This window comes from Lottia gigantea (assembly GCF_000327385.1).
Source record: "Lottia gigantea unplaced genomic scaffold LOTGIsca_5, whole genome shotgun sequence".
NCBI classification, from domain to species: domain Eukaryota; kingdom Metazoa; phylum Mollusca; class Gastropoda; family Lottiidae; genus Lottia; species Lottia gigantea.
This window is the reverse complement of record NW_008709715.1, coordinates 2,463,373-2,607,551: the sequence shown is the minus strand read 5'-3', so window position 1 is coordinate 2,607,551 and position 144,179 is coordinate 2,463,373. Positions and strand designations below refer to the sequence as shown.

General features: G+C 31.3%; 11 protein-coding genes across 11 annotated transcripts in view; 5 read left to right on the top strand and 6 right to left on the bottom strand.

Annotated features, from left to right (window-relative positions):
* LOTGIDRAFT_229023 (hypothetical protein) overlaps positions 1-1,288 on the bottom strand; it is a gene marked incomplete at its 5' end in the record, with an annotated part of 10,154 nt that extends 8,866 nt beyond the window's left edge. The window contains 2 exons of the mRNA XM_009061895.1: positions 916-973; positions 1,118-1,288. Of these exons, the coding sequence (XP_009060143.1) occupies positions 916-973; positions 1,118-1,288 (229 nt within the window). The remainder of the gene's footprint in view (positions 1-915; positions 974-1,117) is intronic.
* Positions 1,289-17,326: 16,038 nt separating this feature from the next.
* Positions 17,327-23,602, bottom strand: LOTGIDRAFT_154180 (hypothetical protein; the record flags this gene model as incomplete). Its single annotated transcript, XM_009061894.1, has 6 exons — positions 17,327-17,377; positions 17,429-17,644; positions 17,831-18,064; positions 19,706-19,886; positions 22,130-22,215; positions 23,600-23,602. 6 exons carry the CDS (start codon positions 23,600-23,602, stop codon positions 17,327-17,329), a joined length of 771 nt encoding a protein of 256 aa, XP_009060142.1.
* A 23,483-nt stretch (positions 23,603-47,085) lies between these two features.
* LOTGIDRAFT_154179 (hypothetical protein) lies at positions 47,086-47,409 on the bottom strand (the record flags this gene model as incomplete). Its single annotated transcript, XM_009061893.1, has 1 exon — positions 47,086-47,409. One exon carries the CDS (start codon positions 47,407-47,409, stop codon positions 47,086-47,088), a length of 324 nt encoding a protein of 107 aa, XP_009060141.1.
* A 1,089-nt stretch (positions 47,410-48,498) lies between these two features.
* On the top strand, positions 48,499-53,356 carry LOTGIDRAFT_210058 (hypothetical protein). Its single transcript, XM_009061892.1, has 15 exons — positions 48,499-48,588; positions 48,824-48,892; positions 49,009-49,074; positions 49,212-49,323; positions 49,554-49,630; positions 49,778-49,890; positions 50,093-50,219; positions 50,467-50,542; positions 50,700-50,800; positions 50,984-51,111; positions 51,372-51,583; positions 51,934-52,074; positions 52,404-52,507; positions 52,666-52,765; positions 53,001-53,356. The coding sequence occupies exons 2-15, from the start codon at positions 48,824-48,826 to the stop codon at positions 53,171-53,173; spliced, it is 1,599 nt and encodes a 532-aa protein (XP_009060140.1). The 5' UTR covers positions 48,499-48,588; the 3' UTR covers positions 53,174-53,356.
* Positions 53,357-78,040: 24,684 nt separating this feature from the next.
* LOTGIDRAFT_154176 (hypothetical protein) lies at positions 78,041-85,071 on the top strand (the record flags this gene model as incomplete). Its single annotated transcript, XM_009061891.1, has 8 exons — positions 78,041-78,092; positions 78,397-78,515; positions 78,997-79,061; positions 79,289-79,326; positions 79,454-79,533; positions 79,918-79,980; positions 83,134-83,201; positions 84,954-85,071. 8 exons carry the CDS (start codon positions 78,041-78,043, stop codon positions 85,069-85,071), a joined length of 603 nt encoding a protein of 200 aa, XP_009060139.1.
* A 4,885-nt stretch (positions 85,072-89,956) lies between these two features.
* LOTGIDRAFT_183052 (hypothetical protein) lies at positions 89,957-96,425 on the top strand. Its single transcript, XM_009061890.1, has 7 exons — positions 89,957-89,978; positions 90,283-90,505; positions 93,900-94,159; positions 94,675-94,823; positions 95,157-95,322; positions 95,599-95,782; positions 95,914-96,425. The coding sequence occupies exons 2-7, from the start codon at positions 90,340-90,342 to the stop codon at positions 96,063-96,065; spliced, it is 1,077 nt and encodes a 358-aa protein (XP_009060138.1). The 5' UTR covers positions 89,957-89,978; positions 90,283-90,339; the 3' UTR covers positions 96,066-96,425.
* Positions 96,426-96,974: 549 nt separating this feature from the next.
* On the bottom strand, positions 96,975-104,361 carry LOTGIDRAFT_229019 (hypothetical protein; the record flags this gene model as incomplete). The annotated part of the gene is made up of 12 exons (XM_009061889.1): positions 96,975-97,834; positions 98,126-98,201; positions 98,299-98,390; positions 99,284-99,341; positions 99,833-99,911; positions 100,166-100,316; positions 100,991-101,110; positions 101,393-101,556; positions 101,700-101,803; positions 102,270-102,712; positions 103,740-103,924; positions 104,232-104,361. 12 exons carry the CDS (start codon positions 104,359-104,361, stop codon positions 97,661-97,663), a joined length of 1,776 nt encoding a protein of 591 aa, XP_009060137.1. The 3' UTR covers positions 96,975-97,660.
* A 9,155-nt stretch (positions 104,362-113,516) lies between these two features.
* On the top strand, positions 113,517-113,885 carry LOTGIDRAFT_89826 (hypothetical protein; the record flags this gene model as incomplete). Its single annotated transcript, XM_009061888.1, has 2 exons — positions 113,517-113,609; positions 113,802-113,885. Coding segments are annotated over 2 exons (177 nt in total), but the record flags the coding sequence as incomplete, so codon positions are not given.
* Positions 113,886-114,157: 272 nt separating this feature from the next.
* Positions 114,158-120,844, bottom strand: LOTGIDRAFT_154173 (hypothetical protein; the record flags this gene model as incomplete). Its single annotated transcript, XM_009061887.1, has 6 exons — positions 114,158-114,941; positions 115,663-115,747; positions 117,154-117,267; positions 118,515-118,790; positions 118,990-119,128; positions 120,797-120,844. The coding sequence occupies 6 exons, from the start codon at positions 120,842-120,844 to the stop codon at positions 114,158-114,160; spliced, it is 1,446 nt and encodes a 481-aa protein (XP_009060135.1).
* An 858-nt stretch (positions 120,845-121,702) lies between these two features.
* LOTGIDRAFT_229018 (hypothetical protein) lies at positions 121,703-127,104 on the bottom strand. The gene is made up of 12 exons (XM_009061886.1): positions 127,012-127,104; positions 126,472-126,528; positions 126,164-126,290; positions 125,848-125,937; positions 125,464-125,651; positions 124,128-124,199; positions 123,954-124,006; positions 123,272-123,818; positions 122,933-123,087; positions 122,590-122,655; positions 122,298-122,367; positions 121,703-122,085 (listed from the first exon to the last, which is right to left on the bottom strand). Exons 1-12 carry the CDS (start codon positions 127,079-127,081, stop codon positions 121,829-121,831), a joined length of 1,752 nt encoding a protein of 583 aa, XP_009060134.1. The 5' UTR covers positions 127,082-127,104; the 3' UTR covers positions 121,703-121,828.
* A 1,011-nt stretch (positions 127,105-128,115) lies between these two features.
* LOTGIDRAFT_105990 (hypothetical protein) lies at positions 128,116-128,812 on the top strand (the record flags this gene model as incomplete). The annotated part of the gene is made up of 3 exons (XM_009061885.1): positions 128,116-128,182; positions 128,355-128,466; positions 128,653-128,812. The coding sequence occupies 3 exons, from the start codon at positions 128,116-128,118 to the stop codon at positions 128,810-128,812; spliced, it is 339 nt and encodes a 112-aa protein (XP_009060133.1).
* Positions 128,813-144,179: the final 15,367 nt, after the last annotated feature.

Below are 144,179 nucleotides of genomic sequence, written 5' to 3'. Positions count from 1 at the left end.
TGATAACAGTGATACTATATTTACTATGTTATTTACAGATAACCTTAGATTATATCACAGTGGCAGATCATGATAACATTAAATATATATCATATAATTATCTGTAACTAGCTATGATTAAACATCTAGTTTTGAGAGGTATATCTTAGTCCTCAATTCTTATTAAATACAGACATGTTGAGTTGGTGCAAACATAATAGAATTATTACACCAGAAAGATAAAAAAAAAAAAATCTAGATGATTGTGCATTATCATATTTTATAAAATTTTCAATGCACTTGTCTATGTCATCACTCAAAATTTGCACAGATTTTGATAACACTTTCCCATGCAATAAAAAGCATCTATGTGCAGAAACTTCATAACTCTATGTGAAGTTTTAGTATTTCGTTGAAGAAATATGTAAGGTAGAGGTATAATATACACATGTAATATGTAATAGTTACCAAATGTGTTAAATTTTTCTTTGATCAAGATGTTTAAATAAGTATATATGCAATAAGTCATGAGAAACTTCATTAAATGTCAAATAATATACTCATACTTCTTCTCACAGCTTCTATCTTTATCATATTTCATTTAATATCTAACAGAATAGAAGAAAGCTATAGGCTAACAGATTCCACCTTGACAAATCAAAGCTGTGTTTATATCACATATATTTCCAGCACCAACCCATGTTGGTAGAAATTTATTTTCCATATGACCTGGGTCAAAACCTGTTAATATCTTCATTACCATGGAACAAGCTCATAGAAGAACTAAGATAACTAACAAACTATCACAAAACTACAGAGCCTAAGCAATTATAAAAAGATGTCTATCACAAAACTACAGAACCTAAGCAATTATCAAAAGATGTCTTGTATTTTTGATACCAACATCATAATCTGGTCTTGATTATTAAGAACTACAAGCATTGTAGACATTGACCAGCAACATGCAATGGTGCAAATAGAATTTAATGTATCTCTGGTACACAAAAGAAAAGTTTAACCAAACAAAAAACATCATTCAAATGCTTTAACTAACTGCCCGTTCACATGCAAAGAGTAGAAAACTTCTTTTGATTCCTATGTCATAACATTCAGATTTCTATTATAGAAGATTGCTTACCTTGTAGTCAGGTCCAATAGGCTTGGAACATTCTTCACAATTATTAGCAAACAATTGTTGATAGCATGGTATACAGTGAGGATGTTCTTCTTTCAAAATATAACGACAAGCTATTAACTTCTTCTCACAGTTATGACAAGCTAAATGATCTTTATGGTAATTCTGATCCATGGCTGTAGTATATTCGCCGGAAAATATTAACTGAAAATATATAGAAAATAATATTTAAACATGGGGTGGAACTAAATTTCTTTTACTGATATGCATTAAATAGCTTGGTAAGACTGAGATATTATTCATATCAACCCTGTTTTATTACATTCTACAACAATAACACAATATTCTTAATATATTTAGAGATAGTGATAGATTCTGACAAATTTCATCAAATACTCCCACACTTCTAAATAATTTCAGACTATAAATTTGTGACCGGCCTAGAAAATGAAAATTACCAGTAAGTTCTGAACATTATTATCAATGTGCAACTTTCGGGTACAATAGAATAATTCTAAGACTTTAAAATCTGACTCTTACAAAATTATTTTAAACATCATCAATATATGTATACTTTTCAATAAATATTTAAGTAGATCCCCCTCTAGTATGAGGCTAACCAGAGTATTCTCGTGTCTGTTTTCCACACTAAACCGCTTTCAGTTTTGCCTTATCTTTTATGGATTCTTTTTTCATGATTAATCATAGATTCATGAACTGATAATTGAATCTGAAGGAACTTGTATCAAGTATGCAAACAATTTATTTGAAGCTAATTGATATACATGATAGTTCTACTACTTCTGGTTTAAATCTATCAAACTAGATGATACTTGGCTAAAGTTAATATTAAACAGAGCAGAATCTTATCAGTTACATGTTAGATACAAATTAAACATTTTCCCTACCAGTTTTCAAAGATGGTTGACGATTCAACATATGTTGAACCAAACTAAGGGTTCAAATGGTACAAAAACCAGTATCAGTCTTCCTGTTTTCCAATTTCATATTGCTCTATTGTTCAGTGATTTTCCTTACTTTGCTTACTAGTGTCTTGATTATTGGAATACAAGTTATTCCCATGTCCTGATTTTGTATCAAAAAATCACGTTGACATTATATTCTGTAGTGGAGTGTCTGGATCCAAAACCAAACGTGCAATTTTCACCAAAGATTCCTGTGTAAAAACATGACCTAGCAAAGGTTTCAGAAAACCATTGAACATGTGACAAGTAGTGTTCACCCTATTAAATCTGGATAAATCATGGCATTTCATACTAATTCTAAAAGTTTTTTTAAAAAGTCTGATAATTAAAAGCAATATTTCACATGCTGGAAAGAAGTAGTTTAGGATTGCTATGTACTTTAAAAGACTTCTTACAAGTGTTTTTAACAAGTCAGAAGAGAAACTGATATAGAGATTAAATGATGTAAACAATATTTTGCTCTACATTTTACACAAATTAATTTAAAGGGAATGTCACTGAACTTTGTATATATAAAGTAAAATTAAATAGATCTAAATAATCAAAAACTTATAAAGAGCATGTTAAAAATTCATTTCACATCAAAACAACAAAAGACCACTTGTCAAATTTCAACTTGATCTAAACTTCAAATAAAAGTTCCTCACACAACCAGTTCAAATTGACTCACTTTTATTTAAGCAAATAAAACATCAACCTTTTCTTTTCACAACCAGAAATAAAATACTCATTTCTTTTTATCAAAGGCTACTAAATTGGTGGATAACAAAAACAGCATCTCAATCCTTTGAATTTTGTATTGAAGTTTGTCATTTTCAAATGCTTCAGTAAACTAAAGGATCATGCTCAACAATATGTAAAAAAAAAAAAATCGGTCAAAAACTTATTGTAATAAACTAAAACTGTATAATTTTGTTCTATACTTTTGAGTTTTCATGGTAAAAGGATAAATGAATCTTTGTCATTTGTAAATGAATGTAACCAGTTGTGCTATAGTTCTTCATCAATCCATCTGGAATTTTACATTTTTGTGGCCAACTCATAGATTTTTCTACCTTTAATTTGAAGTACATTTCATTACTTCATTCAGATCAAGTAGAAGTCATTTTTAGTCATAATTTGTTGAGCCTTTAAAGAGTCATGTTTGAATCCTTCTTTCATGTAACTTTTCTGAAGCCACACCCTATATGAAATGTTTATCAGAATGCATCTAGGTATGAATATGTTGATCAGTGTGTAGTAAATAATTACGTCATAAAGTAACAAAAATAAATAAATTGTATAAGGTGACCTCAACCTAAAAACTTGCTCAGAAAATCAGTATGATGTCAAACCTGTCACTATCTTTAACCAAATAATTGAAATAGACCTAGCATATCATTTTATCATATTTAACTAACTAATATAACAACAGGACAGTTTTCAAAAGTAATTAAAAACTCTGTAACATGATGTTAAATGTATTTTAGATGAGGGGAAAATATATGACATATTTTCAATTGAGTATTTCAAACACTCATCTTGAATGAAAAAAAGTTGACAAAGTGATTTTGAAGTTCATTAAATGATTAAATTGAGCAAATAGACTTCAAGTTCATTTTAATTTTGAATTAAGTTTGTGCCATTTGAGCTTATATGTATTTTTCGATAATCTGGTAGATTTTGTAGTAAGTTCATTTAGTAAACAGGGCAAGTTTACCACTTTCACCGTTTTTTGCTATGTTCTATATAAAATACAACTCTACCTCCTTATCCCCATCTGATACATCGACAGATTCCAACATATCCACTAGGACTTGTTCAGGATGACTTTCCATAGTATCCATCTTGATATCACTAACTTTTTATAACTTTTACTCCAATATATCTCACATTTTACAGAGTACAAAGTAATCCTAAATCTTTTACACCAAGTGTGTGAAACAATGTAAAGAATATATCCTTTTGAAATTCACTCTTTTTAAACTAGGTTGGGAGAAAAAGATTTGACAACCTTTCGCCCACCACTCAAGTTGTTTAAATGAAGTCAACACAGCAGACAGTCTCGCCTCTCTATATACTACTATTCACACATATGGGTCCTGTCAAACTTTGTTTCATGTTACATCATCTAAAAACAAACTTGTAATGGAAGATGAGTTCACTGTTGAAAGGCTTCAAGTATTCCCATTATGTGAAAGTGAACATATTTTGGCAAGTTTTTCCTGGTTTCATTACAAATCAATAAGAAGAGTGAATAACTAGGGTCTAATATAATTTGAGAAATGTGTACAATACAGTCTAATAAATTTCACCATATTATACAACTAGTATCATATACCACTTTTCTCTATCATTGGATGAATTATCTGACTAGATATCTATTGATAAGTATATTAAATACTAACAATTCATTCATATCAGAATGTCAATTTCTGTTTCTGTTTAGATAATCTTGTCATGTGACTGTCTCACAGATAGGGGCTCATTCTCAAACCCAATTGAGTGAAGTAGCTCAAGACCTCAAAAGCAGTAACAGAGACATAAAACTTTTTAGCTCATATGATTGAAGTTTATCAAGAATTGTCAGTTGCATCAAACTTTATTTTGCACTTCAGAGATTCAAAATACCTTCTACTCAGGACATGAGAAAAGTTTTGGTCGCCAATATTTTAAGCAGATTAGAAAAAAATTGCTGACAAATATCAAACTGGTTTGATGTTCAAAATAATGCTGGTAACGCCATAGTCTTGATGTGGCTGTGCAGACACATAAGAGATTCCATAAAAAACCGTTGGTGTGTCCTCACAATAACAAAAGTCAATCCAACATTCTGTAGATTAAGCTATTATATGATTTATATTTGTTGAATTGTTAAAGATTTTGAATGACAAGAAGAAGAAGGAATCAATATACTGTCTGTAACTATATTATTAGGGTAGTTAAAACATGATGTAAGAGATAGGACTGAAAATTAATGAATATAGAAAATAATAACTAGAAAGTCCAGCATTTGATGTTATTGATTCTTTATCTATAATGTAGCACCATTGTTTACTCAGATGTGTTATGAATCTTAATTTCTTCCACTTAACTGTTTCTTTGAATTGAACAGGTTACGAAGACCTTCACTTTACTTTCGTCTGCATCAAGACAGTGAAACATGTAACACACAGCAATTAGAAATGGAGTTGCTATTCCTGGACTCAATGATTGGCCTGGAATAATTTCTGGTTCATTCAATGTCTGACTCAGGACTGTTGATTTGTGTTTGCCAGTCATGTTTAAATTTATCTCAGTGATGACTGTCTGTGGTTTGGAACTTGCAGGCATTTTGATGTATTTCTAATCATGACTTTTTGACATAAAGTTGTAAATTTTATTAAGAAGCAGAGTTTCATAGAAATGTTAAAACTTAAACTGATGCAGAAGTAAATCTATATCTATTTAATTTTAATCACAATCTTAACAATGAGATGTTTTATTTACTGCGATGTGTTTTCAGGTCAGCAGAAATCTTTGTTTATCTTGATGTAGATTTTGGTCCAGGGAGGTTGTTCAAATATTGTTGAGGACAGTCAGATAAATAAAGATAAATCCTCTAGTTTTGGCTGATGTATACTGTTCACTATCAAGTGTCAAAGGTGATGTTTGCGTCTGCCGATTGTCTATGTATCTTGTGCTTGTATTACATTCCACTAGCCTTGCTCTCAGCTTTAATTGTTATGGTCAAATAAACAACTAAACCCTTCTTTCTACATTAAGTAGTCATGACGGACCATTCTAAATGTCATCAGTGATTAAAGCTCCACCTATAAACTTTAGTTAATGAAAATACATTAATCAAAAAATTTCAAGAATGGGTGCTACTGAAAAAACAGTACCTGAAAATCTGTATTCAACTTCTCAAACAATTCATCATCTTAATCAATTGAAAATAACTTATGAAAGTTGAAATGATAATAATAAAAAAGGAGTCTTAAAATCTTAAATGTCTTATGAGCTCAATTTACCACACCTGTAATAACAGAGCTTAATTTTTCTTTCTTTCTGACTGTGAATATAACATCTGAAGATACCATCTCAGAACTCATTTGGAGACAAGGCTAAAATAAGCCTACAGTAACTTAATTCAAAATGGAAGTTTCTCAAAAGGCTTTAAAACAAGATTCTCACTGGATGTGAAGAAGAGAATTTCTAGCCGTTAGCTGAAATAAGAACCACAATATATCTGTATTTCTCTGTACTTGGTTTATTGTGCTGCCAACTTAGAGCCAACAGAAAAAAAATAGCTAAGCTTTGATAGCCTGTTGTCTAACTGTCCTTTCATAGAGCTCCAGAGTGCAATTCAACCCATGTTTGGTTGAAAGTGAAATTTGTAATCCTACCTCGGTCATGTTGTCTGTTAAAGATCTTCAACAATTGTCCTAAAAAAATCACTTAGCCTATTATACTGACCAATATAAAAATTCTAATCCCCTGTACATGCTTAAACATAGTATGATGTAAAAGGGTAACAATCCTATGATCTTCAATAAAAATAAGTAATATAAATCTATAGAATATCATTCATGCTTGACCATCATTTCTCCTCAATTAACCTTATATTGTATAATGTTGCTTTAAAGAGTAGCAATAAACTTAAATCAGGCTTAACTCCTTTTACAAAACTATTAACTTGCACTAAAAGAGGTTAGACAAAATTCACACCTTACACCTGAGATATATATAATTAAAATTATTCAAAGTTTAAAACAAATTAGGTTTGCCTCAAGGTTTACTTGTAACAGATGAGTTATTCACTTCTTGTTTGAATAATATGGATGATTGTTTGACATTTTTAAAGATTTTATCAAATTTTTATGCAACTTCAAAAATGCAGTCAGATTTTTGCAAAAGTGTGATTCCAGTATACTTAATTTAACTACTTCTTCAATTTGTGGAACTTTACACAGTAAAATTTCTAAGAGAATAAATAAAAAAAATATGAAAAATTTAAAGCAGAGAGAATTAATATTACATTTAGAACTGCTTAGAAATATTTATCTGGTCACTTTTATCATGCAGTTTACAATAATCATCAATACTAAGCTCATAAGATAATTTTCTAAATCATTAACATTGTTCTTTAGATAAATTTTATATATGTACATACATGTAGGTTTATGAACAAGTGTCTTGTTTCTCATTTCTTATGTCTGTACCCCAGATTTATACAATGTAACAGAAGATACTACTACATATTAATATTTTAAAATAATCTGGAAATGCTAATTAAGGAAAACATTTGCTTTAAAACCCCACATTCAGATTAAATAACCTGTGAACAGAATGTCAAGAGTTTTCTCTGAGGTTTTGATGACATAAATTATAAAAAACATCAGTCTGACACTGTTGACATTTGTATCTGAACTCAAACTGATTGGTGCTGCTGACTGCACCAACAAAATATCCTTCATTATTTTCTAAATCTAACAGTTTCCTTAAATATACCAATCAATAGAAAAGCATTAGTCAGCATTATAGATTAGAATTGCATGTATAGCAATCTTTTCATTCCATCAAATCAAGACAACCAGACTTTTTTGACAGATTTGGAATTTTGTTGGTTTTTTTCATATTTTCAATGAATTTGATTATAATAATAACATCAAGGGTGGATCAATCAGTTCCTATGATATTCTGTTACTAAATAAGAATCAATAATTCTGAATAAAACATCAATTTAAATATGATTTATTCTATAGCCTCTTGGTGAGTCTGGGTCTATTCTGTAGACGTAAACTATAACATTAAAATGTCATAGGAAATAAAATACAGAATAAGTATCAGTAGGAGAATCAGAGATATATACAATAAACAAAGCAATAAAATAGTCTATATCATATCTAGAAATATAATTTGTTGTTTCTCTAATGTCATATGATGTCCAGACAAATTAAAATTTATTTATTGTTTTATTTTGTGTATAATAAATTATCTTATAAAATTACAATAACAATTTTAAATCAAGGTTAATATATGAGATGTCAATCAACTAAAATAGAAATATTAAAAGATAAAGGCAGTGCTCTCATATTTTATAGCATTTACCTGTTTACAGGTATCTACTTTCCATATTCAGCCACTATCATACATCACAATGTTATCAATTGAATTCTATACTTTTTAAAATGTAAAATATGTAATGTTTGTCAAAATTAGCTCAATTAAGACATATCTCTCAAACAAAAAATCAATATTTATAGATTCATGGCATATGGAACTGTATCTGAAATGATCTTCTAAGCATTTTTCAATTATCTCTAGTCTTCCTTTAGATCCAATATATCATTTCAGACAAGGTTTTACAATTACAACTATCCAGCTAGATCAGAAAATGTCTTGTGATTTCATCAGATAGTAATACTTAAGGGATGAAAGAATTTTGGTTTGTTATCAAAATGATTAATTTTTGGATGGAATCTGAAATTATGGTTGTTGCAACAATCAACCATCTTCAATGAACAGAATGGAATCGTAATTCATAAAACTGAACTAAAAAGTGGAGAAAACAATTACTGCAATTGTAAAAACAGCTGGCAAAAAATACAAACCAATAATCTTAAAAGAAAAATGCTGGAGGAATGACTGGGATATAATTAGCTACCTACAAGAAACCATAAAAACATAAACACATCTGTTGTGAAGTACTGGCAGACGGCATGCCATGTTTTTAAGCAGACTAGAAAATAACTAGAGAGCTTTTCTTCTGCTATCTGAGAACGAAAACTTTTCTTTATCAGATCTCATTTTATTGACTTTTGATCCACAAAATGACATCTAAACTTTTCCAGCCATTTTAGTAGACAATATGACCTTGAAGTCTCAGATAATTCATGACTAATTTGGCCCTTTGGTCATGTTATTTCAGAGTCTAATATACTAAAGCCTAGTTTGTAGACCAACGATTTTCAGCTTCAAATGTCCTTGAAATGAAAACGTGAATGAATGAGTTACCACTAGCCAATGTAAATGGACAGAAAGGAAAAACATACGATGGAAAAAACCATTGTTTGCACAAAGTTCATAATCTTATCTTTACCTTTCATTTGCTCTATTTACTTTTCCAATTGACAACTCCCTTGGTGTTTAAATTGTCAACATACATGGTGGCTTAACAAGATGGTTGAAGGATGAACTTTGGCAGACATAGAAATAATGTTAAAATCATTAATTCACATCCTCTTTCAAAGAAATAAAAAACATCTTGTAAGTTTTAGGCCTGTTGTACTCCAGAATTTTCATTCTGAGTTATCAAATTCGAGAGGCAAGGTCAAACCTCTTAACCTCTTTAATCAAAGATCTAACCATATTTCGGTTTATATATTTCCATGTTTTTGGCCTATAGGCTTATGACATTTTACTAATTAGTTCAACCATGGTTCATTAGGTATCAAAATAACTATGTACTGTATTTGTTGTTACTTAACATTTTCTAAACCATGTCTTCAAGAATGTTTTTTAAGGTATCTCTATAATGAAGAAGCACCCCTTAACATTCTCCAAAGTTTAAGCAAATATGAGTGTCTTAGAAAAGTAACTTTCCAACAGAACAGTTTTTCATGGTAGAATTTTTTAAATTTTGGATGGTGCTATTCAAACCTGGCCCCATTCCACAAAAAAATCTTACGATCAATTTTGTCATAAGTATGGTATTTCTCAATGTAAAATTCTCCACTTCGGACAAATTATTATCTGAAGATTTTTTGTGAAATGGAGCCCAGAATCTAATGTTTATTATCATCAAAACACTAATTCTTTTTCATCAAAAATCACCACTGATGTAACAGGGTAGAATGTGTTTTATTTAACACAATTAGTGAATACTTGAAATAGTAAATTTCACTCTATTTGACTGGACCGAGTTGTTATTTTCTTTAAAAAAAAACTAAAATAAAAAAACGCTGGGTTTTAATTATTGACCAAGAACTGGTTGAGGTAAAGATTGAAGATGGCTTTATTGACCAAGCTATGACTTTACATTCTACTCTTCTTTTGATGTTAAGTAACCTGTATTGACATAAATTGTTAAATTCCACCAAATCTTACAAATGTCAAAAAAGTTCACTTTACTGTTAGTCGAACCAAAATGACCATGAGATTTTGTAAGGTCAAAAGCAGATGCACCAGATTTCTAGGATTTCCAAAGAAACGTTCATGGTGGATAAATTAAATTCATCGATTCCAAATTTAGTCAATTTTTTCATTCTTTACCATTTTTAAGTCCAACAAAGAAAGAAGCCTGCTTGCGTTTATGTTTTAAATTACACCTGGATTTACATGAATCACTTTGCCCGAGCAGAATAACATTTGCACTGTTTCAGTTCTACTACTATAAGGTGCAATTATGGGTCATCTTGAATGGTTTTTCCTTACATATTTGTGGCATTTAGGATAGAAAAATTATTTAGGCTACAATCAGGGTCTTTCCTTCTTTATTATTTTTCTTAGCCCTTCCTAAAACTCTATAGTTCAAATATTCTTCAAGGGGACAATATCTTATCAACTGTGTAATAGATTTCAATATTTATTTTTCTATATACCATCAAAAGAAAAAGAATTGACAGTAGGTACTGTAATAATAGTCCAATAACAATAGTATGACCGTTATTATTTACTGTACGTAACACTCACGGTCAAATATTGTACCCAAATAATAACCATTTTACAAAAGAAATCTAACATTTCCAATAAAAGGCTTCCTTCATATATTACAGTTTTTCAGTAAATTTATTTTCTCCATTTGAGATACCGACAGCATCTAATACCTTGACTTTTGAAAGCTTATAACATGTACAACAATCAAACTCGCTACCAAAAATGCCATTTTGGTTAGGAATCAATACTTAAATTGCAAAGAATATAATTTGAAAGAAACAGATAGGTCAATTTAATTTACTCTGACAAAACTTAACCATGTTCAAAGACAGGTAACATGTAATGAATCTTATCTATTTTTAGCTTTGATTCAGGTTTAACGATGATTCATAGGAAAAAAGGTGCACAGGTGAAATCTTACAACTTATGAACAGAAAGTTTAACTTAACTTTAAATTTACTAAAACATTTATCATTACACATCAAACAAAACTTGCATACAAAAGCCCAGATATGACTATTCCAAGTACCATTAAAAAACATGGTATAAGAGAAATCTTGGACTGTAGAAGGAGGAGCTGACAGAAATGGTGCAAAAAAAAGCATAAAAAGTCAAACAACATCTATACACATAAAAATCATACAAATCTCTCATGTCATGTGCTACCTTTTTCTGCCTTTTATCATATTAGAGGTTATAATAATGAAATATTGTGTTATATCTAATTAACATTTTGATTAATTAGGAATATCAATCAATACATAATACACAACAACTAGATACTTATTCAAATAAACCATATACATACAACCTACAATGTGATAAGTTGAATTTAGTTTTCTAAGAATAGTTTACTCTTCCACAATCAATGACTCCTGATCAGTGTTTACATGCCATAAGTCATATATTGGAAAGTTGGCTTCTATTTCCAAAACTTGCTCATCAGGATTTTATATTCCCAACAAATATCACCAATATAAGCTGAATTCGAGCCAAATAGATTACTCACCTGTTCCGGATCTTCCATGTCCGCAGATTTTCTATTCTCTTTCTAGCAGACAGCGAGGAATTAATATTCAATTATCCAATAGGTTTACTATTCAATTTTAACTAGTTGTATTCAGTTACTGTGACATTCAATTACTACCAATCTTACTCAACTTATCTTATAAATAATGAGAACAACTTCTGCAGGCGTCAAATCCAAGAGCAGACAAGAAGTTGTAATTGAATAAAAAGGAAGGCAGTCTGTATGTATAATAATAAGTAATGTCCTGTTCTAGCCCTTCCTCTATTTTAGTTTAATACTTATAAAAGAGGCCAACACTATTCACACTATCTATGTCATATGTAATAAACAAATACTGGATGTTTGCACATCAAATTTTTAGCAGAATAAAGTCGTCTGCTTCTCAAAATGATAACTTTTATGTGACTTTTGGTAATAAAAAATACTTTATCTGCATTTAAGCCTCAGGTTCCTTATGAAATTTGTAGAGATTATAAACTATTAATATTTATTATCATATTTTGGATTTAAGTCTAAAAAGTTTTTGTAAAAGTCTACAATAATCAAGCAAATTTAGAAAATGTCAAAATGAAAATCCTTATCTATGATTGCTATACATATTTATTGTACTTTTCATACCCATTTTTCTAATTCTATTATGAATTTTAAGACCACTCCTGGACAATCCCCTAGCATAAAGAAATGTATTTCAATTTATTACCTGTGATAATTCGAACACTTTATGTGGTTACATGGCGTGCCAGTTGCACTCCATTAATTTTTCATGCATTATGAAATGACTCAATTATCCACTCCTTAATTTAAATTTGAGGTTTATGAAATGATGATTAAATGATAAGGATGAAAACTTATAATTAAGGAGATATAATGTTATATTGAAATATAATATTTAATGAATTTTATATAATATTGAAAGCACTGGTCCTGGAATGATCTTTTCTTGCCTTAAAGGGAGGGATTCAAACTCACAGAACCTAACAGACAGTAGTGTTATTTGCCACTAACTGAGCTATTCAGCTGACAATGCCAGAGTATGAATCTGTTAACTAAAAACAAAAATTATATCTATTTAATCTTTAAGTTTGTTTGTGTAATCAGTTTATTATAAACCATTTTATAATAATGTTAATAGTCACTTAAATAGAAATTAATAACCTGAAAAGATTTGGTCTTTATTTATTTTTATACTTATCAATAAAAGCTTTATTATTTTTCAACACAAATGTTTATTACTGAGAGTATGGGAAAATAACTTTGGATAACAAACTTTTTATAGACTTATAAAACTGTTTTGAAAGCAAAGTCTTTAATAACCATATTCCTAATGAAATAAATTATCAAACACTTTATGGTTTATATTCCATGAATATTTGTATAAGTATTATTTATGGGGTTGATCAGAACCACAAAGCTTTTAAAGCCTTTTCTAAGGAATAAATAACTCTCAAATGGTACAGAATAGTCAGGTAAAGATATTTGGAGAAGATTAAAGAAAATACAAACAGTCAAGTACTTTTATTAACACTATATAAGTCTGGTTGTTGTAGTTTCATTTACATGTTTTTTACCAAACAATAAAATACACTGCTTGTGTTTATGTTTTAAATAACACCCGGATGTGCATAAAAAGATGTTTACCAAAACAACAGTATATTGACATTGCTAGGCCTTTGATACACTGAGATAGAAAGATACTAGTATAACCATTCAGGAACAACTTTGAAAAAAGCATTATCATTTGTCTATGTTTTTGTACATGGTACTTGTTTTAGTGTACATGAAAGAGATTCACATTATCCTAAATGACCTTGAAAACAACAAATGACCTGCCAACACAGAAGTGATAGTTCTTCCAGCTATAATAAGTCAACAATACAATTCCTCTAAGCCTACTTATGAAATAACAAGCAGGTTTGAGAAAAACCCACGTCAAAACCCAACAGGACAACAGAAAGCCTTGTGAGACCAATATGAAATTATGTCATGTCAAAGCCCCACAATACTGAAAGCCTTGTCAAGCCCAAGTGAAAGAAGTCATCTCGAAGCCCCACAGGACAGAAAGTCTAGTCAAGTCTCATTTGAAAGAAAGTCCTATCAAAGCCCTACAGGACAGACTAAATGTACAGGCCCATTTGATAGAAAGTCATGTCAAATCCCCACAGGAAAGAAAGCCATTTCAAGCCCATTTGAAAGAAAGTCATGAAAATGGAGTTTCTTAGAAGGGAATACAATTTCAAATACTTTCAGTTTCAACATGATAGATTAAAGACACATCAGACAGCCATCTTAAACAATTTATCAAGGTCTACACAATTAAGAAAGAGTAACAAAATCTCCAAATTAAGAGATATGAAATCTGCACTATCATATATCTGATTCACCTGGTCTAGCCTCTTATATTTCTCTAGATTCTGATTTTCTCCTGACAACACCATGTGTTTGTATAGTTAGTTTAGATGAGTCAACACTTTAAACAATTATACAATAACATAATACTATATCCAACAAATAACATAACATAACATTCCTTCAAACTTTAAACATTCAAAATATATCATGGCAAGTTTTACAAAAATGCAAAAATTTCAAACTATGAAAGAAATTTTATTGCGTAGTATTTTTATTATAAAAGCTCACAGTCTTTTCTGAGGTTAAAAAAAATTTTATAGTCAATGATAATGTGCTGATCTGTCACACAATTTAATGTGAAAATGAAAAATTTCTCCATAAATGATAAGAAATTATGGAATTTGCAATAAATCATATTCCTTCAATATCAAATGGAATTGAAAATTATTGCTCCAATGCATGAAAAATATGTTATCTAATATGATGACATCTAACAGTTATTACATATAATAATTTATATATACATAATTACTATAACACCACTTTACTTAATAACACAATGACAAAAATAACAAATACATGTTCAAAATTCAATTTTAATATTTCCTGATTTTCACTACAATTTACATAATCATAATGAAATACTTTTTGAATTATTTTACCAGAAAATTTCAAAAAAGGATTTGAATATCCATCTGTTTTTTGAGCCACAGCAGAAAATAAATCGGTAAACCTGAAATACCACTCACCTATATCAGAAATTAGCCTAGTGTATGTAAGAAGTTAGAAATTTAAGACACTGGACACCCTAGGAACTATTTCCCATTGCTGTATCTTAATATACCTAGAGGATTGTTAAGAGTAGTGTGCAAATTTCCTTTTCTGATGTTGGCAATGATAGGTGAGGTAATCAAGTCTGATAGTCTGACCAACTGCAGGAACTTTTTAGTGCCGAGTGCAAATAGTGAGAAGTAGATTAAGATGTATATATATAATAGTAGGTGATATATATATATACTGGTACCTATAGTAAACACACAGAAATCTTTCACTATCTTAACACATGTTTTATACAACATCTTCTGGCCATAATCTTCTTAGACATTGATATACCTTACCTATCAATTTAATTTCCGTTATACTCATCAATAGGATACTCAAAGACTTGTTGTGCCCTGATTTTCATACAATTCGTAGTTTGAAGAAATTTACCTTTTTTTAATTTTGATTTACTTTTGACTGTGTCTGACACCTCACTGTTCAAATTTCTATATTACATGTTATTAAACAAATATTTCCCACTTGTTTCGAAGTGTACACATGAGATTCAGTTCTACTTCAGTAAGGATGCAGACTGAAAATAGGTCAGATGTCTGAAAATCGCATAGCGTGAAGCCTTGAGTAGCAACATGTTTTAGGTTCTTTTTAATATTTCTATATCATACTACAATTGATATATTGAGCACTATATTGACAATGAGAATTTTTGGCGATTGTAAATATATTTAGCATCAAATTTTCATTTTCAAATATTCAGGTATTTGGTTAAGTTCTCTGCGAGAGAAAATTTCACACTTTCATATCCTATAGGTATTTCATCTTACTAGCCAAATATCACAGATAAACATATTTTGATGTGATGTCAAAGTGACTGTACACTAATCTCCAAAACTGCACTACAGGTTGACTCTAAGACTACTAACTTCCTAAATGAAGAGTAAAATTAGGAAATGATCACTTGTCTATGTGGTATCTTCCTCTATCTATAGTGGGTTTACAGTACTTTAGACGGTACATCCCTTCCTGTGTTTCCGCTATACTAGTTTCAACTCTTATGTTACAAATAAACAAAACCAGCTTGAATATACCGGAATATTATTTTGTTTCTGTTGTATTTTCACATGTGGACGTTTAAGTACATCAATTGCAAATCTGCCACAATTTATTTTTTTCAGATTTTCACAAAAGCTTGCTCACTTATTGAGATCAAATTAATATGACAATAAAAAAATCAAAAATAAAGAAAATGGTGAGGTGAATGATTTAAAAGATCAATGGAATAAGGATTTTCAATCATGCCACCTATATTTTCCTACTATACATTGAATCATCATTGGAGATAAAATTTAAAGTGAAATCAAATGGAAATTTACGTCTGATGTTTCTTCCCCTATATTAGTCCAGGCTATATCATAATAAAACTACACATCCATGGGCATTTTCTTATGCTCAGAAAGTGTTATAAAAAATAGGCACCTTAATGTATTTCATCATATCAAACTGATTATGATGATTATCATATATATCTATCACTGTCACAGAGATTAATATCATAATTAAATGCTGAAATTTTGCCATAGCTTTATTAGCTCCAAATAATCATGAGAGGCAATTCTGACTTGTCAATTTTGAGAGAGTCTAATATCAGACTTTTCTGCAAAATATGAGGTTAATGAAAACAACATGTAAGATTTTTGAATGTTCTCTTTTCTCCTACATGTATTAGTGGCAAGGGAAACTTGGTTGGGAAATGGAAAGTTGAAAAGTTTTGCCAATGAAGGTAGCCTAATCAGATTTCCTTTTCATTTCAATAGTTTTTATTTGCTTTATTTGTTTCTACTTTATTTCTATTAAACAAATAATGAGTTATACTGAACGTCTTAACAAACATGAAAGTAAGAGTTATGTCCCATTTTATTATGCTCATTATTGCTGGAAATTTTCTGATCTGGTCAAAATAATTCAGCAACAAACAAATAGTTATAAGACAAGCATTTCATATTAATTTTAAGATATAGGTGATAGGTGGCTGAACCCTTGAATATTGACATATAATATAAACATTAACATATCAGAATCGTTCATAACAATCTGTGTTGTACACAGTACACAAAAAAGCAGTCAAATTGTCACAAACTGCCTTTTTAATACATAAATATACCAAATTCTATGGAAATAGGATGCATACTAAAGGAAATACAGTGTTTTTTATACTGAGGGAAGAGGCAGATAACTCTGTGTTTGTCATCAGCACCAAAAAAAATCAATTTCTAACAATTGGAAGTTGTGCAAGTTCAAAGTTGATCTTTATTTATGATTATAGATACACATCAGATAAAAACTGCAGAATATTAAGCTTTTACTAGGAAATGTTAACAGCAAGACTTATGGATAGTCTTTGGGTGTGCTTGATTCATATTTCTGCACAGTGTTCTATAGAATGTTCTGTTATGTTCCATTACATGCTGAATTATGAATCAAGCGCATATATGAAGCATGCTGAAAATGAGATCCACAATGAAAGAAGTGGGAGAATCAAAATGAACTTACCTCATCACAACCTGGACAACGAGGACGAATCATTTCAGCATAATGACGTTCACAGTATATATGTTGATTATGTATACAATAGACTAAATCAACTAGTAGTTCATCACAAGCATCACAGACAAAACATGCTGGATGCCAACAGACGTCTGCTCCCATCTTACTAGCAAAGACAGATAACTCCCCTTCTTCTATCTCACCTTTACATGTAAAACAACTCTACAAAGTAAGTATTAATTAGATCAGTTTAAAAAACATGGTTTCAATTTCTCATTCCTTTACAAATATTGGCTTTGAAAATTAATGTTTAAAAGATTGCAGTAAGTTGTCATGATCTATTTTAGCCATTTAAATACATGCTGGAAAGTTCTTAATAACATGAGCAGTATCAATTTCTTAACTTACAGTTGTAGTTGTTGAATCTTTGACAACACCAATACCCATAGCAACCTGATCTCTTAGATCACGAAATATTCGAAATTCTTTCTTTTCCCATTCCTTATCTAATGATTTACAGAAATCTTCTGATAGATCTTGTTTAGGTAGTTGAAGAATAATTTGCATATCTCTATATTTTTCCCCTGGTGTACCTATCTTAGGCACTTTATGATTAGGAAGTTGGTCCATGTAATCTTCAATCTGCAAGGAAAGTTTACGTCAAAAGTTAGAGAAAGTACCAAAAGAGGAAGGGAGAGAGAGCAGCAAGTTTTTCAGGCAAAAATCTCATAACTAGGTTAGAAATTCAGGTAATCTCAGATATTTCGCCATTAACCAAAGTGACTAACCATTAAATGTCTGCATAAAGTAAACAATATGGCTTGATACCCTTCATGTCTTCATCAGTAAGTTTAACCAGTTAAAATGAAGGAGAATGAAGCAAGACAAGATCATTGTTTTAAGTTATCTCCCTTGAAATAGTTTTCAATGATTGAGTGGCCTACTGACAATTGACTATCAGACACTGGTATTATTCTACAATATCATACATCAAAACCTGTTTCTATAAACCTTTTCATCATACTTGGAAATGAATTATTTTGCACTTAAAACAAGATTTTTAAAAGATTAAAATAACATCCACCATAGAAGAATTTATGACAGAGATGTAACAGGTTGATTAGCAATAACAATCTTTTAACTTGCTGATAGTTCAAATCAATCCATTATAAATAATCAATTAAATAATTGGTTACAGTCAACAGAAATCTGATACAGTTCAATCAATGTATTCAATAACTTGAAAGAAATCAAACTGTTGTAGGCCTAAGTGGAATTTTAAAGGGATATGGCCCTCTTAATATTTGTTTAACTATCTGATTCCAGCTGTTTCACTTTAAATCAAACATATAGTTCTCTTGCAATTCATCAAAATTTGAATTATATCAGGAAATTGTAAGCTAACTCCCATGGAATTCTTAAGTCTTCTGATCAGATGTGACCAATAATGCCATATCAGTAACATACAAGAATTTAACAATTCATATGATTGTCTTTAAGTTTGTTTTAAAACTGTTAAAGGCATTCACATCTGTTCATTTTACAAGGAAACAAAAATTGTTGAAAAAACACATAATGTATCATCTTTTTTACAAAGCAACTTAAGTATTAAGTATCCTAAAATTGTAGAGTCTCAATTTGAATTCAAGACTATAAAGAGTGGACCTCGGGACATTATTAATTCAGACAGCGAACCAATTCATTGTTTTCACACATGAATAGTGATAATTGTTAATAAATCTAATCTACACGAGAGATATGTCTGTTAAATCTAATTCTTCTACTATTCAATATATATCTACCAATACTTGTCTACTTCCTAGATAGTATAACATATCCTAAAGGTTTATTGTATTCAATCTCTTCTTACTGATTATGTCCTTTTCTAGAAATGCTTTATGAAGCCAAATATAGGCAAATGGGTGCCAATTTTTTTTTTATAACTGACAATACCGCCTTGAAAATTTAAGATCATGTTGTGAGTCTCCAAACATACCAAAACTTTGCCTCCATGATTCAGACCACTGCATGAAAACAAGCCCCAGCCAGCCCACAGCCTCTCAAAGGTAGTGAAAGTAGTAACGACCCTTCATCAAAGTCAGGTATGGCTCCAGCTAGACATTGTAAGCCCACCTTTCCAAATCACATATTACCCCAATCTTAAAAAAAGTTTTAAAAAGATTTTCAACATGGTGGCTGCTGTGTTTGTCTTGATAGTTTAAATATTAAGAAGTTTGACCAATAGATATAGACAATTCAGAAGAAGTAAATTAAATATTATACCTTATCCTGGGATAACCCTGGAGGTACCCAGGTATAACCATATTTCAATGTATCCTCTTTCGAAACCTGTGAATTAGGATCATCTTGTCTTTTCCAACCCAATCTATCTCGGATGTTAACAAAGTTTTCATTATAGATGTCATGAACTTGACGTGGACATTTACAATGTTGACATGTATATCTGCAAAATACAAAAAAAAAGTGTCTGAATTTGTTTGACTGTTATTCAAATATGATATCAAAGTTCATCTTTATCAACCTGAAAAGTTCTAATAATTTCCATTTGACTGACTCTAAAACTGTTTTAGATTTGGCTTCACATTAATTGGTGTCTACAATTTTATGAACTATCAATTGAAGTCAAATATATATGTTGAACTCAAAGATTGAAATCTTTGCTTTTTTTTTGAAAAGTCATTATTGTCAGTAGTTCACTGAGATTTTTTATTCCTTTTGACAGATTTTAATACATAACAATCAAATTTCAGTGGCTTGTGACAATGGCATCAAGAATTTGATGGTTACAGTACCATTCACTCCCACCCTGTTTTCTCCCTGTAGTCTTTATACAGTAATGAACACTTCAAGCCACTTGGTGCAACTAAAAAAATTCTATCTGGTTATATGATTGTAATGCATTCATTTACAGTAATCATTTCTTCATCATAAATCAATTATTTTCTCTTTCTGTGATCATTAATGATTTCTAATGATATTTTCTCGCCATTTGAATGTAATCACGTGGCTGTAACAGGCCACCATACACAAATCATTCCCACTATAAATTACTTGAACAATGATTTTTAACACAGCAAAAACTTCACACTGAATAAATCATTATTGTTTTCTTCTGCTCCTTGAATGTCTGATTTCTATAATTAGTCTTGTATCTCATTTGTAAGTTGGAGCGTTGCGATCAGTTGTAAAAAGTAGGAGATTAAACTGCGTTAACTAAGTAGAAATCAATGAACGATAGTAATTCTACCAACATAAAATATTTAAGAGAGACATAACATTCTGGTGTTAGCCACTTTCTAACATTGAGAAAATGTCAAAAGTTAATATGTATTATCTGGTTTGTCAGCAGTTCGAACACATTGATGATGTAGAGATATACGAGCCAAATCAATCAATGAATTATAAGTCATAAAAATCAACAGAAATCATAACTAAATGGTCTATAGCTAGAAGCTTCTCTTCAGCATACAGTCGTAACAGTTGGTATTTAACTATACAGATATCAAAGTAAAAGTTGATAACTAAAGATACAGCATTTTCAAACAATATTGCCTGATCTTATCAAAATGTTCATTATACATATGCTTTTATCACAATAGCAGTCAAATGAGTGGTCATATTTCATTTCAATGATTTGTTAGATCGTTTGATGTTGATTTTGAACCAATATGAAAGGAAGTCTATGAGAAAAAAAGATGGCATTTGCAAAATTTCTTTCAGCTTGTCTTAATCTCATATTTTTCATAAAACAATTTTTTTTTTTAGATCAAAGATATATTTGTCATACAAAAATTAAAAAAAAACTTCAAGAACCTCTGTAGTCATGTAAAACTAACATGAGAATTGTTTAGTCTATTGACTTGAAAAGAGCATTTTAAACATTTATAGAATCTGAATTGGCATCACAGACAACAAAGAACTGGTATGAAAATCAGAAATCAGTAAGAACTCATATTATTGTTTAAAACATGTTTTAATTATCAAATTATATTGATTAACATTCTCTTATTTCAATTATAATTTGTTTTTTGAAGATCAGAACTTATAAATCACATTTCAATTTGTTTAAAGAAGAAAGATGAGTTATTGGTGCCTGATAGTTGAATATAAAATCTCCAGACCAGTCCATGTACAGATATATATTTGAGGAAATCAGTCTTTCAATTTCTCATTACAAATATTGAGGAGGAATATTGCTGTCTCAGAATTAATTTGGTTTATATTCTCCAATTACATGACAATATCTGTCAATTATTCTCTTGATGTTTCTACAAGCAATAAAATCTATCTGATATATCATTCTAGTCAAATATATTCATGAAAACATGATCCTTTACTCCTGACCACATGAATTTCAATGTAGACAGAAAAAAAGAACAAAATCGATATACCATTTTGTCAAAACATCTAATATTATCTACTGCCATTTTTTTTTTTAACTAAATGTTCATATTACTGCAGAAGAAAAAGGTAATTTGGCAGTCAAGTGAACATATGGAAAGATCATATATTTGATGTTTGATACTTTTAGAGCAATGGGTATACTTTAAAATCAGAAGAAGAGCTCCATCACTCAGTGAGTTCATGGTCAGGTCATCCAAAAGGCACCACTTTGTATGCTACAGACTGCTACATTGAAGATCCCATAATAGTTCGAAATCCCAAGGAAATATTGTTACAACATACCTCCATTCATGACCTGTAAATCCAGGACATCTATCAACACAAGCTAAACATGGCTGTCCTTCATCCACTTCTTCAACCACTACTCCCTGCAATAAAGAAAAAAAGGTTGATTTTTAAAGAACAAGACATTTAGAAGCACGGAGCATATTATATTATAAAAATTGTCTTCTCTTTGTAATAAGATTACTATGATTTTGAAAGAACAAAACTCCTGATGCCACTATGACACTTAAAACATATCTTGGCACTCAATTAGATTTTCCAGTATGTCTAAATGGTCAAGTCTTGAAAAGATTTAAGTTGTTTTTTAGTATCTTGATAACCTGAAATAAGTCATCTTTCCCTAAAGTGTAATTGGGTATGATAATCTATGAAAATCACTACAAGGACAGACAAAATACTACTCTTCAAGTAAATTATGGCAATTTAGCATTAAACTCTTGATAGCCTAATAAAAAAAAACTCAAAGCATAAACAAACAATTCTACTTCAGTGAGCCAAGAAACATTATGCCTATCAGACAAAATAGAAAAACAATCTAGTATGTACCAACATTTCTTACTAACTATACAACCAGAAATGATTTATATTGTATACATAAATAACTAAACTGATGTTAAATTTAGTAAATATAGTTTTAGTTAGAGTATTTTGTTTTGAAGCCAACAAAAACAGTCTATGACTGACAAATTATAACACAAATGTCAAAGGTATAAAAAGCCTTTTGAATGGTGAACATGTAAACAACAATTGAAACGTGTTTTAACACTGATTAGTAATACATTTCTCACACAATGTCAATTTAAATTTAAAGGCTGATAGGCTAGAAATCTGGTGTAAAAAATTACTTGGGTAACAAGTGCGCTCTCATATGATCTTTGCATTAGTATCATTGCCTAGCTTGACAACTGGAACAATCAAAAATAAGCAGGTTATTAAGGTGACAGCAAAATTTTAAAAAAAAGTCTTAGTTGGCTGGAGCAAAAGAGGACATGATTTTAGGCAATCCTCCTTTTAAGGTTGAAACATGTTGAATAAAGGTCTCAATATGTAATGTGTCACCATGATATTGCTCCTGGAGAAATTATTTTGTTCAATGGCCATATCTTGTCTATGTTTTTTTTATTGTGAGGGATGATCAACATTGAATATAAAGGATCTACAAATTTGTCAACAAATGTTCAATACCTAATATCTGCTATTTGATGAAAGAAGAAAACTTAGTCATTACAAATGAATTTTAGTTGTCTCACGAACTGAAAACATCTGATTTTCTGGACTGACTTTAGCTAGACATACATTTAAGATTTATTGGTTGACCATTCTGCTTATTTGTGCCAGAAGCCAAAAAAACATCTTCTATAAGCTGGTAAGCTAAAGCACATGACTAGACTTTTTTTTTCCTTTAGTGTCTTTTCATAAACAACACATTATTAAGCTAAGTTAAAAGCCTGTCATAGAGTATTTTACCATTATAAACTATAATATATTAGTAACATTATGTTTATGTTGGTAATGTATATCAACAAACTTTTAATTAGTTTATTATAAAAGATAAAACCATTAGTCTACAATCATGTCATCTTACAAAGTGGCTCAGACAATAACTTTGTAAGATACTTAGCTCTTTGATAAAAAAAGCTTTCTTTGATATAGAATAAAATCAAGAAGAAACAACTTTATTTTATGAGGACATCATAAGAACTTAGGTCAAATTCTGAGTCCCAGCTGGTTCTTAGCCAAACCCTTTTCCAGGTTTTTATAAAGTCAGGACACTAAAAAACATATTGCTTCTTTAAGACTTGGACTTGCCTAAATAAAATCCTTCTAAATAAAGAGCATAAATGTTAGGAACAGTTTCTATATAAAGGAATAATTCACTGTTTATACCAATAAAACAGTAGTTTGAAGATGGTTTATACAAACAAGATTGTCAATCATTCCTAGATTCAACTTGAAAACAATTTATATCTTTTCCAACAAATTCTCAAAATAATTCTTTTTTTGATAATGAAGGGTCATAAACAATGTAAACACCTTATTTGATAATGATTGTAAAGTAAGTAGTTTGAAGGTACCAGTAAAAGAAGTAGAGTTTTACCTCCTGCTATGATTAAGATGAAGACTCAGGTGAAGTTAAGATAAGCTGTAGTAAATAATAGAGTCTAGAGAGTTATAACTGAAGAGGTATTTATATCTTATCTCTTCTTACCAGATCAATACAAAAACCTATAAACTTGTTAATCAAATACCATCAAAATACAATCAAATCCCCTATAAAATATGATAAATTACACGTATTCTGGTTATATATAGTAGAGATTAGTACCTGATCATACCATACGAGCAGTAGTTAATAAAGAAATAATCAAGCCAGTGTCATGGTCAGATAATGCTGAGCTGTTGAAAACAACTACGATATCAAACACTGAGTTTACTTTCTCTAAATTACTAAATTGTTATTAAGAAAGTAGGATAACATTATCAGATTTAAGATTGTAATGGCACCAGAAGCATTGTACTTGCACTTAACTGTTCATAAACTGTATTTGAGTCTGGAAATTCCCACAGACCTTTAATAATGGAATGCTATAAACACTATGAGAGAAAAAATAATGGTAATTTGTGAATTTTGCTATTAAATGTGTAAAAATCAACAATACATTTGACTGAGTGTCATATAATGTATGAAAAGATTCAGCAAAGGGTCTTTTTGAAATTGCTTTAATCTATGAACAGACAATGTCATGCATAAAATATAAGAGATTCTTTTGATAGTGAAATTTCAATAGTTAACAAAGTGCAAAATGTATGACCTTAAAATGCAGGTTATAAAGGTCATCAAGGGTATTTTGAATAAGTGAAATGAAACCTTTTCAGTTGTTGTATTCAACAGGCATCTTTCAAAATAGTTTACAATGTGTAAGTTTACTCAAAAAAGTAACCTGAGGTTTGATGTAACATTATTGTAGGTACACAAATCATTTATCACAAAATACATCCTCTAATTTTAGAGAGCTGACAGTGTGTGAAGTATTGATTAGCTAGGTAAATAAAGACCATGGTCTGGTTCCTGATTCAACATCTTATAGTATTAGATAGTTTATTATGATGTTAGTTTAGATACTAAGTACAAGACTAAAATAACTCTTCCATTACACATAGTAGTCGGTCAACAAACTAATATTTCATCCTTATTACTAGTACTAACAAGAAATCAATGCATCATGAAACCAATAAAGTTTACTACCAATTCAATCAACAATTGAGATACTGAGAAAATAGATCTTATTGAGTAAAGAAACTAGAACACAGCTTTGAGATAAGCAGAATGACAGTTTATCAAAAGGAGAAACTGACAAGTACAAATTTCAGTCCATAAGAGGTTAGTCAGCTCAAACAGATAATGTTCAGTGCAACTTGACATGACATACAGATAAGAGATAAAATGAAATGATTGCACATATAACATCTCATGTGAAACTCATTGTTAGAATTATAGGCAGGCAAAGAATAGAACTATTTCATAGAATCATAATCTTTTAAAGCACTGGTAACTAGTTTTAGTATGTTCAAGATCTGCAGATGATCCAACAATATGGATCAATTGATTTGAATCCACTAATAGGCTTATTTTGATGTCATTTTGAGATAGATAAGTAGTCACCATTCAACAGAAGGCACTTGCACAGGATTAAAGTCTGATAAACAACTAACCAAATCTTAATTATAAAGATAATTAACACACTTGATTAAACCAATGACATTTATTAGTAAACAACTCACATACCAACACCTAGTTTATAATGTTAAAGGCCATAACATGTCCTTCAAAGCATGCAGCAAGAAAAAACAAAATTAGGTTAATACAGTAGAAAATAGACCTGATGAGAAGATATGGCCAAGGGAGAAATCTAGCAGTTTGAAAGAATCCACTCAGCAGCTATTATGTGTCACATTTCAACCCAAATTTAGAACATCTTAAACTGTCATGGTTTATAACAAACTTCAAATCTCAAATCTCAAATCTCATTTCATAAAGAGAAGATACGTTTAAGTTACAAAAAATAATTGTTCCCATGAAAAAATTGAATTTTTCCAAGCATATTTTTGGGGGTAGAAATGTTCATTCAGGTAATTCTCTCCAATCATGAAAAACATCATTAGGGCTCAAATAGATAATATCTATTAGATTAAAATACTTGACTTCTCAGAAAGCAGAATGTTTAAAATCTGGTAATTATCTTAACGGTTTTCTAACATTCAACAAACTTGGTATTTAAATTTACACGCTTTCACAGATACAATAGATTAACCATCAAGATAAATTTTAACACATTAAAAGGCTTTCTGCTCAATGAACCTTAAAGTCAGAAATATAATGTACCATATAATAACTGTAATCATAGTACTTTTAATCACTATCATTTATTAGTACTTATATTACCCACCTCTTCACAAGTAATTACTATTCTCGGTATCGGTCGATTCATTTTCTTTACTATATCTACTACTAACGTACTTCAATTTCGGTATAAAGCAATTCACTTCAATGTCTCGTTTCAATATGAGTAATCCAAATAACAGGTCTTTTGACAAATGTTCACAAGACACTCCTAAATGGCAAGATATCACCTTAATATTACACAAATTTTTCATTCATTAAACAATCTTTGTATTAAACTTAATTCATATGCCCCATATTTTCACAAACAATAACAAAACAGTTTGAAAACACATTCTCTTGTGTTTACTTATTTTACCATAATTGGACTAAAGAGCATGCCAAAAACATGATTAAACTTTGTCACTTGAGTTTTTTTGTAAGTGTTTAGTCAGAACAATATGTTGAATCCAAGGGGGGTCAAAAAATGATCATGTATTAGCCCAGTAGGATAGATTTTCATATTCAAAGGCACCACGTTACCAAAGTATAGTTTTTTTGATTAATTAGCTAATCGGCTACGGCCAAACCCCTGCAAAGTCCTATTTACCACTGACCCAGTAACGTCATTCTTCTGTCATAGAATTAATCAAAAGCATGACACAAGATAAATCATTTTTTTCATCCATCAATGACTTGTCAAAACTGTCAATCAAAAATATCCAAACCACTTTTTTGAACATTAAATCACAAGTATACAGATTGATTTCATTGTGAACATCCAATAATCTATTGTCAAAACCATGCACTAACATTCACGACAACATTATTTGAAGTTGGAGTGCATCCTAAAGAAGATACACCAGTATTCTAGTAGGCTTGTTTACATTTAGGGTCATATATGTGAGTCAAATAATAGATCTATCCACCAACAAGTACTCTTTAAAAACTGAGGGAAAAATGTCATCCACCTTGAAGAAAACAGTAGACACTTTTTATCTTTTCAATGACTAATATTAAGTCTCTCACCTCCAACAAAGGAAAGTTTGGGATTATGAAAGCATAACCAACTATATACTATTTTATTGTTTAGTAACTTTTCAGAAAACAGTCAATCAAGTATATCAAAATCTATATATATTTTCAGGCAATTTCCCCCTTCAATTTTTTTATTCATATTATATCTTACTTCCTAGTTAAACTATCAATGAAAATGTATGGCCGTGATTTATGATAAAGACATTCTTTTGATATATCCTGAATGTGCAGTTTGAAATATAGTGAAACCATCTCTAACTCTTTGGATTAATATTTATTTTAAGAAAATTAGTATCAAAGACCTAGATCTACATTAAACCTTCCTAAACCTTATATATTATATAAATTGATAATTTTTAAAAATTTTGCTCAATTTCAGATATTGAAGTGCATTGCATTTGATCTCTTTAAGGATGTGTATATATTGAAAAGATTGTACAAAGATAGTTTATCTTTTAGGGATCAAATTCATCTTATGAAACCAAAGTTAAGTTTTTAAAGAAACAGGAAATATAGTGCATTTTAAAAATAAACTTGATCTTTAAATCAAAGTATAGTTCAGTGAACGGGAAGGAACCAAATTCAAAATAAGAAAAAAAGCAACAGTTATAGTAACTAAGACAAAACAAAATCAAGAGAATAAAGGTGGCTCAACGAGTTAGATGCTTGCTCACTAGCCCAGGAGTTCAGGGTTCATGCCTGGAATTGGTTGACAATTTCTTTCAGACTTCTAACAAAGTTTCCCCCTGTCAAGCAGGTCAGAGGACCAGACATAAAAAATGTATCTAATCATTCAGGCCTGACCATAAATCAAGGTCCCCTGAGCTTCAAAATTGTCAATCCTTCGACAGTCAAAAATCAAAAAAATATTCTGCATGTTCAAATTTCCATTATGGCAGGACTGCTTTAAATACCATAGAAATCAATATTAAATATTATTGTGCATGTAGGAATACTTAAAATCTCTTCTGGTATTGCAAAATAATCTCCTGCACAATTCCATCAAAATTCTATAATTATTGGCATGCAATCCGGTCTGGAAATACCACTATTAAGTATGCAATTAACCATAATAATTCTACATGAAAAATTCCAATGTTGTAAAAGTGCCAGAATATCAGTAAAAATTGAATTGATCAATCAAATGATGTAATAGATATTGATAACTTGTAGAAATTATCTGTTTACACTAGTCTCATAACATCACTTCTCTTTTTCACAGCACTCCTAGTGGGATATCATCAGAAACCATTAGTAACAAGAATTTCTCATTATACAAATTACTACTTAATACTGGATATATGACAGATAACACCATCAAACAATATATTCATAGCTTTTATAAAATATCATATTTACCCGATTTTTATTTGAAACTGAACCTGAAATCTTGTTAATGTGAGGGCTCCTAAGATCTGATTGATCTCAATAAACCTGTATCATATCCTCAAGTCATGATTGCCTTTGAAAAAAGTTGTGAGTGCATAGATGAGAGGGAGTTATATTTTTGGGCATCAATTGGTAAACTTCATGCAAACACTGGGGATTCAAACATATCAATCAAATCAACAGAGCCAATGTATAACATTATGATATGGAAGACCTGTGCACTGTATTCTTAGATTTAAAAACAAAGACTAGTAAATAAATTATAAGTTTTATATTAAGATTAGCAGCAGAAATATTTGTTAATATGGAACTTCAAATTCACCTACTTTTACCCAAAGATCAAGATCTCTTTAATTGATCAATCAGTTTTCAGATCAGAAGCCAAAAATTTAACATAAATGTCTAAATTGAACTATTCTTACTTCTATGAATAGATTATCTATTCTAAGATTTTTCAATTTTCAATTCCTGAAAGGTCAAATTTTCTGACTTTTCAACATAGAATTCTATAATTAAATTCCTTTGCACATTCTATTCTTGGTCTCACTCAAACTAGCCATATGCATATAATTGCAGATTATCAAATGCTTCACCAGCACCAAAGAACAACTATACCAGATAGGATGATGGGCAGACAGGGTTAACTGATTTCCATTCATGAATCAAGATAATTCAATAAGAATGTTTAGTCTACAAGATTTCAGCTGTACAAAATAATATGTTTCAAGACTTGAAAGAAGTTACATGTTACAGACTATAGACAATCATATTACAATTTTCCAGTAAACCAACAGCTAGACTGTATCTTAACATCATAAACAATATCATGATTGGAATTAATGTCTCTTCACCCAAATAAAATTTCACTCTTCACAAACTCAGAAATCTGTATCTTTCAGAAAAGTATTTTAGGAATGTAAGGCCTTTACTTTAAGGAAACTGCTGTATTTCATTTAGTCTTGGAGAGTAAAATGGGGTCTGATTTCAGAATTTTTCACCAGGTTGTCCTTTCTGTGATAAAGGTCAAAGATTTTGATATGGAAGAATCGTCTGTAAGTCTGTATTTAATTCTCAGCTATCAGTCGATCTTAGAAATAGTCAGGTCCCTAAGATTGGTATCAGAGTATAGTTTGATGAAGAAGGAAAGGTCTGATGTCTGGATGGTTTTATCACAATGGTAATGGTTTACCAAGATGATAGAGCTTGACACAATGCTTCAACATTCAAAAAAATCCTCTAAACTCTAATTTAGAATCTGATCTTTTTGACAACTTTGTTGCATGATAAAGGAAATATAGCTTTAACTCTACCATTGTCTGGGTTGCAATGTAAATAGCTCTACATTTACTACAACTGATTCAGTCTCAATGTGAGTAGCTCTAAATTTATTACAACTGTCTGGTTTTCAACGAGGGTAGCTCTAAATTTACTACAACTGTCTGAGTCTCAATGTGAGTAGCTTTAAATTTACAACTGTCTGGGTTACAATGTGAATGATCTACTTTACTACATAGTCTGGGTTGCAATATGGTTGTCCTTACTTTATTAAAACTGTCCTGGTTACAATGTGAGTAGCTCTAAATTTACTACAATTGCTGCAATGTGAGTGCTTTAAATCTAGTGCAATTGTCTGAGTTACAATGTGAATAGCTTTAATCTTACAACTGTCTGGAAGCTGTATTTCAACTAATTCATGTTAATAAAAATATCATAGAGAGCAATAACAACAGCTCCAAGCTTCTCAGCTACTGTAATGATGCAATTACACAAAAACAAAAAATTGATCCGTTTAAATTAAGTCTGAAGAATCAGTGCAAACCAAACATTAAAAGTACACATTACCTAGGTCTCTGACCTCCATTGAATAATTTAGCAGAAAAATACAGAAATACAAGAAAAATAAATAACTTACTAATCGTGATCTCAATCGACATATTTCTGAAATGAGTGGAACCCTCCGTGTGGGTACGACAATCATTTGGAAGACACTATTCAAACACCATATTGCTGATAGTTACTATGGTCATTAAAGGTAGTAGAGACAAAAAAGAATCACAGCTTCAATTCTTAGTAACAATCAATAATTGTGGCTATTCCTGGTAATGTCTGACAATTGTCTGACCTCTCATATACAGATAAACCATAAAACATTGACCAGCTTGTCTGTTGTCAAACGACACACATTATTCCAACATGTCACAATAAAACTAGGCCATTATTCCGTAATGTAGAGTCATGGAAATTTCTACTGTCTTGATTCGAGTGAAGCTGTCAATACCAATTTGATAAAATAGCTAGAAGCATACAGCAAAACTCATATAATACAAGTATCATGTACGAACTGTTTGGTTTTTATATGAATTATTTCAACTATAAACCATTGCTTTTTACACTTGTCAATATTTTCAGCTTTTTAACTTGTTAACATATGGTCGAAAGAACTCATTAAGTATTTGTTCTTTGAAATAAAATTCTGCAAGCAATCTGAAAACAAGTTGTAGTATCCTTAAATAACTTGCAGCATAATAATTTTAATCCTATGTGTCTGCAGTCTCAAAATATCAAGAACTGCACAGTAATCACAATAATAAGACTTCATTCTGAAAACTATAGTTGTATTATGAGGGTTGGTAAAAATGTCTTACGCCCACTAAATAAAACAAATAGCTGGGAAATATTTCACTGGTTTGTTTTTCCACATTATCACCCTTCTTGAAAATCAATTTTCATTTCAAACTCTAAGCTTTCCAATTCCTGACAGTAAGAACTTCCCTGGGATTAACCTAAAAAAATTATTCACAAAAGTTTGATTTCCTTAGGGGCAATTCCTTCCAAGATCATTTTGACCCTATGTTGGTTTGAAGGTCTCTCTCTGGAAGACAATATTAGCATTTGGCCTTTTGATGTTTGAAATTCAATAGAAACACGATAAGCTACTCTATGGTATATGCTTATTTATGTATGTGCAATAAATATTAGTTAGGTAAGTCTAAAACTTTTTGGCCAACCCTCGTATATTTCCATGAATGTATTTCTTCTAGAAAATGAATCAATCATGGCATGTATTTTTCTAGAAACAGAGAGATGCAATTACACTGTATTTATGCAATTTGGTGTTTCAGTTACTCATTCAATTACATTATGTAAATTGTCCATATCTTTTCTCTTCTGTAAACATGATTTGAAAGATATTCTGGTATCCTTCGTGTTGCAATGTAACATGTGTCAAAATTAAGATTTAAAGTTAAGATAAGTATTAAATTGACAGCAAAAGCTGCATAAAGGCCAAAGTCAATAAAGCAATGGATAAAACTGTCCTTATATTATAACAAAAAAGTAAAGATTTAACATAGAAATTTACATATGTGTTAAAAGTAACCAAGTACAGCAGAGCTAACTGTGGGGAGTCTGAATTTCAATTTTTTTTATTTAAAATCAGGGTATTTACATGGGAAGCTAATATCTACAATAAATTATTTTCACTGTTAAAATAGTGCTTAATACACCAATTGTAGAGCGATATAGAAATATTAAAATAGCACTACAGCAGGGACGCAGGCTGAAAACATGTCAGCTGTCCAAAGATCTCACAGCATGAAACTCTGTGTTATGTAGACTAGGCATTTTAAGAGTGGAAGGTTAAGCTTTTAAGCCTAGTATAACTTTGACTTGGCAAATAACTTTCAGAAATTTCAGAATTAGAAAAAGGAGAAGGATTTAGTAAGAAAGGGGGTTTATAAGCTATGAAATCTTCATTTTCATTCATTTCAGTGACATTCAAACTACACACCACTAAAGGTTCATTACATTACCGTTATATATCCCGTTTCCCCAGTTCTCAGCCACATTACCTTCCATAGAGAATATCTGTTTAATTTTAACTTCTCTAGGATAATTCAGTTGAAGCACTTCAAGTTTCAATAAATTTTCATTTATCTGTTTTGTTTATTTTATTTTTCACATGTAAGCTAAGAGATGGTTGGTCTTCACATTTCAAAAATGTTAATTCAAAAATATTATGAAAAAGATATATCTAGATTCATCAATTTAGACTTTTCACTTGCTGACATACAGCAATTTTTACATTTTATTTACAAGAATCAAATAATAACATTGTTAGTACACATGTTGAATGCATTTGGACAGTGAAGATTTTGGTCTCTATAACATGAACATACCAAAAGACAGATATTAAAGATGGGTTCTCTTATTTTCATTTATGAAAATGGATATGCTAATACTTATATGAATAGAAAGTGGAGGTGTTCTAATGACTTGGAAAAATATCAGTTTGTCTCACATGTCCATAATTAATTCATAACTAGTAGAATTACCAGGAGAATTCGAGCGAGTGACCGATCAAGAAAGGTAAAAAAGTCTTTTTTTGTTTATTCAGACTGTACAAACATGGACATTTATGATTGGTTAAAACTCTTAATTATATGCCATCAAAACATAATGATATGATAAAGAGTACATGATAATTCATTAGAAACACCAATTAATCAAATAATTTGCTTAATTAGACCAAGAAAAAGAAGGAAGCCCATCTTTAATGTCTCAGATCTTACGTAAATCTCTATCTTTTTTCAGTGTAAACAGTGGCAGCTGCAGAGGGGGTACACGGGGGGGTATAAAAAATCATGACTCCTTGAAGGAAATATGATTACTATTTCCAACAAAGCTTATATTTTGCTTGATTTAAATATAATTTGTATAATGTGATTCCATGCTGAATAAAATCAAATTACTATTGTTTATTGATTTAAAATAAATTGTATTTCAGCTAATTATTTTGTCGCCTGTAGATATATGAAACTATAAACAAAATTATTCATACAAACCTTGATTTGAACAAATACTGTGTCTTTTGTCGGCAATGGTAATTGAATCTGTACTTGTTTAACTTGCTTAGTCTGTTTAACTTGCTTTGGGGTCATTATTTTTTTCAGAAACATAATTACAGAATAGCTTAATAGTTTATTTTCCCAAATAAAAGATACCAATTTAAGATGATAACCGAAACTATTAAAATCCTAATAACATGAATTACACATTCGGCACGCAAGTTTTGATGACTAAAAACAATTCTCAATCTCGCTTACTGGCTCACTCACAACCTTATTATCGTAAGAAAGCAATTTTCTAAATCTAGTTGATCGTTGCCAAGATATTCATCTGAGAAATAAATTGTTTCAATAAATTTGAAATCTTCTTTGATTTTATCAAATTAAATGGCCTTGGAGTGTTGATTTGGATTTCTTCTAAGAAAATTGGTAAATCATTAATCTTCACCATCAATCCATATATCATAGAAAACCACACAATCTGTTTCCACATTTCATCTTTATAAAATATATATAAAACTTCTTCAATTGATAACTGTCAGTTCCTATGTCAAACAAGACAAATCTGCTCCTTAAAGGCTATTTGATAAACATTTCACATTAGCCAGGCTATGTATATAAATTCTTTGATCAAATGAGAAAAAAAGCAGAAGTCTAGGTTATCAATAACAAGAAAAAACAGATATCTCTTCTAGCCGTCTTCAGCTCAGACAAATAGCCAGTGATCTCCATCATAGCAACCACATTTCTACTATTTCAGACTTTATTAAAACTTTTTTCTATCAAATCTTATGTCTACAAACCAACAGCAATAGTGCTGCAAATTCAAAAAATTTCCATACATGAAACCATTCTGAAGTTGTATGTAATCATGAAAAACACTGCTGAAACTTCACAAGTTTTTTTTTTCAAATTCAATCTGAACACAGTCACCAAAACTAGAAAGTATAACTCAAAATTTCAACTTCCCACTAGTTGCCCATCCACAGAAGTTGTGAAACCAGGCTACTGACCAATTACGGATGAAACTTATCGGTAGATAAGTGACAGAGTGTGTTTGGTCATCTGGACACCACCTCCTTAATTTATCATCAATACCCAATTACTTGCTAACTAATTAACAAGCTCTGTTAACTACCATATCACTACACACAGAACTACTTTATATATGAGTAAATTATCTCAAGTTCCAGAACCTCGCCACTTCATTGGTTCCAATAGCCTCTCAATAAAATGTTTTCGTCTTATAGAAATGGTTGATAGATGGAGTTAAAATTGTGGGAATACCTTATTGGATTAAAAGTGAAGTATAAAATCAATGTTTGTAGACCATATTATTAAGTTGTCTATCCCATCTACCTGTTTCTCTAATTCAATTTCTCCATTTTATCTTCTTATTTCACATGTTTATATCTTAGTTTTCTATGATTTAATTATATTGTATCAGACTATGTATCTATAAGTGTTCTAGGATTATTATATATGACCACTACAAACCAATAATTTCTTGTATAATAACACATCATAGTATTTAAAGTCACACATCTAAAAACAATTAAATTATAAGTTTTTGAAATATGAAAAACCACAAATAGATCTATTATATCAATTTGAATTGTCAAACAACAATTTCTGAAATGCTCAGTCACAATAGTTAGAAAAAATCGTATATGATCACTATTATTCAGCCATTACAAAACAAACAGAAAGATTCTTTGAACCAGCATTACTTTCCCTGTTAGACATTTGATTCAAAAGCTTGACCAGATTATGATGTCATTGTTGCATGTACCATTCAAGCCAAATGGTTTATGATAAGTAAAGTCATAATGTGATAATGTTTGCTAGAATTACAGGAACCACAGATCTCAGACAGGAAAGTTGAATGAAGCAAATATTAGCTCTAAGTGTCTCCACTTCACATACAAAAGCTAGCAAATATCCATTGAATCCCTCTCAGTGATGATATTTCTGCCATACAAGCTCTATAACACTAGTTTCCTACATTGAATAGCAGTAATAAAAATCATCCTGTCACATTAAACTCATATTTAACATTCTATTGAATATTTATGGAAATGTTTCTTCTTTATATAGAACTGTATAATAATAGCATTCAATAGTGATTACATCAAGTCATTACCATAATTTAAAGAGAGCTTTATTATGGATCAATGTGTCAGAACTCATTTTTCATAAAGATATGTATGATGATAGCTTGCATGGCATGGTAAAATACAATCATATCTATACACATTGTGCTTTTTTCACAAATTTAGACAAATATGCTAAGCACATTATGAGACAATGAATTCATTTAATAGGAGAAGATAGAAAAACTGCACTTATTTTTTCAGATTCAAGGACATAGAAGTTTATTTTTTCAGGCAGATATTTCCATACCCCTTAATCAATTACAGTACTATCATGTATCAAGATATTGATTAAAAACGGCCAAAAACTACTCCTTGGTATCATTTTGCATCTATGTCAGGTAAATTAGTTATCTTTTTAAGGTTAATAATCTTATCTTTTATATAACATTACTACTGATTCATACAGAATTGTCTGCACCTAAACCATCTGACCTTGAACCATAAATTTAAATCAAAGCTTGGCACAATTTTACATAATAAATAATAATAGTCAAAATAATTGCAAAGGTTAAAAAAGAAATTGATAACAACATAAACCTACCTAAACTAACAATATCAAAATCTATACATTTCAGTCACTATTATATGGAACTTGGTAGCCAACATAAGTTGGACCACAAATGCCTAGGTAGAAGAAAGGTCTTCACAATTTGAAAACCATGTTACTAATGATAGAATATGGTCACTTTTTACAGAATACAACTCACCAAACAAGTCTGAAGCTTATATCAGCAGAAGTTAGAAAAATGATTAAAGACAATGTGCCAATAGAATTGGATGAGTGAAAGGAGTTCAACTCAACCAGAAGCTATAACTGATCACTTGGAAACAGGTTTTCATGTTGGAGAGTTAAATTTCATGAACATAGCTCAGCTCATCAAATCAACAATACTCCAAAAGAAAAGTCCAAATGAGTCCAAATTCAAATATATACACAAACAATTTGAATTGTGCTTTGGCCATTATGCCCCTAATGTTTTATGTCAAGATATAAAATGTATTGTACAATGATCTAAATGTGATTGCTTATCTACATAGACTTTGACAGTTGACTACACTACTGTTAAAATGAAAAAAATGCCATTGAATATGATCAAGTATAGGTGTCACATAATTAGGTTAGGTTAATCTTACTGTACATCACATTACAGATATTACAGTTTTTACTCAAATTGGTGGGGGGGTTATCCTACTGTCCTAAGTATTTAATAAACAAGGGAAACCATCCTCCTTACAGTATTTGCTAGCCATGTGATACTACTGTACAGTATTTACTAGAAACAGGGGCACCATCCTATTGTAAAGCTCGAAATATCATGCTTTGAAAATACATTCTAGGAATATGACGGTTGACAAATCTTTTGTGATGTCTATAGCTAATATTGAACTTTTAATCTTCTTTTTACAAAACCATAATTTGTTTCCGTAACCCATTGTTGACCCTAACAGTTTTACTCCTATAAAAAAATACTGGTTGACTGACTTAACCATCTCGAACAATATATCTTACATAGCGATATACCTATATACCTATATCTATCTGAAGTCAAACAGGTACATAAGTTTACCAGTTTCTCAATTTACACCTTAGACATAATGAACGACAAGTGAATAACGGTAACAGGTTTAGTGAAGCGGAACAGAACTAACTGTTATTTCACATATCGTGATCTTTTTCACCATTTCTGATACTCAAGCACAATCCATAGTTACCATCAACGTTTCCTTCTACCCTGAAAAAACCTCAGATACTAAATTCTCACCTGATCATCTCCGTCTATTAAATTGAAATCATCACTATCTATAAATTCATCCAAATCTGTAATCAACTGCCCTGCCATTTCTGGTAAATTCCCGAAAGTCACGTGGCCTCCAAATCTCAGAACTCCTTCAGCACAAAAAAATTAAAGGTACCTTTACACGCTCTATCAGATAAATCGACTAAATGTACCAACCAATTAAATAAACACAAACTAATGTTTTGAGACACACATGAGTAAGTTAACTTTATGTCCTGTCTACATGTCGTCTCGAATATCAATCTTCTTGTACTAATAATCTATGCTAATTTTATCTTTTGAAGTAAAACACAACCAAAGTTTGTGTGGAGGTTCAACCTAATTTCCTTCTAAGCCTTCCTCCAATAGTTCATTATTGACATGTCGACACTGATATTGCGAATTATTCACATACTTTGACATTTATCAGCATATAATAAGTATAATACCAAAGTACAATACACTATTTAAATATTGTTTATAATAACCTTACAATTCACGATACAATTCGCAGTTATTTCTGTCCCATTCACAAAATATTCTCAATGAAAAGGAAAGTTAGTTTTATGTTATAATATTTGACCTCTAGTTTCCTTGAAGGTGTTTTCGTTCATTTGAACTGTTCTTGAATACCTTGCTAAAATCCGCTTCTCTTAACTAAATGTTTCAAGCAATGGTCCTGAAACAATCATTCTGGTCTCATCATTCAAGATACCGCGATAACCCACATTGCAGTTCTGGAAATTCACCACCATTTGTATGACAAATCCAGATAGTCAAACTAATCAGATTGTGCTTGGCATCCCAGTTGAAATATCCAGTGGTCAGAATGGTATGACCCATAATTAAAACTGGAATCTACCGTTTCTTCCCTTGACTGACCAAAGTGACTTTGGGAAAACTGGTTAAAATCTTCATATACTTTTAAACAGAAAAAATGAGTTGTGGTTCTAACAAATACGATGAAAGAAACATTGAATTCAGTGACGAAAGAAAAGTCATAAATCTCCATATTTCTTATATCCCTTTAATTTTTTTAATTTCCTGATGTGAAGCAGAAAGTAAGAGGAATTATTATATATCATCACGGTTTATTGTCGGATTATATAAATATTAATAATTCTAAACCACATAATTTATAATCGTGAAAATTGTATTTAATATGATCGGTTGTCTGACTAAATCTGTGAATGATCACTAAAGGATGATTGCCTACAAATTCAAAATATCAAATTATTTTCAAATAAGCTTGTTGAACTGAACAGAGCATAAAACGAAATTTAGCAGCCGCATTAACAATATTAGGCACATAGATTAACGGATTAACGTTAATGTTACCAACGTATTCAAAAATGGTCGTAAACGTGATTGAGTAAAGATTTTGCAGAATGGTGAAAGGCAGTGAGTAACTATACCCTTAGTGATAAATAGATGGGACCCTGCTTCACCTTATCCAAATAGCTACTAAAGTGAAACACGGCAGAAATATGTATAGTTTGGACCTTTAGAAGAGACGGAGTGTTCTGATTCGTTAACTTAGACCCAGAACAAACAAAGAGGGATAATCCCCACTTCATTCTGTAAGGTGGTGCAATCCACATTTAAATCTGTTTCATTACATTTTCGTTTCTATTCTTTCATCGAAGCAAAAACATGGTAATGTTATATATTTTAGTAGACAGACAGTATTAAATATAACATATACATGTAGGCCTATATATCGTTAAAGTTATCATCTAATCAAAAATCTCAAATATGTTACTCTATCTAGAAAGATTATAAATCATTTTCATTTTACACTTCCATTCTATTTTTAGAAGGGTCTACATGTCAGTTAAAAACCAAGTATAAGTTTTATTTGATTTGAAATGATGGCAGTGTAGTGTAGTGAAATCATGATGCTGGAAACAGATGTTTAGCCTGAAATTAATGATAAATATAATAGTATCAAATTCCTACTTGATTTATCAAAAAGACCAAGAAATAGACTGGTCAGACAAATCTGACCCTACCCACACCTCGGACATGATACACGGATGAGATATGGGCACTTTTAGAACCAGACAGATTAGAATGTCATTTTTTATGGCAGTTTTCGTAATGACAAAATCCAATTAGGCATAACTATTGTTATTGATACATACAAAGCCGAACCTTAAATTAGTTCGTCTATACATTACCGAATCTTCCACAATGCCCTTGTGCCAAACACAAAACTTCAATAGAGGCTTAACTTGCGGAGTTGTTCAAAGAAGGGAAAAGTCGACATTTAAAGTCGAGCTGATTTGTAAGGTCTTTAAAACAAAGGCATGTATTGAACATGGTACAGAGTTTATGTGGAAATCAAGTACATTATATACAGCCTTCTTTCGATTTTAATATAAACCGGTTCTTTTCTACGTCTTACTGTAATGTCATCATAATAAGATTGATGACCAATCACGTATATCATTTTAAATTTATGCAAAATGACGTCACTATACTTCCACATATAGGCCCACATTTTGTCACGTGGAATAATGACGTCATTTTTCATCCTTATTAGGAAAGTATTTCCCGCGCTTACTATGAATTACCGATCTACAATCGGTTGAAATATGCGTAAACCGGTTGAAATTGCTCTCACATAATATAGAGACCATTACACATCTTTCATAAGATAAATCTACATTGACATAGATTAATAAAACAGCAATCTTTGGATTGCAAATGTAATTTGTGTTTGCTAGAAGTTTCTACTAATATCATCGTTAATGAGAGCAGTTTGCTAGTCTGCATCACATTACCATATCCATTTCTTCAACAAGCTAACTTGTCAGTCAAAATAAGTTTTATTGTTACAGATTAATAGCTCTTATAGTGCCTGGGAGATACTTTAGTACGTTTATTATATTTATAGCATACTCACCGTAGTTGGCTCTGGATTCAAAGAATCCCAGAAACTATCCATTCGCTCCATCTCATTCCAATTAAACAGGGCAAAAATAAGTGAAATATTTCAACTGTTACAAGATAAACACACCAAGCTTCTACACTACTTGTGTTAAAATATGGCACAGGAGTTAGATTGTAGTTGAGACTTGCTGATATACAAGATGAGTTCTTGGTATATTTCCAAAACATATAACCTCGACCCGATGCATCATTTTTTAGCAGAGTAAAATATGCCGGCCATTAACCGGATAGAAAGTCATTCATTATACCAGGCAGGCGTTTCTCGGAGTAATAAATCTGGAATATATACGCTGTATTTCTATTTTATTTATCTCCTGAGTTTTTACATTGCCTGATAATCAAATTTATGTGTTTTCCTTTATCTCTCATTGGACCCATTTAAAATATCTGGTATTCCTTACAAAGCGGAAACAATAATTTGATGGTTTTTCTCAACAAGTTTGAATTTGAATTAGATTCTGGTGGTACAGACCAATTTGGTGAACATTGTCATGGGTGCCGGTGGGAAGAGAGATCTAGAGGGGTTTTAAGTCAACAGCTTTATCAATAAACCACACTTTTGCACCCCTCACTTCTTCTCCCCACCCATGTTATATAACTCGTATATGTTTTAGAAATGTCAAACCTCTCAAAATCTATGTATCTTATAATCATCATACCAAAACATTGGAGATAATATTACCTCGTGTGTTCGACACAGGCCTTTATAGTATACCCGTTTCATTGAAGTATGTTCAACGTTCAGTCATATGTTTCTTTATTTCTTACAATGTCTTCGAAGTTATTATGCAAACATCCAAATCTGAGAGCATGTATATGTATAATAATATGTAATATGACATGAATAATGTATATTTTATCCTGAAAAAGAATTAATAAAACGACCAGACCTTGCCTTATTGTAAGAAAGATAAAAAAAAATAACATGTACAATATATGACCAACGGTGCTAGTATTTGGTAGCCCATGACTCGTGATTCCAAACTTGAATTAGGAAGAAATATAGATGAAAGCATGGAGGTTAGTTCGGACTCGTTAAATCATGTTTTATTCCGTCCTCAGAAAACAAGTCCCACATCTACTGTAGAAAACGTCTCATAAAAAAAAAAACATGCATGCATATAGATACAGAGAACTGTGCCTGGCACAACGGGAGTATTTCTGTGATTAGATTGGATCAATAGTTCCTTTAACTGTTTTAAAATGAAGCAGGAAAATTCACCGAAAATGATGTAGATGTAAGTAATCGAGTTATAATATACTGTGTGATAGGTTCTCTTGATGTCTGAAGCGAGTGATGAACGTAGCATGTTAATTCCTGGGTGTATAAATCTAAATAGTTTACGAGTCTTGTTAAAACAGATTAGAACAATCTATTAAAATAATTACTGGAATAAAATGTTAGTTTATATAATAATGTAATTTGATTTACTCATAATTTTACTTTCATAATGATAGATATTGGTGATAATTTACTTTCATTATGAAATTATGTTACATCATTAAAGTGGAATAGCTTTCAATCTGGGTTTTCAAGAATAGATAACCGAATTACTGGCGCTCTACATCCACAAAATGAATCACCGATTCCATCAACGGTGAATACTGTTTATATATTATTGTAAAAGTTATGTAAATTTAGGCGATGTATGCCTTAATTTTAGTAATTTTTTTCCATATCACTGATAATGTGCTTAACACAGTTTTCTTTTACCTCTAGATTACGTTCATCGTATAACCATTATACGCATTTGGAAACGGAATACAATGAAATGCAAATTTCTATAATATTACGCATATATGTTGCTATTTTAAACGCTTGTCAAATTATAAAAACCGTTAGATAGTATAACATAGATTATATATAGATTATAAGGATATATCAGCGATATATAGAGGATAACATTGAAATGGTATGACTGTAATACGTACTTAATGTTACTTATTAAAGGTAATTACAAATATAACATTATTTACCTAATTATTTCTAAGTTAATAAACCCTATAAAATTGCTATAATTACATGAATATCACTCATGCCTTTCTGTATTATATAATTGACAAAAGTATGGCATGTGCCAATTTTCTTATCTTTCTAAAAGCAGATCTGCTTTGGAAATGTAATGAACGATCTTCCAGCAACGTTATACTATTTTCCAAATCGCAGGGAAACTGACAAAGGTCTAATGGGTGAAAAAATTTCACAATATTTATGTATCAAATCTGAATCACGGCTTTGGAAGTGATACAATCTGATTAGGATGCAAAACCCGGATGTTTTGCTCCATGTTTTTTTTCTACTGGTAATTCAACTTCCCATCCATGATCTGATAAAATTGCAACCAATCAAATGCTCCGAAAAAACATTTCCTTACTATATATGAGAGGTTTCTTGTTAAATATTATTAAATTGTATTGTTAGACCATTTTTGCAATAATTTTGATTGGTTGGTATTCCACTGAAGATTTTTTTCAGATCAAGGACGACAGGTGTAGTATCCTAAACATACAGAACTGAATATTTATCATGGAAGTGACATATCTGCGTGACAATTGTGTTATTGTATATACCAGTCCCATACGAGAAAATAGTATATTATGTGGTCACTTTTTTTGATTTCCAGTCACGTTGGAGACTAAGCTAGTTTGTAAGAAGATCGGCAAAGAAGTCTGAAGTACTCTCTAGTAAACACCATCAATTTTATCTTCTGTCAATATTGAAATTAGAAGATTTGGACTGGGAACCTTTCTATCTTGTTTCCACAACTTGTCCACTTACACTTCAAACTACTTAAGATCTGTCAACATTTCCTTAACTTATTCCATCAATATTCTTTTATAACCCCTATTCAAACTGTCGTCTAGACCATGGTATTCTATTGTATAAATAGAACTTTTTACAGACTAAATCATTTCCCGCTATATATATGTAATTTAGATGATTTGATGTTAAAGGAAATTCTAAAAGGTGTGATAGAAAGTGAGTTCATTGAAGATCATTTTAATTACTTTGATTAAAACTCTACAGGCACCAAATTACGTCATGCAACGATTCCAACAAATTTCATGTTATTAACTAAGTATGATTCTGCTTAAACATGGAATAATTCTGCTATCATGAATAGCAATGTTCAAAGTATACATTTACTATTCATAAAGATAGTATTTAGTTGCACGCTATACAATATTATTTTGATAAATCCAAATGATTTACATTATATTGAGTTATTGAGTTATTGAGTTCAATAACAGTACATCACAATATTATTTTCTAACGGATTGGAATAACATAGAGCACAGTTAAACTAAATTACCATAGTAGAACTCGAAATATAAACAAAAAGCACAGTTAAATCAAAGTACAATAACAGAACTCGAGATAAAAACCCGATTCAGTAAAATTGGCTGCTACCTAAAAGCTAATAATGGAATTTATTAACCTGTCATGAACAGTAACATTTAGTAACAGCTAATGTTACTTAATCGGGTGGCATAAAGACATGACACAATAAACAGTGGCGGTACCAGCCTTCCGATACTGGGGGTAGAAATATTGGGCAGACTGACTCACTGGAGGGCAACTCTGTTGTGGCGTCATAAACTCATGGTATCGAGTCTCTCATTATGCGTCAGAGAGTATTTTCCCAAGAAAATTTTCCAAAAATTTATTTGATTTGGAGGATATTGAAATATATTTTGAAATAAAGATAAAAAGCAGAATAAAAGTAAATTACACAAGAAGAACTCAATTAAACATAGAACTCAATCAAAGTAAATTACAATAGACGAACTCGAGATAAAAACATAGAGCTCAATCAAAGTAAATTACAATAGACGAACTCGAGATAAAAAACAGAGCTCAATCAAAGTAAATTACAATAGACGAACTGGAGATAAAAAACAGAGCTCAATCAAAGTAAATTACAATTGACGAACTCGAGATAAAAACATAGAGCTCAATCAAAGTAAATTACAATAGACGAACTCGAAATAAAAACATAGGGCTCAATCAAAGTAAATTACAATAGCCGAACTCGAGATAAAAAACAGAGCTCAATCAAAGTAAATTACAATAGACGAACTCGAGATAAAAACATAGAGCTCAATCAAAGTAAATTACAATAGACGAACTCGAGATAAAAACGTAGAGCTCAATCAAATTAAATTACAATAGACGAACTCGAGATAAAAAACAGAGCTCAATCAAATTAAATTACAATAGACGAACTCGAGATAAAAACATAGAGCTCAATCAAAGTAAATTACAATAGACGAACTCGAGATAAAAACGTAGAGCTCAATCAAATTAAATTACAATAGACGAACTCGAGATAAAAAACAGAGCTCAATAAAAGTAAATTACAATAGACGAACTCGAGATAAAAACGTAGAGCTCAATCAAAGTAAATTACAATAGACGAACTCGAGTTAAAAACAGAGCTCAATCAAAGTAAATTACAATAGATGAACTCGAGTTAAAGACATAAGAGCAGAATAAAAGTAAATTACAATAGACGAACTCGAGATAAAAACATAGAGCTCAATCAAAGTAAATTACAATAGACGAACTCGAGATAAAAAACAGAGCTCAATCAAAGTAAATTACAATAGACGAACTCGAGATAAAAACGTAGAGCTCAATTAAAGTAAATTACAATAGACGAACTCGAGATAAAAACATAGAGCCCAATCAAAGTAAATTACAATAGACGAACTCGAGATAAAAACATAGAGCTCAATCAAAGTAAATTACAATAGATGAACTCGAGATAAAAACATAGAGCTTATGGAAATGTCATTAAATGAACACAAGATATTCAAAATGAATTACAATTGAAGTTTTTGAGAAATAAGTAAAAAGCGCAATAAAAGTAAATTACAATAGACGAACTCGAAAGAAAGACGCAAAGAAAATAAAGTACAATGCAGGAACATCAATTAAAGTTAAATGGAACGATAATTTGTATGCTTAAAAGGCTTCAACAAATCGGTGTTCTCAAAAAATAGATTATGTGAAATAAAAGTAACAAAGACCTATGATCTCATGTAATCTTCAGGTGAAGTGCCGTTTACCTCAAAATCAAGAACATCTCGGAATTTTTGCGCAGAACAGAATTAGATATATTTGAAGCATAACTTACCAAGGCTGCTGAGAGGATTTCCTCAATAGTTTCATCCAACTCTATCAGAGACATTGTCTTAATGAAATGTTATCATGTATACACCTACCACCTCATATATCATGAAAATAAAACTAGAAAGTTTCTCTTATAAAATCTTATACTAGAAGAAATAAACAGCCAGCTTAAATATATTAAACATCGAGGTTTCTTTTACACCATTAAAATTTATATCTCTCATCTACATATTTTCACATCGTTAGTCTTAATAACCCAAAAATGAAATACAACCAAGTACCAATCTAAGAAATGAATAATCTTCATATCTTTACGGCTGTTAAATCGTAGTCATAAGAATAAAAGTTAAAAGTATTAAACAGACATTAGTTAAAGGTAGAATTTGCCGAATGTTTATGTTCTTATATAAACAAAAATTATTTGAAATCGTTTCACCTTGCAGCCATACAGAATCAAAATGATGAAATTCTAATCATTGTTTACCTTCAGAAAAAAAATGTCTAAACTTTTTAAACCTTAATATATCATAGAAACAAAATGTGTTTCCAGGCGGGCAACTGGAAATTGGACCACCGAAACAACCTATATTATGCTTATTGTTTGTATTCATTATAAACTTGATGATGATGTGTGAACTATATTGAAACGTTGTAAGTATACATATCCAAGAAGCCTTATTACCTACACAATAGTTAAAATTCTGCTTAAGGGGATAGATTCGCCACCCGTTTGACCAATCGTACCTTAGTCTTAGAAACGTATTAAGGTATACTTAAGGGGTTATGCGATTTTCGTGCAGTTCTAGAACTTCTGAAGACTATTTACATATAGGCCTATTCAAGACCCACATCAACATCTTTTGAAAAAAATGAATGTCAACTGATTTTCAATATATAATTACAAACATATTGCAATTAAGAATGTATTAAGACTTTAAGCGACCGCCCTCTGGAATAAAGCAATTGTTTCATACAGGATTCTTTAGGTAAATAGGTCTTCGCATAAAGCAGCTGTTAATTTGTGTGAAAAGCTTGTCTAAGATATTGATAGGATTATCAAAGTTTGAAAGTCAGTTTTTGTCGAAGTTTCTAATTTTTAGAGATAAGATTTAACTACAAACCAAATTTCATGAAATTCTGGCATAAACAATTGACTTTATCGCGTATACACGCTATACGCTATTTTCAATGAATCAAGGGTTGGTACCCCGACAATATTTGTCAATCTTCCCATGAACTAAGATAACTAAAATCATCTTCACATCTCTAAACCTATCCAACAAACTCCCACACTACCAGTCCTAGAACATCGCCTGCCACCAGTCCCACAACATCCCCTACCACCAGTCCAACAACATCCACTACCACCAGTCCAACAACATTCTCTACCACCAGTCCTACAACATTTCCTACTACCAGTCCTACAACATCCCCTACCACCAGTCCTACAACATCCCCTACCACCAGTTCAACAACATCACCTACCACCAGTCCTACAACACCCCCTACCACCAGACCAACAACATCACCTACCACCAGTCCTACCACCAGTCCAAAAGCCTCCTCTGCTACCTCTGCACTGGAAGTAGGGTACATTGTTTGACAGGTTATATGCAATGTTGTAGGACTTGTATCAGGGGCGTTGAACTGTTAGAAGGGGGTGTTGATAAACATCAACAGAATAGTAGGAGAAATGGTTGGATTGGTAGTAGGAAATGCACGACTATAGTAGTAGGAAATGTTGTTGGACTTGTAGTAGTGTATGTTGTTGTACTGTTAATTATTAGGGGATGGTTAAGAGTTTGTCGTGGGGCAAGTTGTTGGACTTAGTAGTATAGTAGGAGGGGTAGTGTATGATCCGTTCATTTTGACCAATTATTTTGGTTGAGATCAAAGAGTAGTTTTAGGGGCCATTTTGACTATTTTTGTTGGGTCCATTTGAACTAATTTTGACTTTGGGGGGCCAATTTGACTTAGGGTCATTTCGGTTAAGTGCCAAGTTGACTATAACCCTTCACAAACACCACATTTAAAGTGATACTACGTCTTAGAATGAACATAAAATTTAATCCTCAAGAATGGTCAATATGAGTATATATTCATCAGAGAACTTACCTGGTGTCATAAAGTTACAACAGAATCCCTGTAAAATCTAGAAAATTGGAAAATTCATAAAACTAAGTAATTATTGAAAAACACTTAATCATAATATTAAGCATTTTTCAATAGTTAATTGCATTTTTATTAAGTGTTTGGATTTATCGGATTATATATCATATTATGCTATTTTTGACAGCAGCTCTTATTGGCCAAGTTTAAAATTTAAAAATTCTATGTTTATTCTAAGACGTAGTATCACTTTAAATAGGGACTTTGAATGGCCAAAACACTTTTCACTAACATCATATTTGAAAGGTTTCTCTCCAGTATGAATTTTCATGTGCTCATTAAGACATTTTATCGCAGAAAAACAAACTTTCTGACCGAGTTTAACACTTTTTATAAACATCACACTGATATGGTTTCTCTCCAGTATGTGTTTCCATGTGTTTATAAATACACTACTATTTTGCATTCTTTGCCTTTTCTACAAAACGATTAATGGGAGGTAACTCGATTTAACATGAAATATATTCGTTTTACATTGGACATTTTCTGACAGGAAGTTAATGATAATTGTACGTAACCACGTGGAAGCTTCTAGTAAACATTCTTGTGTATTGAGCTGTTCTAACTTGAAATTTGCAGATTTCCAGTTCAGTAGACATCAAAAAGGTAGCAAGCTTATATAAATTATTCGATTTCTTAAAATATATTACGAACTTAATTATCACAAGTAAAAACGGAATTTGTTTACGATAAGTAAAACAGTAAAAGAGCACGTGCTTTATGTAGCCGGCCTGTCTTTTAACAACCGAAGGTACATTGTATTGAAGTTTACATCGTAGTATCACTGTTTTAACTTTATAATTAATACTCATTTTATCTTATTAATCACCTTTTTTTGTAGATGAACATGCATCCAGTACAGATCTTCAGCCAGGGTGCTGGCGAAGAAAAAGCGGAGATTGCTCGAATGGTGAGTACATGTGGCATTCATGAAAATGAAAACTAGTTTGTTATAATCACACAACAATTCTTGGATCTAATGTAATCTACATTTATTATCAATAATGATTATAATCTTCATTTCAGTCATCTTTTGTTGGTGCCATTGCTATAGGTGATTTAGTAAAGAGTACTCTTGGACCAAAAGGAATGGTAAGCCTATGATTTAAACATTCTCATCTTCTTTACCCAATATTATGTATTATCACTGATTTGGAGTTTGTTTTTGAAAAATTAAAGACTATATTTACAGTGGATTTGTGAAATAAAATAATTTGCTTTTGTTACAGGATAAAATTTTACAGAGTAATGATCCTAATTGTACATTACAAGTAACTAATGATGGAGCTACCATATTAAAATCTATTGGTGTCGATAACCCAGCTGGTAAAGTACTAGTTGGTAAGTAACCGTTTTGAGTAGCACAGTTCCCTATCAAGAGGATAAGGTCATGTTGCTTTATTGACTGAAATGTACTGTGAAAGTTTAAATTGCCATCACTGTTAGTCAGTTATTACTGTTTGTGAAATCATTTGTTATAACTGCATACTGTAAACTAAAAGTATGTGAACCTAAAGGAAAGGAATCAGTAGTTGATGATATCTTGTACCATGTTTTAAATACTATTTTAGATATATCTAAAGTACAAGATGATGAAGTTGGAGATGGTACAACATCAGTAGTTGTTTTAGCTTGTGAACTATTAAAGGTATTGTTAATATACAAATCTATTGTCTTTCTTTCTTAAATCCTGAATAAAAATGGTACTGAATGTATATACTCATCTCAATATCTAATGAATTGTACATAGTTTAGATGTCTAGGTAAGTTCATATTTTGTCTTTTGTTTTTACAGGAAGCAGAACAATTAGTTAGTAGTAAAATACATCCACAGACTATAATAACAGGTTGGAGAGCAGCTGTTGATACAGCTAGAAAAGCATTAACTGACTCAGCTAAGGATAATGGGTAAGTTTTGTAATTCTCATCTTCATATATTCATCAAGAATTACTTTATTCAATACAACTCTCTAGGGGCAAAACTGTTTGTACTCCCAAAAGCACAGATAAACGAACATGTCTTGTCTTAAAGGAATTGTTAACCTGCACCCAATTATATTTATGGTAAGGTTGAATTTCCATGTAATGAAACATTTTGAATCTTTTATAGAACTAATCCTGATAAATTCTGTGAAGATTTGATGAATATAGCTAGAACAACCCTCAGTTCTAAAATTCTAACTCAATATAAAGAACATTTTGCTAAATTAGCAGTAGAGGCTGTATTAAGATTGAAGGTGAGTATTTTTATGACATTTGGCATGTACCAATGGAACATAAGAATGAATCCATGTCAGTTGATGCTGTTTTCATTTTCCATTTAGTTTCTCTATTACAATGTCCTTGATAGAAAGATACCCCAGACTTCATGTGTAAATTCACATTAAAAACAGAAATTTAGAAAGCAATGTAGATAAGGCTCCCTTTTTTACTGCTTTGGTAAATTTACTTGGTAGTTGCATTCATTTTTTGAATACATTATAGGGAAGTGGTAATCTAGATGCCATTCAGATTATAAAGAAGCTAGGAGGAGCTCTACAAGATTCTTATTTAGATGAAGGTAAGCTTTGTATTTTTTTAAACCTATCTAAACTAGGTAGAATAGCAAGATATGAATATTTCTAGAACAATAAAAAAAAATCTTGGTTGGGTACTGTTTCATGGAAGAGATTGGAAAGGTTGACAGGTTTTCAATTACATTCATTATATTATTACAGGATTTTTATTAGACAAGACGGTTGGTGTACATCAACCTAAACGAGTAGAAAACGCCAAGATATTAATAGCCAATACACCTATGGATACTGATAAGATCAAGGTAAATTATGAATTCAAGTTTAAATCTTTTTTAATGTGAGGGGTATGAGCATTTACACATTTACTGATTTGTGTCTCCATTTATCTTTGCCCTAATGAACATAACATCTTTAAACATAGATCATTGAGAGAAACAGTATATAATACTTTGTTGATGTTATGTGATGTTCAATGTATATTACAGGTGTTTGGTAGCAGAGTAAGAGTTGATGCCGTATCTAAGGTAGCAGAATTAGAAGTAGCAGAGAAGGAAAAAATGAAAGACAAAGTGAATAAAATAATTAAACACAATTGTAATGTTTTTATAAACAGGTATGTTATTTATGTTTATAAATTCTGTTAACTGCATTAACTGAGCTCTGAAACATGGATGTATGTCCCATTTATTAAACCTGTCCTTGTGAAATATTTTTGATTTTGATAATTTTACATTGAGCAGTCTTGTACTTTTGTAAAGGACACAAGGATGCAATATTTTGTTGCTTATTTGTGTGGTTGGAAGTGATGATGACATTTGGACTAATGTTGTTACCCTCTAATGTAAGTTTACCGTTTGGACTATTCCTTTGCAGACAACTAATTTACAATTACCCTGAACAATTATTTGCTGATGCTGGTATGATGGCTATAGAACATGCAGATTTTGATGGTATAGAAAGGTTAGCTTTAGTTACTGGTGGGGAAATTACATCAACTTTTGATTGTCCTGATAAAGTCAAACTAGGTACCTGTGATGTTATTGAACAAGTTATGATTGGTGAAGATCAGCTTCTTAAATTTACTGGTAAGTCTGGATTTATTGTATTGTCTGTTAACTGTTGATTAAATAAAAAACTATTGAGACTAAGTTAAGACAAGTATGCAAAGTCCTACCAGCTTTTAATTAGGCAACGCTTTTGCAGATACTTAAGCTAAATTTTTATTTATGGTAAATCCAAATTCTTGATTTTGTTCCAAAAAGGTTATAGAAAGTGCTGCTTTTATGAACAGATATTTGCTTTCTGGATTGTTGTTGGATGGGTTATTTGAGATATTTATTTTGAGAAAGAAAATCAAAATCATTCAATGAAGTTTTCAATACTCAATGAAATCATTGATTTGAGTTTTACTTTGATAAACTTTGTGTACTTGTAGGTGTGGCTTTAGGTGAAGCTTGTACTGTTGTCCTTCGTGGAGCAACACAACAGATTTTAGATGAATCAGAAAGATCTCTACATGATGCTTTATGTGTACTATCACAGACTGTCAAAGAAACTAGAACTGTTTTTGGTGGAGGTAAGCAATCTTAGTGTTACAATAGGGGTTCTTCACGATGAATTTGTCCTATATCTAGTAAACACAATCATGTCTTTCATGGTTTGCGTACGTGGCACTTGACAGATGCCTAGTTATGGTATGGCATGTTTCAACTATCTGGAAATTCGTTAAACCACACAATTTTATTGGGAACAGAAATGTGCGGATAAACGAGGCTCCACTATATATGAGAGATGGTGGGTGTTTGGGGTAATTAATGTTACTATCAGTGAGCTAAATAATAATATAGCTCAGTATTTCCCATGATACTTTGTCTTATTTAACAAAGAGTAATATTTTGTTTTTAGGAAGTTCAGAAATGTTAATGGCTGATGCTGTATCAAAGTTAGCAGCTAAAACACCTGGTAAAGAAGCTGTTGCCATGGAAGCATTTGCTAGAGCATTAAGAGCTGTAAGTTTAGATTATTCTGTATCTATGACAAATGAACAAGAAAGCATCTGTTTTTTATCGAAAATGAGGTTGAGGTTTATAAATGCAGTAATTTTTCCCCAAGTAATTTCTTAGTTACTAAAGAAGTTCAAACCAAAGTTCAATATAATCTATTCTAGTTACCAACATGTATAGCAGATAATGCTGGCTATGATAGCGCTGAATTGGTAGCTCAATTAAGAGCAGCTCATACAGATGGTAAACATACATATGGTTTAGGTAAGATTTCATTCCCAAAATCATGTTCAGAAAACATAAAATATTCCTTGCTATAACTTTGTCATTCCTAATAATATTAAGGGTGTTGTTCACTAGTGTTGCAGATAGCGCTAAACCTTATAGATCACTTGATGCTACATTACTGTTTCTGTTGACTAAACTTGGAGAGCCAACAAAACTATTATTGTTAGCATTGGTGACCATCATGTATACATTTACAATTTTTGTCTTGTAGATATGAATGATGGTGAAATAGGTGATATGGAAAAGCTAGGAATAACTGAATCTTTCCAAGTTAAACGTCAAGTCCTACTGAGTGCTGCTGAAGCTGCTGAGATGATATTACGCGTTGATAATATAATCAGTTCAGCACCTAGACCTCGACAACCAGACCACAGACATCATTAAATAGACTTAACATTTCTTGTGCTTTTTACATGATTGACTTACATCATGAACTTTCTGAAATTAGTGCTATCAATATTTATTTATTATCTAAAATTAAGCTATGAATATCTCATTGTCTCTGCATTTTGTATTCACCATATCTTTTGTTTTCATATTTTGATAAAAACCATTGCATCTACCAAATTTCGTCTTTATTTATCTGAATCTGTTAAATTCAGCATAGTTTATAGATGGCATCTGAACAACTTTCAGTGATAGCTGTCCATGATGAACCTTTACTGTTTAAACATGTGGCCCCTTTGTGACCTTTCAAAGTATGCATTTAAGCAAACAGAAAAATAACGTTTTCCAACAACACAGCCTTGGGATAAACCATTGCAACAGATGACTATAGAGTTTGTGAATTGTTCACATTTTGGCATATGGGTTTTGCTCAGAGAATAGCATTTAAAATGGAATGAGTTTATATAATAATATAGTCTACATAATACAAATATCACAGATAAATATAGACTATAACTTTACATTAACATTGAACGGTCTAAACACAAACTCAGATTAAACTAGACATGTACGGTACTACAGTAAATAAATAAAAAAAAACCCACATCTTTGGACGGTACTTGACAATAAAATAAGGCATTGGAATTTTGCAGAAAAGCTCAGCAAGATGATAGACCTATACGTCTGCATGACCATTCTTGACTACATAAAGCTACTAATGAAATACGATCATGAAGATCTCAATAAAATATAAATTAAACTGATATTCTAGCCTTCTATAATACAAAAGTGAAACATTTACTACAATAAGGATCAGTAATAATGATTAAGTATCTAAACCAGGAATATTGAGATGAATTCCAAACTGTTTGGATATATTGAGTAGTTTTTCTTCATATAGCACATTTTTTTCCACAGCTTGTTTATAGTTATATTTTAAATCTTCTACTTCTTCAAAGAATTCTGGACCAAAATTATCCAATTCTTTCTTCAGCTACAAATAAACACACTGATGATTACTAAACCAGGGACAGTTTCCTGATCATGTAACAAGACAGTGTTTACATTTTTTTAATATGCATCCTATATGGGAAAACGAGGCAATTTATTTTGTTCGGAAAAATGGCTGTGTCATTCAACTTGACATCTTACCTATGCCTGAAAACATATTTCCCTGAAATCTTACCTTAGTAACTTCCATTTTGTATTTATCTCTCTCTAAAGCTGCCGTTTTATATTCCACTCTGACATCAACATTTTCTTCTAATATTCTATCATATTTACTAGCTTTAGTTAAAATATCATCATCAAGCTGAAAAACAGATTATTTTTTTTGAATGTGTGAGCAAATAAATACAAATTATACACAATTATTGTGGTCTTAATTTACAAATTATACACAATTATTGTGGTCTTAACTTGATCAATGTGTGGTTAGAGTAGTCTCCCTTCTAGAAAGTAATAAGAGCCTGCAAGATGGAAATAAGACAATCTTCTTTGTTTTAACAAGCAGGTCATATAAAAATACTGAGATAAATACATGGTTAAGCAGAGAAAATACATGGTTGAGCAGAGAAAATCCAACATTGAGATCCACAAAAAAGTTTTTATTAAATAATTTTTTCTTTCTCATTTACTTCTCAGGAAATTTATCAGAGCACCCAATTGTGAACTAGTATTCATATTTTCAGTGTGATTTTAAAGTCTTACCAATTCAGAGTTCCTATCTCCCTTTCTGTACATTCTTATTTCTTGTATTAGTTCTTTCTTTTCTAATTCTAATTTATCAATTTTAATTCTGTTCATAAAAAAATAAAATGAACTTTACATTAGAAAAGCATCCCATAAAAGGATCCTAATATTTTCAAATAAATTGGACCCTAAATATCAGTGTTTGCCAATTTTATTTAAATTGTAGAACACACCTGCCTTAACCGCTTCGTAAAGTTCTTTAGAATTAGTCTCAGCCAAAAAACAGAAATAAAGAAAGGGTTTGTGAATACCCACCTAGCTTGTTGATATTCTTTCATTAAATCACTATCTTTAACTTGAATACCAGGTGGTAATCTTTCTAATATAGCTATCTAGAAAATATTCATATCAAAATATATCAACTTCTATCTATAGTACTTTTTTCAAGATCGCCTCATATATTTGTCATATTTCTTTCATATGAGGTAATAACATTTTTGCACTAAATCTAAAAGACCTTTGGAGGTCACAAGTTTTTTTAAGATAAAAACAATTGAAACAGACCTTTGAACTTATAAAAAGCTTGAATATTTGACAATTTTTAAAAGACTGCTGTTAGTAATTTCAGAATGTGACTAAAATACCAACCTGATGTAATAATTGTGATTTTTCTTCTATAAAATTCTGTTCTTTTTCTGCTGCTGATTTTAACAATTTTTTATTATCAGCTATTATTTTGTTCTAGAATAGAGAAGACCTATAAGCTAAATTATTTCCTAGAAACCATATGTAGAAACGGAATCAAATAGAATGTATCCATAAGTCCATGTTTATATCTTTGAGTCTGCTGAATTATGTAATTTGATTAAAATACATATTGTGGTGTACTTGCCATCAATGATCTTACGAAATTGTTCTGCAGTACATGTTCCAGGTTCTTACAATATTCAACCGATCAAAACAAATGCTTTATTCAATAATAAAATAATGTGAATATTCATTAGTAAAAATATTAAATAACTGACCTTCTTTTCAATATCTGCTTCTAGTGTATTGATCTGATCTTCATACATTCTAGTGACTACAGCAGACTTCCAGCCTTTACTATCAGAATTATTACTAGGTCTTTTAGCTTCTTCTATTTCTAACTTAGACTTGGTCAATTCTAATTGTTTCATTTGTGTTTCTTTTTCCATTTCTATACTTCTTAATTCTATTCTTAATTTTTCATTGATTTCCTTCTCCTGTAAGTTTATCAAAAAATTACTTTATATTCTAAAATTAGTGGTATCATAGTGAAATAAAAAAAACCCAGAGAGTTGGAAACTTGACATCATTTGCTTCTTCTATCAAAGGAATGGTGGTTGTAAGCTTTAAGTCTGGTGACTAAGTCAAATACCAAGTTATCTTTCCTCATTATTCCAGTCAAATTAACTAAACAGGTACAGATAATCTAACAAATATTGATGCGGGGTAGTTAGGCCAAGGACCAGCTGGTAGAAAGGATCCTCCTGAACCTAAGTTGTTATCTTTTAAAAAATTGCTGTTTTTTCTTTTTTTCATGCCTATAACATTAATATGTATCAAACTGACAACCAAAACACCATTTTACCATCAATTGTCTATGTGGTTACTTACCATAAAGGCAATAATATAAGTCAATAATATTCTTACCTTCACTAACTCTTTCCTCAATTTATCATAATCTGTCATCATTTTAGCTGTACCTTTCTGTTGACTGGTATATCTTTCATTTAATGTTGCACCCATGTGTAATTTTACCTCTTCTAGATGATTCTACAAATATTCATATAATATAATATAATATAATATAATTTCATAAAAAGAGATAATTCTCAAATAGAAAATTTTGTGAGAAGATCTTTACTGTGTATATCAAAGGGTCATTTGCTTCTGAACTGGTGCAAAGGCAGTTAAAAATAAAAGACACACCGTTAGCATCATAAAGAGATAGCATATAATATAACCACATGAACTCTGAAGCATTTTACACTGCTACATTGGTTATGAAGAGAAATAAAATAATATTACCTTCAAGCCATCATTTTCTTGTTTTAAAAAGGAAATTTGTTCAGAACCAGCACCATTAGCAGATCTTTTTAAAATTTCATTTTCAGCCTGTGTTTTCTCTATTACTTTCTTTAATAGAGCAATAGTTTTTTCTAATTCTCTGGTACTTTTACCACTTTCACCAATCTAAAAGAAATATTGAAATTATACAAACTATTATATCAAAAAATAACACAGAAATAAATAGATTTACAGAATAATAAATGTTATATAAGCTTACATTATCATCAAAATTATAATTTCTTTTTTCAAATCAAAATGGGACAAAATAATTTTTTTAAATAATATTCATTCATTTAGAACAAAATTTAGACTTTATAAAAAATAATAATTGACCACCTACCCTTCTAATACTTGATACTGATGAGGCTAAAGATCTAGCTGAACTAACTCCACCCAGCTGACTATTTTCATATTTTAAAGCTTCAATATATTTCTGAAGATCAGATATTCTTTCCTAGGATAATGAAAGGCACAAACATGATTTCTTAATCACATACAGTGAGCAAAAATTTAATACTGAGATCTTTATTGAACCCATGACCAAATATGATCAATGTCTTATATTGAAGGTGATTGTAATCTTTGATACTATATTTATTTGCAGATATTAAATCTAAGTTGCTAATAAATCTTTATGTTTTACTTGTGGGCCTACAAAGTTCACACGAAATTGACATGGCAAACTTACTCTTTGTCTAGGAACATCTCTCTTAGATTGTTCAGTTTCAAACTTTAACTCTATATTTTCTTCTGATAATTTGAGTATTTCCTTCTGTAACTGTTGGTTCTTCTCAAATAATCTTTGGTATTCAAAGGCTGATACAGATCCATTCTAAAATATAAGATACAATATAACTTCAATGGAGTCTGTGATATCAAGTCTATTTAACAGTATTATGGATGCATCTGATTCCTTTTCAAGAAAGCTGGTAGCATTGGTGGTGTTTGCCTTCAGCTTTTTAAAACCCTCAGAGAGTACATTCATCAATTTAATAATAATAGTGACTAACCTCAGATTCTAAAGCTCTCTTTAATTCTTCAATTTGTTCTAATAATTGTTGATTATACAGTCTTATATCTTTATCTTTACCACCACCTGTCATTATCTTCTGTCTTCTTAATTTATTTAACTAGAAACATATCAAAAATATTTCTATTTGTTTATATTTCTATATTTCTGTTTATAAATTGTTTTCTCATTTTCAAAGTTATTATAATCTTAAAAATATTATAAAAAAAAAAACATTTTGCAGAGATTGTCTTACTATTTTATAATATCTTTGCGATTCCTCAGCTGACAAAGACTAATAAAACTAAAGAATAACAAGGTTCAGACCATAAATGCTTTTCAGAGATAGGCTTGATACACCAATTGCCTTTTGGCAGTATTCAAATTATCAACTAATGACCTTGAAAGCATGTTCAGAAGTCAGAATGCATAATATTAATTCATAACAGTGTTTTATACCTCTTCTTCTAACATATAATTCTTTTGTTTTAAATCTTGTAAACTATGTTGTTTTTTACTGGGTGGTGCTGCAGAGCTAAGTTGTGGTACAGAAGTTTTAGATAGAGCTCTAGTTCTTGATTCTATACTATCTTTCTCTCTTGTTACTCTACAAATAAAAACATAGCCTGGTGAAGTTTGTTTACTGGTTGCTATAGAAATGACCTTTAGTGTCATTGATGACAATGATCCATTCATTCATTCATAATGGCCAAAAATAATAGAATACAAGAATGAATGAATGAATGAATGAATGAATATGTATTGATCTATTCTTACTATTTTCTTTTTTTTGTTTAATAAAATTTGACAGTTATTTAGCATTCAAGATTGCTTTTTATGACAGAATTAGAACCAGTTACCAGTCACTTGTAGCTATTTTGCCATTGAATTCTATGCCCTATATAATATATCATTTAAAGAAATGTGTGTACAAACCTATCCATATTGACTTTCATCATTTCTATTGTTTTATTTAATTTCTCTACTTCAATATCTTTATCTTTTAATTTATTCTTCATCTTCTCTACAGTTCTCTGCCATTTCTTACTTTCTTCCCATTTAGCAAGATCATCAACCTATAATAATGTGTGTGGTGAATTCGCCCCTAAACACAACCAATTTATTCTGCAGGCAGTTTCACAGACAGGTTTCTGACCTCTTTGCTTTTTGCTTTTAAGTTCAAATTTAACGAATAAAAAGAAAATTATAAAGTACTTTTATTAAGTGATCAAAAAATCTAAATGCATGGATGAGCTTGTGGTATATATGTACCGATAGAATTTATCTTTTTCACTTACTTTCTTCTCTTCTTTTTCATAAGGCTTTTCAGCAGTTTGTTGTTTTTTCTTTAGTTCTTCTTCCACTAGTCTCAATCTTCGTCTGGTTTCATCTAATTCTTGTTGTCTCTCATAATCACCAGATTTCTGTAAAATCAAGAATTAAGTAACAAACAAGAAATTATTTGAAATTGAACTTTCGATTTAGAAATACCTCTAACAAACAAATAATTTCAAATATTTACCTGTGATCTCATTGTATTCATTCTTTCAATTTTCTTTTCTAATACATCAACTTCATGTTCTAATCTTATTTTATCATTCTTTAATTTAGATACACTACGATCTTTTTGAGCTGTATAAAATATAGAGATAAAGTAATTTTGAGAGTCAAACCATCCAAAAATAAAAGCACAGCAAAATAGAAACAAAAACTTAAATTCTGAGGGGTACATTTTTCTTCAACAATTATTGTCAGTAAAAAATCTAATATTTTACCCAAATCTTCCTTAACATCTTCTAGCTCTGTTGCTAAATTAGATTGTAATTCTTTACGTTTCTTTAACTCTTTTCGCTGTTTATCAGTCTGAGTTTGTAAATCTTCTATTTGTTCCTGTAATACAAATTTTCAGAAATACAAACAATCAACATGTCTTTTTTTTTACAACCTTTAAAAATTTGAACAAATTGTTTGATTTACAGAAATGATTGAATATCTATTTGACGCAGAATTTTATATAAAAGTCATTTAACCTAATTGCAAATATTGGCTCTCAAAATACAGTGCAATAATAATTTAACAAAATAACTTGAACAAGTATGTTGACTTTCCAAAGTTGACTAACACACAGTGCAAAGTGGCATTGGATATACTGAAAATGTGATTGGTTGCTCTAGACACAGATACAGTAATGAGTCAAGTAAAACTCATACATTATCAGCAAGATTTGATATACCATTTATGAAAGTAGCACTTACATTTAGCTGTTTTGTTTGTTGATCTATCAATTTCTGTACATTGTGTTCTTGACCAGCATCAACTAAATTAGTTTTCACAGTTTCTTGAGCTTGAGCTACCATATCAGCTCGTAATTCTGTCAGAGCTTTACTCAGAGCCTAGAAAGTAAAGAAAATACTGTTTGTTTTTATCAACTGTAAACTGGATTAAGTACAACTTCATTTAAAAAACCAAATTTTGACCACTAAATCTTATCAACAATAAAAACAGACTAGCAAAAGCAGAATGGATAAGCTTATATGGTCATCAACCATTGATTTTTCTTGGGTTTGGTTGATCGAAACTTTTGATTGTGAGATGGTGTTACCTGATGTTGTTTTTCTTTAAGAGCCAGTTGATTTTTAAGTCTTTCTACTAAGTTTTTCATAGTCACAGTTGGTGCTCTGTTATTACTGTCTTTTAAAGCATTTATTTCTTCATTCAATATCTCAATTTCTTTCTTTTGTTCACCTACTATACGTTTATATTCATCAATATCTAAATCTTTCTTTTCTTCTACTTCTTTATGTACTAATGTTGTTCTGAAATAAATATAATAAAATCTGCAGAAAAATGGAATTAACTAGATCAAACTGACTTCCAACTGAAGAGAGTTTCAGTTTTAAGAGAAAGTTCCATGTGGGCTCAAAGTTTCAGTCATGGTCAAACAAAATCAGGAAAGGTCATAAACTTTAGTTAGGGTCAGACAATCTCTATAAGGGTCAGACAGTTTTAGTCATGGTGAATTTCAGCTAAGAACAGACAGTTTCAGACAAGATCTGGTAGTCTCAGTCAAGGCCCAAGAGTCTCAGCCAAGGTCTGGTAGTCTCTGCCAAGCTCTGGTACACTCAGCCAAGGTCTGGTAGTCTCAGACAATGCCAGATAGTCTCAGCCTATCAACAAGGCTAAGTCAAGGTCTGATAGTCTAAGCCACAGTCAAACAGTCTTAGACAAGGTCTGGTAGTCTCAGACAAGGGCTGGAAGTCTCAGCCAATGTCAAACAGTCTCTGCAAAGGTCAACAACTCTTAGACAAGGTCAGGTAGTCTTAGTCAAGATATGGTAGTCTCAGCCAAGGTCAGGTAGTCTCAGCAAAGATCAAGAACTCTTAGACAAGGTCAGGCAGTCTTAGTCAAGATATGGTAGTCTCAGCCATGGTCAGGTAGTCTCAGCCAAGGTCAGGTAGTCTCAGTCAAGGTCAGGTAGTCTCAGTCAAGATATGTTGTTCTCAGCCAGTGTCAGCTAGTCTCAGCCATGGTCAAATAGTCTCAGCCAAGGTCAGGTAGTCTCAGTCAAGGTTTGGTGGTCTCAGCTGAGGTCAGACAGTTAGCAAAGGTCAGGTGGTAAGAAGCTTGACACTGAGACTTAATACAAACCTTTCTTTTTCAGTAATATGTATTTTTTCAGTTTGATTCAGTTTCGCTTTTAATTGATTTAATTCAGCATCCTTCTGTCGTAGTTTCTCTGTTAAAGCTAATATAGCATTCTCTGATTGAGCTGCTAAATCTTCTAGTTCATTTACTCTCTGCATCTATAAATAGAACAGTAAAAGGCTGAGTATATATCAATTTATTATCATTAATCGTGATTCTTCATTTTACAAACATATATGCTGCATCGTTATTGGCTCTCAAATTCTATTCATAAAAAACACCTTTTCATATTACAAACCAACAAACCTGTCTGTCTGTAACACCTCTAGTTGTAAGCTGTTTATTCATCAATTCTTGGGCAGCTTCCTTAAACTTAGTAAAAGCATCATCTGTTCTAAGATGTATTTTTGCTTGCATTGATTTCAATTCCTCTTCATGTTGTTTATTCATTTCCTGCATATCATCTCTAGCTTGTCCTAATAATTCTTGATATTTAACTATAGTTTCTTCTTTCTGCTGGATTCTTTGCTATGGTAATAAAAATATATTATGCATTTTAGTGTTTTTGACATTTGTGATATTCATAAAACAATTCTGAATCACACATAGTAATGTACATCATTTAAAATCAGATATACTTTTAAGCATATCCATTATCAAGGGACCATTCAGAGCATAATATAAGTCAGTTCTGTACAGTTTCAATTAAGATATACTTTAACTTAAAACAACAGATTTCTCCTGGATTGTTCCTGATGTGCACAAAAATTTCTGTCCTTGCATAAACATGCATTATTTCCATGTTACAATAGTGACATCAGAAATGGTTGTGAAAATACACAGTACTTTTGAGTGAAAGACCATCTTTTCATAACAGAAAATCATTTTTACCATGTTAAAATTCCATCTATAACCCATCATATTTACCTTAAGACTATTGATAGTAGATTGAGCTATCTTTAAGGCTTGAGTTTCCTCAAAATCTGCTGTTCTAGCTTGTGAATGTAAGGCTGATTCTGCTGTTTTAGCTGTAGCTTTCAGTATAATCTCATCTCTTTCAGCTGTAGCAGGCATTCTCAATCTTAATTCTGATATCAGTTTATCTCTCTGTATTACTGTGTGTTCTGCTGTACGTAGATTCTTCTCCAGTTCTGCTACTCTCTATATTACAAAAATAATTTTTAGCATTAAATCTAATAGTCATTTCAGCTCATTCTAATTACCTGTTTAATACTTAAGATTCAGTCTGTGTATCTAATATAACTTCAACATATAGTAGTTATAGCCTGTTCTAATTACCTGTTTTAATACTTTAGATTCAGCCTGTGTATCTAATATAACTTCAACATATAGTAGTTATTGCCTGTTCTAATTACCTATTTTAATACTTTAGATTCAGCCTGTGTATCTAATATAACTTTAACATATAGTAGTTATTGCCTGTTCTAATTACCTGTTTTAATACTTTAGATTCAGCCTGTGTATCTAATATAACTTTAACATATAGTAGTTATTGCCTGTTCTAATTACCTGTTTTAATACTTTAGATTCAGCCTGTGTATCTAATATAACTTCAACATATAGTAGTTATAGCCTGTTCTAATTACCTGTTTTAATACTTTAGATTCAGCCTGTGTATCTAATATAACTTTAACATATAGTAGTTATTGCCTGTTCTAATTACCTGTTTTAATACTTTAGATTCAGCCTGTGTATCTAATATAACTTCAACATATAGTAGTTATAGCCTGTTCTAATTACCTGTTTTAATACTTTAGATTCAGCCTGTGTATCTAATATAACTTTAACATTAGACCTAATAGTAGTTATAGCCTGTTCTAATTGGTTTGCAACTGGTAATTTAGCATCTGGTAGATTTCCTAAGGCTTCCTCAAACTGAAAGAAAATTAAAACTTTGAATATAGGTATATTTAAAACTATAATTATAACTATATTCCAACTAAATTTAAAGGTATCATTTCAACCGGAGACATCCAGTATATTAAGCTACAATCTAAATGATACATTAAACAAAGTGAAGAATTACCTGAGAGGCAGCTCCAGCTATCTGTGAAGCATTACGTTCCATCTGTGTTATATTCCTTTCTAATTCTACTTCACGTTGTTCCCAGATTAACTGTCTTTCTTCATAATCCTACGACAAATTATTTCAATTGATTAATATTATACAAAGAGAGTAAGTATCTCAATCTAAATATCTCAAAAATATTACTCTTTGGACTCTCCAAAAGGCATGCCAAAACTATTCCTAGAATGAAATCTAGTGTTGATGAAAGCATTTCTAACGTAGGGGAGATTAGGGTTTTCAGAATTTTGTTTCAAATGATACAATACAAGATTCAGAAGTCTTTCAGCATACAGAATTGGTAGAAAAAAACTGAGATATAATCCTACCTTCATTAATCGTACATTCTCAGCCTCTAAATCAGTAATAGTCACTTCATGTGATTTTATCAGATCTTCTAGATAACGAATCTAAAAGGAAAACATTTATTAAATATCTGAGCCAAATAAATAATAAAATCAATAATAAAGCCATCTTATTATACAGTTATATAGTTAAAACATAAGATGTATAAAGCCTTAAGAATTTTTACATTCATGAAAATTCAAACATCAGAGGATTTTCAAATTTATTTGAAATTGCCAAAAATTGTGGTCTATTTAGGTAAATAACTAATGAGACATTCATAAATAGGGCTAAATGCTCAATTACACTTACTTGTCCACTTAGTTTAGTTGTCTGTCGTTTTAGTTTTAATTCTTCTAATCTAATAGCATCCATTTTACCATGCCATTCCTTAACTTTAGCAGCACCATGACCATCTTTTAGTGTAGATATTAATTCTTGTAATGATTCATGTTGTAAAGTAAGAGCTGCTATCTTATCTTCCATATCTTCACGTTGTTTATTAACCTAGAAATATGGTTTCTTGTTAAGATCATTAACAAAAATTCAAAGTCTCCATACTATATAAAGCATTGTATTGCACTACACATTGTTTGATATACCATATATCTGATGAACAAGTAACCTGAATAATAAATCTTGATACTTACATTTCTCAGTTCTACCTCTAGTTTACTCTTATCATTCATTAAGTTAGACATTAATTTAGAGAATCTCTCTTGTTTAGATAATGGTACGGCACCAGCAAACTGTATTCTTAAATCCTAGAAAATCAAGGAAAAACCTATTCACCATGTGATACAGAAAAGCTATATAACTATCATTAAAAAATGTTTGATTTGAAATATATAAAAAAGAAGAGCTCATTGAAGTTTAAATTGTATTACTATACACATATTTGGGTGAATAAAGATGGGTAATGAAGTGTACATAAATGGAAAATCTAATAAGATATGTGCATTGTGTTTTTAAAAAAAAAAAATACAAACTTGTAGTTCACAAGTTGGGACAATTACAACAGAATTCAATACAGATGACAGAATTAATATTCTACCTGTAAGCTACGTTTTAAATATTTAGTTTTATTTTGAGCTTCATTTCTGTTATGATAAATAGTTTTATCTTTCTCATCTACTTTCTGTTCTAAACGTAATAAGTGGGCTTCATTTTTATTGATCTTCTTTTTTGCCTCTTCCCATTTCTTAACAGCTGTACCTTCACTGACTTGTAACTGGACTATATGCCGATGTAATTTACCTAACAAAATTAAATCTCATAGAAACATCACATTTTTAAAACACCTTATTCCACTTTTATAAGAACTTCATACATAGAGGTTCAACTTAACTTTCTCTGATATTTTTTGCTTGTATTTCCTAACCTTCTATTTACCACTTTTTTTTATTTTAATTTGTTTTTCATGATTAAACAACTTGGATCAGAGGAATATCTCAGTTCATAAGGAGTTGTAGTACAGGCTACAGGCCCTGAGGTGCCATGTCACAGCCAGTTGTATGTTATTAATTAAACAGTTTCAGATCAATAAAATACCTATAATGGTCTTTTCATCACTCTGCATCTGGAAATCTAATAACTGTTGTCTTAATGAAGTCATTTCTTTCTCTCGTGATATATTCTGCATTTCTAATGTTTTAACCTGTGATCCTGCTACTTCTGATATTTCTTTTAATTTTGAGATTTCTTGTTGTAAGATAACTACTGTTTCTTCAAATTGATCGATCTTCTTTCTATCAGCATCACTTACTGATTTCAATACACTGTCTATAATAATAAAAATATTTATTCTTTTGGATTGAACGAGGAAAAGGCCTATTGTAATATCGTGTTCACATTAACAAAACCAACCTAGTAATTGGTCAGTTGTAATCACAAGACATCATGAATATGCATTATCACAGTAAATAGTGGAGAATATAACGATTAACTTACTGGCTAATTCATCTCTTAAATCTCTTTCTATCTTCTGCATCTCTAGATTCATCTTAGTTGTCTACAACAATAAATAATATTATCGCATAGTATTGTTATTAAGACACAATCTTCATTCAGGTCTTTCATTTCAAACAAGAATTTGTCAGGCAACCACATCTCTCCAACTTATTTCTATCCTACTTTTGATAGAATTACATAAACCTGCTGTGATTGTGAATTGAGAAAATGCAAAGAACTTTTAATTTCTACTGTTTTTCATAAACTTTCGTATGTAGTTAACTCAACAAAGCTGAAAAACTTACATCAGCAAATTTATCTTCTAAAGTCTTGTTTCTATTTTCTAGATCATGTAATATAGATTTCTGTTGTTCATACATTCTCACAGCATGTTCGGCTCTCTGTCGTTCATTTAATTCCTTCATTTCTAACATTGTTATTTTCTTTGATATAGAGATAATATCAGCATCTGTAACATGTACTTCTTTTCCATCTGTCACTCCTGAAGTGAAAATCATAGAATTTAAAAAAACCTCTCTTCAAAAACTATTGCATATTTCCACAATGTTCCAATATAAATGAAAATCTTGCATTCATACAACATGATTTTCAAACCAGTCGATAACCATAATTTCATACTGGTATATCAATATTTAAACAAACAATACAAACCTCTCCTATGAAGTTCCTCCATAGCTGCTTCTAGAGCATGAAGTTTTTCTTTCTCTATAGCCATGGTGTTCTTAATTTCTTCATTAGTTTCTGTTAGTCTTTGTACTTCATTCTAAAAAAATGAAATTCAAATTCTTTATTAATGAACTAAAACTATTTACAGACAGAGTCTAAGCTAATACATGTATTGAGTAGCAATCAAATGGATAAATGTTCAGGCCTGTAGATCAAAGAAACTTCCCTCACAGAAACTCCTAGATTTTGACTACATTCTAGTAGAGATTATTTCAAAATTTTAAGAGGTTTCAGCTATTTCCAATATTTTCTTTGGCTAATAGAGAACAGAGGATGGTTTAGTATGAATGATAAGTGGTACTTTATGTAAGAATTCATCATCAATAAGTAAGTTGATATTCCAGTTATATTTACCTCTAAACCAATAACAGCTTCAGCTTTATTAACTAATGTATTGCCCTTCTCTAACATATCTCTGTATTTTTCTGTTATTTCATGATATTGTTTATTAACTTTATCTAAATCACTAGAAGGTACAGAATCATCTAAAGCCTTCTGTAGTCCACTGATTTTAAATGTTGCCATATCCTATAATAATAAAGTATACTACATATATCAAGATATTTCAATGCCATGTAGTGTGGAATGGGGCAAATTCTTACAAGGTTCTTATTATATCTGGATATGGTACATTACGTAGTAGAAATATTTGTTACCTTATATCTTTGTAGATATCCCATCCTTTCCTGTACAGCTGTTTCCATATGAGCCATATCTTTATTCAGATTAGCTATATTCTGTAAAATGAGCAAATTAAAGTTAAACAAAATCCTCCAAACAAGATAAGTTATATGTGACAACTGTGAGTTTGAATGAAATAGTTCATTATTCTTGAGATATGCAAAATGTAGTGCTTTGTTGTGTTGTTGCCATTTTTGATATCACTTAGGTCACTGATTTAGAAATCCTAATTACTTTGGTGATTTTAATACCTTTCTGAGTGGTTTAGTATATTACTTACTATACGACTCTGTTACATCTTCATGGAATGTGAGCATTATTTTTTTTACTAAGGTGAAAGGAATTTGATAAACAAGAAACTAACCTTTCGTAAAGTAGATTCTGTTTCCTCCATGATAGTATATCTTCTAGTTAAAGCTTTTTCATTAACACGTAGTACAGTTATCTTTCTTGTTAATTCTGCTACACGTCTTCTAACTTCAACATCATCTTGTCCTAGTGTATCTATTAATCTCTGAATAAAATAAAAAATGGTTTTTAATTAGTCTATAATTAAATGGTTAAGTGCAAATATTAACTTCAAAAACACAAGAAGACAGCTTCCATTGATTTTTATTGCAGTAAAGAGACAATAAATCTTATTGACCTCATCTAATGCTTGATAGATAACATGATTACAATTGAAAAGATGTATGCAAAAGTTATACATATAGACTTTCTATATCAGAACAGACAAAGTTTGTGTTTTGCTTGTGAAAAATTCTTACATCAAATTCTTGTAATCTAACTTGATCATCTTCTCTCATTCCTTCTAATTTCTTCTGTTGTTCTTTTACTTTATTCATTTCTTCTTCAAATTCCTGATGAAGAAAAATCAAATTAAACCAATAACTTTCAGTACAAACATCCACCTTCAAAAATGGAGTTTGGGTATCATTTTTAATATTTTGAAAAATGGTCTGACTATTGTTTGGACATTTCTACTCGTTAATACAACTTACCTTTTTCTCAGTCAGATAATCTTGATAAACTAAACCTTGTTGATGTCTCATTACAGCAAATTTTCTTTTATAATTTTCTAGAGATGACTCCATTTTCTTGACATTTTCATCTTTTATACTATTCTCCTGTTACGGTAATAATAAAAGCACTTTAAATATCAATATCTATTTAGATATATTTACAACATGTTTCTGACAAAATCCATTAACTCGGCTGTCCATCTAATGTGGCCCATCCAAGTTCGTAGATTCAAATTTGAATACTGCTTTTACATAGAAAACAACAAGCAAGGGCATTAAGACATAAATGATATAAAGAAAGAGAAACAGTTTTGATATGTATTCTTATGTTTAGAAGTGATTGAATCCACTAACCTGTAATGTAACTACAAGATGTTCATTAAGACTAGCTATTATTTCTGTACTAGTTATAGCCATACCCTCTGGTAATGGCATGGCATGAAACATCCCTGGTCCAACACCTGATTCTTGTAGAGCTACATGATCTTTCTCCAATTTCTCAATCTCAAATAAACAATTTGTAAATAATAAATATCATTTTTTCTGAATAAGAAGTGAAAGACATGGGATTCCAGTAAATATTTTGTCCATTGTATATATGTGCAGATCAGAAGACAAAATTCGTTTGGATGACTGCCTAGTACTTAGAAAAAAAAGATGTCTACAACAAACCTAATTAAGAGTTTCTATTGTTCATGAACATAAACAATATTTAAAACATAATCAAGTTTGGTCTTGAGTTCATTATTACTTCAATTATTCAAAATAAAGTGAAGTGAACTTTTCATGTTTATGTTTTGAATTGTTCCCCCTACTAAGACATTTCTGTACTATACCTTACTAAAAGCTTTATCTCTCTCTAAAGCATTTTTCGTAGTCTCAACTCTACTTTCTCTCAATTCATTTCTTAATTCTTCATTTCTACCTCTCATTATATCAAACTGTTCTTTCATATAGGATGATGTATCATGACCACTGATAACTTTCTTAGCTTCTAATGCCTGTAATATCAAACCACATTTACAGTCAATATAACTTTATTTCTAGAGAAATCTTGGAGAAAACTTCATTAAAAAAATTGCAAATGATATAAAAACCACAATAGAAATACTGTCACACGTATTCTTTGTTGTTTAGGTGAAATTAAATGGAGCTAAAGGATAAATGAAGATGAGTACTTTCATGCAGAAGCCCTTATTTGCTAATTTCATGTTCTAACTGTTGAGGAAACACATTGAGCCTTAATTTTTTTCAGATCTGAATGATAAAACAGTCCCCCCAACTGATCCTATCATCAGTACTATAGAATATTATTATAATACTCACAGCCAACATTCTATCAACAGCTGGTAAATGCATGGCAGAACTGTCCACTTTACCATCTGAAAATATATAAACAATGTTATAAACTAAGACATTAGATATTAATATTTCATCATTAAGAAATTCTATGCTGAGGGGTGACAAATCCTTAACCTTTAGTAAGAATGTATATAATTCCTCCACAGAGCCTAGAGTATCTGATAGATCTGATCTGACAGAACTAATCGGAATAACAGTAGAACTGACCTCACCTCATTTGCATCTGACCTACTCTTACCTTTAACTTTTTCTTTTAAAACTTGTAGCACTTCTTTAACACTGTCTTGTAAATGTTGATTTTCTAGTTGTAATTGGTTAGTTTTAGCTCGTAGTTCAGCGTTTTGGTGTTGATATTGTTCTATATCATCTTGATTTCGTTTATATTCATTCTTATATTCATGACTCTATAAGTTGATAAATAAAAACAAACAGACATCATATTGAGCATATGCCACTCCAGAGCATAGCAAGCCCCAGTTCTTAATTAGAAATCATTATTTATAAAAATCTAATTCTAACATTAATTTATGATATTGACAAGAAACTTTTTAGTGAACCATTGACTCTTTATCAAAATGACATTAAATAATGACTTAATCAAGGCAGAAGACAGCCTGGCTAATTAACAAATATTGACCAGTCTTTAATTTGTAATAAGATATTTCTTAAATATAGACACAATGGCGGAGCCCTCGCCCCCTCTCAAACGTAAACCTGGCTCTGCTTCTGTATAGGCAATGTTTCTTGGATCAAAGTTGAGAGGACATTCTTTCTACACACCCAATTTCACCCTGCAACTGGGTGTGTGAAAGCAGTATCCCTTTTGATAGTACAAATGCATACTTACTCTTATAACTTTCTCTTCCTGAGCAACTTCACGTTTAATAATAGTGGCCACAGATTCTGTTTTATTATGATGTTTATGTTTTAAATCTTCAGTATATTCTTGTACAGCTATCATATCTTCTGCTGTTAATCCTAAAGCTACAGCTCTACAAATAAACAACCATAAATCAACAATTTATCCCTTTTAAATGAGTTTTAATTTACCTGATTATAAGAGTTTCCCCCAATAAAACTGGTCATCTGAATTTTCAGTAGATTTGAATGGAACTCTATAAATCTAAATCAATGTATACAACTAACTATTAATTCTGACCTCTGTCCAGTTTGCTGTGCTAATTTCCTGATCTTTTTCTTCAAGTCTATTCTCTCATCTTCTAATCTTTCAATCTACAAATTAACAAAAATATCAATCAGCTAAAAAGTAGGACTATTACTCTGCCTCACCTGACTGGAGATCAATAATTTTTTTAAGTATGGAGGTCAAAAACATCTGTGTCAAATTTTCACAGTACACATAAATTAAAATTAATTTGTGCATCAAAATGGGAGAAAAACTATACTTATTTTTAAAGTCAAATAAAAAAGCACAAAACTACAAAAACAATAAAATATTCAATATGGTTAGATAAATAAGTTTCTTACTTCTCTTTGTAAAATAAAATTCAAAGCTTTTTCCTCTTCTTTTCTGATAGCTTTATTTTTTCTAAATTCAGTTAGATCTAGATGTTCTTTCGGATCCATGCCTAACTTATATCTTAATTCTTCATTTTCATCTAATACATCATTAATCTTCATTTCAGCTTGATTAATATGGCGAGTTAATTCTTCTATTTGTCTATAAATAAGAACTTTTGATCTACAGAAACCACCAATTTTTTTCAGATTTTGTGTATCCTGATGGTCTTCAATGTGAATTTACACTGTATGCAATGGATCTTACTTTCCTGCAGCTTGCTATGAGTTGTTATGTACATTTTTTCCTCAAAACGGTCCGAGCTGACATAAAACATTTTACGATATGTTTTAGAGATTAGATTTCTGCCATGGAAAGGACTCTTCTCAGAAGTGCTTGGATTAGTATCTAGGGAAAAGTGCAGGCAGAAAAACCAAGTTTAACAACTTTTGGTATTCAGTAAAGGAAACTGACCTGTCTCTGATTTTAACCTGTGTTTTACATTCTTTAATCTCTGCTACAGCTTCCTGTAAACCATATTCTCCCTGAAATATATTAAAAGTATTCCTAATATTGTTAAATGAAGCAAGAGGAAATACATATATCAATGGAGTGTAAAGTGTAGGGTATTCATTTGAAGATGCAAGTTGAAGAACCAAATAGACAGACAGGGTCACAGTTACAAACACAAAAAAAAACTAAATCTAACTTTGGTCTAGAATCATGTATCAAACCTATTTCTATGTTGGCAAATTTTGACAACCTTAACTTAAACTTAATGTGAAATTTTTACAAAAATCTTGTGATGTAGCATGCTTAAGAATACATTATTAAAGAAATTATATTGTGAAAGTACTAATAATTAGAAAAATTTGACAAGACAGGTACTCACAGCTTCATATTGTCTCATTCTTTCTAAAACTTCTGATAATTCTTGATCTTTAACTCGAGCATCTTCATCTGCTCTTTTAGCTTCATTTTCAAAATTCTTCATTGTTTCTCGTTTATCTTTTACCTCAGTTTGTAATTCTCTGAGTTTAGCAGCATATCTACTTTCATTACCTTTTCCTCCTATTTTAATGATTAACATAAGATTTAAATCAATTACACACATTTCATGTAATTTTCAGCATAATATACATGAAGCCTATAGCTATATTGGAATTAAAACATTGTAAAATACAAACCTCTATTTAATTCGTTGCGTAAATCATCTATAATTATAGCATTAGATTCCATATCTAATACATACTGACTTATTTTCTCTGTTAATTCTTCTATTTGTTTATCTTTATCTTTAGTTGCCTGTTGAGATAAATATCAAAATAAAAATTAGTATGAAACAATCTACTTTTTTTTTAGTTAGGGGCAAATGAAATCATACATGACAGACATGAAATAACCTTGCTTGCAAGCAATGTCTTATTACCAAATCCAGATGATTGTTATATATTCAGATCATTATGCCTTTAACTCAAGTATGATTATCATATATGAGGGAGTTTAAAGACCCAATGCTCTTTAAACCGTGTTTGTACATCAGACAACAAAGACATATCTTAGGTAGAGAATGTATCCCATGGCTTCTATAACTAGACCTTACCTGAGAGAGAGCTGCTACCGAAGCTTTATCTGTATCCATATTAGCTGCTATTAGTTGTTCTCGTAACTTAAATACTTGTTCTCTTAATTCACCAATAGATTGATCTTTATCAGATAAAATACCCTATAATATATTCAAAATAATTCACCAAAATCTGGGACTTCACTATTGAAGTGAAAAACAGATTGAATGTATTGGTTATATTTTGGTTGTTAAAGGAAAAATTTTCTCCTGTTAAATAGAATGAATGGCAAAGACTTCCCTGGAGATCACTAAGAAAATTTGTATCAATAATTTGATCAATAAATGAATGCAATTTTTTCACAAAGGTTCATTGTAGCAAATGTTAATATTAACTACATAAACTGACATATATTGTAGATAATCTGTTGCTTCTTTCTCATTTATCTACACTGGACTAGGAAAACATAATTCCCCTTGTTCTAGACCTAAATGCTACAAAAATATCGCTGTAAAAAATCAAAAAGATTTATACCTTCCATTCTTCTACTTTATTATTAACAGCTATCATAATAGCATCATCAGATTCTGATTTAGACTGTACTTTTTCTTTGAAATCTTCAATCTAAATTTCAAACAGAAGATATAAGAAATTACAACTTTTATTTATCTTTTAGTATGTATAATTTCAATCAATTCTTTTAGCAGCATGTGAGCAGACCACATTTGTTTTAGCATTAATGTAACTTAAATCTATTAAATTGGAATGTTTTTGTAGTTACATAACAGATTCAAGTTTATTAAACATTTTTGCTAATGGCACAACCTGCAATTGAACGCATAAGAAAGTCTGCTATTCTTCACTGCAAATTTGTCAAGTGCTTTTAATTTTTCTAAGTTTTGTTTCAGTCAGCCGATTACACATTAAAAACTTGAATTGGAAAAAACCAATACAAATTTACAGTAGAAAATTACTAGTAATATACCTCAGCCTTAAGAACTTCATTTTCTTGTCTTAGTTTATCAGTTACTTCATCACTCTGTTGTAGTACATTCTGAAATTAAATGATAGTGGTTAAAAGCTGACACTTACGGATGCATTGGTTGTGGCATCAGAATATTTCTTCCCTTGAGGAACCTAGTTGCCTAGCAGACAAGAATTTAACTCACTAGCAAATGACCAATATGAGAGGGTAGTATTGCATTTATAAAAGTCAAAAGTTGTTAACCCCTTCACGGAGATATTTGTAACGCCAGGTATAGGCAAGGATAGGGATTGAAAGCTGACTCAGGGCCAGCTCTCTGAAGTATGACCGTATAACAATATCTCTTCTTTGAGCTAGTTAACTTTTAAAAAATGTGTTCACCTTTATTTTCTGATAATCTTCAGCAGTTTTAAACATCTGTTCATTAGCTTCAGTTAAATTAGCTTCTAATTCTTCACATCTTTTCTGTAGTATCTCATTGTTATCTGTTAGATTCTATAATAACATTGATAAGTTTATAGCAACCATTATCATAAATTGGTTTCCTTTCTGACATTGCTTTTTTTGACTATCTTACATTTTCCAAATTTTTAATTAGAGAAATAAGTCAAATCTACAGAAGTACATATACGTGATGAAATAAGCTTACCTGTAGCTCTTCCATAACATCACTTAATTCACGATTCTTTTTAGCCATTTTTTCTCGAATATCTTGATCATCACCTCGCCTAGCTACCAGGTTTTCACGTTGAGCTTGTAACTGCATCATATAGTCACTAATATCTTGTCTATATTGATCATTCTACAAAATATAGTCATCAGTGTGTATTACTACATATATAAGTAGGGTAAGAAATATTATAACAGAACCTGAAACATGTTGTTAGGGCTATACCATATAGTTATCAAAAAAGCAGCATTCACCCAACAAATCAGACAGAAGACATGGCTGTCAATATTGCCAAAATAATCTTAAATGTCTAGATGGCACATATAATAATGATTCAATAAAAAATTCAAAATTAAATCTCTATTTTGATTCAAAATTAGCAATTAATTTAGGCAATTAAGTCTGGTCGAGACATTTCTAGGCAGATTCAGACATTAGGGGCTATTCCACCACTCCAAGAAAAGAGATAGATGTTGCATCAGTAAAAAAACATATACTCACATCTTTCCTAAGTCTACTCAATTCATCCTCTAGTTCATTTATTTTTTCACTATACTGTAACAGATAGAAGTTTTATTTATATACTGTAATGATCTATACCTTATTGGGCATTTAAGGAAAAAAGCAACATATGTTTTTTATCATTTTCCAATTGTATAATTTACAAAGGCAGTCTAACTCACTAAGCAACTGTGAAACTCAATAGGCCACTTCCCAACTCACTATGTCTCTGCTGAACATTACAATAAATTCATAACAAAAGGGTAAACTTACTTTTTCAGCTGCTCTCTTTTCATTACTTAGATCTCTCTGTAAATCGCGAGATTCATCATGTAACTGTTGATTCTGTTCCTCTAAATCACGAATCTGATCACGTAGATATCTGGTGTCTCTAGCTGTAGAAGCACCAGGACCTCCTGTATCACCTGGTCCGTATTTCTAAAATCATAGAAGAAATATCGAAATTAGAAGGAAAGGTTTCCAAAGAAATCATAATTATCTTGATAAAAGAAATTAAACCAAAAAAAAAATTCTTGGATATATTTTGCTATAAAAAAGTAGCAGAAACACTTTCATGTTTGGATATGGGAAGATAAACAGATAAAAGTCATTTGAATTATTGTGAAAGATGGGAAAAAGTGTGCATCACTATTCAGAATGAAAATAATGACAACAAGTTTGTCTACAAAAAGCATCAGTAATATTATGTATATGAGAATGTTAATATTAGTCTAACTTTCTAAAGTGATATATATAGTTTAAATCGGGCTGTATCAAAAGCCGTATTTAATACACACATTACCTTTAATTCATCAATTTCTTTATTCAACTTAGTGATCTTTCCTTTTAACTCATTTTCTAAAATAAACATACATTTCTATATTTTTGCAACTATAAATCATACAGATCTAAAAGCCATGCATGTCCATCTAAACAAAAGGGTAGTCTAATGCAACATGTTTATAATGCTGACCAAGAATAATTAAAACATTTAATAAATGAACCATCAAGATTTATAAATAAAAAATTTATCTCCAAACCTTTCTTTTCAGATTTGATTGCTTCTTTCTCAGCTTCTGTCATTGCCTCCTCAGATTCTTGATATTTCGATACCATAACTTCTTTTGTGACATTAAATAATTTCTTTAATTTGGTAGGATCAGTCTCTGAACCAATATCACCCTAAAATACACAAAAATAAGTAAACCATATTGAAAGAGTTGTTTCAACATCTCATTACTTTGAAACTCATCACATTTTTGCTGTGAAAAAATCCACATAACAGATCTTAAATCAAACATCATTAAGCAACATATTATAAAGGAATGACAAAAAATGGCTCAATATTGAAATACCACAGCAACATTTAATTAATGAATTGCTACATACTGTATTCCTGAGTGGTTCAATTGATTATCTCAAATTTTTAAAAATTGAACTTACATCTTTCAGCATATCATACAGATTTTCTACATCATCTGCATCAAGACTAGACGGTTCAACCGTCATAATCTTGTCCCATGCCAATGGCGGCATTTTGGCAGTTATGTCTTACAACCACTTATCTGAAAGATTACAACATAGTCATTTTTAATTTTATTCATACCCTAAATTTAAACATTAACGTGCAAATATCACATTATCTTCTCATCAAATAAAAAAAAAATCCTGATTATAACAAATTGTATGTTGTGTTAATATCTAGTGTACGGTATCTAATAATCTTATATTAATAATCTCATTTTTCCATGAGTTAAAAGAAGCTAGTAACTTCGGAACATGTAATCTGGCGACTATTCTTTTTGACTGTATGTATATTTTGTGTAGAATTCTTGAAAAAAAATGAATGAAGTTTTACATCCCACTTTCTGCACTGTTTATTTGACTGCTAAATAAGGTGTCAAGAGTAAGACCAAAGGCCTAAAGTGTTGAATGTGGAAAATTTTGCCAGGACAGTGACATTGACCTATCATTCCAAGGAATGCTTAATATGCACAGCCTGTAGCACACACAGCATCAGATAATTGTCCAATCTCAATGTTCTTAGCTTTTTCTGTCACTGTCACGCCAGTGTCATTCATTCATTGTCATCTGCATTCCAGAACAGAATTTTGAAGAGTGTCATAGCAAATGTATTTTTCATTCATTCACTAAGCCTTGAACAATTTATTCAGATGTGTCATTGTCGTTGTCACTGTCAGTTGGCCCTGGTAATGTCACAATATATCAGGCAAAATAACACAAAACATGTTTGATCATGAACAAAAAACATAAACCATGGCTATCGACCCAGTCAATTTACAACAGGATTCAAAACGTGTCACAAAGGATGTAAATAGATTATACTGCAACGGCGAAGTAAAACTAAAAAATCTTTTACCTAAAAAACCATTAGCAGTCACTGATTTTGAAAGTTGTTTATTTTTTACCTCGGAATGTCCGCCATTTTCAAACATTCGGTAACCATTTAGTATCTTAAAATGAAACGCAACAATCTCATGTGAAGATCTTCATAAAATGGCATCAATATATTTTCATTTAACCTCCATGTTTACGAAAATAATATGATCATTATTATTGATAACATAATTTTGAAAAATTAACAAAACTATATTGATTAAAATAATATTTCGTTTTGGAATCATGAAAATATTTTTTTTTAGTAAGATTAGTTCGAAATAAAGAGACATCATTATAAATCCATCCATCTGATCTGACCAACACCATAGAACACTCCGTATAAATTATGTTCCATGCCAGCACCAACTAACTGGATTTGGAAACTATTCAATTTATGTAAGCAGGGCCGAGAAAATTTATTCATTTATTCAATCAAACCACGACGGTTAGTCCTTTCCTTAGAGCATAGAACTGTATACTGTATTAGTATTTACCATTTCGGATTATGTTTACCCTGTTCAAGTCAATACAACGTTGGACGATGTGACATTTGGTCGATTTGACTATTTGATGTTTTTTCCGGTTGTCAAAATGTCAGATAAGAAAACGATCTGGATTAAAATTCACAGGCTTTATCTAACAGGTAAAGTTTAAGTATAGATTTATTTCGTTTCTGAATGCTAGTCCAAAACTGGGCCCTTACCTACCTTTAATAAGAATGCAGTCATCTATTATGATCTAAATATTTGCTTTAAAGCTCTTGTATAATAATAGCAGTCAGTGTAGGTGACACTTATACTGACAGTGTCACTTTCAACATTGCCATTGTTAGGCTACTGTAAATTTAAAAAAAGGAAAAATACAGTGACAGGCTACTATGCTGTATTAAGTAAAATGACACAGGATCATCACATCTAGCTTTTGTAGGCTTAAGCTATTTTTTGTAGAAAATGGTCCTGGTGGAAGTGAAATAAATAAAATAGAGATTAATGAAGATGAAAGTAGTAATGATATCAGAAATAAAATAATATCTACATTTGTACTTGATAATAGTCTAATTCTAAAGGTAAGCAAATTTTCTTTTTATGAGAATAGGAATATCAGCCTCAAAATCATACTGATAGTCTTAGAATGTCTTTATGTTGATAAAAATATAACGATGAGCACATGTTATGTCTTCAAAATTTGTTTTTTCAGAGGACAATTTTCAGTCAAAATTAATTATTTTTTTAGGTTGAAATTTCTAAAAGAGAAGTGTGTTTCTTTTTATTGTGAACTTACAAAAGATTATTTTTTTTATCAAAGCAAAGACATTCTAAGACTATCAGTACTATTTTGAGGCTGATATTCCAATATATTGAAAAAATTCAAAACACTTTTCAACTTTCATAGACAATATTTTTATTCTAAATATAAGTAGCAGTCATATTTAATTTCAAATTCATTCATTCAAACATTTTTGGTTAATAGTTTAAAGATATATGCCTAGGTAGTTCATGTCATAGTGGCAAGTTGAATCTTGTTATTTGTTATATTTTTTTTTTCAGGTTAGAAATGAAAGAAATTCCATGGTACCAATAAATAAAAGATTACAAGCCAATTCACATCAAAGGTAAAAATAAAATTGTAAATTTTTAGTCCCTGTTGTGTTGTGGAGTTGTTGCTCCTGTCATGTGGGAAAGAAAATCTGATTTTCAATGGACCCTATAGTTCAAGTCTTCATTAAGCTGTCCAAAACTACAATCAAATAACCCACAGAGTACCTTTTATGAAACAAAATATCTAGAACTGTATTTTAATCAGATTTGTCCAAAACCTCTTCTTTTTTTTATCTTTTAGTCCTTATATATTAGAAGTTGTGAAGAGGCATCAAAGTGGTAAGTTTTTTCAACAAACCATTATTTAGATGATATTATACATAGAAATAAATTTCCATATCAGTGTTGACTGTGTTGATAAAGTTGTAACATTCTTTGAAAGGGCAAATATATTTTTTTTTTGTAGTAAATCCTTTATCAAGATCTGTGAAATTAGATAGTTATAATGAAACAATGAAGTTAAAGTTAATAGATATTATTACTAGAGTAAGTATTAATTTATTATTTTTGAGAAGTAAGAAGCTAAGTAGGTTTCAGTTTATTCCTCTTGTTGATAGACTGATTTTGTTTAAGGACAAGGTTGTACTGAATTTTTTATATGAAGATTTAATCAAATTATTCATTTATAATTAAAAAAAAAATTACATGAAAAACAAAATTTCTTGAAAAACAAAAGGGAGACCTCAGATGAGTGTGATCTTAATATTCATTAAATAATTTAAGCTCATCTTTGAATAATTACTTGCATTAAGTTTTCATCATCTTATACTAATCACTTTAGGCATGGCATTGTTTGTCTTAATTCATCCATTAATTGGTTCACTGAGAAAAGCAGAACAGCTTTATCTTAACTTATGTTTCATATTGTAGATGGAGAAATTAGAAAGTGCTTGTCCAACCTTAAAATCAAAAAGAGAAGATAAAATACATACAGTAAGTGATTTGTTTTATACAGTTTTATAAAACTCATTTTACAGACAAAGGTTTAAAAAAAACCAGTAGCTACTATGCTATCAAAACTAGTGATAATGTGAAATATATAAAACAAATAAAGAAAATCTTCACATATATACAAGAGTTGTTTCCCTTCTTTTGGATGAGAATTTTATGAGTAATTTCATTTCAGTGATTTTCTTCATTCTTTAAAATATTATTCAAATTATTTAACTCAAGTTCCTGCCTAGGTATTGCTGTCTGTCCTTAGACATTTGCTACTGTTTCAAACGTATTTTAACAATATTTTGTTTGCTCATGAAATTATAAATTCTGAATGAGGTTGAAATGCACATTTTCACTCTCGACAGTTTTGTATGTATAGCGTTTGACTTTACCACAATCACATTATGAAGGTGATAGAGGCTAAAGTTATGATGTTACATTGACAAATCTTGGTATTTACATTTGTTGATGATATGACAATAATAAAATATTTTCACAGTTAAAATAGTGCTCAATACATCATTTGTAGATTGAAATAAAAATGTTAAAATAGAGCTTAAAGATTGCAAGATTGCAATATTTCTCTTAATGACGATATAGGTTTTTGTTATTAGTTTCTAGTTATTGCCATTGACAAAATTATTAAAATCGTATTTTATGGAAATATATATTGACATTTTGCATTCACACGGCAGGTGAATACACAAGTGAAAAATAATGTGGTTGTGAAGGAAATTTCCTTGGTTGAATAAGACACGACCTTGTAGTGTCATAATGTTTATTGACTTTTTAAGATTGATTTAGGTTTAAAGTAGTATATAAATAGTTCTCTATTTGACAATTATTGTGTTAAAAACATGTTCAAGGGTATACTTATTCCCTGTGTGCATTTGGATACACCTCATAGTCATCATCACCTTAAATTACACATAAAAATGGTTATGGGATGAAAATTAAATGACACTTTCTTATCTTATTTCCAATATCGAGATCTGGCTTGACATCTTTTTATGGAGACTTAACAAACTGAAATTTCTAGATTTAAACCTCTTAGGTTGAGATCCATATTTTGCAAGAAATTGAACATAATCAGTTAATGTCAAGTGGGGAATATGTAACTCCAGTTGTCAATGTATCAACTAAATCCAGCAATAGATAAGTTGTGTCAGATTATGCCAGTGACAAGTAGCAGTTGAAAACCATAGTGCTTTCAGAGGTTGACCTGCAACCACTTTTGAAGAGTAGTTATAAGACATAGGTAATTTATTTGACTGTTCTGCTTTCATTCATAGTAGTTCCTGGTAGAATTTCTCGCATTGATAATTGTCTTTCCTAGTGAAAAGTATGAAAAGGGTTTTCATCATAAGTGGCAAGATACATGTCAGCAGATTAGTCTACTACTGAGAATAACATCTCAATATAAGCCATGGGTATAAACTTTGTTGATTCTTGGCACAATCTGATTAGAAAATAGAATGAACTATTGAATGGTCAACATGTTGTTAGATTACACGGTATCTTTAATCAGTAAACTGTATGTTTAAAAATAGTAAAGAGGATGTGTTTTGTTGACTGTCTGTTTTTAGACAATATTTATCCTAGTCTCATGTCAATTTGACTCTATATCAATAACAGGTCCGTTTCAGTGTAAATAATACCTGGGTATGTTGGTTTTCAAAGTTTAGGATTGTCTATATCGCCTTAGGATACTTTTAATTTAACAAAACTTTTAGGGCTACAACTTGGAATTGATTTTTTCATCAAAAGGAATTTTTTTTCTGCTCTACTCAATTTCAACTAGATTTGGCATCCAAAAATTGTTAAAAAAAACAAATTATGAGCAAATTTAAAATCCCTCTTGAATTTAGTGAATAAATTTTCTGAAGGGAATATTATGTTTGTTGATATTTCTTGAAATTTGGTAGTGGAAAAACAGATAGTTCTATTTTAAGGGGGCATGTTCACTATCCATGTGATAGTCAAAATCAACAATGACGTGCTTGTAGTTTCAAAGCAGTTCTAATGTACAAATTTGTATTAAATTTTTATTGAGCAAGAAAATTGTATAGCCCATTTACAAGGTTAATTAGCTCATAGTTACCAAAGTATTGTCATAGATTATAATTGTCACTTGTCAAATGATAAAATAATGGCCCATTTATTGTTATCTATGTAAAAAGGGAAGGTCATTTAGAACTTGCATACATAATTTCATGACCTTATCAAAGTGACATTAGTGTTAGATATGTGAGATAATAATAGTCTTATCTATCTATCAAATCTAGTATTCCCATATATAGGTATTAAGAATATGTCAGTCAATAGCTATAGCTAATAATGACAGCTAATGTAAATCTGATGTATTACAAAGGCCTGATGTAAATTAACTTTAGCAGTCCTCATACCAATAGTTTCATTATTTTTCAGAGATTAAACCTATGACATCATTACTCCTCTATTTTGTTATTGCCCATTTTAATATAAAACAAGTTCCCCCAAAAAAGAAAGATACCACAAATTCAAGACTGAATAACTTAACACCTGGCATCATAAAATGTTCATTTAATTTACATTGGTAAAAATCAATAAGAAACAATATAACTGTATTGTAAGAGGGATTCAAAAGAGATATGCTTGTCTCTGTATACATAACTGGTAGTGTAAAATTCTATTGTTACCATTGTAATCTCATTCTGGGTTATTACATTAACACCATTATGACATGAGTTTTTGCAAAAGCCATTTGACTTGAATGGTACAAAGATAAAAAAATGTTTTCTTAATCACTTAAAGGGACAGTTGCACCATTTTGGGGTTGATTTGAGTCTTAAATATATGTAATGAGTTCTAGAAATGTATGAAATCGCATAATTCCTTCAAAAATATCCTAAACTAGGAATTTCTTTTCCTATTGCTATAGATGTCTATGGCAGTGTCACTAACACAGATAGTTCTAGACACAGATGGATTTGAAGGCTCAAATTTGACGGTGAGCTGTGAACACTATTACTATTACACTATTGTAATATTGTATATAAGGATGGTCATGTTTCCATTAAGTTTGCTTCCATGTCTTAATTGATTTGTGATTTTGAAATTTGTCATAAATGATCAAAATAATTGATGTTTATTATGTAATATTTCCAGGAATTAAAAGATATTGATAGAAAATTGAATTTCCTAAATAAAAGACTGTCAGAAGCTGATGATGCCAGGTGGGATGGCATGTTTAATAAAAACCCACTATGGTGACATTGGAGAGTTCAGTGAACAAAATGGCATTTATACATGATGAAACTACAGCATTTTTACATGACTATATTGTTGGATATTATTTCAAATATTATTAAAATTGTTATGTACTTTCTAAAGTATTATACTTGGAAACCCATTCGTTTTCCATTTATACTCTCTGGCTGAAAATATAAAGTTTCAAATATTTTATTTGTTAAATCAATGCATAAATGCGAGTGGAGTTACCCACAGAAAAAATAGGAAGCAAAGCTCTCTATACCTGCATCTGAATAAGAATCAATTTTGAAATTTTCTTTTATATGTTTTAATTTATAACTTAAGTACATTTTATATTAACAATCAGCATTTTTTATTGTAACTTACCACCAGGGATCTTATGTAGAATTAGTGTTCTTTTATAAACTGATAGAATAGATTAGACTATTTATTTAAACTACACATTATATAGATATTATATTTAATAATATAACCTATGATATTTGAGATTATTGTGTTCATGTATTGTTAGATTTATGTGATATTGTAAAGTCTACCGTTATTGTTGTCCTATCTTTTATATTTTATACCTCCAATGTTTAACTTTTTATAGGATTGACCTTCAGGTAAAAAAAATGTCCCAATTGTGTTGTATCTTAAAAAAAAATATATGTCGTGTAACTTGTACAGCTTTGAGGTCAGTTGATTGGTCTTATTCCTAATCATCTTATGCTCAGTAGGGTTTCAAGGAAAAAATTATGTGAGGGGGGCCAAGCACCTAGGGAGGAAACAGGCAATTCTGTCACTATGTAAAATGATAAAAAAATGAAAGTAGCCCTCTTTTCTTCCCCCCTTCCCTCTCATAGAAACTCCACTGCTTATGCTTCATTTCTGTAATTCTACTTTCGTTTAATAAACTCACAAAAATGTTCACACATTTCTCTCAACTGATACCATCATCATGATTTTTGGGAAAAAATAAAACAAAACCATATATCAAATAACATACTCTATCTTTTCTTTCTTTTTCTTGACAGCGGTAATTGTGATGAACAGAATCATCTTATTAAAAGATCTGAAGATTGTGTTTTTATTGTGTTAGTTATATTATTTTAATGTTATATGTGCTGTTATTTATTGGTCAAATTAAATTAGATATTATATTTTACTCCAAAGTCTTTCATTTATTTGTTACAATGGTTAAAAGTTTGAGATTATAATGTAGAAATGGAAATAGTTATATCTTAAGTCATTTCTTAAATAAGCTAGCGTCTGGGCATTAAGGAAAGTGTGACAACAGATAAACCTGTGAGTTATCATACCAAAGAGTCTAATTTTGAAGACAATTGACTTATTTTGCCGACTCAAATCATAAAAATATTATCTTTGAAAATAACCTGACAAGCATGATTTCTCACGTGTGTTTCTGCTAAAGCTTCCTATCGCCAGGTATTTCTGTTGGCATGGTTACCAATTTCTACCACAAGAACAAAAACATAATATTGCATAGGCTACACGATAGTCTTTCGCTAATGAAAATAATGTCTTTCAGCATTTTCTACTTTCTTCAATACTGGACTAAATCTCACCTTCAGTAATAACATGTATTTAGTTCCATGCCCAGAACTATAACTTGTAATGGTGGGGAGGGGTTAAATTAGATGACGTGTTAATAATTACTTTAAGCACCAAAAGGTTGAAAGTATACTTTTAAACATGAATTGTAACTATTTCAGCTGCAGCGGTAAACAATATATTGATCAATATTCAAGAAATACTATCATTAAAGAAACATTCGTCTCCAATCTAACTAAGACCCTCTTTACCTGCAATGGTCTTGGCTCTAGCACATAATTATTTCAATGAAATAAACCCACAAGGGTAAATAAAAAATGCAAACGGGATGTAAGACCATTTGAAAGCTAAGAAAAGATATCTACACTTAATAGCAAAGTTTGAATAAACTTGCGGCGACAAGTAAATTAATATATTTCTGAAACAATTTGAACTTGAAGTAAATATTGTTGGAACAATTGCTACTTATTCGTGTTCCTTTAACTGATGTGCATGATAATTCTTGTTTCCATAACAGAAAATGTATAAAGCCAAAGTTCAATTTTTAAACTTCTTGAAATTCTAACACAAGAAACAAGCTGGCACCTTTCTGTGGTTGAAATGGAACATCCACGTGATATTTACAATACGGTGTATACTAACTACATGGGACTAATGGGACTCCATACTATAGATAAAATAGAGGTATCTGCTGCCAACTGGCATTTAGCTTGTTAAACGTCATGACCATTTTTGGAAACCAGGTAAGAAAGGTAGATAGATAGAGAGGTGCTACTGCCTACATTATAACAGACAGTTCCATTATGAAACTCAATATCGGCCAATAAGCGAAGTGTATAATAAATACCAGGCGAATACCAATTCACCGATCATTGTTTGTAAACACATATTGATACATTATATGTTACCACATCGAGTTCAGACTGATAACAGTATTTGATAATGGATTTTATATCATTAAGTGGTGCTCTCTATCAAAAATTAGTTCAGTAATTAAACGCATCTTGGATGTTTTAATTTGAAGTGCTGTACGTACATAGATAACATGGCCAAGTGATATAGCATTTTCAAGGCCAAAACAACAATATAGTTCAGGTATTCTATTCTCTTGATTTATGCTTAGAATAGAATTAAAGTATAGTTAATCAATTTACACTATTATGAAAAAAAAAACGCCCTTTATACCGCTATAAGAATATCTCTCAATTTTCTGTTAAATGTGTAATGACCTTGAACCAAAAACAGATTCAGATAATATTTACAAATTTCAGTCAGTTATTATGATTATTAATAATAGGAATTCATCTGATTCTTCAAGTTGATTGGATATTTAGGCTAGCAGGATGCATATCCATTTGTTAAATTTGCAGGTAGGTCTAAATTGTATAAGATTTAGTAGAAGGTGAACAATATTGCATCATCGTAACTTTCGTCTATACCGTTTACACCTTTTCTGTAATACATTCTAATTTATATATATAGACTAACTATAGGATTCATCTAAATAAATAATGTTATATACTTGGCCTTTTGTATAGTTGTATTAATATCGTACTCTTTTAGTAGTAAGTCTGAATGAATCGTTGTTTTTGTAAACAGGAAATTGGCACTGGCAAAAAGCATCCAATCTGAGGCCTCAACAGAAAGTCTTTAATAAGCCATAACGTTTACAGTCTTTCTGTCAAGGGCACGGATTGGCTGTATTTGATGGCCTATAATCCAATCAAATCGTTATATTCCATTATAGAAAGGCTCTTATTGCAGTCAAGGTATAAGACGAATTTCGTAATCGCTTGACATTGTGGAGATGGAGGGAGGGCTGTAGCCAACCAATCTTTTTAGGCAGTTCCTGTAAAAAAACATAAACAATTAATAAGAGTAATTAAAGCTTATATCAGTCCGGTGATGCACCACATCAGTAGTAATACCATCTGACATAAATTATTAATTATGCATATTTTGCTTTATGTGCATATTTTGCTATATGTGCATCACCAAACACAGAGGGAATTTCATTTCAATGGGTAGCCTACAGATAATCCGGCAAAGCTCAGAGGTTTGGCCAAGACCCGGAAAGGATCCTTAACTGTGAACCTAAGTTGTAATACTTGTATTTCTTTCTTTCCGTATTCTAATCCTTTTTCTTCCCCAATATTTCAACCAATATATAGCAGAGATTGAATCAAATTATGCATTTCTCTTTATATGACAAAAATAAAATTGCATTGACAGCGAAATAGGCCTATATGGTACCAATTAGTATATTATTATGGACATATTGAGCTAAAGGGATTATTATTATCTGTTAATTTTGAAGGGTAAACACAACCTGGGGGTTTAATCCTATCAGGTCGTGTCAAACAGTGCAGTCTATGAGCCCCGGGGTTTTATTTCTGTCAGAAGATGTACATCAATGATAAATGTCATGATTTCATCAATATAACGATAATCTATAACAGGGTTATATTTGATTACGTCAAATTATCTTTTACAATATCTTTTCTTGATGGTCCACAACATACACCATTTTAATTTTTAATGTTACTTTCATTGTCTGTATAAGAAAATCACAGATCTCAATCCAATTCTATACAGTGAAATAGAATGTCTTGAAACTATTTTCCATGTCTCCGAAACTCCGGAGAGCATAACTCCAGTCACATTTATGGTAGTATTCAATTGTGTATAGACAATGGAGGAACTAGGGAACTTCCAGATCTCTTCTCTTTCGACACAGTTGGAATTGGTACGGATAATCAGTGGAGGATCAATGCTAAATCGTTTCTCCCTCTCCCCCAAACCCCCTCCAAACCATGATAACCTTTAAGATACCACTCATAAGCAGACCGTGGATCTCCCTGATCACTCCCTCTAAACAGCATTATTTTAAGGGTCGCCCCGATTTCTCCCATTAAAGACCAGTGCATGCCACATGCCGAAGGAATCTCTATGACCCTATGATATCTAAACAATTATTAAAGAGCATGGCAATATAGAGGCCAAGGTTGCATAAAATCAAATGGCATTTCATTTGAAGGAAGGAAGGTCATCCTATTCAGATGGTTCGTGTAGCTGGTATTCCTGACCTACTTAGCTGTCTGGACAAACAACAAAATCAATGTCTCCAGAGATTTTTACTCACTGACATCTGAATGAATGTAGATTCACTCTTATCGATTTAGGCCTATATGATTGATTTACAGTTACCATGGAAACCCAGGATAATTCTCTTTCAGTTAGCTTTTATTTGAACCAGAAATGTTTTTTTTTATTATTGTTATTGAATGGTGAATGGAACTAATATTGTGCATTGATAAATAGAACGATTGAGCTTTTCCCTGCCAATTTTACCCTCAACATACCTTTCCTGAAAGTTTTTTAATGTTAATACCATATACTATATAAATCCGTTTTTTTGAACATCCTAACCATCTTTAATACTAATTTGTAATGCAGATGTGGCTATGAAGGGGATAACTTTTCTTCTCTGAAATAATCAGTCGTATTGCCAGAATGTGTTATTAGACTGCATTTGAGCCTACTTCTTTAAGAGGTTCTGAGATGTTTTCTAGCTTTTTTTTATTAGTATTGGGGTCATTGATGGCTTCTATTTGCGTCATTCCAAATTTCCGTCAGCAGCCTGCTGTTCCTATTTCTAGGGGAATGATTAACCGTATATGATACAACTTCTGCAAATTCTGCTAATGATATCTTTTTTTCATTAAGGTGGCAAGTTAATAAAATAGAATTGAAAGTCCCACAGACGTTTAATTGAAAATTAGAAAGGTGCAAATCGATGCTTTCAGAGTCCTCGATACACATAAAATATTAAAAGGATCTCTTTACAATATTTGTTTGATTTAATTCACCATCTCTGAAAACGTAAAACACAAGAACAGTTTGTAAATATAATTAGTGTATGATGTTACTAACATATTATCACGACATAATTCAGTTTGGCAAGGTTTATTTTTCTTGAAGTGCAAAGTCAAGCAGGTTGATGCAGGTATATTCCATATATAAAACAGTAACAAATATACAATTTTGCTCAGGGAAACCGACTGGCAACAATATCCCCACAACTTCACCCCTTAAGTTGCATCTCACTTAAAGATAAAGTTCGTCTACAATGAAATAACACGAAATATCTAACAATTCTGCCGTGCACATTATAACGATATTGTCACTTCGCAGTACGGAGACTGGGGATACAAATAGGGGGCAGACTGACTCATCGGGGGGACAACTATCGATGCTGAATTCAAACTGAGGCAACGCTGGTGAGGCGTCTTGATTTAGTGCATTCTGACACATATTTTAGGACAAAAATGTATAAAAATCATATTTTTTCAAATTTGTCAGAAATAAAACGGGGATACAATCGAGGGTGCAAAAAAAGATTAACATCAAAAGGATTTAATCGAGTTACATTTTAAATTTGGAAAATGTGTTTATTGTCACGTAAACTTTTTATTTCATCAAATTGTTTAAAAGGGCGAGATTTGTGTCAACTTCATCTATAATATATATTAAACTTGTTATTGGTTACTATGTCAAATATTCATCTTTGCTTAATTCCAGACCACACTGTAGTAACCGACCTAAGATATAAAACATATTTCCGCATCACTCAAAGTAGTCATAGATCTCATATCTGTGATATTTAAATAAATGGCATAGAAATTTAATTAATACTGATAGTTACTACAATGTTTATATCATTTAATATGGAACAATTCCTAATTAAACAGAGAAAAAAACCTTTTCAAGTTCCACCTTCATATTTGGCGCTTTTATAACATAAATTTGTCAAAATAGATTCCAGTTCCTCATGGTGTCTTGACATGCTATTTTTCTAAAATAAAAATCATAGGACATTGCTATTTTCATCTCTGTAAATTGACATAATTTATATATGCTATATCTGAGACGTCACCTTTAAGACTGTATGTTATGAACAGACACTTTTAATATCCATATTAATTGGAAACTTCCCTCACGTGATATGGCGTGTGATAGTACTTTATAATATAGTGAATAATTGAACCATCCTTTATTTCAATACAACTGGGTCAAACAAAACGTTGATGTAACAGTAAATTATATTTCATTATAAACTTCAACCACACCTCATGTATAACTATTTCATCGTTTGAAAATTTATATCATTTAGCACATATTATACGGTAAGATAAACCGGACATCCTTGTTGTGTTTTAATATTTCTATTTTATAATATTGTAAAGTTAAATTCAAATAGTATAGTTGTAACCTAGATTTCGACAGGCCATTGTAAAATTTATCAATACTTCTCGACGGTTTCTTTAAACATTACGTTAACACAGCTAGCTGTAATATATTAGAAAGAGGCTCGATATAGATCAGCAACCAATCGTGTTACGCCGTATCATTCAAGCACGTGCTGTGTGGTGTCTCCAGGCAACTCACCCAGTCCTATAAAACCAAGACGTTGATTCTTCTTCTTTGCAGACGCCAAAGATATTTCTGACACCAACCAAGGGTTTGATATCTCGGTACTCTCTCAAAATGGCAAGTGGAGCTAATTTGAATACTGAACAACTCTATGAAAAATTATGTGCTCAAAAGGATTCAAAGTCATTATTGAAGAAAAACCTTACTCCAGAAATTTACAAGGAATGTAAAGACAAAGTTTCAAAATTCAAGGGAAAATTGGCTGATTGCATCCGATCAGGTAACATATTTTTGTTTGTAATTTTTGTAAGTACATTCATGAGGGTGTGTGTGTGTGAACATTTCTCTTACTAATGGACATCTAGAGGACAATATAATCCTGTGTTGGACATGATTGTTCAAGAATTTTTGCTTCGATTTGCGAATGTTTCTGTGCATGGTTCGAAACACTATTACAGGCGTCATCTTTTATGAGAAATTAAAGTGTTGTTAGTCAGTTAAGGACCGATAAGAGTGGTTGCTCGCCGGTCATTGTAGTTCAAACATTGTGTACGGTACAGTAGGCAAAATGGCAAAACTTTGCACTGTATTATCAAGGTGTTATTTTAAAATTAAGTATACCGAAAGACAAGGCCAATAGGCCTATTAACTATTTTGACTCTCTAACTAAGTGCAAAATTAAATTGCAGAGCGACATTAAGACTGTAATTGATTAATTATTGATAAATTTCCACAAAGAGCTGTTCTTAAAATAGATTTTAATATTACATTATAAACTAGTTTTACTGTTCACAATATCGATTCTACCTACACAGTTAATATATTGCAGTAGTCTAATGTTATGAAATGTGCTGATTAGGAGTAGAATATTTATTCTTGGCTGTTATATTGTATAGCTTAAACACCTGGTTTTGATATATTCTCAGGTAGACTGAAAAGTATTCGAGTATATAATAATACTGTAGGCTTTTACGTACAAGGATTTACCAAGGTCACAACAAACTGGGTCTCGTTAAGTATTACTTTTGTAAGTCGTCAAACCTTTTGAATGTAATACTTTAGGGCTGGATCGGATTCCACGTGTAGACAATAGGTTGTAATTTAATTTATTCCTGTAAGTTCACATCTCGAATTGAATTCGATAAAACTCCATTTCATTTCGAATTGAACTCGATTGGAAATATGTATAGTAGATATTTAAAGGTTGAAAACGGCACATTTTGGGGTCTTCATGGAAGATTTGAAACTGAGAGCAAAATTTCATCGCCCTCGATAGCCTTTCCCGATATATAATATTTGGAACGATTACATAGACTGATCTAAACTTGACTAGCCATGGACATTTTTGCAGAAAGTTGTATTGCATTACAAGTTTGAACGATTAGACGAAAATATCTCCTTAGTCTACCCCACCCCTCTAATTTGTGTACAGGCTACTCGACCTTAAACAACTATGGCGACTTTGTCTAAGGTCAAGTGTTACATATTGATCGAGTGCCAATATACTTTCGTCATACTAACATAGTAAGTTGAGACACTCATTGTGAGCACGTCTATAAACTAGGTAACTATAATCAGACTATACATTCCGTCACTATGTAAAACATTTCAGTAAACCGGCTGTTGCTAAGAAAGGTAAACATTCAAGGTACAAGTTAACTATTGAACTCGGTACATAACAAGGCCAAATGCACAAACTGCAGTTAAATTGCATAAATAATAAATCTTTAAAAAGATCTTTAGAACTAAGAATCTGAATAAATACATACGTATCAAATTAAATATATTTATATTATACAACAAAAAAACTAATAATAACAATAAGCTATAAGCCAGTAAAGGCCAAAGGGGGATAACTTCCAGTTAGTCAAATTTAGGCTGATTAATTATTTACTATATAATGTATAGTTCACCATTCCATAACTTTTCAATTGAAAAGTACTGACCTACTCCTCTATCAACGCCTTTTAAATCCCGTTTTTCTGTATTGTACTTCTCCCATAGTATCTAAGCTTTTTTTTTTTTACGACGAGTTTCCGCTTCTCCCATCATGATGCTGCCATTTTAGTAAAATCATACGTTTTTATGGGAGGTAACTCTGCCTTCGTAATCTTGCGGCACCAAACCACAATAAATTATATGCATACAACTTCCTAGTTTGATGGTTTTGAAGGAATTAAGCGATTTTCGTACATTTGTGATTATTTACATATATTCAAAATTCAAATCAGCATCCTTAAGTGGAATAGCGATGTCCCTGCTACTCAAATACGTTATTGAAATCATGCCTCCCTTTTTGTACAGATTTATAAATTTCTCTTACCTGTAAAACCAATCTTGGTAGGCCTATATACACCCCGATTATCAGAGTTGTCGCCAAATTTATGTTCAGGTTAGAGGCCTATATACTAGCCTAAAGGCCTAGCTTACTCATAGGACTAGTTGAATAGGCCTAGGGCTAGGCTTAGCCTAATAGCCTGGCCTATTTGAAGCCCACACTGCAACCCATTTTGAATACCGGTACAATTCAAACCTGAATATTTTCTAGATTCCATTTGAACACAATTGTACAGTTTTGTCAGTTCCATTAGGCCTTTACATGGTGCAGAAAAATAGGACGTAAAACTCCATTCATTTCATTTCCATTAATGCTAAGTAGACTAGCTGGGCTATCGCTATCATAATCAATCGGTTAATCTATCTTTAACCATATGTCAGCTTGTTTATAATAAAATCTAATATGCAAAATATTTATTTTGGCACAAAAGTGAAACTTGACTTGGCCTGTAACATAGGCCTAGCACTGTAGCAGTTTGCGAAGTAACCGAGGCATAGTAGAGAGATCTGTCCATATTATATGGCATATTTCGGGAACTGGCGAATCCTATCACCGTCATTTCAGCTGGGGCAATGTCAAAATCCTGAACCATGAAATTGCTTGTCCAGTAAGATAGCCTAGTTCGTCAGTCTGTCTGTACTCTGTAGACTGTCTAGTTTAATCGGATTTATTGATTAGGTAGATCACATTACTATTAACCAAAGATCATCGTATAAAGTATTGGCTTTGAACTTGCATTTTGACCTCAAACATGACGTTTGCCTACCAAACATGCTACCAAAGTAACGTAAATTCAATGTGTTGATTGGTTGCTAATTGATTATGACGTCACGTGAATTTTGTGACGTTAACCAATAAATTCAACTTCAAATCAAACGGCCTCTAATTCTTATTATTTTGTGTGCTAGGCTAAGGCTTTGTTAGTTAATTTGCAAGATGGCTTCAAAATTACCACTTGATGAATTGTATAAGAGGTTGAAAAGTGCTACAAACAGCAAATCTTTATTGAAAAAGAACCTTACTGAGGAAATTTTCAATCAATTGAAGGATAAGAAGAGCAAGTTTGGTAGTACTCTGGCAGATTGCATTCGTTCAGGTTTGTAATTGTTCAGCGTCATTGTCGGTTAAACCTTCTTGAGTGATGTTCTACGCTAAAATGACCTTTGTTTTCTTTTAATAGATCTAGATTTAGAAAAGTTCAAGTTATGTAGTGCTGAGTTTAGTTCAGTTCGTTATCTAGGCCTAATCAAGTAGATTAGGCTAGCCTATTGCCTGAAATGTTTTTTACTTTTTTGCCTAATCCAGCCTAATCCATTGACATCTTTTGATATTTCAGGATGTATGAACCCAGAGAGTGGTGTCGGAATCTATGCGTCTGATCCCGATGCATACACAACCTTCGCCCCAATCCTGGATGCCGTCATCAAGGATTACCATAAAGTTGATACTTTAAATCACCCACAACCAAACTTTGGTGATATTGCCAATCTTGGATTTGGGGATTTGGATCCTGGAAAGCAAATGATTGTATCCACCAGAGTCCGAGTAGGAAGAAGTCACGATAGCTTTGGATTCCCACCAGTTCTTACAAAAGAGGTACGTTATATTGAATAAAAGGCGTTTTTATACGCCCACATGGCGCTGACATGGAAATGTGGACGTATTTTGCTGTCCGTCAGTCTGTCAACATTTCTTGTGAACACAATAGGGACTACAGTTTTTATCTGATTTTAATGAAACTTGGTGGTATAATGTATATTGATGAGATCCTGGTCAAGTTCGAATTCGACGATCTTTCGATGAACGGTTTTTGAGTAATTGCCCTGGACTAAGGAAAAGCACGCCAAAATTTGACAAAATAGAAACTACAGTTTTCGACTGATTTTAATGAAATTTGGTGTGATCATTTATTGACGAGAACTTAAACAAGTTTTTGGTTTTTGAGTTATAGCTGTTGACTTAGATACAAAAAAAAATGCTTCAAAATTTGTTCATGAGCACAGACTACAGATATCATGTGATATTTATGAAATGTAATGTGATGATTTTTATTGATGATTGAATGAAATGAATGGAATTTTACGTCTTTTTATTCATTTCTTTTATTGTAGGACCGTGTTGATATGGAAAAAGTATCAAAAGAATGCTTAGCTAAATTGGAAGGTGATTTGGCTGGTGAATATTTCCCATTAACTGGTATGTCCAAAGAAACCCAGACAAAACTTACTGAAGATCATTTCCTCTTCAATGATAGTGATAGGTGAGAACTTGAATAATTCTTCAAAATTCTTAATAGGTTTTATGGAACCCAACTGCACTCTAGTCTAGATCTAATATGCAAATCGTTTACTATGGCATTTAAATGAGATTAGCTGTTCAGGGGTCGATAGTCTACAGGGTGACATTTACGAAGCGTAAGCAAAATGCATGCTAGTATTACGGTATTACCCAAGACGCTTATGACTTTCCGACGAGATTAAGCTGGATCCCAACACTCATTCAACGCCATTCGGCAAGGATGTGCTATGATATTTGAGCTGGTGGGCATTCCCAGATTTGCTGTTTTCTGAACATAAATAATTCATTCTTTCAGATTCTTACGTGAAGCTGGAGGCTATGATGACTGGCCTACTGGTCGTGGTATTTTCTTCAACAAAGCTAAAAACTTTTTAGTCTGGGTCAACGAAGAAGATCATCTCCGATTTATCTCTATGCAAATGGGAGGCGATTTGGGAGAAGTTTATTCCCGATTAGTTAAGGTTTGTATCTTCTAATGTGGATATGTTGCGTTCATTAACTACCCAAAATGCAAGACAGTGGAATAGAACCTGAGACCGCAATGTCTGCAAATACTTGTCAGGATCAATTCACGTAGTTTCACGATGTGCTTTACCATCTTGTCACGGTATGTCATTTGCAGGCAGGCAAAAATGAAATGAATTGTGAAGTTTACTTTTCTGCTCCATGTGGGCTATTGAAGAAATTAATAACGCGGTTGTGATTTATTTTCTATTCATATTCTGTATATTTTACAGGCTATTGGAGCTTTGGAAAAAAGTGGTTTGAAATTCGCCAAAAAGGACAACCTTGGTTATCTTACTTTCTGCCCAAGTAACTTGGGTACAACTCTCCGAGCTTCAGTACACATCAAAATCCCCAAGTTGGCTGCTTCACCAGATTTCAAAGAATTCTGTGACAAATACAACATCCAAGCCAGGGGTACGTATTTCTATCAAATGGTTTCCTTTTCTGATCAATGAGACTAGAGGGTGGTTCCAATTGAAATCAAACGACTGCGCTACAGAACCCCTAATAGCTAACCGTTAAATGTGTCATTTTTTTAAATGTAGGTATCCACGGTGAACATACTGAATCTGTTGGTGGTGTTTACGATATCTCCAACAAGAGAAGATTAGGTTTAACTGAAATCGATGCTCTCCAAGAAATGAGACGGGGTGTTGAAGCAGTCATTGCCCGAGAAAAGGAACTCGCTGGAAAATAAGTTCAACGTTTTCAGTTAGTTTCATTCTAAAAGAAACAGTATTGTTTTAAGCTAATCAGTAAACTTTGTAAATATAATCATGTGTTTTACTACACTTGTCCACAATTCCACTGGTCTCTTAACATAAAATTGGTTCAAATACTTCCCAATTGTAGAATTACATGCGAAGAACTGGCAAAAATTGTTAAATTATTTGTTTTGTTAACGAAGTTGTTTAGTTATTGATTAAAGAACAGAATGTAGTGTGTATAAAACCGTGAGTGTACATGTTAAAGTATATCTTTAGAACCACTTGTGATAAGCATTACCAATCCCTTTTGTTTTTTCTGAGATCCATGAATAAAATGTTTGAAAAAATTACTTTCTATTATTTCAACTCAATGCAACGTCTTGGGGGTGAAAACCGCTCCAAAGAGGTTTCCCCCTTTCATCACGAATGAAGACAGTGAGGATCAGATTTGCTACCTAGTATGACCCGATTTCAATAAAATATACTCGGCACCAGATTCAGTGGCGGTTAAATATTTCTCAACAGGGATTTGAATATCCACACAAACAGTATCAAACTGTCTACAGTGAGTTCAGCAAGCGTTCTGCAACGTGGTAATGAATGGCAAACATTATTTACCGAAACTATGTCCACGCGATTCTGATAAATAAGTCGTTCAGGATAAAAACCAAACCTAGTTATGGATCCAAAATGTAAGTAAAAATTGTACTGTAGGCTATCATTGCTAAACCGATAGTCACAATAAAATATCAAATGTATAATTTGAGTCAGAATAACTATTTTCTAGGGACTAGAGGCCCTATTCAGATCTCATATAGTATCACTTGACAAATTAATAATTGTGTTATGCCGGGAGTAAAGAGCCTCGCCCAAGGGACAAGGAACAATTTCGTCATATTACAGTAACACAATATCTTTAACATAACTATAACGAATGTACAAAGACAAACATAGAGGGATTTACAGCAACGGAAACGACAAATTTGGCCGATGTTGGCCTAATCATAAACTGAGTAATTTGAAATTCTGTTCACTAAATATACTTTGCAAAGTTCCATTAACTTATTAAAATACAATTCCATTTATAGCACACTCTAAATTTCTTGACATTTGAAGCTTTTAATTTAAAAATCGTTGAGCCTAAAATGGGGGTTTAAAGCACTAGAAATTCAAAAATAGGCCTACAAAATTAACCATCTATCAAACCGTTTTACCAGGAGGCGGTAATACATAACATGTTGACTCAATTGGTGAGATCTGTGCGTTCGGGATTCATGAAATCGACCACAAATAAAAACAATTTGGAATAGGGTTCAGAATGCGCTCCACTTGTGCCGAAAAAGTAGGTGTATATAGAAAGAATTCAAAATGGCGGTAAAAGAATAACGAATAGTCAATTTGAAATTGACACATCCGATTTTGTACAGTTCAATTGGGGCCAGAATTGGAACAGATAGAACCTGTTCAGAACTAACCAATCGAGCGCCACCTGAGATTGCGATTCGAAAACATTAGGCTTATAGTCTATTTACAATTTAAACAAAACCATTAAAGTCAAAGAGCTCGAACTGGAGCATCATCTATCTTAGTTGTAATTCCACGATTTCACCTTGTTTTCTTTCTTGGACGAACAGAAACATTTAGAGACAGCGATACACACGAAATCTATCAAGAGCTCTATGAATTCCAGTATAGAAATTACTGATAGTCCAACGAACAATCCCAACTGTCCTCCGATATTTGCAAGCAAATCTTCAATCTGAAACAGACAATGAAAGAACACAAACGAGCAAAAATGCAGCAAGAATGTCTGTCCCCGAACTACAAGACTTATATAACTTTCATTGACTGCTAAAACTGCTTCTTTTAATACGTTTATGATTTTTCAATAAAAATTTGACGTCCAGTTCTAGTCGAAAAGGAACTGCTTGATAATCTTTGGAATAGTAGCCTGTTTTTCAATATAGTACACGTTATATTAGCTAACGCCTGAACTGCGATTATTACACCTGACATCTCTACTTTTCCTTTTCTGATTTATTTTACTTACCTGGTATGTAGCTTTTGTAGCAACTGTTTGATAATTCAATTCTCGGTAAAATATGTCCACTTTTAATACATTGTCTCTGTAATTATAAATGAAAAAGAAAAGATTTTTCTTGCAACCCCTTGGTAAGCCTCTAGAAATCCAATCAAGATCAAAAAGTGATAAATGAATCTCACCTCATAAACAGACGTTTTTCGGTGTTATTTATATTTTGGAACTTTTCTTCCAAACTGGGATCCCTTTCTATCAACTTTTTAATGATTTCATCCTATAAAGAACAAAAATATAACTAATTTGATGCTTTAAGTTAAAAGATATTTTGTATGTAGCTGTAACTTGTAATCAGATTGTAACAATGACGCTATAATGAGCTGAAGGTAAAGTTCAAATTGGATTTGGATTTGGTTGTTACTATGGAGTCAGATAGACAGAAACAACAGTCAAATTGATATGTTACTATATATTCAGATTGAGTGTAACTATTCATTCAGATTAGGGTGTAACTATATATGCGGAGTCAGATTTGAGTGCAACTACGCAGTCAGATTTGGGGGAAACTATGACAGATTAACAGTTACAACAGTTAGAATAATACTTAACTACTGAGCCATGCCCCCCCCCCCTTTCAATTTTTAACCATTTATATATCCCCACCCCCTTAAAAATTGTGTGGCCCCTGCTAGACTGTGGCCCCCATCAAAATTTTATGGCCCCTGCTTGCCCCCCTCGTCTGATGATTCCTAGAAACGCCACTGATATAGTGAGGTGTAACTATAAAACCAAATTAAGGTGTAACTATATGAAACCATATTGAGGTGCAAATATGGTGTTACAGAAGAGTCAGATTGAAATGGTAGCCACGCAGTCAGATTGGAGTGTTACTATGGAATCATAATGAGGTGTAACTATTGAACCATATTGTTGTAAACTGAGGCATAGCAATAGAGTTTGTGATGGAAGTCCGATATATGTGCTACTTCAGTTTTATCGAGGTGAAACCATGGAAAACGAAGTCAGATTGAGTCTAGCTGAGCTGTAATCAAAGTCAGGCAAAAAAACGTAATTACTTTCATAGTCTAAAGTATGATCAATGTAATTCAAGAGTTATTTCCCATTCATAACTACAATTTCCAGTAAAATATTGTTTAGCATTTATCTTACCATAACAGGATCGGCTGGCCATAAAGATGACGACAGCTGAGATGGAAATTGGCGCTCCCTGAAACAAGAAAATCACGCTAGGCCTAAAGGGTCAATTAGTAGTGCTATATTATTTATACCTTGTTGGACAATTCAGTTCTTATAACAGAATACTGTTTTCTTTAATTAAGGCTCGCGTGTTCAGGTATAGTGATACATTACTTATCATGATCATAAACTTTTCCTTTGATGTTATCGTGTTTTATATAGGCTACATGAAGATGTGAGGTGCTAAGATTTTTCTAGAATAATTAGATAAATTGTGGGTGGTCTCGAAAAAAGCTGCCTTAGTGCAAAGATCTTCATATACACCAGAGGACCTCTTCAGGTCAGTTCAAGTTCATTAAACTAATATTCACAAGACCGTACAGCCCCAAGTAACCTTTAAGTAAGTTACATAACCTTGCAACTATCATGTTCCTTCAGCAACGAGATAAGACATTTATCACATCTAACCGTTGCATTCACAAGACGATATTCTTGTCATTAACTTTCAACTTCATTACTTACCTGCATCGTGGTTTACAGATATTAGAACAATCTAAATCATCATTAACATATTTATTCTCCACATCAGTGATACATTTACCTTTTAAAATACCATAAAAAATCATTTAACGATCGAAAATGGAAATTATTGGGATCATAATTATATATTATTTTCACTTTTCTTTTTTGTTGTCCTTCTGCACGATCCTTTTTTTACCAAGATGAACTATTATCCAATTTTTATTAAAACTGGAAATATTCTCCATTAACCCTTCCTTTACGCATCACTTTCCATTTGGACGCGGTATTATTACACTGTTATGGTAACAAATCTAGTACACAATGCTGACTTACTTGTGATATTCGATGAGAGTTGACAATAACCATTATTTTCATCATAATTCACATAAGAAGAATTTATAGCACGACCAATACATGGGTAATACGGATAACAACATCTACAATTCTTTATAACGTTATTTTGGAAACACGTCTTATAACATGCCTGCAAAGTGACAAAGTTTATTAATGTACATAGTTGGAATAAAAGTCCTTGATATAATCAAATAAAACAGGCGTCTTCATTATTTTCTAAAAAGCCTACATAACTTCCCCTTTATTTTCTGTTTCAATTGGTACTAGGGGTCCCACGAGGTGACCACAAAAACCATGCTGACTCTACAAAATGTTTCCTCAGTGTAAATTTCGGGGACTATTTTAATGAATGGAATATTTATGTATAAGATATATAATGACCGAGGACGAATTTTTACCGAGTATAGAAAAATCAAGAAAGAGAATTTGGTCCGGCTTTTCTTTCATTAATGTAAAATGAACTCTTTGTCTGTATGTTTCAGCGATTGTCTGCATATAGAAACGATTGAATAAAAATCAGATGAATAATTAATAGTAATATTGTGTTTTATCATATAATGTCATATTGTTTATATTCTAAAGAATCAATGATATAACCCGTATATTAATCAAATTATAAAGTTAATGAGTATCTTGTTGTTATGTTGATAACCATAATAACTGATGGGAAGGTTTTTCCACAAATTCTTTCACTCTTATTGCTCGTCACCATATGAATTTACTCAGACCATTCACAGAAGTTTCAGAAACAATTAAGAAATCATTTTAACACCTATTATCTGTAACCATTATATATATACTTACCTCCTCAGTATACCCTACTCTTAAATCCTTTTCTTCTGAATAAACATTAACAGCAATATTCTCATCATCAGTATAAGCATGACAACTACCATGAGGTGGTGATGGTCTTTCAATCTCAGTCTGAAATGTGTCCAAAGTAACGCAGATTAAAATTACAGGTCATTATTTTGAGCTCATATTCTCCGTGCAATCTGTTCATATGTCAGGACCTCCTTATGCTGTTGTAAATTGCTAAATGTTAATTTGGTCTATATCATCCTTGCCATTATGTGTACTTCGCATACAATGCATTAATACCACTCTCGATCGCATTCACTGTTACACAGCAATCCTGCAATAACAGATAGCGATGGCTGAACTACATATTGCTCTTTATACAGCTTGTCGAGAATAGATCTTTACCATTGCTATAGCGACTGATGCCTTTGTTCCAGGTTGAAGTTCTATACCCCTGTCTACAAGAAAAGGCATGTAACTTTGATTATGCATCATGATCTTTACACCAGCTGACGGTGCCAGGGTTGACAGATATTCAGATTGTTGTACATACAGTTCCAAACTCAAACCTAAAAGATATAAAAATAGAAGAGTTTATGGTAAGTATCGCGACCATAAATGAGAATATTTGTTCAACTCAGCATTCGGTCATTTAGTCAACATTTTATTTCATATGGTATAGTTTAGTTTTGCCTTTTGAGATAATACGTACCATAGGTTGGTCCTGTTTTTCTTGATTCCTCATACGATTTATTCAATCCCGAATTAAAGGTATAACAATTACCGTACTTTGGATCAGAAACGTACGAAAAGTCTCTGAAAGCAAACAAAAAACAGTTTCAACCGAAACGGTTGAGGTGATCATCAGTTGTTTTTTCTAGAAAGTTCAGTTATTTGTTTCATTAAATGGAACCTCGTTCGGTTTGCACTGAAGTTGAAACGAATGGACGTAAGAAGCATTACGGGCATTCTGGTCATTATTGATATCCCCTATACTAAAGTTATGCTACCGATATCTGGTGATATAACTAGTGAACAATCACAACCTCTGAGAATTAATTTACATGGAGACATCAAGATAACTTTAATAGAAACAGTGATCTGAAAATAGCATTCCTTTATAATAAAGCTTTCAATATATTAATAGCTTTAGAGTGAAACAATCCGTAAACGACGGGTAAAAATTAAAGTAATATTCCTATCAAATATGGATTCTTTGTGAAATTGATGGCTTCCGTCATACAGGACACATTCCGTTTATCATTATTAGCAAAAAACTCACTTTTCTGTACAAACAAAACCAGCAAAGGTACATTTCAGCAGCATAGTCTTTAGATGATGGCCCATTGCTTTCCTTAACTCAGCATCTGTACTACTATACAAAGTAACAAAATCTTCTTCGCCTTGAAGTGCATTACTTTTAGTTCCCAGGACTTCATTTGTACCCAAAATACCATTAGTGATATTGGTTAGTGCGTCAGTTAGATCACCCAGAATTGGTATGGATAAATCGTTATCGGTATTTGGACCAGGTGACAAAATATTATTTACACCATCCAGCACATTACCAACTAGACCTCCTCCATTATTATCGCCACCAATCAGATTACCTAAAAGATTTTGACGTGGCGTTGTGGTTGTTTTTTTGGTAGTTGTTGTTGTCTGAATGGTTGTTTCTGTAGTGGGGGCTGACTGTTGTTCATGTGTCTCTCTAGAACTCCTTGACTAAAATAAATTCACCCGATTGTAAGTATTCTTGCTCACTAACTTAAACATGAACCGACATGAAACAACCAATGAAAACGTGAAACGACCAGGAACATGGCGGGAAAATGACAGAAAACGATCTCAAACTATTTTGCTATAAATTCTAAGCAGGTTATTTAGGCCAAACAAGTAATTGATTTTAAAAAAACTATGCATTCGGGAGAAGTGCACTCAATGACTGTCAAAATCATGAAAAATTAATGTGACCCCTTTTTTGATGTTTTTAATTACCCTTATGTCCATTATTATTTTCCTGTTTCTTCTTTTTAACATACGTGTAAGCTCTTTCTTGAAGAAATTTAGGGGAATAAGGCTACCGTTCATAATTTTTGCTACTGGTATTATGTCTCTAAGGCAAAATTTAACATATTTGTCTCTTTAAACTTCACGACAATACTACAAAACAAAATTGTTACAATGTATTAACGATGTAATATATCAAACTAAATTAGGTGTGGGTTATGTGCAGATACATATCACAGGCAAAATGCACTTAACTGGGAAATAATAATGAAAGGCTTCTCCCAATAATAGGTCAATAAAGTGCACTTTTCCCAAATGCACATTTTCTTAAAATTAAGTTCATGTTCGGCCTGATTAGCATGCTCAGATTTCATCGGAAAATAGTTTCAGGTTGTTTCCTGTCGTTTTCCTGCTCGGTTCCTGGTGATTTCGTTGGTATAGTTTCTGGTAGGTTCGTGTCAGTTCATGTTTTAGTGTACGGTAACAATGTCTCAGTTAACTGCGGCCTATGTCGTATGCTGTATGATTCCTCATGTTGGTTTTTGATGTCGGATCTTATTACAGACCCATAAAATCAAGATCTTTAACTATAACTTGTCATCGCCATACGAATACCAAATCTCCTACTGAACAATGTTGGACTAAAATACGCTCTATAGTCACCATGGTTTATTATTGGAAGTAAGAAATCGTTCTTTAAAGAATTTTAACTTTTATGAACGCTTCTTTTCTTTATAAATACCTGTTCTTCGTACTGACTGCTGAAATTTGGACTCATTACCAACCCACTGTGTCTGATAGGGTTCAAATTACAAATAGTCACGGCTGGATATCTTAATTTAGTGGTAAATGTCATGGAAACTTCTGTATTTGTTGGGAGAGAATAATATTTTAATACTATTTCTAAAATTTGCCATGAGGTACAACCTAAAAAAAAAAGATTATATATAGCATGTTTGGCTCATTGGTTAGCTGATAATAAAATAAAACTAAGCACAGACCATTAGGTTCCGAAAATTCATTTCATCTCAAGAAAGTGTATATTTATTGTAAATATATAAAGATTGTACCCTATGACTCTACAAACCAATAGAGGTCACTTCATGTATTCTTAAGGAAAATATACTAAAATGACACATATCAATTATAAAACATTACACTTCTCTGCAAAACTATAAATAAGAAAGGATTATAGAACGACCTCAAAATCGAATTGTATAATAAACCGACCTACCTAGACCGCCCAACACTAAAACAACCCAAATAAAACGTTTGAAATGACTTTTTGCTCTAAAAGCATTAGGTAAGCCAGCTACACTACAATTTTCCACATAATCCGAACCACGGTTTGATAAAGTCTTCATTTCTGAAAAAAATGTATCATTGTCATAAAAAAAAGTTAAATACAGATGGGTAAACAAAATCTGTTCTCTCAGTAAATTTATATTATAAGGTATGGAATATTTAGTTTTTTTGTCAGATAAATTATATATTACATGTTGTGTTTTGTTATTCTAAAATACACGATAATATATAAATACAATTTGCGTTTCTTGACATAAAATACACATTATTTTTTTGTTGAGATGAAATACACGCTATTATCATAAAATACGTTTTTGATGTTAAGATAAAATACAAGTTGTGTTTCTTGAGATAAATTACCAGATATTGTTGTTGAGATGAAATACATGTTATTGTTGTTAAGATAAAATACACGTTATTGTGTATTAAGATAAAACACAAGTTGTGTTTCTTGAGATAAATTACCAGATATTGTTGTTGAGATGAAATACATGTTATTGTTGTTAAGATAAAATACACGTTATTGTGTATTAAGATAAAACACAAGTTGTGTTTCTTGAGATAAATTACCAGATATTGTTGTTGAGATGAAATACATGTTATTGTTGTTAAGATAAAATACACGTTATTGTATATTAAGATAAAACACAAGTTGTTTTTCTTGAGATAAATTACCAGATATTGCTGTTGGGATGAAATACATGTTATTTTTGTTGAGATAAATGCAAGTTGTGGACATTAAATACACGTTATTATGGTTGAGATAAAATTCAAGTTACTGTTGTTGAGATGAATACAAGATATTGTTGTTGGGATTAAGTACAAGTTACCGTTGCTGAAACAAATACAAGATATTGTTGTTGGGATTAAATGAAATTTATTGTTGTTGAGATTAAGTTGCAAGCTACTGTTGTTGAGATAAATTTAAGTTATTGTTGTAGATATAAAATACACGTTATTATTGTTGAGATAAATACAAGATATTGTTGTTTGGATTAAATACAATTTATTGTTGTTGGGATTGAATACAAGTTTTTGTTGTTGAGATTAAATAAAATTGGGATTAAATACAAGTTACTGTTGTTGGGATTAAATACATGATATTGTTGTTTGGATTAAATACAATTTATTGTTGTTGGGATTGAAAATAAGTTTTTGTTATTGAGATTAAATAAAACTGAGATTAAATACAAGTTACTGTTGTTGGGATTAAATACAATTTATTGTTGTTGGGATTAAATACAAGTTATTGTTGTTGGGATTAAATACATGATATTGTTGTTTGGATTAAATACAATTTATTGTTGTTGGGATTGAATACAAGTTTTTGTTATTGAGATTAAATAAAACTGGGATTGAATACAAGTTACTGTTGTTGGGATTAAATACAATTTATTGTTGTTGGGATTAAGTACAAGTTATTGTTGTTGGGATTAAGTACAAGTTATTGTTGTCAGGATTAAATGCAAGTTATTGTTGTTGAGATTAAATACAATTTATTGCTCTTGAGGTAAAAATACATGTTATTATTGTTGAGATAAAATACACGTTATTATTGTTAATATTAAGTGCAAGTTGTGTTTGTTGAGATAACATACAAGTCATGTTTGTTGAGATTAAATGCACATTATTAAAAATTGTTGTTGAGATAAAATACACGTTATTGTTGAGATAAATACACGTTAATTTTGTTGAGACAAACTACAAGTTGTGTTTATTGAGATAAAATACAAGTTATGTTTGTTTGAGTTAAAGGGTGTCTGTCGAGATAAGATATTATGTTGTTTAAGATAAATTATGCTGGTTGATTTACGTTGTATAGAGAAATTATGTCTGGAGAAATAAGTTCTATATACTAGAATAATTTTGTTTCTGGGGTAAAAATTATTTCTTCAAATAAATACGTTTACAAAGATAAATTACATTTGTTGAAATATAATATGTTTGTGTATATTGTATTTATAGATAACGTGAGCTTTGTTCATGTAGAAGATAAGATATGCTTGTGTAGATTTATGTTTGTAAAAAAGCACTGGCACGATGTTTCGTATTTGTGGCCAGTAGGCATCTCTGTATAAATATGTTTAGATTGATTCGGAACAAAGAATTATACGTCTCTTGGCAATCTGAATTATTTACAATTTATTATGAGTAAATAAAGAATAATAATTGTTTCTAGTCTCAGTTGGTTCATTTATTTTAATTAACCCATTGCACTCATCAATCGAGCGGAAAAGTTATTAACTTTGGCACGAAAACTATATCGAACTTTTTATGACCGTTACACCGATTTATCATTTTTACCTGATTATAATTGTTTTTAAGAATTCAGAGAAATAATCATTTTACACTCTAATCTGTTCTGTACGTGATAAGTTTAGAAATAAAAGTAATTTGTGACCACACAAGGTTCATTAAGCAACATTTTCAATATTAATTAACTGTATTCTGACAATTAATCCACTTAAAATGTAAATGATTCCTTATACAAATGTACTTTCCGGTTATATTTCTTATCTCTAAAGAAGGCCATGTCTGTGTCCGGCTTTTCGAGAAGATATTGTGGATCATATACTAATTCGCTCATTACGGTTGGTAAAACGAGACACCATCACAAATTTTCAGGAAAATCGGTTGAAGACGCACAGCATATTTTCAAAGCAGTACGTTCAAATTTAAAAAACAAAAAGGTATTCATTTAAACTAAATTTTACGAAACTTAGATGAAAATTAAAAGAGTTATAGATTTTTCAGTACTCAAAGTCAAGTGCTATACAATTATATGAGAAATGTTATGTTGAAAATATTGGTATATTCAATTTGAATAGGATTTTCAACATAAAAGAGGATACTGTGAATTTTTTTGGCGGAAGCACAATATTTGATGGGAAAAAATGAAAACTTTAACAGAAGCTATCAGCGCAAAAATAATTAATAAGTAAAAAAAATGTGGGTAAGAAACACGTTAAATTTTGATTTAAAACAGGATAAAATTGAAGACATTGCCAAAAATAGGTATATACTATTCGCTCAGGAAAGTTAAAAAGACCAGTCGTCTTTTCTTGAGACTCTGACATATATATAAAAGGACATCGAAAGAAAGAGGAAAGGAAATTCCAATATTTTCGAAGGAATTATGCTATTTTCGTACATTTCTAGTACTTCTGATTAAGACTATTTACACAAACTCGCGACTCAAATCACCCTCCAAAATGCGAGCCTGTCAATCGTAATTGATCTGCAGTTATTTATTTGCATAATTCTTTTTGTATTATAACGAGACATAATAAAGATGTTTATTATAATCCTATGAACCCTATTAAGAAATCGAAAATTTCAAAAAATTATATCAGATATATTTCCCGTGATCTTCGATACGTGTTAATATTTTAGCTCGTATATATGCACCACTACAGAAAGCACAATTTTTCACAGATTTAGAGGAAAATTGGTGAAATTGTTTATCATCACCCAAGAATGAACACCATCGAAAATATAAATACATTAAGTTTGAGTTATTGCTCTTGTTCTCCGAACAACTTCGTGTTTTATTCTTAGCTATTGACAGACATAAACGAAACTAATGAAAAAAAAAATAGGAAAATATTTATGAGTTATTGTCATCGTTCTTCCAATACGTTCAAACCTTTAGCTGGTATACAACCTACATGGTAAGCTACAATTCTTCGGGAAACTTTGTGAAATTTAATATTTTTGAAAGATGCAACTTGGCGTATATTACCTTGCTATAACCTTTTACAATAAATACAAAACTATACTTGCTTCTTAAGAAACTATCCTCATTCTTCTGCCATAACATTCTTTAGCATCGAAGATCCGACGGATATTTGCTGTTTTCAGGTCCTAATACACAAACAAGTTATTGATCTGCTATAACAAGTAGGTATTATATTATAATTTCACCGTTACAAATTACGAACATCATGTGTGGGTGTTTTTATCAAGTCAGATATATCTTAATTACGTTGCATAAATCTGTTTTACACTAAGCATAAAAACTGTGCATTGCTTAAAAATTCAAACAAATAATCTTTTGCACTCAGCAAACCCATTTCTATCCTTTTCATAAATATTTCAAATTTATTCTTATTCAATTTAACCGATGGACCAAAAAAAAAAAATTAACTGTTCGGTGAAAAATATTCCAGAAAGATTTCAGAACAAAAGTTAGTCGTGTAGCCATTAGCTTAATCTGAAACGAAGCAATTCTTTCAAGTAATAAGGTAATATTAGGAGTTCTAAATCTCAAACAATAAGCTGCTTTTTAGAAATAGAGTTTACAAGGGGTTAAAACCTTTAACCAATTGATATATTGAGCTCGAAAGACTTTTAGATAAAGTGAGGTAACATTGTTTTTTGAACTAATTATTTTCACTTCTGGCTGAATGACATTTAAGATTGATCACTACAAAATTGAAAATATCATTATTTTGGGATTAAAATGAATGATGATGTGCCAATTCTATTCCCAAATACAAAAATGTACGCGTGGAGGACAGGATTATTGATGACATGTTTTATAGTTACACACTAATAACAATTATCAACGTCAAAAAACAAAACATGAAACACTATAAAATATTAAGTTGAATTTTAGTACTTATAAAATCTTTTTTCAAGGAGAAGAATGATCAGTTGATATTTTGTTTTGACCAGGAACCTATCCTTTCCATCGCGTAACTCACAGATAAAAGCAGATCACTTCAATATTGTGCTATTGTATGATTTATGGGACAAAGGAGTGTGAATTAAATTAAAGAGTAATTAACGATGGCAAAATTTTATAATGTTTATTTCATATTGTGATATTTCTCCATAAAACTTGTCCTAATATACATATTTTATCAAAATTGATTAAGCTTTGCCTGCAGGCCCAATAGAGAAACTAATGAGGGTAAAAACAAGACACAGTGTTGTATATTCATCAATTATTTCTCATTCTTGTATCACACTTTCTACCTTTACAAATCACAATTCTTTCAAGTAAAAGCAACTATTTCCTTCATTAAATGACAAACTTGTTTTCTTTATAAAAAGAATATTTAAAGTGAAAAAGTTTTTATCTCAAATTAAGCATCGTCAAGCAATTAATGATAAATTCCATCTGTCGTGTGATCCGTTACGAACAGATTCATTGATCATTGAAAATCTCAGGTTGGGCTGATACTATATTTGTTTCGCTCGTATGCGCTTTGTTCACAGTTTCAGGCTTCACGTCACTCTGATCTTCCGTTCAGAAAGTCTGAGATTTTGTCTGACATGATTACGTCGATCGAATTATCGAGGTATCATATGGTATTTTGACCAATTGAAGAATTGATCTTAAACGATAGAATACGATTGCGATTGTGATCCAGTGTGACCTTGATCACCACGATGTGGATGTACTATTAGTTGCGACCCACCGCGAGTTGTTGCGTTGTATCTGATACGATGATCTGGAAAGTTAATTGATCGTTGAACCGTTGAACGATTGCAATGTCATACACGCCATCAGAAGCAACTATATACATATACATGCATCTTGAGCAATTATAATGCAACCATTGATGTAAGGTTACCACTATTAAGCAATCGGTTGAACATATAAAATAACCAACAAAATGAAACTCCAGAAAGCTTTGTTGATCTATTTTTGAAGACCACTATCGATCGTCATCATGATAACACTCCAAATCTGCTAGGAACACCCCAGTTTAATTTTCAGCGCACGAAATAGTTTTGCGAACTGCGATATGGTTGGAAAATTTCAGTACCTTTCTGTTTTTAAGTCCAACCTGATGAACTTGATTATTTCATGTTTATTGTACTTAAATATCACCTCACCATTTATTAATCAGACCAAAGATAATTATATCTTTTAATAAAGGATTGGTAAGAAACCCATGATAAATTGAGAAAAAAAGATCATCTCCTCAGACCATCAGCATGAGATTAATCTCTGATTTACGCTGCTACACTTGGTACCATTGATAAATAATTCATTCTATTACTGTATTATAGATAATATGATTAGCCAATATACAATAATAATAGTCCAACGGTTGGGAGTTGAGTTCAGTAAGTTGATCCATTGACATTTTGATTGTGATCACTGTTAACTTCGCAAACCATTTTCATTGAATTACATAAAATTTAAATAGGCCTACCATTAAACGTTTCAAACAAAAAAAGAATGCTAATTCCCCTCTCTTTGAGTCAATACTAATGCTAATATATTTTGAAATAGTGCAATCGGTAATTTCACAGTATTTATGGATTTAAATCACCAAATAATTTAAATAAAATTGAGTACGGCTCAAGACTGATTTTTGAAGATTCAAGTCGACGGACGCAATAATTAATATTTGCGATAGGCCTATAAACATATGTTTCTCCATTATGGTTCGGCAAAAATCTTTTAATAGAGTCGTAATCGTGAAGGGAGACAATATTTATCTGTTATACCATTTCGGTCACGTTCTTCGGTTAAGTGATACTAATTGAATATTAACTCAACTCCATTCTGAAAAGTGACCGGGGTATATAACTAAAATTTGGTTCTGTCTGGAAGGGAATTTCAAAACTTGAGTTTAAATATTTCAGGACTTTATATTTTATTTTAACTATGGAACTTTCCCAAAAATTATTGTACACGAAAAACAATTTTTTCAAATTTGATATTTTAGCAGTGTAAAGTTTTGTCCTAATCCACAATTTCAACATCTATATCCCTTTAAAGCTGTACCAATTGTATGTAGCTCGAAATGTTTGCTCTGATCCGCATGTCGATTGCAATCAAATTTGATGATTCGATGATCAAATGAAGTGTATAGTATTGGCAAAGGCTAATAGCACATACTCTATATTAATTTATATCTTCCGATATATGAATAAGAATAAAGAGAAATATAACATTTTTAAAAGAGAACCTGACAAAAAGATGGTATGTCTATGGGTTAATAATGTGCACATTATGTTAATATCGATTGTCCAGAAATTATTATAGTAAATTTGCAAACGATATTACCATTTTAGATATTAGATATTTTTTGAATGGTTGAAAGAGATTTTCTGGTTTTTTTTTATGATATCGGGGTAATTATTGATAACTATTTACATTGTTCCTTAATAGCCGTCAGTGTTTTAGATTACTGTAATTATAGCAATGCGTAACCGTAATGAGGCATGGTAAGACCAGAAGATCTTTTGACTGAAAATAAATCGATGCCCCCGATACACATAAAAAGTTTAGAAAACCGCTTTATAAGTCAAAAAGTAAAGTTGCAAAACTTTTCTAATATAAGACTCTTATCTTCTAATTCTCATAGAATAATACTATAATCGCCTTTTTATAAGCCCACATGAAATGGGGGGCGTATATTGTCGTCACCCATGTCCGTCGGTCCGTCGGTCCGTCCGTTACAATTGCTCGTAAACACTCTACAAGGCACAATTCTTGACCGACGAAACTCGGTATGGTTGTAATCACCCAAGGATGAACCTTATTGAAAATCAGAAAAATCGAAAAATATTTAATATGAGTTATTGCCCTTGTTTTTGAAGTGCTCGTAAACACTCTAGAAGGTGCAATTCTTGACGGATTTTGATGAAACTTAGTGAGAGTGTTTGTTATCACCCAAGGATGAAGCCTATTTAAAATCAGAAAGATCTAAAAATAATTAGTATGAGTTATTGCCCTTGTTCTTGAAAAAGCGTTCAATTTTAGCTTGTAAACACTCTAAAAGGCACAATTCTTGACGGATTTTGACGAAACTTGGTGTGAGTGTTTGTAATCACCCAAGGATAAATCCTAGCGAAAATCAGAACAATTGAAAAATATTTAGTATGAGTTATTGCCCTTGTTCTTGAAACAGTAAACAAGAAACAGTCTAGAAGGCCCAATTCTTGACAGATTTTGATAATATTATTCAGTATCGCCTCAAAAAGTTCAAAAGAAGTCCAGTCTGAAGGTTGAATATTTCATACTAGTAATTTTTACTGTACGGCCAAATATTTTTATTTAAAAGCAAAGCTGCCAGTAGGCGTATATTACCTTGCCTGGCAAGCTATCTTTCCAAACAAAGGCAATCAGTTTCTCTTACCTGTATCTCTCTTCTTAATTCAAAATTCAATATTGCAACATAATAATCATATCATCGACTTGTTTCTTTGAGTACTTAAAATAATATATGAACTGTATACTTACCTATGAAAGTTTACATTCACTAAAAATTTGCATGCATTAATTGAAAAACAACGATACACACGCGACGAATTAAATCAAAACTATGATTTATACGATATATTTGCATCTTATAAAACAATACAGAGTCAGAAAAATAGATTTCTTTTCACCAAGTTTCGAAACAATATCACATAACTTATATCATAGAGAAACCAATACTATCGTCCCAAGAGACCGCGTTTTTTTTTTTTAAATTTCAAGATGATTCTATTCACCTCGGATTAAAAGATTTACAAAATCGGTTAAGAGTTTTTTGTAATCATTGTTACTCTTATGACGTTCCCAACTAATTAACAGTAACACACTAACCAAGATATTTGCAACACTGTTTCCCTACGTGGTCATACCATTGATTATTGGTAGAGCCCATTTAGTTCTTAACCGTGGTGACATTGTTTTCCAGAAATTATGTAACATACAAGTGAAATACGCAAAATCTTATTAATTAGGTAAATCACATTGAACATATCTAAGGCTATATCAGTTATTTGGATGAATCACCTGAGTAATTTATATTGATGCAGCTAATTAAATACATAAACTTTTCAATTTTGCCCTTTTAATAAGAAAATTACTTACCTGTGCTAGTAAAGGTAAGCTCAAGACGCGATATAATCCATTAAGTAACAGTAAGGCAATAATAATGATTCAGAAAGAAAACAAAAGGAACACTATCTGAACATATGTTGCCATGTGATATTAAAAAATCACTGATATTATGGACCCTCGATTTATATTTTATAAACTATTATGTTAAACATATTTTTTTTTCTATTCTCTGAGGCAGTATGTCAATAGTGTTGATTTTCTAGTATCCTACCTAATTCATGTCTCGCATTGTGTTTTAGCATTCAAATAGTAAAAGTTTTTAGGTATCATTAAATTATTGACAAGGCTGGATTTTGTTGAAATTAGGTATATTTTTTTTAGCTGTCAAGAAGTAATTAACATAATCATGTACAGATGTATTTTTATTATTGTCTATACTATATACAGGGGCACTTTTATTGCAGTCTATATTATATACAGGGGCACTTTTATTACTGTCTATATACAGGGGTAGTTTTATTACTGTCTATATACAGGGGCACTTTTATTACTGTCTATATACAGGGGTAGTTTTATTACTGTCTATATTATATACAGGGGTAGTTTTATTACTGTCTATATTATATACAGGGGTAGTTTTATTACTGTCTATATTATATACAGGGGTAGTTTTATTACTGTCTATATTATATACAGGGGTAGTTTTATTATTGTCTAGACTATATACAGGGGCACTTTTATTGCAGTCTATATTATATACAGGGGCACTTTTATTACTGTCTATATACAGGGGTAGTTTTATTACTGTCTATATACAGGGGCACTTTTATTACTGTCTATATTATATACAGGGGCACTTTTATTACTGTCTATATATAGGGGTAGTTTTATTACTGTCTATATTATATACAGGGGTAGTTTTATTACTGTCTATATAATATATTACTGTCTATATACAGGGGCACTTTTATTACTGTCTATATTATATACAGGGGCCTTTTATTACTGTCTACATACAGGGGTAGTTTTATTACTGTCTATATTATATATTACTGTCTTTATACAGAGGCACTTTTATTACTGTCTATATTATATACAGGGATGATAGTTTTATTACTGTCTATATTATATACAGGGATGATAGTTTTATTACCGTCTATATTATATACAGGGGTAGTTTTATTACTGTCTATATTATATATAGGGGTAGTTTTATCATGTCTACATACAGGGGTAGTTTTATTACTGTCTATATTATATACAGGGGTAGTTTTATTACTGCCTATATTATATACAGGGGTAGTTTTATTACTGTCTATATTATATACAGGGGTAGTTTTATTACTGTCTATATTATATACAGTGGTAGTTTTATTACTGTCTATATTATATACAGGGGTAGTTTTATTACTGTCTATATTATATACAGGGGTAGTTTTATTACTGTCTATATTATATACAGGGGTAGTTTTATTACTGTCTATATTATATACAGGGGTAGTTTTATTACTGTCTATATTATATACAGGGGTAGTTTTATTACTGTCTATATTATATACAGGGATAGTTTTATTACCGTCTATATTATATACAGGGGTAGTGTTATTACTGTCTATATTATATACAGGGATAGTTTTATTACTTTCTATATTATATACAGGGGTAGTTTTATTACTGTCTATATTATATACAGGGGTAGTTTTATTACTGTCTATATTATATACAGGGGTAGTTTTATTACTGTCTATATTATATACAGGGATATTTTGATTTTCAAACCCATCTATTCTCCATTTCAGATCTAATGTAATCCCGCGTGAGGCCTCATGGTGAACAATCCTTCTGGAAAAGAAATTGGTTACAGGAAGTAGAATAGTAACCTATTTTTAAGATTAACTTGGTCATACTAAAAAGTTGATGATCAAGCTGGACGAAATTATTTATCGCGTGATCATGAGCGTAAAAAACATCTTTTGTGTCCGTTCAAAGATAAATTGACACTAAATAATTAATCATTCTCTAGTGTCCAGAAGTAAATGTAAAAGAATAATATAACGACTATACGGGGTACAGACAATATAGGACTATCAATGATTCCGTGTTATCAAATCAATTAGGCCAGACCAACAAAACTTATTGTTTGATTATTATAAATATATATTATCCTATGTGTATATATAGCAAGGCTAATGACCGATAATATAATAATAGTTGAAGTTTAACATGCCCTCTTGTTAGATTTATCAAAGTTACTAAAATTGAGTCTAAATTGATCCAAGGCTTATTTTGGATGTAAGCCTGTATAGTTTCACCTTATAACATTCCGAAATACACATTGTACAATTCATGTGGCCTAATGTTCACAAGTCATTGGACATTAATTAATTTCAACTAATTGAAATTATCAAGGGAAAAACTACGCTGCGAAAAATATTAATCTTAGTCGTGAAAGTTTAATCAGACGAGCAAAAATTCTACAGATCAGCGGAATACCACAAACAAAAGTTTCTAAAGTTCAAGTTTGTTAGTACGAATCCGGTCAGTTAATGATTTAATGTCATACCTGGCGTTATGACAACAACCCCCTTCCCAGGACACCTCTTTTCCTTTATATTTAGTTTCAGGCAGTAGTAAATTCCAGAAGACGACTAAAATAAATCGATGTACGTCGCAAAAAAAAGTTAGGCCTATTATCTACCGACCAAAACATCAATTCAAACTTCCCTAACTATGTTAACATACAAACGTACTCGCATTTATACGAATGGATTATAATTTTAATCAACGACTTGTACTTGTTTTGCAGGCATTTCCGGTCTAAACAAACTATTTCTTATCATCAGTTGCAAGATGGCTTTACCCAGTTCTATTAATCAACAAATATAGCCATAACCATATTTCATTGGATAAAAAGGAACATTTACACAATATGACTAATGACTGAACAATCGCTCATTAACATCCATTGAATAAAATAGGGTCATACAGGGAAATAAAAAGAAGTCTGTATTTGAAGTGTATTATAAATGAGCGAGCTCTTCGTATGGTGTGCCTCTGGTATCACAGATGTGTCTGCTCTTCATGGTCCATTGTGAAATCTTCATTACCTAAAGAGAAATAATGAATATAGCAAATTTATATGTCAATATATATATCAAAATAAACGTTTTTTTATATTAGCTATGTGCTGTCGAGTTGACAAACCCATTGGCAGAGTAGAATCAGTTGTTCAGGGTGTTGAGTATGCCTCGTCACTGTTTCTACCCACAGCAGTACCTTATTGTAACTAACTACACTAATGAAAAAAGATTAGTGTTGTTCTTCCTTTCTCACCTACTTTTGATGTTTTTTTTTTTGCTTGATAAAGGGATTAGTCTGGAAACGTAGCCACATTTACTTTAATTGTATCGACTTTTTACCTACTGTGCGCTCGCTATCGTGTGATTTAAATTTGACCACAGAAAATATCAATTGAATAGTTCCAAACATTTTTTTTTGCTGAGTAAAAATACAATGTACATATTAGGAATTTGCGTGCTGGGGCTCATCTTGTTAAGTTATTACTTATACGTATGGGAATTAAACCACCAATTCATAGACTAAATCTGCATCTCTCATTTATGCAATATAGCTTTAAGTATTGTCTTCAAATTGATTTTCATTAAACTAATTTCTACAGGGATACAACCACCTTTCATTTGTACTTTAACGAGTTATATAGAACAGATTCATCTTCTGTTTTCTCGTTTTTCGGACCCTTCTCCCTAGTTTTAGTTTGCACCAATTGAACATCCCATTGAATACGAGTCCGTTGCGTTCGATCTGAATGAAATGTTCATATCAAGAACTTGGACGAATTCTGTCTTTGGCGATTGACATTAATTTCATACCAGGTCGACGCCCAGATTAGATTTTTACTTATAAGTACAACACAAGCAAATACGACAACTGCAATTTTTCAATCGTCCCTGTTTTCAGGTCGACTTTATCCATTGATCAATTAAATTTTTCTCACATCCAGAAATCCAGATTCCACCATGCAGGACATACTCACTTTTAAGCCTTTTGGAAAAGAAACGATCATAAACAGACTTTAAAATATAGGTAAATATACCAAGGACACTCAAAACAACAGCTACTGTTATTGGTATGACTGAAGACACCTCTTCTGAAAGATAAAAAAAAACATGCAACAATAACCAGAAGTACCCAATTTTCCTGGACTAAAACAAATGTTTTATCTAAAAGCAGATTTACCATTGTAATATAACGTTGAACCAAAGAATTCTTTGTAACTTGATTTCAGATTCTGTGAACGATGCGTAATCCCAACACTACTAATATAGGTCTTTTTACACTTTCAGGAAATAATAGAACTGCAATGCAGTGGGTAATACTTTTCTCTCTTAATTACAGATATTTTTAAGTCTTCAATTGGCATTTAGCAATTGTAAGTTTGATTTAAAGACGGCTTTTTAGAACAACAATGACTTGTTTTATGAAACGTTTCGACGGGTTTCTCCTATGAATACAGTTATTGTTTATGTATGCGCAGTTTTCTATATGCGTGATAAACCATATGTGTGACTTTTAATAAGTAGGCTATGATGCATTTCTTCTCAACTTTTTTTTGAATCTTGTCTTTTTCATATGCGCAATTTAATTCCTAACCGATTATTTTGTTAAATGATTGGTATGATAAGGAAGAAAGTTAATTAGAAATAGATTTTCTACTGATTATCAACACAACTATTACAATTTTAATATTGATTATAGTATATATAAAGTATAACTCGCTCTATTCTATTGTGGGCTTCAGTTTATATTTTTGATTCATTTTCACGAATCATTGTCATGTTTTCTATAGTTTTACTGATTTATTCCACATAATATTAGACGGAAATCACATGAAGCTATTACAATCAGCACTAAATGATTATAAATTTTGTACTAATTTTGTTGAATACATTGGTAGAATTTTATCGATTTATTATGATTAAAATGTTGATAACATCTTTCATATGTGTCCTCTGTGTACCTAGGTATTCCTTATTTTTCAAACCAAAGATAATGTGATATTTTTTTTTATTAATCTTTTACTGAAAACAGCGGACCTTTATCTGAAATATATATTTTACTCAAGAATCAAAACGGATCAAATTTTGTGGTCAAAACATATCCCAATTTTTATTTCAAAGTCAATTGCATGTAAATAATCAAACGGGGACCAACGTGAAGGGGCAATATGCAAAATTTTCATTATTAATAAAATTGTTTATTGTAGGTGAACATATTTCTAATACACACTTCATCAACCTGTATTTCTCTAGATTTTGGTGTAGAGGTTTCATAAATCTGAGCAAACTTACTTTAAAACAGCAGACTGAGTAAGTTTTATATAACTTTTATACTTACTTTCTGTAAGTACTGTGACACCTTCAGAAGACACAGTTAATGTACCAGATCTAGTCCGAATCTCGGCCTCTACTGTTATATTTGTATATTGAGTACTTGGTGTTAAACCGTTTATTGTAATAGAGGTTATTGAACCATTGTTTATAGTTCGGTTTATCTTATTACTTAATATCAGATATCTCATTGTACTGTTCACTATTTTTTCTATCCATGATAACTTAAAACTAGATGATGTTATATCTGATATACTAATGTTTTTAGGCTTCAAGTCATCCTCTAGAAAAAAAGATCACATGTTTATAAAATAGCAATAATTGCCATGATCTGAAATCATTAGCGATGGTCTGGAATATTTACGAACGAAAACATCTTCTTGTTCATTGCTTCAATAGACAGAATCTGCTTTTATCACAAAATTCATATTTTCCAGCTATATATAGGCCCTATAATGGAGATGTAACAATCTTAAACTCACTGCGCTCACAGTTTTCTTCAATAGAATAATAGTCAGCATCGCAAACACAGACACCAGATTTGCATGTAAAACCACTCTTGCCCTCCATATTACATGAATTTGTCGGTAACTTGCATTTTGAGCCAACAAGGGATTCTGCCTGTAAGTGAAAGTATTCAAATAAATCATGATGCCTTGAAGTATGAATGAAGTGAGTTTTAATGAGAAGCATCTTACAGTGTTATGAAGGAAATTTTACACGGCACCCATTTGCCCCCTTGTAACGTAGGTCAGGGCCTCAGTTTATTGTCTCATCCACAAGACTAAGCGTTTTTCACCTTCGACCTGCATTGTTGAGCAATGTAGACTGTTGTCAAAAGTCAATCTTTGGACAACTTTACCATACCAGGTTGTATCAATTTCCAATAAGGATACTCTTGGAGTTGTATATACCTTAGGGAATACAACCTCTTGTAGTCCACGGGTTACAAGGTCTTTTATGTAACAGTGTTACATTAATCGGTATAATTGATTTCTAAATGGAACAAAGTTTGTAAATTGACTCAAATTACATTTGATTTAACGCTGTATCATTGACAACGGTTGTGTCGATTGTCCAAGATTTGTGTATAGTTTACATTTACATTAGTTTTTGTCATAAAAAACTGCAACGTTTTATCTTGATTTTAACCGTCAAGGACTTATCAAACAACATTTTATGAAGCAAAAGTGTTTTGAACAAAAACCTATAATCATCCGGACAAATTCAAAGAAACATTTAACGAACAGCAAAGAAGGTTTACAGCCCGTGAAAATTAAAATGAAATCGATCAGCCGGCACAATGAAACATCTTAAAGTTCCATGTGTTCTGATAAATCTGTGAGCAACAGGATTTTCAACTGCTATCACAAAATTGTTGGGTTTAGTCAAAATTAGCGCTCCGTCGACTAAAACACGCAGTTGCCGTAAGGTACTAAATGTTTTGCTTTTTTCAGCGAATATCCAGTTGATAGAAGACACTTTGGTCGACATCTCGATATATGATCATGACCAGTTGACTTGAATACCGCTTGAAGAACTGTATTTTATTTCCAGTAAATAAAACAATCATTCTGTCGGCTGTTGAAGTATGTCCCTTTAAGACCACAGACAGATATCACAATTTATGATTATTTGATTTGATAAATAACTATTTTTTACCTAATAACCTTTTTACATATTTATCAGAATAACATTACATGCCTATCGATTTACGAAGTTTCCGCCGAAAAGTAAACAAAGAGAAGAATATCAAATCCGTGGGAAATATGATAAATGACTGCGGATAACCACATCGTGTTGTAATGCTAGGTTCCTACCAGCCTGTAATCGATGTTATTGTTTACTTCCGAAAAATTTCGTCTTTGGAAATTAAGCGAAGGGCTCAGATAATGGTTTTTCAATAAACCACTTTTCAACGTTTTTAATAAAAAAAAAAAAGTGGTATATCTCACATAGCAGAGTAAAATAATTGAATTGGAAGTCTTCGCTTGGGCGGTTTATAGATTTGGGGATTCCATGAAACAACCTGTCCTCCCTTGAGAAACAAGTAGTTAAATTCCGATATTAGCCTATTGCCCAAAATGATCCGATAACCTGGGACCATCAATTGCATGAAAATAATATTGGATATGGTCCAATACATTACCACAATCAGGAACTGCAGCAGAGAAGTCATTCATCTTAATCATAAAATTGTAGGTTCCGTTCAAACCCATCGTTTCATGATACGAGATTATTTCAGGTTTTATGGTTGGTGGGGGCATAGAATAAAGTAATTTCACTTACCGTTTTGATCAATATACTTATGTATATAATTAATGGAAGAGTATCCATCTCTGTTGACTCATACAATTCCAGACATCTATAATTTACATCATTTTAGTATAAGCTAAAACCGTTCTCATTTAAAAAGGAATCATATTCAAAATCAAAAATATGATACAAATGAATTGGTCTTTCGATCGTATGTCAATGTATGGGTCAAAAAGATAACATTTTCCTCGACAAATAAAATATGTGAACTATCTGTAATATAAAAGTGTGATATAGCTTTTTAGGAGGTATAGAATGGTTGATTATTTAAGACTTGAGATTGTCGACCACGTCATATAGATACGCCTACTGCGGCAAAGCTTTTTCACATTTTACCATCAAAATCGTAGCGAAGTGTCCAAATTCTTGCTTTTTTTATTTTTTGATCATGCTTCTACTTTTTTTCAAATCGTTGAAATTTTATGGAGCAACAACAATATAATATTCAAGGACGATATCTCATTGTTGTAAACCCTCCTGATTCCCGTAAACTGTTCAAATTTCAACATAATCTCAATTTTGGCTTCTATGCATTTATTCCAGTCTTATGTAGAAAATAGATGCAAACCGATAGCAGAAAGGATATATTCATGATACTTTCTCGTTTTAGAAAAGATACCCCTAATAAGATTGGGCAATTCAAAGCATTAAATCGGAGATCGCATACAAATTTGACACATCTGTACCTCCGTTGAGAAACGATTCGTTAAAATAATCCGGGATCATATGTGAGGTGAAGACAAATTTGGACATACCCCAATACAACACCGGAATGAATGCGTTGTTTTACGATCTAATAAAATTAAGTTTGATCGCCGCAATGTGTATATGACAGCTCTTTTGCTATGATCCAACAGAAAAAAGAAAAAACTGTTGTGTACATGTACATGTATTTGGCAACTTTAGTTGTATCATTAGGCTAGTACGTAAAATTTAACAAATATAGAAAGTAACGATTTAAAGTCATAAATATAAGGAAAGTAAGAAAACGTTTGAGTTCAAACATTAAAACAAACTGAAGACAGAAGATGGTTGTTGTTCTGAAGAACCACCAAAATTAAACGTAAAACCTTCAGTTGACTCAGGAGACTTAGCTCCAGTATCATTACCACTAAAGTTGAATGAAAATCCAGACGTATCTTCTTTGTCGTTATTAGATCCACTGCCTTCAAAGAAACCCATAAAGCTGTTCGCGGTATCAGATCCTGGTTCTGCAGTCATGGAGTCGACACCAAAACTAAATACGGAGGAATTTGCGGTTTCTGTAAAAGATAGTAATGACGGTTACAACCAGACTTTTCAGCAGTAGTTGTCGTGTACTAAATTTGACAAAGGATGTGGAGGAAGGATCATGGTGGTGAAATTACAATATAAGCGAAATACAGACTTTTCATAGTTGCACTCGTTTTATAACTTGTATATAAATTGGAAAATGAAATTCTTGACAGATGAAAGATCTTGTGAAAGTATTTACCAGGTGATGAGATATTTGAGAATAATGACATATTGAATTCTGGTCGTCCTGTTGCCTGTGCTTCTGCAGTCTACAAGAATAGAAGAAAAATATATCAAAGGGGTTGATCATTTGTTATTTTGTACAAAAATATCCTTCCATGTCAGCTAGCGTAGTGTCTGTTTTGACGATTGTCAATCGATTGTGGGAGTTATGTTGAAAATTTCTTCAATTCTAAAAGGAGACCAACAGACAAAATCGCATAAAATGTAGATCAAACACAAAACTGTTTTTACTTGTAAAAATGACAAACCATCTTATTATTCTGGTTAAAAGTTTGAAGAAAACCAGCAGCGGGACTTGATATCACGCAATCGCCCTATAAATAGAAGATGTTACACACAATTTCAGATATTGTCTTGTTTTTTTTCGCAAAACATATATTGTGACCAACACTGGAGTTGTTATGAGCGGTTGTCAACCACGACTTCATTGCTGATCCACGTTTTTTTTTAAAGAACTTGTCTGTGACAATATCAGCTCTAATTCACTAATTGTAAGAAATGTCGGGGTTTCCAAATTGATTTAACAAATGAACCTCTGTAATGATAGTAGTAACATTTTAGTTTATTTTCACGAATTTCAAGTAAACCTACCTGATTATCAAACATAGCTCTACTCTTCAGAGGCATGAATCCAGGCGATTTCTTTAAATTCTGCATCTTCTCTAGGTGTTTGTCGAGATCAAAAGGACTATTGGACGAGCTGGAGTTAGCAGAAGAGTTCTTTGGTGTTTTAGGACTGTTTGTCACTGGAGGATAAAATACACATACAATAACGACTGACTCTAAAAGATTCATAATTGTCTGTCTTTTTTTCCATATACCAATCGATGACTTCATAAAGTTTAATGAACATTTAAATATGTCGCTGGAAGTGCGTTATTTTGAAGTTTTACAACTGTTGTTTGGGTTGTAACTGCTCTGGTAACTTACCTGTTGGTGTCTTCTTCTTCTCTGTCACTTGAGGTGACTTGTTTTGGATTACTGTTTGTCGAACAGGAGATTGTATATTTGGTATCTGGCTTCGAATCATTGGAGATCTTAGTATTTGCGGAGAGAAAGATCTTAGTCCTCTTGTTTCTTGCATCATTGTTAGCGGGTAATGCGGTCTTCCTGTACCTTGATGGCGGGGAGGACGGGGTGCCAGGAGATTGGGAATTCTTGGAGTCAGAATAATAGGAGTTCTCGGTCGAGGCGTAATCTGCATATTATTAAAGCGTTGTTGGTTGTTGTCATGATCAGAGTGTGGTCTTATGGTAGGAGTTTTGGAAATATTTGATGAAGGCGATGGCGAGGATTTTGCGTTCTGATTGATAGATGGTATTGTAGGCACTGAAGTCAAGGTAGTAGATCCACTTGAGTTAGTTCGGTTGTTCCCTCTTCTGTTGAGTGACTGGTTAGGGTTGACAGCGGTCACTTCCATCGGCTGTCGATCAGTTTCTCCGTTGGCCTCTTCTCTTTGCGTCGAGCTCTCCTTCTCCTTGAATAAAAGAGACATTTGGAAGTAAGACATAATGAGGTACAGATTTATTCAAACTTGAATGCAAGTTGAATAGCTCTCGATTTGTGATTGTTAAGTGCACTATTAAGTCACGATGTGAACTTCAAAACTTACCTTTAACAATTGACTATCTTGACCTTCCATCGGTTGTATAGTTTTATCTGTTTCTGAAATAGCAATTATTAAATCAGTACAAGAGAAAATTGAACAATACTATTTCCATCATACCAGTATTATGAGTCTTTTGCTCATTTGTAGGATACAAAGAATTTAAAAATCATGTCTCACCCATGCCAATTTCTTCATTATTATTGGTATTCAATAAAGCTATATCAGATTCCATTTCATCTGCTTCATCGTCTGATTTATTACAGAACACCCTTATAAATAAATAAAACGTTTACACCTAGTCTTCAAATGAGGATCAGACGGACAGGTCATCGATAATCAAATACAAATGCGGGGGCATTTTTAATGTTCTCACAAAAAGATACTTAAAGGTAGAGTTGATTTATATAAAAGCATATTTTTCAACTATTCATTGCTATTATAAGATTACGAACCCAATCATCATTGACTGACTTTCAATACTTTCTCTGGAGTTACTATCTGTAACCTTTTCTTCTTCTTCCTGAAAAACCAGAAACTTAATTATATCTGAACGTGTGATCATTGGAAGAGCAAAAAGATATACATTCTGTAAATCAAAACAAGAATCTTCTACCCGGTCAACTCGTGAAGAAATGTATTTGCCGGCCTTTCCTCTTAGCTATCTAGTTATAGTTAAACGAAGATTTGCCTTTTCTTGATTAGGGTGTGATGTGAGTGTGATATGAATGATATAGAACATTTTTAAAACCTTCTTTCCTTGTCTGAATAAATATATTATTTTTATTATTATTATTTACAGCCTGTTTCTTCTTGTTTTCTTCAATTTCTTTCAATTCCTTTTCAAGATCTTGTTTTTCTTTCAAAGTATCCTCAATTTGTTTTGTAATTTTTAGAGTATCCAGCTTCATCTGTGCGCTATGGATGTTAAGGATATATTTCCTCTGGTTTTGTTCTTAATTTAACAGTCACATCCAACAATGAATTAAATAACATGCGCATTATATTGAGAATTATACAGTATCTGTAATTACCAATATCAATGACTTTCAAAATCTCCCTAAAAACTTAACATTAATTTGCAACACTGCCCAAACAACAATATATGTCCTCGTTTACGTTATACATTTATAAAAGTACATATAAAAAAGTATACAGTTTTGTTATAAAGTTATTTAAAATCTTCAGATTGAAACCATCATCACCTGTAACAGTTAAAGTAAACCAAACTGATAAAGTAAACAGTTATTTCATAAACGGACATATTATCGATCTGGGCGTAACAGCAGAAAAAACTGCAAGGGGTGTCCTTATAGCATCATAAAGAATTTTATAAAATTATGGATATTGCAAATGCATATGTACTGTAATGTGTGAAACCTTCTTGCCAAGAGGTATATGTGCGTTAATGACATTTTCAGCCTCCCGGGGAACCAATTGATTATTTTTATGAAACTAAAAAGAAATAGAAAACATGCCCTGACGACCATGCATCGAATTTTTAATAAAACTGTACCTTGAGCTAGTGTTATCTTTTCTTTGAGTTGATCAGCCTGTTGTCTAGCAGATTCTACCTGTTGTGATAATACCCCAAACTCGTCTTGTTTCTTCTGTAGTTTAATAGCCAGGGGAAATCTCTTATATGTTGCTGAATAATCTTCCCATATATTTCTATAGTGTTGTAAAACGCCTGCTCTTTCACTTCTTAAATGTATTTCGAGTTAAATACAATAGGGGTTTTATTGTCATATCTAATGCGCAAAAAATCCCGTAATGCTATTTAATGTGTGTACCTTACTGAGATTTTTCTATTCCAATTTTTACAATACACGAGGCAAAAGACTGCGGATTATCATACCGAAAGTCATATTATTATGCAGTATATATTGAGTGAACTTACCTATCATTCTCTCCAGTAGAATATATAGATGTCAGTTTTTTATGTAGTGCTACTTCATGTTCCATCAAAACTACAGTTGTTTTTCTCAGACTGGAATACAATGTGAATCTCTATCTTAGCCCACAAATTAGTTCAAAAATGTGTTTGACAATGTGTTAATTTTCAGAATTTAGACTTTTCACATCTATATCAAGCGTTCTTCTCTTGTTGGAATTGGGGGTTGGTGATTTCAACATAGTGTTGCCCTTTCTTTAACTCAAAGCCATCATGTAAACTCTAGAATCTTAGCATTGATATGCAAAAAGTAAAACCCAACCTTTCACAGTTTTCTCTATTCTGTGTAAACTGTCTGTGTGAACGTTTGGTATCATCGTCTAATTTTGATATCAATAACTGTAACTGCATCAGATTATTTTGTTTCACTTCTGTTTCTTTCATATATGCTGAAATTCAAATAGTATTCCATTGATGGGAAGTCCAATGCAGACGGCATGTTAAAGAAGCGTATGATTTGGCGAGCAAAGTCGGCTAAGTTTAACGGATCGAGACAGTTAATTTGTTTGCCTTTGCATTACATGATTTGAAATTGAAAGATGGATTTTATTGGTATTATACGTAGCCTACCTTCGATTTGTTGATTTTCCTTCTCTATCAGTTTTACATATTGCTTGTTGTCAAACTCTGTAAAAGAAAAGAAACCGTCTAGCTTGTATTGTAATGTAGTCTATAGAATAGAATTGAAATTCATACCATGGATAAACACCCTTTTAACTTTTACGCTTGATGCCTAGTTACTGTTAGTAACAATTTAGCATAGCTTAGATAAGGTATGGTCTGGTATACTCATTACTACATTGCCTGCTGCACGGCATCTGATACAAGCTAGGCCAATGCAATTCGAGGCCAGGGTTCTCTGAATACAACAAATTAGGCCTAACATAAGGATTGGCATTAATCTATTTAGTACTCTAAATAACCCTATTTAGTACTCTAATTCTAAATAAGGCGTAGCCGTAGGGTAGACTAGGGCTATTTTAATGTTGTGTTGGTCCTATTCTTAATCTTGATCTCTGCTGGACTGAGCTGACCGCCCAAGTTTCAAATCTGTGCAATTTATACCCTTACAACAGCCAGACAAAAACTCAAAGAGGATTGTTTTCGCACCAAAACTTTGCAGAAGTTTGTCGAGATCAGAAGCTTCTGTAGAGTTCAAAATATTTTCAATCATTGCCATTCTCGGCGAAAGCAATTCGTCTGCTGAAAATTGTCAATCAGTGGATTGCGGTATATGGGAGGTAACTCTCAACTAACAAAATTTGACATTAATTCGCCTAAAGCAGGACACGGAATAGAAAAACATTTGTATGACTATAAAAAGAGTACATTCAATGCCAGGAGGTGCATTATCCTTAATACATTATTAACTGATATTATGAAACTAAATTGTTTTGTTGAAATGTATTCTGCCTTAAATAGAAAGTCAGTTCTAGATACCTGTTTCTTGTCCGATTTGAGATGAAACCAATACTTCACTGCTTATCAAAAATGGCGAAGGTTTGTTTACAAAATTTTCTAAACGATTTATTTGTGAAAATATTTTTATCTGTCACATTTATTTGCAAAGTTCTGAAATTGTAGTTTTCTAAATTGACCTTGTGTGTCGTCCTGAATCTTTTACACCATCATATTTCAATGTCTTTTGGAAGAATAAATGCAAGCTTATTAGTTTTGGATATTTTCACATTTCGATTTGCAAGTCTGAACTTGAAAAATACAAGGCCCTTTATTTTGTGTTTGCCTTTAAAATTTAAATTTTAGATTTCGTGCAGCTCTAGGAGCAATGGATGACTCTACTACAGATATGTTTTTTCACTCAGTAATAGGTGACATATCTGACTATTTAAGCTCTAATTTACTTACTTAGCAGGTCTAAATCAATTGTAAACCTTTGCAGCATGCATGCCCCTCCTGTGGAACAAACTTTTGACCACACAACAACCCATGTAGGGAACCAGCGCTGTTATATCAAAGAGAGCTGTATTATCAAAGAGTGATGTGCATACTAAACAATACTTGAAATGCCTAGCAATATCCCCCAGATTGTCTTATAGTAGTCAATAGTGTACAAAGCCTGTATTCTAAGTGTAAAACTACTTGGAATAAGCTTAGTTATCATGTGACTTATTTTGACAGGAACAATAAATAATAGTAAGAAGTGGAAAGTGGTATTGTAGAATTGTGTGGTATGATTATAATACTACCTTCAAGATGATGATCAATAACCAAGTTATCCTTGAAGAGGATTATGATGAAAATTATCAACCCACAGAGGATGGTAAGGAATATCTTTTTTATTCTTTTTATAATTTTAGTTCACGCCTGATGAATGTATAAAACTATTTCTTTTCAACTAAGCAAAGAAAAGAAAATATTATATACTGGTGCCTACATCAGTTTTTGTGTTATATTCTTTGCATATTCTTCAATGTCATATAATATAATTGTAGAGGTATTGGAGTATGCGTCTATAATCGGTATAGATGTACAGACTGAATCCCACTTATTATACATAGCTAGAGAGGGTATAAATGCTCCATTGCCAGAAAATTGGAAACCATGGTAAGATTGAGTTCTCTTATTTCAAATATAACAGATATCGTTATTCATTGATCTACCTTATCTATTCTACTTTACAAGAATATTGATGAAAGACTGAAATTGTTTACTTGAATATGAAAGTAACATTCCCCATAACAAAATTGGCACTTGATAATATACGAATAATTTCATATGATATACTTGCAGCCAAGATCCAAACCAAGATATTTATTATTTTAATTTTGCAACTGGAGAAAGTATTTGGGATCATCCTTGTGATGAATTCTATCGTAAAATGGTTGATGAAGAAAGAAAGCGCCATCTTCTTGGAAAAAACACAGGTAGTAAATTAGACAGCATTTCTTAAAGGATAAAAACATTTCGAGAGAGATTGTGTTTTTTTTTTTCAAAATGGGCATTGCAGTTTCATGGAGAACATTTAAAATCCCTTAAGTTTATAAATCTCTGTTTATGTGTTTATGTTCAGGTGGAGCCAAAGGAAAGACTAAAACTCAAGGAGGTGTTAAAAAGAAAGGGAAAGCAGCTCCTGATAAATTTTCATCATCGGTAAGTTAATGTGTCTCTTCTCTCAAATCTGAAAACGAACGAATAGATTTTAATTTACCAGCACAATCACACTGGTTGTATACTTGATGTAATAATAGAATTTCTACTGAAGAAGATGCATGTAAAAGGGCAGATGCTACAGAAAGCAATAGAATCTTGATATTTTATAGTCTATTTTAAATGTTTTTAGTCCCTTGGCCCATTGAAAGCTGAACAGAGTTTAGGAACACCAGCTCTACATCGTGGTGGTCAGTTAAATCCCATAAAATCATCCATGGATAGTGTTGGTCAGTCTGGTCCATTAAATCAGTCCGGTGGAAATCTGGCTCCAGTTAGAGGTTCCATGGGATCCAGTCATCAGGTAAGGCTTGTTCATTTTGTAATGTTTACTTGTAAAGGGTTCTGGATATTGCATTGTTCTCTGGCCTGTGAATAAATACTTTGCAGAAACATCTATAATGGATAAATTTTTAAGAACCCAAGATTCAGGGTGAGAGGGAAAAAATAGAGAGGTTCTATGTAACTTTAAAATTTTCTCTTTATTAGAGTTCATCAGGGAACGTAAGTGATAGTTAGGATTAACTATAGCCTAGATTCATTATATAAAACATATCAAATTTAATTTTTTTTTTTTTTTCTTCTATTATAATTTAGGCAGACTTATTAACACATGAGAGTAATTAATAACATAAATCATATCATTGCATCATTTATAATTTATAGCATATCAATTTTTAAGCTAGATAAACTAATATTCATGAATTATTTTTCTTTGTAAAACATATAGAAGTAGGAAGGCAAACATAAATAACACAAGATATATGGATATGTAATAAACTCAGAAGTAGTATATCCATATATCTTGTGTTATTTATGAATTATTATGATGAAGAATTTTTATACGCCTTACTTATAATATGAAGCAAATTTTAACTCAGCCAATATATATCAAAATTGGCAGAGCACATTTTTGAGACAATTTTGATCAATTTTGTAGTTTAGACAGTTGAAATTTGGTGAGCTTTGAAGTGTATAGTTTTTTCGTCGACTGCTGGATCTTTTTTGAAATTGTATAGATCATAATATGCTATATTATCAATCAAATAGTAGACTTTCAGTTTCTTCCTTCAGCATATAGGTGATGTTTTTATTGTAAGCAAGCGACTATTCTTTCACAAACTATCTATGAGCCTATTACATTTCAATGATCAGTAAAATAAATATTTTCTGTTTCCACAGATAAAAGGCAGCATCAACACTTCAGGTTCCTTTAATAAGACTAATATGACTAGTAGTATTAGTATACCTGTATATTCTACTGAATATGAAGATGAAGTAAGTATAATTATTTATGGAAGAGGAGGACAGGAGTTTCGATTTTTTTTAGGCCTACATTATAATTTGAATGTAGAAAGTTGTCAACCATGTCTGTCTATCCACAGTTGCCATGTGAACACAATAGAGGCTTCAGTGTTGCTTTGATTTTGTTGAAACTTTTTAAGCAAATGTTCAATGACTATTTTTTTGCTGCTGGGTGGGAGTATAGCCATTTGGATGAATGCTCACTTTGCTTCTAAAAAAAAGATAATAATGTCTTGTGTTTTTCAGGATGATAAGTTAGGTGGTAGTATTAATAATGTAATGGATGTATCAGCCCTAGGTTTTGAGGTATGGTTATGTTTCTGTCAGACTTTTACTTCAAAATAGCTCTGGAGAACCATTTTTTGATCAAACTTACTGTATTGCAGTCAGACTATGTGTCAGATATGTTGTTTCCATCAGTCAAAATCAGTCAGAATTTTCTCAAATATTAACATTGGTGTATGTATACCATTTACAGGACTCTCCAACTAGAACTGAAACAAGAGAAACAACTAAAATTCGTATTGAATCCAACTCAGAATCTGATAGTGAAGATTATGGTAAAGATGTTGTAAGTAATTGTTTGTAAACTAATGACCCATCAGGATATTAGTGTTAAATGCCAAGTAAGGAATTGATTCTAAATTTAAACTAGAGCACTAATGTTGTATGATTTTGTTAAAGGCAAATTTACTTAAAATATGGTTGCAGAAACTTTACTTTAGATGAAAATTTGTTAAATTTCAATCCCCAGTATTTAAACCATATATTAAAGAGATACTTAAACCATACTAACAGTAATGTCATACCACTATATTTTACCCTAGGATTTTGGTATTGACAAGAATCTGTCAGACAGAATACGTGAATTAGAACCAGAACTAAGAAATTCCTGGGAGAAAGATTTAGAGGGAACATTGTCTTTGAAATCTACAGCTAGAGGTGAAGATGGTAAAATTAGTCCATTAGTTGATGATAGAAAAAGAAGATCTGAATTACTGGCGTCTGCTGCTGAAAAGTATGTATTTTATATAATCATATAGATTAAATACATGTGAATAACACAGTGTAACAAATTAATACAATTGTTCAACTCAATCTTGATAATATGTACACAACAGTTTTTTTAATCTCCAGGAGAGTTGACCCTGATAAATATAACGAGGATGAAACAAGACTGAAAACAGCAAATGATAAAGCTTTGGAAGAAATGAAGAAAAGAATGGAAAGAGAATTAGAAAATGCTAAATTAGAATTATTAGAAGTAAGTTATTTCCTTGTTAAATTCAAAAGTAGACATCTGCATCCCGAAATATAACAAGACTTGATCCTTTGTATTATCCTTTGTCTTTTATTAACCCTAAATTTCACTATTGCAGGATAAAGATGCTAAAATAAAGAAATTGAAGAAAGATATATTAGATGAACAAAAGGAGGAAGAGAGAAGATTAAGAAGAGAAAAAGAAGATAGTGTCAAGTAAGAAATCTCTAAGATTTGACTTAATTTGTTTTTCTATATTTTCTTATTTCTTTATTTAATACTTTTCTCTTAAACTTTTGCATTCATCTAAAAATTTATCTTTAATCTGTCTATTTCTTGAATTAGCTGCAATCTATGTCTGATTTTTCTATCATTAGATGTAACAAAGCTATGATAAAAGTACTTAGCTATAAATTTGAGTAATTTATCTGAAAGAATCATGGTCTTTTTTAGTATTAGTTTTGATTTAAAGTGGAAATATATTCCAATTGACTTGGTATATTTTGTAATATCTATATTAAAGTCTACAAGCAGGTTTATAACTTCACATTTTGGTGAAATAATTATAAAAATCATTTCTTTACAAAGATATAATCAAATTAAAATCATAAACATTAATTGAAATTGATAAATCTGTGTACAGATTGAGACATTGTGAAGCTGGTGCATACTTCCCCTTTAACAATCATTTTAGACTTGTATCAAACATTCTTTGTATCTGTCTGTAGATTTTTAGATGTAACTATAGAAATCTATTCTATCTTTCTGTAGAGAATTAGATTTAGCTTTAAAAGGTGATTTAGAAAAAGAACAAGCTAACTTAGTCAAAAATGGTGAAATTCTAAAATTAAAGCAACAATATGAACAACAACAAAAAGAAGAAGAAAATAAACTTCGGTAATAGATGATTGTTGTGATTTGATTAATTTTCTGGCAAAATCATTTTATGCATGAATAATAAATTTAAAAAAAAAACATATTTTCATTTATCGACACATGAAATGCACAAAAAATAAACACATACGGTTAATAACAATTTCATTGAGGGGAGGGAAGGGGACTAACCAGTCAAAAAATCAGAGCCTGTTTTACAGAGCATGTTGAAAATACTGCTTGGAAATAAAAAATTTATATGTTATATTAACTCAATGGTTTTGAAATTTTCATAGATTTTTCAAGGAATTAAATGCCAATTTTTCAGTCGAAATTATGCATACACACCTATGAAATTATACAATAGTTAAATTGAATTGTGCTGTTTTACTTGTCATTATAGAGAAGATATGGAGAGAGCTCTAGAAAAACTCAGAGATGAAGTTAAATCTTTGCATGAAGAAGAACAAGCTAAGCTAGAAGATGAAAAAAAGAAAGCTTTAGATAAATTACATAATCAAGTAGAAAGAGATATAAGTGGAGAGAAAGATAAATTAGAGAGAGAGAAAAGAGAAGAAATTAAGAAATTAGAAAGAAGACAACAACAAGAAGTAGATGACATGAAAGATGAAATGGAGAGAAAACACAGAAATAAAATAGAACAGTTAAAATTGGAGTTAACAGAGAAACATGAAGAGGTATTTTATATTAAAGTTAGCTCAATTTGCTAGATAGATATTTGATAAGCAAAATTGCAGCTATTTATCACTTTCTAAATCTGTAGTTTTTCTGCAGCTTAACAAACCACACTATCAGGATGATTATTAGACTTAAAGGGATAACTTGTATAAAAACAGCATGGATATACATGTGTATCCCTTTAAATATAACAAAAAATATAACTGAAGCTAATATGTCTTTTGGATGTTTTGATCCAGATGCATTAATCATTGATATATCTTGATCAAGCTGTTTAAGAAGAATTAAAAGGACATGATAAACTCCAAAAGTGACACTTTATATAATGAATTGCCTGCATTGAAGTTGCTTTTAATGAAATTCTGCATAATTATGTCTAGGCAATGGAAGAAATGAGTAAAGAAATAAAGAGATTACAAGAGAAAGAAAGAGAGGAAGAAGAACATGAATTAGAAGCTACTAGAAATAGACAGAGAGCTATAGATGATTTAGATAGAGGGGTAAGAAACTGTTTGTTCTGTATCCTTTAATTGGCTATTGATCAAAGTGGATGAATTAGGCTTCTAGAATACTGTTTGAAAATATTGTCTATTTTGCTCCATAGAAAAAACTATGAAAGAAAATACATGATTGTAATATCTCAAGGACTAATTGCACATTAGTCAATGTTCAAGAGGGCTGTCATTAGACCCTAAGTGAAGTGGCTATATTAAAGATAAAAGCTACTAAACAAACAGAACAAAAGTTTGGTCTAATTATAATTAGAAAATGGTAATACATTTTCCAAGTGTTTTGACATCTCTCTCACAGGAGAGCTCATTTGTTTCTGTATTTATCTATATAATAGTTAGATGAAGTTTTAAATGAAAGAAAACAAGAATTAAAACAACAACATCAGAAAGAAATTAAGAGATTAAAATCTGAACAAGAAGATGAATTAGATAAAATAAAGGATGAATACACAGATAAAGTATGTAGCTTATTCTTATAATTTCAAGTCAGGCTTGTTTCTTATGAAACCATTTGTTTTTGACATGTAAAATTCTGCTTTATGACCTCTTATCGATTAAGTTATGTCTTTAAAACCTTGATAACATCACAGATACTGTATCTAAATATTATTAAGCATAACTCTTGATTCCTGCTGGCATTTGTAATTGAATTGTTTTACTGTTGAAAAAGACCAACCCAGGCTCATTGGGTTTTAATTTAGTGCTATTTTTGGCAAGTTCATATCCAATCTGGTTCCTTTGTTTTGATGATGCTGAGCAAAAAGGCTGCCATGAAAGCAATGCATGGTTCTATATAGTTTTAAACTATTTTGTGGTTGTAGATTAAACGAGAAAGACAGAAACAATTAAACACAAAGGAAAACGAGATTAAAAAATTAGAAAAACAACATGAACGAGAATTAGAGGATTTGAAAAAGGTTTATCAAAGAAAAAAGGAATCTTTGAAAGAAAACTATCAAGAGAAGGTAAGTAATAGGACTAAGAAAATTGTGTTTCTACAAAATTTAACTGAATTCAACTAGATGTATATCTCTAATTCATCTCACAATAGATAGGATATGAACGCTGCTGATGCTCTCCAGTAAAGATATGAAAATTAGACATCCACACATACAAAACAATTCAGTGTCAGAGTTATTTAGCTCAATGCACCCTTCAAATGCTCTATAAATGTAGATAACCTTGTTTTGCATTAAAAATTTCAATAATGAATCAATATTTTGAGTCAATTTGAAATTGATATTAAGGTTGTATTTGAAGACAAGTCATGTCAGACATTGGAAAATGATTCAGTAAAAGAGAAAAATCTAGATATGATGGTAACATTTTGTATTATTTTGCATAGATACATGTATTTTGCATGTTATGCATGATAATGTATAAAAACTTACAGTAGTCAAATAAAACCTTATGTCTTATACTATACAGCACAGCAAAGTATTTTTTTGAGACATGCATCCAAAAAAAGTTTAGTTATTTGCTTAATGAGATCAGCACATGATAAGTTGATATATGATATTGAATGGACACCTCAACATCAGCCAACAATTAGGGGGAAAGAAGAATTTTAAAATTTTGAAGAGATTTATTGTCTTGAATCAGAAAATAAAGGTTTTATCTGAAACCAGTATCATTGTCATTCAATATTTCTATAACTTATTATTATTCATATGTTATAAATCAATGTCTGATACAATACATGTATTTAAATGTATTGCCACTATAATATGATATGCCATTATTAGTGCATGATAAGATCATCAACATTTTGTTTGAATATATAAAGTTTCCACTGATTCAGAATTAGATTTGGAAAAACTGCTTGAAACATTTCTTTATTTTGCATGGTTTGATATACAACATTACATTTTGTAACCTTAGGTCTGAATGTGGAGAATTTTTTCCATTTGGGTTTTGGACTGATCTCTTTAAACTTGATAATTTTCAACCAACTGAAGTTCACTTGACTTTTTCCTACCAGTTGAGATTAGAATTGTAATTTGTTCAAACAAAACTTTTTAAGTTGATTAAGTTAAGTTATATTTAAATGAATATTAAGAATTGAGAATTCTGCACTATTTTTCGTTAAGGATGTGATGTATTGTTTAAACCTAGTACCCATTCCTGATTTTATATTTTGATAGGAAGAAGAAATTAATGATCAATTTAAAGCTATAGAACAAAGGAAACTATTATTGGAAAAGTCTATGAAGAATATTGAAGCTCAAGTAAGTGAATCAAAATAATACATGACTTGTGTAGAAGAAACATCTATTTTTTTAAATTTGTCATTCCAAAATATTTTGAAAATAAACAGGAGCATGTTAATGCCATTGTAAAATTCCTGTAATTGCACACTGCATGAGCATAAACATTAACAGGAACGCCATTTCATTTTATCTCAATTTGATTTCGTTTGCTGTTTCAGCACAAAACTCTAGCTGATAGAAGGAAAATGTATTCAGAAGAACTGGAAAACTTTGAAAAAGAACAAGAGGTAAGTGAATTTTATTAACCCAGAAGACTCAACCAATTAGTTTATAGGGCATACATATTTAGACAGTTGGACAAGAATTGTCGTAATTTCCATTAACTGTGCATAGTTTATATACTTTTGTATACTATTCTGGGTGTCTTAGTTAGTAATTAGTTAAGATCTAAGACCTCGAGGTTAAAGGATTGGCCCAAGCATGGGTCAATATGATGCAAGTCTTACATGGAAAAGTGGCTCTTGCAGAATTCCCCTTATTGCACACTGCTGTAGTGTGTCTCTTCATTGACCATAACTGGAGTAAAAAAGAACCGCATAAAACCATATCTTTTATTTTGTATTTATAGGAAGGGTTCTCTAACAGAGCCTCACAACTATCTACCAATGAACTAACCAGAATGAGAGAAGAAAGAAAACAGTTAGTAGAAGAAATAAGGATGGAAAGAAAAGAATTAGAAGATATAAAATCAGATAAAAGAAATATTGAAAGTGATGTCTTAGAATTGAAGATGGCCAAGGATGAGAATTCTAGAAAATTAAAGTGAGGAAACATTAATTTCATCTGCAAATTTTGACTTATATCTATATACATAGGCCACATGGCTTTATTCACATGCCTCTGTATCATTCAAATTTTGATTAGACTGAGTTTAGACTTGGTAGTTTATGCATAATGGGCTCCCCATATTCATGTAAAATATTTTAACAAATTATGGACTTGAAAAACAAAATAAAAGTATTAATAAGAGTAAATTCATACATGTTTTGTTTTTTTTGTAGTGAATTGAAAAGAAAGTTAGATAAGAAACTAGAAGAATTTAAAGAAGAAAGACGTGCTGTAGATGATGAAATAGATTCCCCTGGTAAACTATATATAGATGATTTACATCAAACACCTAAATCTAGACCACAACCTTCATCGTCTATGTTATTGAGTGATGATGAAGATATAGAATCTTTTCAGTTACCAGTAACAGGTAAATATTTAATAGTTTAAACATCTTGCATCCTCATGACCTCTGTAGTTGAAAGCTGCTGTCACCAAATTTCACATGCTGACTTTGATTATAACCCAAGACCAACATTTATTTGTCATCAAGTTATTTTAAAGAGTTATATGTTTTATATTTTAGAAAAGAAGTCAAAGAAATCAGTTAATATTTCATCTGAGGTATGTAATTTTATACATACTTATGTACATTACTTACAAAGTATAACATTTTACTGTCATGTTATAAAAAGCCTGTGATTAAACCCTTTCATCCATAAACATCATTGATAGAGGCAGTTTATTTGAAGCATTGAGGGGAAATTGTGGCTGGATTGTACACAAAGACAACGTGATATGACTTTGTTGTCAAATATTTCACAGAATGGCCACATCGGCAGAAATGTGACATGTTGAAAATGAAAGATTTTGGCAGTCTTTGGTCCAGGAAAAAGACTAAAATCAATTCATTAATTTAGTTTATTGGAATAACGTTGTTTTGACAGAATTTCTCAACTGTATGCTAGTTTGTATTGAAATAGAAATATTATTTGTTATTTGTAGATAAAAGCAGCCTATGATGAGATATTTTCTGATGACGAATCTACTGTAACAAATCTTAACAAGTAAGTTCATATTTGATCAGTTAGGCCTGGATGACGCTTGCTCGCTAACTTAGGGGTTTGATTCTTGCATAGGTCTCAGATATACTTTTAGATTTTTCAACCTGGTTTCCCTCTGCAAGTGATGAGGGTCAGAGGAACTGACACGGAAAAGGCTTCTTGTATTTATGATGGGCCAATAAACTGAGAATTATTTTCCTAATTGCTCACTGCTTCCCTTTATTAGCTCAATCTAAGTAAAGCAAGATGTTAATGTCCATTCCATTTCTTTAATTCCTGTTTGCTGATAATAAAATCATACAATGTAATTTGGCAGTCAAAATAAATCTTTTTGAATGGATTTCTAGATACACGAAAGAAAGTTACATTTTTTTTTCTAAATTCCAGGAATTTAAGAGATCATTTGAAGAAAGAGGGTGATTCTATCTCTAAAGCTAAAGAATTTCTACGAAAACAAAGACATTCATTACAAAGACGTAAACTAGCTCTTGATGCTGCTAATGATGAATTGGCTAAAGATATACACAAGTCCACAGATCAGGTATTTAAACATTTGATACCTAGTTACATTTTTATCTTGAAGTTTGGACATCCAATCATAATTTGTTTTTGCTTCCTAAATATTCCTCACAGCCATACTTGGTGAATAATTTGAGAAAGGTTAGTCAAGAGGTTGGACATGGAAAAGCTGGTAGCAAAGATTGTTTATTAAAGGGATTATATAATGGTGTGAGTAAAGCACGTCTATAAATTAAAATCTGACCTCCTGTCCCTTACAATTACACAAAAATATTACATATTATGACTGTTGCTAATGCACTTAATGACTTTCTTGAACCAGTCACATCTATTCTTAACTTATCAATATTTGATTATTTTAGTCCCTAGGTGGTAAATATCTATTAGAAGATGTCAGAAGTTCATTAGAAAAAGAAGCTATTAAAATAGATCAATTAGAAAATAATATGAAGACAGGTGTCAGATTGTTACAGGAAAAAGAAAGTAAATTAAGACAATTGGACACCAAAAACAGGGATGTAAGTTTCTTTTGTTTATATATTCTTTCTTTTTATTCGTTGAAAAATCTGACGAAACTTAAAGGATTCAAAAGAGATTTTCTGGCTTTTGAATGTGTATTGTGGACATTTATTGATACCTTACAAAGTAATTTTAGTTGGTCTATAAACTTTTAAGTCCAAACTCATGCTTTGTGCTGGGGATCTTAGAATCTTTGTGTATTGTTTGATGAAAATGTCAAACCAAACTAAAAATTAAAGTTTATTGAATATGATTATAATTTATAGATTGGTAATGATAGTGATAGTGAATGGTCACCATTTGAAAGAAGATGGCAGCCAATGAGATTACCTAATTTAGATATTAGTGATGATGATGCTAGTAGTGGTATTAGTAGTACTGATGTTAGTCTTGATAACTTTATCAGAGGTAAGTCAAATTATATTAATTTTATACGTTTACTAAGGTACGTATAACATTTTTTGGGCTGAGTTAGAGAATCTGTACACTGTTAGATATAGTGTTGAATTCTATTTCATTCTGAGGATTGGAAATATTAAAACAACTTAAGCATGTTGTTATTCAGAGTTTTACCCTGTGCAATCTAAAGATCTAAGATCTATTTGAGACTGGAATTATAAATGTGTATAATGCTTAGATATAAAAGACTATAAGTACCATATAATTGTAAATATAGTGCTCACCCCTTCTCTTCATCAAATGAATTTTGTAAAGAATAGACTTAAGACAAAAGCATTGAGACTTTTTATGAAGCATGTAATGGAACTAAATATCGTTTGTATTCAACGATGAAATAACCATTAAATTTTGATTTTGTAGGTTTATCTAAGCCAGAATATGTTCCTGGGTTAACCAAGACTATACCAACCAGAGGACTAGTTGATAATAATGATAGTACCAATCTAGCTAATACATTATTTAAAATCAATAATGAACTATCTCATGTATTATCTAATTTGAATAATCATAGTAATATACCTCTACAGACCTCACCTACATCACCATCTACTACAGGTAGATATATTACCCACCCAAAAAACAACAACTGCCTCTAACAAAATTTGGAATGTTCCAAGAAACATCATAGCTTTTAGATAATTGTAAACGTACAAATGTTAATAAGTTGAAATTAATTATGATAATAGAGTGAGAACTATCAGTTGATGAGAAAGTAGAAATAAGCTCAGAAGTAGATAAATGCTTTAGTCAGATCAAAATTTATGTATCCTGCTTTAAAGTTATGGCTACAATATGAAATATATGTCTATCTTGCTATCTCAGTTTGAATTGTTATTTCAGCATCTCAGTTAGGATATAGAACACCACATCCACCACCACATGCTATGCCTGCTATAATGAGACCTTTACCACCTTCATCATTTACTACTTCAACTTCTAATCCTTATAATATGTAAGCTCTAAATGTTATGACACTCATGATTCTAGGCACAAAAATATATACTTCATTCATGGGGACTCATTAAATTATCCCTCAAGAAACAAGAGATAAAAGAAAGAAAAACATAACATCCATTTTAGGTCTATTTGGCTCCCTTCTATCTGCTGGTCATTCACTCTAGAGATTGATCTTCCCTATATTACCTGAAGAGCTAGTTCGACTGGGATGTTGAGGAAAGATGACTCGTCCAAGGTCACCAGACTTTCACATGCTGACCACGATTAAGACCCACAACCAAAATTTGTGGGTGGTTATTTGTTAGTGAATGCTAGAGATATGAGATATTTTTATTACAGGACAACCAGTCCACATAAAGTTGATTATGGTACTATGGTATTAACAGCAGAACAATCATTAGAAAGAAAGTGGAGGAAATATTTTGGGGGTAAGTATCATTATTTTTATATTTAAAAAATATTCTTCTTTTTGTTTTTTTTAGATATATGCCTAAGCCACCGTATCTTGTATTTGAATTTTTAATGGCTACTTCTACAATGACTTACTTTGTTTTTAGATAGGAGACCCTTGATAACATCACCTGCTAACAAATTGTCTTATGGTCATACTCCTGTTAGGTGAGTTCTGTTTTTCTCAATAATATCAATTTAATGTTATAGGCTACTGACTTTATATATAAGTAAGAAATTTCATAATTAATATTTTTGTGAGGCCAGTCAATTGTTGAATGTATAGAAGTTTGGATAGTTCATTTCTTACATCTATAGCTTAACTTTGTCTTGTGTTTGATTATTATGATTATGATACTCTGGTATATTAAGTATGGTGACAAGTCATATTTGTGACAATATTAACTGTTTTGACACAAAATACATGTGATAAATTTTATTGTAGGGAACAATTGAGAAATCACAGACTGAAACTGATGCAGTTTAATGACAAAACACCCAGCATGGCTAATTCTACAACTAAAGATAGACTACAGGAACATAGACAATGGTTACAGAAATTTCAACAAGATATTAACGCTAGCAGTTCATTTTTAAATCCACGAGGTCCAGCCTCTAATAATGATTCACTGTATCCTTATATTACAGCTTAGATATAGTAACATAGTGTATAGCATGTTTATAGTTGTCTCTTTCTAGACTAATATTTATACAACTACTCTTTAGTGCTTTATAGATTGACAAATTAATATTTTAGAACATGTTGTAAATTAGTTGTGGTGTTATAGTTCTTTTTGTAGAAATTTTAGCATTCAGCTAAATCTTGATAACGTTAAATAACCTCATTGGATTAAATTATGAATCTAATAATGTTAAGTCCTCATTTCTTTTTCATGTACACTTTCAATCCCTTCCAAAATTTTGATTATAAATTTATTTGTCTGAAACCAAAATAAAGGAGATTCAATTCACAATAGATGTGGAAGAAATGGTTTAAAACCCCAAATAATTCTGAGGGATAATAATGTTTTGCAAGAAAGACTTGGAATTTTTCATGGTTTTGTTTCTCAAGTCAAGGCAAAACCCTCCTGTGCATTTTTGACTTTATGTTTTGACTTTGGCTCAACTTGTAGAATTTGAATGTGTGTAGTGTTTAATTTAGTTCTAAGTATATCAGGTGTATCAATATATGTAGTTTGTAAATCTATCTTTTTTTTTTTTTTTTCTTGTAGTAGCTTTACATTTATTAATGTTCAATGTTCTCCTATTATTGTCTGACTGCATTTAACACGTTTTCATCAATCTTCCATCTAGCTTTATCGACTTTATATTTAATTAGTAATATATACATGTATTGTTGTTTTTCCTGGGATATCAAAAGTTATAAACCTACCGCTTTAATAGAATCAAAAAACAAAATCACTCTTCAAAATCAACCTCTCTTAGATCAAAGCTAAAAGTGAAAATATTCAAATCAGCTATGTGGACCCTCTAGAATTGGTGAACCTTTTTGTGTTCCAGAAGGTTGGACATGACATTATAATCTGGTCATTCATTTGGATTTTTTTGGAGTCAGACATGTTATTATTAAAGAGATTACACAGTTAAGAGATGATCTAATTTGAAAAGTTGTTATTTGTGATGCTCTAAACATTTTGATATCCCTTTGTATATTATTTTCTGTTTCACACTTTAAATCAAAATGTATCAGATCTAGAACAAGCTTGCTAACAATCTTATACATGGTTTCTATTGTTTGATTCCTTTAATATTGTGATCATGTATGCATTTTTCTGGTTTATTGTAGTTTATTATGCATGACTCTAGCTAAACACACTGTGTAATTTGAAAGAATGAGAACCTTAACTTGATGACAGTAATACCTCAATAGAACCTTTATCATCAACACCTACAAAACCTCACATTAAAACAACACCAAGACTTATATTAGATGATCACAATCAAATCAGAGTTCAACGACAATGAAAATTTCTTTATATCATGTCCTTGTAAAAGGATTTGCTTTACCAGTTGATCAATTTCAGCTATCCCCACGACATAAAAATCTCATTCTGAGAAGTGGCATAGATAACTGAAGTTCTAAACAATTTTTTGTCCTTCGATCTTGGAATTTCCATTGATATTGCCATTATTGGTAAGTTTGTCATAGTCAAGCAATATTTGTGCACTTTCAGGTCAGAATGAAAACATAAATTTGGGAAGTGTATGTGTCATCCAAAATATATGAATAAGATCTTAATGTGCACAAATATTTGCTCAACAATAAGAAATATCAGCCCATGCTTTAAAATAGCAACCGTTTCATAATATCTAGAAACCGTCCAGAATACGAGATATTTTTACCAAGTTATATTATATGTTTTGATAAACCTATTTATTGGTGCTTTTATTGTTCTTCCATTGTATATATTGTATATATATATATATATAATTATTCATGTAATATAACAGAACAATTTAAATCTGTAATGAGATTTACTAACATCTGTTCTTTATGAAAAGAAACAGTATGTTTTAGGATAAAGAATTCCTTTATTGTTTATTCATTCTTATCTTTCTTATCTAAAATTGTCTTTGTTTAAAAGGAATCAATAAAACCAAACAGTCCTCAGCAAGTTTGATCATTAGAAAAAATATTTTTTCGGACACCATTTGTAGAGTCTAAGGAATGGAACATTTGTCCTGAACTTTCCGAATCTATGCATCTGGTTAGGTCACTGAAAAATTTATTATTAGTTTTCAACATTAGCCAATACATTATCTGTGATATTTGTTGACATTTTGTATATATTTCTTGTATGATTATTTATGTATATTATATGTGGATGTTCAATCACAATTAGAAATCAAGAAATATATTTTAATTTACACCATAAAGTGTGTTTTGCTTTAATGTCAAGCAGTAGTAAGAATTGTCTTTTGAAATTAGACTATGCCATGCAAAATCTAAATTTATCTTATTACTGGCAATATCCATTATATACAAATGGGATAGGGAGCTGTGGTGGCTCAGTGAGTTAGACTCTCGCACGCTAACCTGAAGTACCAGGGTTCAATTCCAGCATAGATCGAGATGCCTTTTACAATCCGGCTTCCCCCATGTCAGTGATGTATAAAGCGTCTAGTTATTCTGATGGGACAATAGATCAAGGTCCCATGTGCTACAGATTATACCTCGAAATCGAAAAAGAGCAGGCAAATGACAGTCCTGGCAAAATTTCCCCATTGCACGGCGTTGCCAGTCTTCATTAGCCTACATGGTGCAGAGAAGTAGGATGCTTTTATTTAATGGGATAAAATTCCCAGTGTATAGGATACTCATAAGATAAGTTTATCTCAGGATTTATTTACTGAGATTTAAACAGTGAGCTGGATATGAGAAAATGGGTCACATAAACTCATTAAAAAGGAAACTTTAATATTCAACTCCAAG

What these genes read in the sequence shown, in the direction of transcription:
- LOTGIDRAFT_183052 (XM_009061890.1), top strand. Translation starts at nt 90,340, where the DNA reads ATGGCAAGTGGAGCTAATTTGAATACTGAACAACTCTATGAAAAATTA. An exon ending in CACCAGTTCTTACAAAAGAG is followed by an intron (nt 94,160 to 94,674) that starts GTACGTTATATT and finishes CTTTTATTGTAG; the next exon opens with GACCGTGTTGATATGGAAAA. An exon ending in TTTATTCCCGATTAGTTAAG is followed by an intron (nt 95,323 to 95,598) that starts GTTTGTATCTTC and finishes TATATTTTACAG; the next exon opens with GCTATTGGAGCTTTGGAAAA.
- LOTGIDRAFT_210058 (XM_009061892.1), top strand. Translation starts at nt 48,824, where the DNA reads ATGAACATGCATCCAGTACAGATCTTCAGCCAGGGTGCTGGCGAAGAA. An exon ending in TAGCTTGTGAACTATTAAAG is followed by an intron (nt 49,631 to 49,777) that starts GTATTGTTAATA and finishes TTGTTTTTACAG; the next exon opens with GAAGCAGAACAATTAGTTAG. An exon ending in TAGAACTGTTTTTGGTGGAG is followed by an intron (nt 52,075 to 52,403) that starts GTAAGCAATCTT and finishes TTTTGTTTTTAG; the next exon opens with GAAGTTCAGAAATGTTAATG.
- LOTGIDRAFT_229018 (XM_009061886.1), bottom strand. Translation starts at nt 127,081, where the DNA reads ATGGCAATGATTGAAAATATTTTGAACTCTACAGAAGCTTCTGATCTC. An exon ending in GGAAAATCAACAAATCGAAG is followed by an intron (nt 126,291 to 126,471) that starts GTAGGCTACGTA and finishes TTTGAATTTCAG; the next exon opens with CATATATGAAAGAAACAGAA. An exon ending in TAATGAAGAAATTGGCATGG is followed by an intron (nt 124,007 to 124,127) that starts GTGAGACATGAT and finishes TTGCTATTTCAG; the next exon opens with AAACAGATAAAACTATACAA.